This window comes from Syngnathus leptorhynchus, chromosome 1 (assembly GCF_054491065.1).
Source record: "Syngnathus leptorhynchus isolate UIUO chromosome 1, UIUO_Slep, whole genome shotgun sequence".
NCBI lineage: Eukaryota > Metazoa > Chordata > Actinopteri > Syngnathiformes > Syngnathidae > Syngnathus > Syngnathus leptorhynchus.
This window is the reverse complement of record NC_141195.1, coordinates 9,502,493-9,608,850: the sequence shown is the minus strand read 5'-3', so window position 1 is coordinate 9,608,850 and position 106,358 is coordinate 9,502,493. Positions and strand designations below refer to the sequence as shown.

Below are 106,358 nucleotides of genomic sequence, written 5' to 3'. Positions count from 1 at the left end.
GAAATAAAATGACATATGGAACGGCTTGTCTGGGCTTCCTTGATACGGCGGCCTCATTCTTGCAGCATTCACACACACGTTTCTGCAGGAAATTGTAATTCTTACTTTCCATCAGCAATTTCCTCTGATGACTTAAGGGAGCAATCTAGCCAAAGGAGTGGCGTGGCTGCTGTTTGCAGTTTCATTAAGTCATCCTATAAGTTGCTTGTGGCCTCTGATTGCATTCCCATGTCATGTTGTCTGATTGCCTAGAATCGTTACGCAATTAAAAATTTTATTCGGAGTTCTGCGTGCTTGTCTGTCTGTTAGTCATCTTCCACATCTCAGGCCTAGTTTGTTGTAACATACTATGCACATGTACTCAAAAAAAAAGCAACCAGAAACCTAATATTTTGAATATTTTTTTGTGTTTTTAATCAGACTGTTTTAGAAGTTCCCCCCGAGAATATGAAGTTAATCCTGACTTCTTATTTCCATCTTCAACTTCTCTCTTGTAGCATCACATGGTTTTTAATCATGTAACATTGACATTTTGTGTGGTTTTATTTTCAGTAACCCTGATTCTTCTTTGATTGTAATAATCAAAACCAAAGGAAGGAATCAGTCAGTCTGTACTTGAAACTTAAGAACAATCCCAGTGAAATTTGACCAGGTTTCCCACATTAAAACCAGGATGTCATTTGTCCACAGCAATAACCACAGTTCCACAAATTTGGGAGGGACAATGGGATTAAAACAGACGGAATATATTTGCTGTTTCCTAAAGAGACTATGTCGTGAAATGTCACCGAGCATGGGGATAATACGTTCCTCATGGAGAACCTGTTAAGAAGTGTCAGTGGGAGGTCTTTCAAATGAGCTCCGAGAGCCATGAGTCTTCTCAAGCATCCAACATTGAGTCTAAAACTTTGACACTCCACTCATCTTCCACCTTCCCAAGCAGCATGAAGCTCTGGGGATCCTCTTTGCAGCTTCAAAACAAGTGTTTCCAAGACTCATGGTTGTGGTAACACTGACACCTTGAATGGCTCCCCCTCACCCTGCCACGACCTCTGTGTTCACTTGGGCTTGAGTGTGAATAGATGCATAAGAGAGTGGGGGTGTTGCGGACGAACCCTGCAACTTCATTAAACTACCGAACACGTCCCACTGTGTGTGTGAGAGAGATGTGGGTGTGTTGTCATTGTCTGCATTGACTAAGAATGGAATTCTGAAAAAATGATTGAAATTAAAATGCATTTCAGGCAGCGCAGCAATCTTCTGCTTAGAATGTGTCACGGTTTGGAGGTTTTTGGTTCAAGTCTCGACCTTTGACCTTACTGTGTGGTTTGCGTGTTCTCTCTGGCTTCCTCTCGCACTCCAAAAACATGCATGTTAGCTACATTGAAGACTAAATTGCCCATAATATTTTCTCCATATTTCCCGTTATTGGCTAGAAAAGGGTTCAGTTTACACGTGACCAAACCCAGGAAACAGGTGAGCCGTGATTGGCCATTGCCTAAGTCCTTTTAGTCTACAGCAATTGGCAAAATGGCATCCTCTTGGCATGGATAAAAATGCCTGTATTGTTTTTCAGCTTAATTCATACTTCACAGATGCAATAGTACAGAAGGAGAGTACAGAGCCAGAATTGTAACCATAGTACAGTGAGTCAACTGCAAAGGTCAATGAGTGGTAAACCAAGTACAATCTAGTACAAAAAAAAAATCACTCATATCCATCCAAAATGCCTGACAGCACAGTATTTTGAATCAAGTAGGCTAATTTTGCTCCTGAAACTTGGCAAATGTTGGCCTTTGCAAGTGCACTAACATCAGGTATCAAAGTGTGAGTAGTAAATTGGAAGTGTTTTTCAGCTCAATCTTCAGAGGAAAAAAATAGCAACAATATATCCGATGCATTATGCAGAGACAGAGAGAGAGCATGCGAGAGAAAGAGCAAGAGAGAGAGAGAGAGAGAGAGAGAGAGAGAGAGAGAGAGAGAGAGAGAGAGAGAGAGAGAGAGAGAGAGAGAGAGAGAGAGAGAGAGCGAGCAAAAGGGGGTAGGCAGAAAGGCGTGTTGCTTCTTTCCTGGCTCCAAACATACTTGTCCTCTCTTCTGGTGCACATGTGCTGGAAGTGCAGAGCAGTCCTGACCCGAGTGAGTTAGTCAGTCAGTCAGTCAGTCAGTCAGTCAGTCATCAGTGCGCTCACAACCAGCATCTGTCTATCCATTATTTTGGGATGCATGTAGACTCTTTGGGATAAGAGGAACATTCCTGGCTTTACATTTGTGGAATATTCAGTCTGATGCTAGAGAAAGCAGGTTGAAATTGTATCGAGAAGAATGGCAGGATTTACCCCCTTTTTCTTTCTCTTGGCGTTCCTTGCCACTTGCGTCTCATCCAGCGGCAAGTCAAATGTGCCCCGCCTCAGACTCTCCTATAAAGGTACATCTTTCTATCTATTGATCCTATTTAGAGTATCAATGTGTCGGGTTACTTATGTATTGAGAATTTAAATATTGATTGTTATTGCTCAGTGTCTAACCACATTGTGGCTGGTAAGTTCATTTATTTGCTTGCATGTGATTGGACATTGTAATTAATGCTCATCAGGTCAATGGGTCTGAAAATGATTTGTTTACTACAAATAATGTATGTTTGTCAATATATTTATTGACAACAATGTATAGTGACTGGCAAAACATTCAGATGCTGTTCCACTAGATGGCAGAAGGTACAATCAACGTGTACAGTATTCACTTTTTGTGACAGCTTTTTCCCCCCCTAAGGTACAGTAAAATATGCGTAAAGTTTTAATGTGCACTTTTTGGCTTCTGTTTTTGAGAGCTTCCTGTGGTGGTGTTTTTATTGTACAGGTTAGAGGGGGGCGGCGTGCTTGTGTGATGAAAGCCAGCGGCGTTTTGGGGAAAGTTTGCTCTTCTGTGCGATTGTGTCATTATTCGAATCTATTCACAGCGGTGAGAAAACACCCGTGGAGGATGTTGGCTAATTTATGAAGTGTGATGGGGGATTGTAAAATGACTATAAACTTACCCAGCTCATTTTTTTTTCCTACACTTGCAACAGTTTTCTTGTTGTGTTGATGGATGCTCATTGCGTGATTCCTGAGTGTCACATGTTTCGTGTTGTGTGACTGCTGAAAATTAAGCACTGGAGTGGGGCCCGACTGATATGAATTTTTTTATAGGCCAATGCATTTCCGGTGTATGGTAGGGTAAAATTCTTAAAATTTTGTGTGAATGCCGCAGAACAAACTGTTGTGTTCAAAAATGATAATGAACGTTGCATTTGCATTTATTCTACTGTTGTTGTAAATAGAAATCAAGCATTTGTACATTTGCCAAAAGCCATTGTGAATGCTGAGGCCCAGTGCTCTTCTGTGCCAGCATACTTGGTGTGAATGCCGGGAATCAAGTATTGTCACTATGCAGTTCTGACCCTAATTAGGTTGTGGTCTGAAGCCTCAAAATGAATAATGTCACTAGACAAAATAGCAGCATCATTTATTTTGTGACATTTTTTCATAGTCAGGTTTAGTTTTATATTTAACAGTGTAAACTTGTATCCCAACCCAAAATACTGTACTTTGACATCATAAGACTTGGGAAAGTTTGATGCGGAAGAACAGCAACTGAAGTGGAAGCCAGCAGCCCCCCTCTCAGGTGCAACATCTGCTGACCTCTAGGATGGACAAGAATTCTCGCACATTCCACATTTTGTTCACTGTTCACTTCCTGAAGGTGGAATGGCCAGCTGTCCATGTATTGTATGTATCAAGCACTTCTTCCTGGATCTAATCTAAACTGGCTTTTGGCCATGACTCATTTAGCTGTCTGATGATAAGCTTGCAAAAGTTGGTCCGTGTGCACGCTCGTGTTTGTTTTCAAGGGCTGTTGACAAACCGAGCTCATTGTTTGCGAGCAGTTAAGACGGAGTGGGTGTGTGTAGTCTTCATTTGTGATAGATTGTATCACACAGGATTTCCTTCAGTGCAGTGCCATGATTTCAGGAGAACACTCACGTCGTCTTCCTTTCGGAGGGACGTGGCGACCGCACTCAAGGGGGAACAACAAGGCAGTTGAGTTTTTAGTATGACTTGTGCTAGCACAGCTAACTGTAGACACCTGCAGAACGAGAATTTATGTCAAGCATGTATTGTTTCAAATATGCTAGGTTATGAATATTGGCCCAGTTTATGAACACATTTTTTAGATATGAGCATTTGGAGATGGCCTTGAACTCAATTCCCTTCCCAACAAGCAGCAGTTTGGCAGATAGTGAACAATTTGTCAAACCGTTCTTCAAGTCGTTTATTGGCACGCCCAGTTGAAGTTTACCGTATGAGTAAACCAAGAGAATTACATGTTGAAACTTTGTATTAAATTCACATTGGGAAATTCTAGTAGCTTGATACAAAATGAATCAATGGGGTAATGAATCAAATTGACAGCTTGCGGAATTATGTTCAAATGAGAGTTTCCATTTTTGAAATTCAAATTCTGGATTTTGACTAGATTTGAGTGTGAAGCTGTTTTTGAAGAATTTGAAGGGATCTTGAAGGTGAAAACTACTGGACAGGAAGAGGGAAAAAAAGTAATGACGAAGCCTTTGAATATTTTTTTTCCACCTTCAAGTAGCCAATAAAATTATTTTACTTCTTTGTAGAAATTGGTCAATTTTTTTTTAAGCATCCTGCAAAATGGAAATAACTTCTGCCTATAACATTGTTGTTACTGGACAAATGCTTCCTGAGCTCTTGACCTATAACACCACAGGTTACACACTTTTAATAATTTCCGCCTTGACTTGACTTCACATGGGCCGTCTAAGTCTTCTTTCTTGCTTTTCACCTCAGGGAGTGGAGTATGTCCCTCAACACCCCCCCCCCCCCTTTGCTCATGACAACCAGGAAAAGCCCTCAGGGTCTTGTATTCCCAGGAGGATTAGGAAGTAATTTTGCGACAGGAAAAGGTGTCATTATCTCATTTTAATCAATTAGGATACGGAGGGGGTCGAAACAGGAAGAAAGTAACTTCTGAAAACCTGCACTCTTTGTACTTCTTCCTTCTAATCAAGACCCAAGAAGACATTTACATTCACATGGAAGCCACTTCTAGTAGCTAAATCTCCACAGGGGCAGGATAGACTAAATTTAGGTATTTTCGCAAACCGGTGCCAGTCGGTTGTTCTACCTTACCTCATCCAAGTGGTTCCTCCCTTTCCCTCTAAATGCAGCGCACAGGTGCTGTGCTGAATGACCTTGACGTGTTGGAAGAAGACACTGATCTGCTTGAGTACTGCGGCAGGTCGAGGCATGCAAATGACATTTTGCAAGCAGACCTCCATGGCCGGATGATATCAAATTGGCGCAGAGGGCCTGTCACAGGAAATGTCCTCACTGTGCCGGAACGTCCGTGTAAACGCTCAAGCGCAACTGGATTCTCTGAAACAAAAGCGTAATGTGAATGTGAGTCATTCGCTGCACACCTTATTTACTCAACATGTTTCATTGTCATACTAGTGTAAAAAGATGTTACCACCTGCTTGCACTCCTCGGAGGAGCTCTGGCAAGGAGCCACAGGAGTTTCCCATCATGTTTTTTTTCTGTCCATTATTTGTCTTTCCTCTCTAGACAAACCTGCCAACTTCTTTTATTCACTCTTCCTGAGTCTTCTTGTAGGCAAACGTAGACACTGAACACATACACACTGGCTGACCTGAGGCACACACATAGTCGGCCTATACAATATTCACTTTGTTTTCAGCAAAAGCGGGGGGTAACTTGAAAACACAAGAAGCTCTCACCATTGGCCTCTTTTTTTTTTTTTGAGCCGATTACATTAGTTCTCAGAGTCAAGAGTTCTGTTAGTTTTGTCTCGCCGCCTGTGAATGAATTAGCGTGTTTGTTCCATTGGCATCGGTGACAAACCGATACAAAGACGAGTGTTGGTTGTTCTTGGAGCCAGCGGGATAATCTGAGAGTCTGCCGGAACCGACAAGAATGTGGCAGCCATTCGTGTGCTTGAGCACCTTTTTTTTTTTTCACTTTCACTATTCTTTTTCATCACTCAGTCACTTTTTTCTCTTCCCCGCAGTTATGTTGTGTTAAAGCGCGATGGCAGCAATTTCTCTGTCGTTTTCTTCTCCACAAGCTGATTTTTTAAGTACTCCCAGACCTCTGATTGAAAACCCAAGAAAAAAAAAAGGTGCCAGATTTTCCAATAAACAATAGGTTTTCAAGTGAAACTGTATGCAGTTGAACCAGACGAAACTTGAATATTTTGGCATCCTTGGAATAACAATAAACTGTCAAAAAGTGAATTCAGCAATTATTTATAAAATATTGAAAATTAGGAGGTGATGTCACAGTGTAACCTTGAAGTTCCTTATGGTAACCCTCTGGGAACACTTGTTTGGAAATGTACACAGCATTAATTTTCCATCAGAAGAGTAAAAACAAAGAATAGGTGTTCGCTGACTTTTAAGGACAAATGAAAAATATTGAATCCACTCTCTGGATCTTCTTGAAAACGTCAGTTACCTTTTCAAAGGCAATAAAAGAATAAAAGAAGAAAGGTGCACTTGGAAAAATAGAAAAAGCACAATCCATGTAAACCCATGTTACCAGCACATACTAAAAAAAAACAACCACACACCTAATCCATACATAAAAATCCACATACCTCACACTCTTGATTCTTTTTGCCGATGAACAATTGATAAACTATGAAAATAAAATATTTGGAAACGCTTGCAATTATGGGTAAGCCAAAATCATTGACAGTACTGCAAGTAGTTTGGAGTGATTGCAACATTACCGATGGGGTGCCTCTAGCTCTGAGAGGCCATTTGTCCAAACTTTCTGCACTTGACACACCCTGAACACAACACTTCAGCTCTGCACTGATTTATTGTTTCTTTATTTGGATTGGATGTGCAACTTTGACTCAACGACTCGTCATGGCTCTCTTAGGCCACTGTGTGTGTCCAAAAGTTTTTCTTTTTTAAACACCACTCAACCGTGTACTACAGTTATTAGTGTGTCAGTCATTGAGAACGTTGTTGCACCATCTGTTCATGTGAACTCCAATACATATGTTCAGTTTTAGAAACTGTTTTTGATAAGAAAACAAAAAGTTTCAGGGCCAAATAAATGCCATCGAGGAAAAGGCTGCAAAAGGACAAGATAGGAAAAGAGAATTGTTTCCAAGAGGTGGCGTCAAGCAGGGCGGTGAGAATGAAAATGGATAAGGACAGATGTAATGATAATGACGAGTACCGAGGGTGATGAGCTAAGAGCCTTGCCTGTGTTTGGCTTGGCCCGGCAGACTAATCAGAAGCCTCCTGAGATGACAGAGAGGAGAGAAGTGTTGTCATGTTTGCGTGTGTGTGTTTTACTTTCCTAACAATTAATAAGGAAAACAGCATTAGTGAAATATGTGTGTTATTTTTCTTTTAAATCAACATCCAATATTCATTCCAGAATAATGACTAAATTCCATCCATCTTTGATTCATTCACCACTATGGACAACTTTACTGACCCTATCACGAATTTCTTGGGAATGTGAAACTGTAGCATAGGACAGCAGAAATAGTAAAATGGCAGCTTTCATTCACTTTCTGCCTTAAGTTTCTGTCCCTATATGGTTTTCCAATTTTCCATATAGAGTGGAAAAACACAGAACTATATAAATCGAAATCAAATTGTAACTTGCTGCTTACTTTACGGCATGTCTCACCGTGTTGATACATTGAGGTCAAAGAGGTTTCAGCAGTGAGAAACGGTGACAGGTTGCCAGGAAATCCGAGGATTTACTCTGTCATGATTTGACGATCAAGTCTGTGATTTATTTCAATAGTGTTTTTGAAAGGAAAGTCAATTTCCCCTTTTAGATTTCCTTTGGTCATAAATAATTTGAAGGGCTTTATTTTATTAAGTCAAGCTAAAAGTACTCGCTAAAGCACCACTATTCAGTCATTTGTCAGTAAAATCAGACCTTCAAAAATCCGTTTTATGAATGCACGGTCATCTTGAAAGTAGGAGAAGGTTCAATATAGGTTGGACTGCCTGTGCAGTTCCATCCAATGTTTGTCCAATCACATTCAAATAATGCTTTGTAACTTCTATTAGCATTTAGTATATACATTGATAGAGCTGACTTGGTGATCTTCTGACAGTCTTCATTATCATCATCATCAAAACATCTGATTAGAGTCATAATATTATTGCGACTTCAACAACTCAACGTATGATTGCATTTTTCTTCCTGGTTAACAATCTATACGTACTTTGCTGATGATGAGACAAGCACAAAAACAAGAGGTGGGATGTTAATATGATACCAGGTAGCATAAACAGGGAGCGGAATGTGTCAGATTCCAAAAATTCTTAACGTTCTGCAACAATAAACAGCCAAGCTAAAGTAAACCTGGAAAGACACTCTCAATGAACGCTTTGTTCGGCGATGCGTAGTTGTGCATATGTGTGTGTATGTGTGTATATCAAATGTGAAGGAGCAAATAATTGGAAGCAACTTCAAGTTTGCTTTGCAAAAATGACAACAGAAGTGACTTAAAGAAGACATGTGTAAGTGATTCTGGCATGCATTTTATATTTTGCTGGCATACCCATTCTAATAAAATTCACATGTGCTCCCTTTTCATTTTATTATTTTATTATTATATCTATTTATTATTTTTTTATTTGTATTTTATTTTATTTTCATTTCATACAGGTATGTGTGTGCATTTCAGTCTGCAGCTTCACACAGTGTAGGATCCGACCAGTGGCCAATTTGTACGTGAGACATGTCAGCATGAAATCTGGAAGTGAACCTCTTCACTCCCTCTGCAAATCCGTCAACTCCCCCCCAAAAGTGCACATATTCAGTGCATCTGCTTTTTATCACTTGATGGAAACCTATAGCCAGGGAATTAATATAGTTTCCATGAGATATCACTCCAAACCAGTAGAAATCTTTTCCTTATGTCTAATCAAAGTTAATGACATTGGAATAAACACAACTACAATGAGAGAGAATGCAGACTGCCACTGAGCTTTAAACATTGATCACCGTGTGTGTGTTTATTTCCGCTCAAAATCGTGATTACGCATAATAACTATGATAATAATATTAATGAGCGTAACCGTATGTTCAAGGCCCAAGGCTGGTTTTAAGATCGACCAGATAATCTGAATGTGAACCTGCCATGTTTAGTGAATTACTATGGCGACGGTGACAAAATGTGGGTTTTCACAGTATGCAAAAAAGAATCCTGACCATTATCCTCTACCCACCAGTCGAAAAGGAAAAGAAGGCAAAAGCAAACCCAAATGAGCCTTTTATGAGGAAAATGTGGGCAGCTTTTTTGCATAATGTGTTAGGAAAGTAGTATGGAATGCATTTGTTTTCATGTAAAACTCTCAGATTGCCCTGCAGCAAAGTAGTAACAGCAAGAACTGCTTTTTAATTGCACTACTGTTAAAGAAATGCGGAATAATTGAGTTTCTACGACTGGAGCTCCCAAGTACACCAGAGCACTTGAATGTCTTAAAATAAACATCTTAGCGATACTGCTCTCTGTAGTTCGTGCAATTGTAGCATCTGCATGATTTTGAAGTGGTCGTTTGTTACAAGGTCAAATTGATACATACTGCTGCTGCTTTTCAAGGCTATCTGGTTGCAGCATGATGCCAGTTCTGCCACAAGGAAAAAGGAACAAAGGGACCAAGTCATGCATGTGGAATTGAGACTCACCAGATATTCTCATCTGCACAAAGGATGTCTTTAATTCCCATTTTAAAATATGGGACTAATGTGAACAATAAAAGACATTCTTATTACACTCCACGAAGGTCTTCGTCATATTTCAAGTATTTGAAACCAAACCTCCTGGTCAATGAGAAGCAGTTGAATGGTCTTTCTTGCAGTTGACACAACGCAGCGCACACACGCTGTAAGGCTGACGACTGTAAACAAATCCTTGAATAAGCGTACGTATCTTTGAAGTTTGCGATACCATCGTAGAGCTTTGACACGTTCGCAGAAACCAGGCACTCTTTTGTGTGTCACTTTCGGTCTGTCGAGGTGGCCTGTGGGGAACCGAGACACATTGAAGACAGATGTAAAGTTTTCCCTTATGGATGCTCGGAAACAACCTGTGTACCAGCCTAAGAATATCCGATGGATAACTATGTGAGTGGCAAATGTAAAGGTGACAGTGAGACAGATGGACAGACACTTGGGATGAAACCCAAGACATATTGGTGAAAGTAAGCCGCTTTGAGTGGGGAAAACTAAAACCAGAAAGGAAGTTGAAGATGGATAGACACAAGGCACCGATTTACAATGGAAAGCTGAGGTTAAATGGATGGACAGACAGACGGACGGATGAACGAATGGACGGACAGATGGACAGATGGATGGGCGCAGGAAAGTGAAGAAAGGATGAAAGGTTGTTTTTACAGTGAGGTGTTGAGCCGTTAAGATGGATAACAAGCTACAGATGTAAGCTATTAGTTCAGTGTGAGCGTGTGTGTGTGTGTGCATGTGTGTGTGTATGTGTCTGTCTGTCAATGTGTGTGTGTATATGTGTGTCACTGTCTATGCATGCATATGTGCTGTTTTTGTCCTTTGCAAATTAGATGCATGTGGACTTGACCGGGCTCCATTTCTGAGTCTGTTCAGTGATCGTACTGCTCGTTATTATAAAATCCTAAAGCTTGTTTTCCTCCAGTGGTCATACCAAGAATTTTTTATGTACAGCATCAAAAAAATATCTGCAAATCTTACAGTGGTGCAGAATGGCATGACATCATGACAAGTAGCGTTTGGCCTTCCTATGTAGCAAGGGTGTTCAACTGGTTTTGTCAACCATTATAACCAAGAAGCAACTCGGAGACCACGACTTTGGCGGAATATTATTTTATTTTGCACCGATGGAGGATAGACCTATACCTATTTATTTGCATCTGTCTATTTTGGGAATCTCAGCTACATTTGACATGATGTAATTAAATGATTCACAAAATTAGCATTTTATTTACGATAATTATTTTTCATTTCCGTTTTTGCGGACCACCTGCAATAATGTGAAAGTCACAGGTAAGTGTAAGCTGTGTTGTGCTGACATGTTTAACAAGTTAGTCGGTGCCGCACATCCTCCCATCATGAAGGACTGTCACCCCAAAGTTAGACTTTTCCACACACTAGCCTCGGAATGAGCAGAGAGTGATAAGCCTGACAGGTGACAGAGTGTAAGTTGGTGTGTTTGTGTGCAAGTGTCGGGACCAGATGACTTCTTCTGTTAGCATGTTGAAGTGTGTCGTCTCACAGATACCGTACACGGGTTAAGGTTAGGATGTCATTCGAACTGCAAATCCTTTTGGTTGGAGACAATTCTTCTTCAATCACAATGCTTATTTCTCAGCACAAATTGCAATACTGTATAAAAAATGTATGTGAATTAACACAGATGAATTTGCTAGTAGTAAACTGCGACACCACAAACGGTGAACACAAGCGGCCTAAAATAGGATCTGAAACATCAAGGCCGAGTGAAGCATTAATTATGTTTAGTAAAGAAGTCATCATGTGCCGGTCCGTTCCATTCCAGTCCTGTAGATGGCGGTAGTGTGGGTTCATGTGCTACACGTAACATTTATTTTCACTACAGCGATAATTGGCCAAAAGTTTCAAAACAGTTCAACTTTTACGAAGTATAATCAAGTATTTTGCCTGGAATGGAAATACAACCATCACTATAAACAAATAAAAATATGATGACATAGTTTCTTGTCAGTCAACAACTTGAATACTAAAAAGAAAATACATTTGTGCTCTATGTACACACAGTTATGACAACCCGTTTTTAAAACTGTCATGAAAAAGACAAACGTTTTGATCGAGGTTTCAAACCAGATACCTGCAGACTTTTTGGTGGGGAAAATGTTAAAGTAGTCCCTCACAGCAATGGACAAATTCAGATCTTATATAGATGAAGATAAAAGATCAAAATACATATCAAAGAATACAGAAGATAGCAACATCATGTTGAGAAGTTCCTGTCTCCTTATATTTGTTCTGCTTGCTGCTGTCAGTTTTAGCACATCCATCATTAACTTCAACATTCTCTGGCTTGTGCCTTCATCTTCCTGTTGTTCTTCCTTCTCGTTATTTTCAGACTCAAAGCCTCCCTTCTCGCTCTGACCTTATCTTTCCCTTCCCTTTATCCCTCACGTCTCGGCTCGTTCGACGCCTGTTTTCTTCTGCCAGCCGCTTCAATGTTTTATGTTGGCTTTTTGAAACCGCTCTCATCATCAGTGAGCTTTATGAAGGCTTCGGTATGCGCTGGAGAGTGCTGCCATTCCTCTATCGTGGCTTTTGGTTCTTGCAATGTTATTAAGTATAAACTACACAAGTTTCCGCTTGTAATGAGGTCGATGGTGTGTTTTTGTATATGTGATGTGTGTGTGCTTGTGGAAAAAGGAGCAGGATGCCAATTGAAAAGGCAACAAGACAGAAAGTTCATCTTTTTTTATCATGCTTGGCCTTACGAGGGGTTCGAGTGAGCTGGAGTCTATCGCATCTTCAGGGAAGAGGTGAGGTACACCCTGGACTGTTCCTCCTTTCAATCACAGGAAATATATAGACAACATACAGTTGTATACCCATAGGTCTGAAAATGGTTCCCTGTGATTGACAGGTGGTCAATCTGAGGTGTTCCCTGCCTTTCATCCTGAGCCAGCTCACTCTTGGCTTTTTGTGACCCAATGCCGAATAGGTGGCAAAGGAAATGGATGGAGATTTTTTTTTTTTTGTCCACAAAGCTCCACTGATGGACAAGGTGTCAAAGAGGACATTTGGCCCCTACGCTTCAATCAGTCAGTACTCCACTGAATGGCGAGGGGACACTGTTTTGAGTGTTTTGTGTGCATATCATCTGAGCGATGACAGATCGAAGGAAAGCTGATCGTTCCAAAGACTCTGAGGGTTTTGCATTCCGATGACAGCTTTTTTCTCCAAGCGTCTTAACACATACTGTCTCTATGAAAGTGCCAATTGAAATGTTTTCTTTACAAAGGCCGTCGTGCCGATCATTTTAAATTTTGGACACATGCTTTAAAGGATGTGTAAAAATCAATGACTCAATGATCAATGCAGTGCTCTTTTCTTATGTGTTCAACTTTCCCTTTTCATCAGGCATTACATTTGAGCATGTGTATCATTGGATTTACTTCATAAATGTGGCATGGATGGACTCAGTGAATATAAGAATAAATAGATAATATAGATTAAAGATTGTTTGGTTGCTTGTTTGTTGTTGATATCATTATGATGCAATAGAGTCGATTGGTGCAATAACAAAGGTATTGTCCAAATAAAACACCAAATATCATAGTGACTTTGTTCCTGGATTTAATAGGGACAGAGTAGAATGTTTGCAGCCCATCAAATGTTGATTCCGCAACACATGGTCATGAACCAAAAAACAACAACAAATTGGTCTATTCTCAAACATTGTTGCAAATGTCTGTGTGTGTGTGTGTGTGTGTGTGTGTGTGTGTGTGTGTGATTGTGTGTGTGATTGTGTGTGTGATTGTGTATGCACGCATAGAGGAATGAGAGGAGACGCCCGTGTCTAGTTGAACTTGAGTTCAACTTACTCATTGCCACTCCTGCTGAAATTTTGCAGGAACCTTTTGGATTTGAAAGTTGCCAGATTGGTTTAGGAGTAACCAGGTGCATAATCTCCCTCCTGCACCCGCTTAACTAGATAAGCAAATATGTGGGAGCTCTGAATCCATATTATTTGTCTTGCTCATATCTTTTTGTTCCTTTCCTGTTACTCAGCATGATTTAGTATTATTGGACGTAAACTGCAAGTACGATGTTTTGACCCTGCTGTGGGAGTTATGGATCCTGGTCTTGGTTCAGTGGCTTTCACTTTTGTGGAGGGTAAGATTTACTGAGGGGCTTTATCAGGCAAAGAACCATATTTGGTAAATTCAGTTTATTTCATTAAATAGACCCTAGGTGCCTTACTATAAAGCAAAATAATAGCAAGTTCTACAAGCCAATCATGAGAAAGAAAAATGACACCAATACAGCTGGTATAAGAACATGTAATAGTATGCAGTATAATAAAATGGATTTATATTATGATGCTATATCAAGAAGTCTTGAAATTTTGCAGCTATGTAGAATTACAAGATAATGTCTTTTACGTAAAGGATATGCAATAAAAACGAACGGATATTACAGTATATTAATAATGATGTCATCGGTGAGTCTTAAGGAGCAGATCATGTTTTGCTAATTTGAAAGCGCCATGTAAAACGTACAGCATTTCCAACAAGGCAAAGCTATGTTGAATGTTCCGGAATGATCAGTAGACTTAGCAACGGTAGTAAAGTTGGATCACAGACGTAGTCCTCATTTGGTGACTGAAACATAACGTTGACATGTTCATGCCCACAGAAATTCTGTTCATGAATGTAATGAAAACTAAAAAACAAAAAAGACTTCCATGTGAATCTGACTTGGGCTTGTATTGAGTTAAGACCAGATGTGCCCCAGCTTGTATAAATGCGTGCAAAAAGTTCAAACACAAGGATGTGCTTTTGTTTTGAGTGCAAAGATGAGAAAATAAAACAAAATATTGGAAAGAAATTAGTGACACATTTTGTGGTGCGAAAGGACTGAATGATTTCTTTGAGATTTGATAAACATCATTTACAAACACACAGGCCTGTGTAAAGTCCCTGAAAGAGATACTTGTGTAAACAAATAAACAAAACAGAAAGAAAACGGCTGAAGAAAAAGTCACCTTGTAGACTATTACTTGAGTAAAAGGCTTCAAAGAGCTGACATGAACTGAATTTGTGTATCAAAAGTAATTTTCTGACATTAAACCTGCTAAAGTATTTGAAATATTTTGAAAAAGTGCACATTTAGAATTTTCATGATGTTTTAGTTTCTATTGCTTTTACTTCAGTGGTGTAGATTAAAGATCTGCGAGTTGGCTAATGAGCGACGTTTGCGAGCACTTCTGCCGTGTGTTCTTAACTCCAAGATTCAAACGTTTTTTTCCTTTTGCCATACAGATCTACTGTCCACCAATAGATCATCCATCTTCAGTGGGCATCATGGCCAACTCTCTCTCTCAAGTGTCTATCTGGATGAGTACCGTGACCGTCTGTTCCTGGGAGGCAAAGACGTCATGTACTCTCTCCTGCTGGGACCAGCCAAGAGCGAGTCCAAGGAGGTAACAGGAACAAATTACTCCATAATAAACTAAAAACACTCATAAACCACATTATGACTTTGTTTTTAGTATTGAATCATTGTCCCTTGGAGTCCTTTTTATTAGGCAACAAACCAAATGTGGTAACATAAACAAGAATCAAACTACACGTTACATATCTTGTTTAAAGAAATGTAATTATGATGATTACCGGTGTCTCTATTGGAATTTTTTAGACTTGATTGTTCCATTGATTGATCAAATAACTGGATACAATTTTGTTTTGGATGTTTTGGATGATCCAGTGGATCATTTTTATTCAAATAATGGCTTCAAACACTTAACGGATTATGGAAATAGTTGATTAATTTGAGAATCAACTAGTTGCGAATCAATAGATTTATACAAGGATAATGTTACGAATAGAATTTATAGCCATGATGTGATGTGTCATCCAAAATGTTACAGAAAAAACTTGTCACATTCAATAACATCATATTGCAGTAAATTAAAAAAAAAACTCTAGACAAGAATTTGCATGCACATAAAGTTCCCTGATTAAAAAGGTAACCTCTGACCTCTCAGCTTTAATCCAATTCACTGTAAACATGAATAACAACTGCTTGATTATTTTGTCAATTGATACTTGATTCATGTTTTTTAAAGTTCAAATCTTTCCAGTTATGAAGCATGAGTTTGTCATAACAAATCTACTATGAAAATAAAATCATTATTTATTAAAAAGAAAACAGATAAAATGATTAAAAATGAGCGTCTGGGTTTCGTTTGCCGGACCCCAATCCTGTCCCAATTTTGGCATCTCTCCACGATGCTTGGCCTTTTCCAATGTGGAATCAATTAAGTGACTAAAAAGATGTTTGATTTCGAAACTTAACTGCTTGAACATTCATCTTGGGAACAATTGCTGTGTTTATGTCACCGCAGGGGCACAGTGGGGGGCAGATAGCAAATCTAATTCCAATGACCCAACATAGACCGGCGTATCCTCAACAATTCTTAGCCAATACATCGAGAGCAAGATCTCAATCTGCAAACATGTGTCAGCGAGATATACTTATGAAACAAGATATATTGCACATCTTTGTTTCATTTGGTCGAGAGGTCACGCATTGTTATCAGTCGTGAAAAAGTTCAAAACAGTGATTCCACCAGAGTTTGACTTCACATGGAATTTTATTGGAGTTTCACATCTTAGCTGGACTGAATGAGTTGAACTTAAATGTTTAATTTTCTGCAGCTTTTTTCACTTAACTTCCACTTGGCTCTACACTAAAAATCTGAACAAGTCGGTCGATGAGGAAGAGGATGTATTCCTGTATTTACTTCTGTTGGTCAGCGCAAGAAGGGACATTTGAACAAAAAGAGAGAGAAAATGGGACCACTGCAGTCAAGTGGAGACTGTGGCTGATAAGCGTCTAAAGCACAGGAGTCAAACTCCAGTCCAATTATTATTTTTGTACAAATTGATTTCTTGCACACTGGTTTATTTAGTTAAAACTCGGGTATCTGGCACAAGAACAGTGTGGTTCTTAATGGTTTTGGCTCACAGGGATGCTTTGCTTGCCAGATATCGGGCAAGGTTGAAAAGAGTGAAAGGATGTGTTTGTGACTGTCGTGCGCTTCGCATCTGTTTTAAAGCTCTCCACAGATTAAACACAAGGTCAGCGATCAAAGGACTATGACATTTGACTGTTGTCTGAGGGTGGATTCAAAGTTACAGAGACGTTGTGGTGACATTTTGAGAGTTAAACAGGAAGGAATTTGGATGACTAGTGGAGGTCAGCCATGGTTCTCGCAGGGTGGAGATTTTGGACAACTGGCCTAATATTGCAGTGCAGCAACAAGCCAAGGAAACCGTGCCAAAGCGGAAATACTCCAAGTCAAGTTTATAGACTCCCTCCAAATTCTAATGCCATGATTTTATTTCTATTTAAAAAACAACAACAACTGATAATTGCATGACCCACTTTTGGTCACAACTAGGACATGCCAACAAATACAGTCGGTTTAGAAATTATTTCGAAAAAACGGAATAATTACAGTGGGAGGCTGGGAGAGCTCCGATTTATTCCACTCAAGAATCAAATTATCCCAATGCAATAATAGAAAGACACATAATGAGCTATACAACTTATGAATAAAATATTGTTTTCTTGCATTTTATATACGTACTAGTGAGCTTAATAGACTAAATATTACAGTAGCCAGACAGATTGTATTGTTGAGAAATAGTGGTAGCTGGTAATGTGCACTTTCTTCCCTGACACACACACACACACACACACTGAAACTACACTTTTATATGTGACATCTGACCTACTAATGATCCCACGGTGGTATTTAAAAAAATTATTTGCCTCCCAAACAAATCCATGCGGGTGCACTCCCACTGCCCGCACACGCATGAAACACAATCGTCTTTGCCGTGCACTGTTTGTTTTCCTCCCTACTTCCTTATGCGTCTGTTCGACAAAAACAAAAGCCGGTTAGAAAAACTCTGGTGGTTTGCGAGAAACTGCAGGATTTCACAGCTCACTGAAAGTCAATATTGAGTCAGCTTTCATCTGCAGGGAAATCTGAAATGTCTTTTATCATTGTCAGAAAGCATTATGGGGACCAGTCAAAGCATTTCGTGTCCAAATGTTACATGATGCTTTCAAAGTCACATTGTTGTGGCTTTGGGTTTTCCCTAATTAAGCACTGTTTGGAAAAAAAAAAAAGTTCTAAGGCTTCACATGTGCAGGATAATTAGAGCTCAATGTTTTATTCACACAGATGATGTGCTTCATGTTCAGTGTAAGCGTGAGTAAATATGTCACAATCAAACCATAATGTTCTGCTATCATTTATCATTCAGCAAAAAACGATTTTGAAAAAATCTCGAGAAAAAAATCATTTGTGTGCATTTGCAGAGTGTTTGTGAACTAATTACAGAGGTCACTGAGAAGTATGTTTCATCTCCTTTTGCATGGAACTAAGCAGTCATTCTGGTTGCTGCTGTCCAAAATTGGGAACCTCTTTGTATTTTGAATAAAGCGATGTAGCCAGCTAGCTGTCACACATATTCATCTTGAAATGAAATTTTTGGGGGGTAAATTTGGTTATATAGTATGTTATTTCTGGACACACGAAATTAGTCAAAAGCTTGCCCAAAACCAAATGAGATTCTGTGGCTTATGCGGTCTTCCATTTCATTATTGTTGGTATTTTACAATTTGTACGCAAAATGCCTTTCGGAGTTTCAATTCAACAGAACCACCACTTTGGCAACATATCATTAACACTTGATTTCAAAATAGGGCTCCAATATACCAAATCTATGCCACAAAAATGAAGACATGAAGGAATGGAAAAATATCTATTCATTCTTTTCTAGTCTTATGGACATTGATACTCTGGTATTTGTATTTTATGTCCAAAGTCAAGCTAACCAATAAAAACCTTTGTCTTTGGCTCTCCCAGATCTATTGGCCTCCATTACCTGGCAACCGAGAAGACTGCATTCAAAGAGGGAAAGAGCCACAGGTAAGTCATGAACGTGTCATGACTGCGTACATGTTGGAAGCTAACGATGTAGACATGAGGCTTTGGAAAGAACCATTCTTAGTTGAGAATGGATTGATTGATTAATTGAGTAGGTTTATCACAATTAATTACCAATACATTTAATTTTGTTTTAATGTCGCTTTCAACAGACCTACACACACTCAAAAAGACACACATGAGCGTGATAAGAACGCTGAGACTTTTTGGGTCCCACTTTGCACTCACTACATGACATCTAGCAGCCACCTCCATCTGGAACATGTTTGAGGTGTGTGTTTGCATGTGCTTGTGTGTTTGTGTATTTGCAAGTGACTGTGGACATGTGCGTTGTGTTTGAAGTGGCAGGTGTGTCTTGTGTGTCGCACGTCAGTTTTATTTGGTATTTCCTTTGAGTGTTTGTTCACTACGTTGGAAGCTCCTGTAATGCGTTTCATGATTGGGAGAAGCAAGATATTTGTAGTTGGCCTGGTAAAGATTTGGTATGTATTCAGAATATTTGATCATTTCTGCTTTTTTGAAAACATTTATTTTGAACCCTGAGGGAGTATATTTTAAAGCCTTGCTATTTGGAATTTTTTTTCCAAATATGAACAAATTGGATATCGAGTCGCTTCCAAAAATAGCGGTTCCGCTGTCTGAATCTTTAGCACAAATTCCCACTAAATTCTCAAGAGAACATACTGTGTGTCAAAGACGTCCATATATGTTGTTATGTGAGATGTTTGACTGCACAGATGGCTTCTTGCATTCCCTAGTGTCTCCTTGCTTTCTTTGTTTCTGAGGTTTTTTTTTTGGTCAAAGCAGATGGATGACTGCCTCTTTTCATCGAAGCAAAAGACAGCACGTACCCTAAGTAGTCTCTGACACACCTTCAATCTCATTTGTTTGCCGTCTGCATGTGTTGAACACAACTTGACTTTGACGAAAAGGGAAACGGGTGGGTAAGGTTAGAGGTCTTCACATTGTTTCTCTGTGAGAAACGCATACCTCACTGACACACAGACATTGTTTAGTTTCGATCATTCTGTTGGGAAAAACAAAAACATGACTTTGACAGCACATGGCGAAAAGACAAATAAAGTAAGGGATGGGGGGGTGAACTGTGTTATCGTCAATGGACAAGGAACTCCATCAGCAGCCTTTTATAGACAATGGTCCCCTCCATAAACACTTTAATATTCTCCCACTTAAGAGTCACAGCCTCTTGACCTTCATATTCATCAATTACAGCTGAAACAAACAAGTGTCATCAATGGGGTAGTGACTGAGGACAATGTTTGGTTATCCAACCACGCCTAGCCTATGACCACCTGTAGGCACAAATGCTGGCATGGCAACTTTGACCCTTGACCTTATGTGTATGACACTGAACCTTTTATTCAAAACCTTTTCCAAAAGTAGACAGGTATTTCTAGTCATCCTAATTAAGGCAGTAACTATTGTTACATATAGCATCATCACACATGATAGAGTTGAAAGTTTTGTTTTGCCTACAAAGTCAAAGTGGAAATGTTGAATCTGTGAACTACTCTGACGTGACACCCATTGTGAACTTTACTTTCTTCGGTAGACTTAAAAAAAAAAAAAAAACTCTTCCACTTCATTTGGTGTCATTACTAAAATGGTTTCATTGGAAGAGGATTTAGAGCAGAGAGTGCAACTGGCAAGTTCATGCAGCTCTGTGGAAGTGCTTCCACATTTGTCTTTGATCGTATTCATCCATTACAACCGTTTGAATGTCATGTGGTGCGTGTGTGCTCTTGACTTATGTCAGTCTGTAGTAGGGGAAAACCACAGACCTGGGACTTCAAATGATTTGTGCTTATATTAAGTTAAGTTGGTCTTGACAGCCCTCCTGCTAACTGCTAACAGCTGTTAGCAACAATATACAGCCAGGAATACTTGATTTCAACATTTGGAATTATTTCAATGTATCGATGCATTGTATGAAGCGCCCGCTCTGATTTGAATCTTACTCAGGTTTTTTTTTTTTTTTTTGTCGGTGTTTATGTTTTATGTTTATATGTTTGTGTTACGGGTTCAACCTAGATGAAGATGTGCACTCTTCTGAGTGCCATTGTAATTAGTGCATAATTATTAGTCGCCTGGAAAAAAAATCCACAAATGATGTGTAACTTGTGGCATCCAGATCATGTTTCTGAAATCTAAAGACCACATTTTTCCATAAATACTGTTTCTTTCTTCCATATGGGACACACATGTCCCCATTACCTCTGACTTCAGTTTTATTTCTCAATTACTACATCATTTTGGAAGAAGCTCTGGATCTGTCGTCTAGTGTCAAATAAAGTTGTACTGGAAAAGTACTTGCAGTCCACATGGTTTGGTAAAGCTTCTTTAATTATGTAAAAAAAAAAATAATAATAACAAAAGAATATCCTCAGATTGTGAAAGCTTTCAAGCTACTGCTGCAATGTAAAAAATACTGAGGAAAAAGAAATCTTTTTAACTTTCTTTATGGCCTCAATAAAACTCACCCAGATATATAAAACCGCAATACCCGCAGTGTATAGAGCTCAGGCATATTTCTTTATTGTCAACATTTCATTCCACTGTGGGCCACACAGAGCTCAGTTCCTTTTGTAGGATTAGTTTTGTCTATGTCTCTAAAGGATCTTGTTTAAGGAGAGAACAGAAGCTTAGCCATCTCTCTTGATTTAACCCTTTCACTAGACTGGTGAATAAATCACAATTACAAATAGTAACTGATCGGCAAAGTAGAATTGCTTAAGACCTAATGAGGGGAAAGAAATTCTTGCAAGTACAACATTTTCCATCTACTCAAATTTAAAACAAAAATAGTTGCAAGAAAAAAATTGTCACTCTCCTACTCTAGGGCACCTTCCATCATTGTGAAGTTTGAGTTTCAAAACTTGTCGACAGCTCTGATCTGCCCTATAAAATCACGTCTTAATAAAAGAAGACAGTTTAGAGTTTCACTCTTAAATCATTTGAGTAAAAAACAACTCAATTTGGGTTGAGAAAGGGTTGCCACAGAAGTTTATAATTCTAAAATCTAAAAGTGGTTTAAAATGCCAGAGTATCTCCTGGGCTAGAATCCACGGCTGAGCGAAGTGTTTCATATTCCATCCAATAAAACGTCTTCATTGGACCTTCTTACCAACATGTGGGATCAATAAGAATTGTCATGAAATAAGGTTGTTCCCTTGGTGACCCTGAAATTCATTTTATCTCCATTTGAAGGACATCTACCATTTCACTCAATGTTTTGATGGATGCAATATTATACTGTACGTGTGCAATGTGTGTGAGTGAGAAAGCAGATCTCAACACCAGAAATACAGAAACTCTCAGTTGTGTGTCTGTATTTTGCAGACGGAGTGTGCCAACTTTGTACGCCTCCTGCAGCCATACAACCGCACTCACCTCTTGGCCTGCGGCACTGGAGCATTCCATCCCATGTGCAGTTTCATCTATGTGGGCCACAGAGGAGAGGTAAGAACTGTATGAAATATAAACCGTCTACTGTATCCACAACATCACACGAAACCTATTACTGCTGGAATGAATAGTGAGCTACCAAAAGGATAACCGATGAAGGTAAGCTTTTGTAGATGAATAATAAATGTCAAGTTCCCTTCAATTTGTGTACTTAGTAGGCCAATATTAATGTATTACTACCAAATGTAATATATGTCATAGTTGTATTCTGTTTCAGTCCTGAATTGTGCACCTTTGGGTGGTCATCACAGTTTAAAATATATGGTTCCTTCACAACATGTTCCAGAAATGCTTTCTCTCATTGGAAATAAAAATAATCTGTTAAAGGTTCTAACTGTCGGCAAAAACCTTAACACTGTGCAGACAATGTTGTAACTGTTTAACTGCTTCTGAGTGTAAAAATAAGTTAACCATTGTAAAAAATAAAAACCAATAAAACTAGCTAACGAATGGTAACGCGTATGGTAATGCTGGAGTCTTATTATTTGCAAGATCATCTTCTTTTCATGTTGCTCTCTTCCCCTTAAATGAAGCAAAAACAAACTGCCAAAGGTTTGCTTGCCAAACTGAGCTCTCACACTTGGTGGTGATTTGAACTTGAAAGCAAATTTTAAAGTTTTGACAAGAGCACCAGTTTTTCCATTCCTTTCTGTATATGTATTTTGGCTAATAATCCATCTTGATGCAAATCTGGGCAGCGCCTCCCTCTCAAAGTCAAACAAAAGACAAAAATGGATGAATGAGAGCACTTAGGACAGTTGTAGAACTATATGACAGCCCAATGTGACCCAGCGGGAGGCAGTTAGAGTGGGCACGAGGAGAGTGGAAAGTGGCAAAAGATCCTCAAAGAGGAAAAGACATTGCAGTGGGAAAGTGCCCAACTTTTAGTTGTGTGTGTATCGAGTGGAACGTGCCGATTTAGTTGTTACCCTCAATGTGTGTGTTCTGCCTGGCGCCGTGTATTTGGCATCACTCTCGATATGTCATCGCCACTGCATCCAAGTACTATGTCACCTCCGGGAGCCATTCAAATCCTCCGCCTCCTCCGCTTTCAATAAAGTCAAATCTACTGTTAAGTGTTGCCAAACCTATGCTCAGACGCTGACGCACAGAGGGCCATGTTGGGCCAACCCGACATTAGCTTCTAACATCACTAACTTGGCCACGCCCCTTTGAGGTTTCGAGGATATGCCCAATGTCGTTGAAATCAATTTGTCCTTTCAACTCTTTGGCAACTGTGCTTGAATTCTAGGTTTACAATTGATTTTTCAAGCTTGTGTTTGGCAAAAATTGGCCACAAATGTGCTATTTTGTGCAAATGGCATTGTGCAAACATTTTTTGTTTGCTCTGAAGCACACTTGAAATGAGCCTAACAGCAGTTAAGCTCAGCATCAGGTAGTCGGTACGAACACTCCCTCCCACGGGGAGTGGCTGCGTTTATTTGACCAGTCGTTAACTGGCGTAGAATACACACCACATTGTTTGCCTGACCTCTGGAGAGAACTGAGGCTAGTAGCGGTCCAACTGGACTCTGGGTGGGATGAACTTTAGCCCCCGAGTCGTTTCATCTCTGTACGGGTCAGACTTACATGTACTGATTGTGTATTTCTCATGGCGTCGTTCTCTTTGCGGTGGCTCGAGGTCGCACTCTTTCGACGTTGAAACACTGTTATGATTTTAGCGTGTCACCAATATTGGAGTGCGAGATTTTGGGCTAGTTAAACCATGACTCCATTGTAGTTCTTTGTAGGTATGTTTATTGCTTTTCAAAGAGAATAATTAGAGCAATAAACCTGTGTCTGAAGTCCTGAAGATTGACGATAGTGATGCGGTGATGTGAAAATAAACAATTCCTGCAAAATAAAACAGAGATAAGAACACACGCATGCACATTCTAAATAAAATTTTGTGCATACTGTCTCTTGTGTATTGTAAATAACCATAGTCTACATTGACTCTGTCTAGACTTTGTCAGATCTAAAATCTACCTCATCGTTTCTCTGTCAGATTTTTTAAACATTGCTTTTGAAAAAAAAGTCTGTAGTCTGTCTTTCATTCCAAAAGACGGCAATGTTTGTACAAGCATTGAAAGATTAAATTAGAAAAGAGCTTCCAGCGCTTTTGCAAGGCAGACAGTGCGCCATTGTTTGACTGGGCAGTCAAACACATCCCAACGTCACTGTGGTGATGCATACAATCCATATGTTTGACTTTTGCAGAAATCATTTTTTTCAATCAGGTGTAGTGGATTTGACATAGCTCCCCTTCAGGGCAACAGACGACTACCTCCATAATGTGTGTGTGTCAGCAATCACTTGTTTAAATGATACTGGTGGTCCCTGATATGCTGTGCTTGGCAAAGAAAAAAATAGCACTGCTTTTTAGCTCGTCAGCACTTGAGTGTGTTTGTCTTGGCGGTGTTTGCCCAAACGGAATCAGCTGCACCATTTCTCTGCATGACAGTGCTATGAAATGCCCCCCCCCCGACACACACACACACACACCACTAATAATTTTGTGGGGAACCTGAGAATATATTTTGTGAGGAAAGAAATTGGAGTTGGGGTTTTTAAGTCACCCCGTGCTTATGTGGGTTTTCTCTGTGTGCGCCAAATTCCTCTCACTTGTCAAAAGCCATGCAAGTTAATTGAGGGCGGAGCTAAAACACAGTTGAATGTGTGATGGATAGAGTATAGAACAAGGAAGGGAAAGACCCCAAATGTTTGTTGTCTTTCATTGCCACCCTTTGTTTACTTTCTGACCTTTATGTTGAATTCATTCATTCACACGTTCCACTGCGTTGCTACGCAGTGATGTAACGTTATTTACATAGTTGGCGCAGCTGCCACTATCCCACCTCCACAATTTGCCCCGTAAACACAAGCCAGATCACGAAATCATACCGTGGTGGACTAAATTGGTAGAAATGTGGCTATATGACGCATTCCAGATAACTGAAGTAAGCACACACCGACTTGGAAACGTGATTTATAACGCTGTTACAAGAGGGCAAATTTAGTGTACTCAAACTTTGCCAAGATGACATCATCTGTTGTCACTCAACAATGGTGCAGCCAACGGTGAATGTAGCGTGTATCTGAGGGCTGTTCCCCATATCAACGAAATGTATTTAAATGAGTAAATTTCCCATTATTCTTATAAAGCAGACTCGAATGTCATCATGCACCCTGTGATTACTCTTCAGGGTGGAAGACTCACCCTTCCCTTCACAATAGTCCATTGTCTCTTCAATAAACGGAGGCCGAGACACTCACAGTTCATTTGGAGGACACCTCAATTAATAACGTGGCCTTGTATCAAACATGAGGGCTGCTCCTATATCCTTTCACCATCCTTCTTGGGGGACATGAATGCATTGGACTCAAAATAAGTGACGCACAGGCAACGCAGACAACAATGTCGATGACAGTTTGGAATTTGACCAAGTCTATTGAGGAAGACGTGCTACCAAAGATGCACAAAACCTAAGGGGTCGAACCTTCAGCATGCATTAGTATCAAAGGATTGTTTTGCTTTGTGGCTATTTTGGGGTGGTAAGAAAACCATGAGGCAAGGACGAGAGGATGTCATATGAAGTAAACACAAAGATTCCAGCTTTATCATACACAATGCAAAGTCACAAGATTTAATGCTTGAACAGTGGTTAAGAGTAATTTACACGCCTGTGAAGAATATTTGAAGTTAAATACAATTAACTGCATCCTGTCATCATCTCTCATTATTGAGGTTTTGTAATGTGATGGTCTGACACGTAAAATGGATTTGTGCTTGTTATATCCATTCATACGAAATGTTTTCAAATTTGGGAATCAACTTATATTCTGGAATGCATTGTGTTCGACCTTCAAGGTTTTACTGAACATACTTTCCAAATTTTCCCCCCCAAAAAATCTAGGTAACGTCTAGTAACATACAGTACATTGTTGTCGTGCAAAGCTAATTACGCTATATTTCTAAAATGTGAGCAGTTTGGTGCTTTGTTTGACATTTTACTGTAGAATAACTTCTTGTGCATCTAAAGAAAGTGTAGCATCTTAAATGATGAATATTTTAGAAATACTTGTTCAGTCACAGTTAAGTTATAATGCTTGAAACCTAATAGACAACAAACATAATAAACATATTTAGTAGATCCAAAAAAAAAGCATATTGACAGAATATTAATGGGCCTAACGCAATCGTCTTTTACATATATTATCAACTGTTTCTTTTGGTTGAGGCTGTATTTATTTGTTTTCTTCTTCTATGACCTTGTTCACTCCTCAGTAAAAAGTTGAGCTCAGGGCTGATCTTCATTGGGAAATGGGTGGGAAACTCATCTGAACTCTGGCTGCTCCATGGATCCCACACTTCCTTATTTCTCAGACGGCATCTTCATTCTCAGACAGACAGAGTTCAGAGGAGGGGCAGAAAGACCCAAAAGAGTGTGTTTGTGTGCACATAAGAACACAAAGAAAGAGGAATATATTCTTCTCAAGAGATTAAGTTTGATCAACAGCTTTGTTTCCATTGACAGTAATAAACTGGCCATTGAGTTTTGCAAAATAAAACCTACTGTACACTATACATACGTGTAGTGGATGATATATCATGATATAAGGACCAATCAAAACTGACCAATTCAACTCTGTTTGTATCTCCCACAGCATGTCTTCACCATGGACCCAAAAAATGTGGAGAATGGACGAGGTAGGGTCCCACATGACCCCAGCCTTCCTTTTGCTAGCACGTTCAGTGGTACGTTCATGTTCTTTTTTACAAATGACCAATACAGGCAGACCATTGTATAGTACTGCTAGAAAGGCCATCAGTCCGTCACTGATGGACTCTCGTTTTGCTGACAAATGATGACTCACAGAAAACTTAGATAAACCGACAGATGCAGCTCTGACAGAAGGAGGTTTAGTCCATCACCAAAATTGTCGTTAACCGGGTCAGTACCGAACGACCTTCTCAGTTCGTCAGTGTTTTGCTGTTGACTGACGGAAACACGTGTTTGTTTGTTTGTTTGTTTGTTTGTTTGTTTGTTTGTTTGGGGGAGGAGGGGCTCTTTGTCGTCCTACAAAATAACACATTAAATAAAAGCATGATGGGAAAGCCTGCCCTGAGTGCTGTGGCTCTGTGGTGATCCTAAAGTTATCGTCAGTCTACTAAGTGGTATTATACAGGAAGTGGTGTGAATAGGTTTCTAAAATAGTAGCACCAGAAGGAAGTGCAGTGTTAGCATTGCAGTGTTAGCATTCTCATATTTGATGATGAATGAGTAAGAAAATCACCATTCATTTGTAAGAACCTTTGGAGAATGAGGTCCATTGTTATACAAAGATGTAGGTTTTTTTTTTTTTGTGCGAGTGGTGGAGGAAAGCTTACTCAGCACTTAAGTGCATTGGACATGCTCTTGCAGTCTGGGATCCTTTTACATTTGTGAATATAGTGAGTCTGTCTACTCTTTGCGCTGCATGTGGGCGAAGACAGGTAAACACATTTCCAGGTTGTCTGAGATTTATTCGGGCAATGTTGTATGCAGTTATATGCTTGATTATATACAATTGGATTCGTCTTTTTGGACCTATATTACTTGTAGTCGGGATTCTGCTTTGTAAATTAAGATCAGGTAGTGTATTTCTCTGGAGGGTAATCCCTCGTTGTTGTTTTTTTTTCCTCAACCCCAGTCAGATTCGCCAATCACTAGCCTTTGACCCAAATGTCTTTTAGAAATCCAAGCATCAACCTGTTGGCCTCTGGTGGGCCAACTTCCAATCCTTGGTAGTCTGTTTGCACTTAGCTGACAAATTCATAGTGTGCTTTGTTTTGATCTGAGCTATGCTAAGAACATGGTTCCAATTTTAAAATTTTGAAAATGATCTCTTTACAGTGCAAGAAAGGCCTTACACCTTTGCCTTTGTAAACATTCTCTAATCTTTTGAAATCAAATTTCAAAAACAAAGAAAAGCTCCTGACAAGATTGCATTTCCTGCGAATCTAAAGTTTTATGTCAGATTTGAAATATTGTAGGCTACCATTGTACCTTAAACATTGAAAGGTTTTCATTTAGGCCATTTTTCCTCTAAAGTTTTTGAATACATTTTTTTAAGGAAAGAATTTATAATTGACGGTAGAGCAAACTGAAGACGTTTCTAAGGCCATTTTGATTTCGCTTCTGGATTTTCATTTTCTGGTGATGTGATGACCCACAAACAGAGCTGTTTCTCACGCTGTGTTGCTAAACGCTTCCAATTCTCTGGACATGACTGCTTAGGATATTTTCTGTATTTTATTTCTTCTTTCCCCCAAGGGTTGTGTAAAGTGAGTCTGCCTCTAGGTCTCAGTAGAGGATGCACTCCAAAAAGTATGCTATAGGGCGGGCTTTGGAGTATCGGATCTGCTGAGTTTCCTTTTTCCTTCCATAGTTCTATGTCATAAGCCTGGAGCACAATGTTTAGTGTCACCAACAATTTCCTTATTGCAGTAGACTTCTTCCTCTCGACTGACTTTTTGCTTTGGTTTCACGTGCTCCCCTCCTTCCCCCTCTGTGTAGGTGGGGAGTTATTTACAGGACTGACAGCGGATTTCTTAGGAAGAGACTCTGTGATCTTCAGAAGTATGGGAGGTCGCTCCACCATGAGGACCGAGACTGACCATAAAATCCTTCATGGTAATGTTTTATCAGTCTGTCTTATTGCAGCAAGGCAAAACTCAGGCTTCCAACAAGACTTAAAAATGCATCATCTTGGGTGGCAAACCCGAGGCCCGGGGGGCAGATTTGGCCCTCCTGTTCATTTTAAGTGGGCCGCCAAGGGAAATCATGTCTGCCCACTTCATGATTCTAAAAAAAAAAAAATGCAATTTTTCTTTACCTTTGTTATCCTTGAAATGTTGCCAGCATTATTTCAATACTAATCAAAAGAACAGAAAAATAATTGAACATAAAACATTTTTTTTACTGGCTTCTGATTTCAAAACATTATTCATCAATTTAGTGTGATAATATGAGGGGGGGTTATATTATATATTTTCTTGTATTATTTGATATTATTATATGTATTATATATTATTATTGTATTATTTTATATTTGTATTATATTTATATTTTTTGGGGGGGGTTCACGCAAACACAGTCATATTGGCCATCCAAAGAAAACCTGAACTATATTGTGGCCTCTGACAAAAATGTGTGACATCCCTGACTATGGAATAAATGAATAAACATGTCCAATTACAATGAACGATCAGAATTTATAGCATTTGATAGACATTTTAGTTTAAATTTTGTTAAATTTCTCAGCTATACGGATTATGAATTATTAATGAAAAAATAGTTCTGTAGTTTGAGTATTCAACATACGAAAGAAGAATCCAAAACCCTGTAAGCCATCCACAAACACACAATAGGACAAAATATTACGATGAATACAGTACACACTATACAAATATTTGTTATTTCCTTCATTGTTAAATGCATATTTCATTTGTTGGTGGACAAATTTTGAAACTAAATTGGAGCAAGAAGAAATAAGTGGTTTTTACACCTCCTGTTGAAAAGCCGTAGAATCTAACCTCCTTTGTAAAGGCTAACAGGTTTTAGTACTTGTAATTTTAGTAGTCTTATTCATTTTCACAAATCTCAAAGAAACATAGTAGTGATGGTGCATCCCTAAAATGTACACCCCCACTTTCATGGCCTTCATTTTAATAACCATCTTCTTGTTTTTAACCTTTTCTAAAGACCCGAAGTTTGTGGCAGCGCACCTCATTCCAGACAATGACGACAGAGACGATGATAAAGTGTATTTCTTCTTCACCGAGAAGGCCACCGAAGCCGGAGACAGAGAGGAGGCCATTCACACACGTGTTGGACGAGTGTGTGCGGTAAGTACTTTGACTACAAAACGCACATGAACTGATGGTGGAGTGCTTCAGTTGCCCGAGCAGTTCTTTGACTGATTGACAAACAGTCCAAGGCAACAGCAGTATCGAAGATGTCATCATTTTGCACAGAATGAATACAATGAGAATACAAGGAGAAATTGATTTTGATTTATAGTCACTTTTATCACTTTGTATTTCTGTGTTATTCTGCCTTGTACAGAATTGACCTGATTTTTTATTTTTTTTAATGGGAATTTGTTTTTGTCGACTCTTTCCCACATACATTTTTCGAAATCAACCATCTGCCTTGTGGATTCAGGGTAAAGTAAAGAAGACCCGGTGGTCAGGTGTATGAAGCCTGATACATCGAGCCCTTAGGAACTAAACATCTGCAAAGGAAGTGATTTTTGAATTGTAAACTCCAAGCCAAGATCTCTTTTTTTTTTTTTTTTTTTCCTGGTCGATCCCTTATGGGCCTCAAATTTCAAATGTTAGCCAAAACCTCCCTTGTGATATATCGTGTAGTTTCACGCTCATGCAAGAGCACAGCCATAGAAACAGACACACAATGATCAAGAGAACTCTAGAGAGAACCCCAAACTCGCTTGTGAGCTTTTAGATGTTGACATTTCCCTAAAGGAATATAAAAACCTTTAAAATATTTACAACAAAATGAAGCCATTCTCCTTCCAAAGTACACACAGCTGTGACGTTTCACATCCACAATCTCAATACGCTCTGCGTGATCTTTTACATTCTTTCAGGCTACGTGCAGCGCACACAAATATATCGGTATGCAAACCAGAATAAATGAAAATATACTCACACAGTGACCGCAATACCTTGGAGACTGGGCAAGAAGAAAGACGTAACCCTTTGAGTGCATAGAAATGCTCTAAAAGATTTTAAATTGGTTTTAAAAGCATTTAAACTGGAGCATAGGAGCTCAATCCTGATGCACCGTGTCTGCTTTGAACGTCAAGTCTCAGAACCCTACTGAGTTTATATTTCATCAGCATTTATTTATTGAATTCAGAACGTAAGCCTTTCAGAGATTTGTAGACCAGTTATTCTTGGAGCCAGTGTAAAGCCTGGAGTAATATGATGTGATCTCATTGTTCTGGTGAGACCTACGTAAAGATGGCCCCTCCCTCATTCAATCTGACTGCCCCCCCCCCCCCCCCCCCCCATCTTTTCTTCACTGACGGTCTTCTGCTCCTTTGGCAGCCATTGCTTTTTGTGCCGATTTTGATCCAAGGAAATGACCATGTACCTGCAGAGTGGTGATGATCATCACATGCCTGCACATGTCTTGATATTAAACAAGTGGAAAACTCTAGCCCATCGTTGTAATAACAGTAATAACTTGCTGTCTGATCTTGACTAGTTGAGTCTTGTCAGGGTTCATGAAGTCTTTTCTTCCCCCTGTAAAATTGTTGGAGCTTCACAAAATCAATTGTGTTTTATCATTTCATATATTTTGTGTCTGTTTTCTTGTTCATGGCAGAATGATGTTGGAGGTCAAAGGGTGCTGGTGAATAAGTGGAGCACCTTTATCAAAGCCAGACTGGTTTGCTCTGTACCAGGACCTCATGGCATCGATACGCACTTCAACCAACTGGGTGGGACAAACTAAACCTAACAATTGACCGACCGACAAACTGAACGACTTAATTGAATCCATCCTTAACTTTGTACCTTTCTTTCAACTCAAACAGAGGATGTTTTCTTGCTAAGGACCAAGGATGAGAGGAACCCAGATATTTATGCAATCTTTAGCACTATCAGGTACATTTCGTTTCTTAAAACATTTCAAGTTTATGTTTTCGACGCTAAGTGTAAACATTTTTCTCTGACTCAGTTTCTCCGCCTCTCCTCGCCAGTAATGTATTCCAGGGTTTTGCTGTGTGCGTTTATCGCATGGCTGATATCAGAGAGGCCTTTAACGGACCATTTGCTCATAAAGAAGGTCCAGATTACCAATGGGGTCCCTACGAAGGCCGTGTCCCTTATCCCAGACCAGGCGTGGTAAGTAGCTCAAGTCACATTGTTTTGAATAAAAGTGATAACAAAACATGCCAAATTTGCTTCTTTCTCGATGATAGAATAATTGAAATGGCTCAGTTTTGTTTGACCCACTTGAGCACCTGCATGTCCCACTTTCACTAAAGAATGTAAATACAAGAAGCGATTAGCGTTGGAAGCCTGGATGTGTCATTAAGTATTGAATAATTGCTGCAATAATCATTTTCCTTCTGCAAATCTACTAGAAGTGGAACTCTCAACACATTTAGCAATTGACATGTTCCGTTTAGCTCTTGTGTAAGCATATCAGTTGTACATATGAGAGCCACTGTAGTGAAGTGAGAAGTGCTGATTGGGTGTCGGGTGGTTATACTACAGTGCAAATGAGGTGTAGAAATGTTTGGTATTGGTAAAGTCAACTTATATTGTTGCAGCTGTGATCACGTTGTACACCCCAGATGCTGTCAACCACATCATTGTAATTTCAACTCCAACACATAAACAGACCAACTCGTAATCACATGGCACATGTTCCACCTCGTTTGCCAAGTGAGTTGGAAGTGGTTCTACATTGAAGGACTATGAATTATAAGACACAGCTGCAGATACCCCAGTGGATTCACTTTTCAGATTAACAAAGTGTCAAAGGACCAAAGAGTTGAAGAGGGGAAACACAAAAATCCTGTGAAATCACACCAGAGCTGGATTTGACAATTTGGATTTTAGCCTGCGTTTAGAATCAAGCATAATACAGAAAGTCAGATTTTTCAGTGTTACAGTGGGGTTGCTTCTTTTGAATAAGAACGCATTTGTCAAACTAAAACTCACTTCACTTTTAGTGAGAGCATGATGGCTTCACAGCTACAAGGTCCTCCATTTGAATCCCCTCCCTTGTGTCCCACATTCCAAAAACATGCATGACTGCTTCACTGAAGATTCTCCACAGGTGTATGGCCCAATGTTTTTTGTCGATAGGTACCTGCTGATTCACCCCTCAGCCAAAATTTGCTGGGTCAGCTCACCAGTGACCCTTAACAAGTTAAGCAGTAGACAATTAGTCAATTAAAATGTAAGAAAACAAAGTAGAGTTACAAATCTTTATTATAAAGTTTAAAAAGAATCTACAAAATTCTAAACTATGAATGAGAAGTACATTCTTACATCAGTTAATTGGTACCATTTTCTGATCGAGGTAAATGAATGAAAATAAGATTAATATTTATTAAAAGTGCTCTAGAATTATTAGCCATGACAGAAAAAAAACTGTTCACTTTGACATAATTGGAGAATAATGAAGTATAACGCGAACCTTCTGTTGAATCAAAGTTGTCTGTGCACCACAGCGAGTTCACCGAAAGACGCTAATGCATCCAAGATAAACAGGTTAATCAAAGTTTTCTGGAATGAATACAAAACGGAATGTGGGCCGTCTGTTTTTCATTGCTGCTGGCTTTTGACGGCTGAATAAGGAGATATGATGGACATGCCACAGCCTCAAGCCGCAAAAAAAAAAAAAATCAAATGGAGGAGAAGAGCACGTTTTAGAGCTTTGCCAAGGAATAAGCCAGTGGAATGTCAGCAATGACGGCTGTTAAAAAAAGGCCCTTATTTTTTTGCTGACAAACTATTTTGTTTGCACACATGGAGACTTCATACAATCATTTATCCATTTATTTTCAATCCTGGGTCAAGACTACTAGCACTTATCGGTGCTGACTTATGGAAAAAGGAAGACTACTGTTGAACTTGGACTGGTCGCCAGTCAATCACAGGACATCAGGGCCAGACAAACGCTCACATTCATTGACAGTATTGACTAAAAAATGCTGTTACATCAGGCGAGTATTAAATTACATAGCAATTCCAACTGGTTTGTGTCTTCTATAAGATTTTGTAACCACACCCAATCTTTTGTGCCAGGCGTACACGGATGAGCGCCGTTGGCACGAAGGCATGGAAATACTTTTATCTAACAGAAAGAAATCTAAAACAGACCACCGACTCAAAATCAATAAACCACAAGTTTATTATTATTTGTTAGAGTCATTGTGCCTTTTCATGTGTTTGTTCAGTGTCCCAGTAAAATCACCAACCAGCCCGGCAGGGAGTTTGGCAGCACCAAAGACTTCCCCGACTATGTGCTCCAGTTTGCCCGCAGCCATCCGCTGATGTGGCGGCCGGTACAACCCGCCTTACGCCAACCTGTGCTCGCCAAGGCAAACGTTCCTTACAGGCTCAAACACATCGTGGTGGACCGTGTTGAGGCGGAGGACGGGCAGTATGACGTCATGTTCATCAGCACGGGTAAAAATTGTTTTTCAGCTGGCCAGAAATATTTGTTTTGACTGAATGAAGCCCAGAACTTAACTGATGTGTTTGTTTCTTTTTAAGACATCGGTACGGTGTTAAAGGTCATCGCCCTTCATGGAGGAAATAGTCTGGAAACAGAAGAGGTCACATTGGAGGAGCTTCAAGTTTTTAAAGTGCGTTTCATTTCAATTAGTCTTAGTGCTTATTGCTCCATAAAACCACATTGGTTCTTAATAAAATGCACTGTAAGCTTTACTTACCTCACGCTAAAGCATTCATGTCATCATTGCAGGTGCCAACTTCAATTACATCAATGGACATATCAGTCAAAAGAGTAAGTTCACATCTGCTTTTCATCACATCCTCTCTTAAATTTGAATTGATTTGGAAACCTCTCAGTATGGATTTCAGAACTAATCCTGCGATCAAATCATCCCCAACCTTGAAAACCTCCCTTTCTCTGCTCATCAGCAAGCGCTCTATGTGGGCTCCCCAGCCGGCGTGGCTCTGGTGAAGCTTCATCGCTGTGAGACGTACGGCAAGGCTTGTGCCGAGTGTTGCCTGGCCAGAGACCCTTACTGCGCCTGGGATGGCTCGTCCTGCGCTCGATACGTCCCCAACAGTAAACGCCGCTTCCGAAGGCAGGACATCAGACACGGAAACCCGGTGCTGCAGTGTTTGGACCAGAATTTCAGTGGTACGTGCCACCTCAACTATAAGTCACCACTAGACCAAGGCTCCTATATTTAACAACATTTGCAAATATTTATGCTTGGAATCAGAGGACCTAGAGGAGATGGAGGATCGGGTGGTGTACGGCGCTGAGAACAACAGCACTTTTCTGGAATGCGTTCCTCGCTCCCCTCAAGCTTCTGTCATCTGGCTGGTTCAGCGTGATGACCGCAAGGAAGAGGTGAGATGAATTTTACAGGGTGTTGTTTACCGCCTAGCCATCGGAAAACGTATGCGGTCCTCCATCATCCTTGCCATAAACCACAAACAATTGGCCATTTCCTGAATTGGCATTGTTTTAAATCTCTTTGAGGAAAGGATTTCTTCAGGCCTCCGAGGGAATAAATTGGCCCACTATTGCAAACTGAGGAAACAAGATGCTTATACACATCGTGTCAGGCTGCTTTGCCGGGGAGGTAAATGTCAGTCCTTCTAGTTAATCTCATATGATGGCAGGAAGGAAGAGGCCCAAGAGGAGTAGCAAAGATTTAGTGGGGGGGGGGGGCATGTAATTTCTGGCACGCGATTGCCCTTAAATCCGAGATGGGTGTGCAATGTCGCCACGTGCTTGACTCATTCAGCAGTGTTTTGACACATGAGTGAAAGAGAGCAATTATATTTAAAAGCACAATTCTCTTTTAATAAACAATGTCTTGCTTGAGACTATTGACCATATGCCATGAAGAGTTAAATTCACTGCAAAGGTGGTGGCACATGAGGCATTGCTTAGAACATGATCTGGTCACGCCCACAGTGATCATTCAAAGTGAGCGCCTCAGTCAACCGTATGAGGCATTAGCACCCCTCTCAGTTTCAAATAAACACTGGGCCGCTGACAAGGCTGCTGTATTTGTGTTGGCACTGTAGGACAAGTATTGAATACGAGCTTGAGATACATACAAGAGAGAACGATGAGTATGAAAGAATAGAACCACAAGAGTGAGATATGGAGGCTGGGAGAATAAAGAAATGGAATGTTAACAGATTTATTGGTAGATTCTCGTTTGGTCTGGCCTGCATTGAAATTTTATTGCTCATTTTACTCGCACCCTCTTTATCTGTTGCTTATCATTAGAAAAATGGCGCGTGATCGTATGTGAAGACCAGCCAATGATCGTCGAGAACAGGGCCTGAAAAGTTAATCAATGAGGTTACGGGAAACAAAACCCAAAAGAGTGTAAGAATACATCGCGACTGATGATCTCTCTGCCATACTCAGGTCAAGATGGACGATCGGGTCATGTCCACAGAGCAGGGCCTCCTCTTCCGTCGCCTCCTCAGCCAGGATGCGGGCATCTACATCTGCCGCTCCAGAGAGCATGGCTTCACCCAGACCCTCGCCCGACTCACCCTTGAAGTCCTCCAGGGCGACACCTTGGATGAGTTGATGGTACGGGACAACACTGGCCTCTCTGACCTACTCAAAGACAGATCGACCGGAGGCTACAAGAACTGGATGCCTTGTAGCTCGTACAACAGATTGAGTCCGATCGGCCAGTCGCGTATGTGGTTCAAGGATATCATGCAGACCATCGGCCCGTCCAACCTGCCCCACGTGGAGGAGTACTGCGAAAGGATGTGGTGTAACGAGAAGCTGAGGAGGAAGCACAAGAGCATGGTGGAGAAGTATCGGCAGGCCCAGGAGAGCGCCAGGAAGGCCCGCAGCAAGAGTTCTGGTGAGCGGAACCGGACGCCGCGGGATCTCAGTGCACGGCAGGAGTAATGGAGAACTAAAGGAGAAAATTGGAGACAGGGGGACCAGCTTAGTTGGAGCTCAGTTTGTAAGAAGGTAGATGGTAGAGTGGTAGATGCTTGTTCTGCTTATCACTCCCCAAATATAGATTGGACAAGTTGTCTGCAGGAAGGACCTGGCCTCAACCTAATGATGAGATGGAGACAATGTGACAATGTTTCAAATATACATATTTTGATGATGTCTGTAACAAAACTAAGGACTTCAAACTTAGATTGCATCAGAAGTTAATGACGGACAAAACCCTTTTTTACCAACTTGACCAACATTAGACCCATTTCAGCCCTTCACATCTTCACTTTGTAGTTCGAGTTGTGTTTAGGTTAACCCCCAAACACTGACATCATTAGCTCAGCTAGCTAAGATTGAAAGCTACACAGAAACGACATGTTGATGGTTCAACAGATTATGAGCACTTTGCTTTGTTTTCGCTGCTTAGCACTGAACTTGCCATTCAACGAGAGGCGCTAGAACTGGAAATCCTTCACTAATCCATTTACTAAAGCTGGAAGTAATTCACTTCATCAAGGAAAAAAATGTGGCCCGCTTGTTTGGTTCAGTATGGTACGCAAGGTGGGAGGAGTATGACATAAGATTAACACTTTGATGACAGGACAAGTATCCAAAACTAATCAAATGATAAATAATAGTCTACATTGTCTTGCTTTCCATTAGTTATTTTTAAATCCATGGATTAAACAAACCTTTGAAATGTCAATTGTGGAATGATCTTAATTGTTTTCAGTCAACATTAGAGATTGTCATAATAATTCCATTTTCTTGAAAACGTTTCCGGAATGTTGATGATTAACAGAAATATTTATATGTGTTGTTTCTCTCATGGACAAGTAGACATGACATCATCAGAAACGTCGAGTGCAGCGCCCCTCACATGCTTTCATTGCGATAGTTACAACTTACGTATGTGTCAATGTGTATATATGGAAAAATGCGCCAATCTGGAAGCCCTCTCATTTTATTGTATACCTAAAAGACTCCAAGTGGAAATGGCAAAATAATAATATAAGCATGATGTATTTGAAATTTCTGTCATTCATACAATTTTTCATTTTAAGGCGCATAATTTTTTTCACCAACATACAAGCGCACTAAAGCACGTTTGGCACGCGAATGTTTATTTTTCTTGTCTAGGGGATGTTGAGGCTCACTATTAGACTCCAATTAAGGTGTTTTCTCTGCAAATATTAGTCCGTTGGGGGGAAGGCTCCTTGAGAGGAGGATGGTGAAAGATAAAATGTGGTGTTATGAAACGAGCCTAACTGCAAAAAAATGTTTCACTTAAAAATGTGTCATAATTGTGTGGCAGTTGTTAAATTATATCCCCTGCACCTAAAGCAACAGCCCAACATTACTGATGGTCTTTCCCCCCCTCCTTTGAATACAGTCTTTAGCTAGTAGAGCTTTTGAAGTTAGTTATTTTTAAAAGAACAGAATAGTGTGTTTTTTTAACCCTAGCAACCTTTCAAAAATATCTATCTTCATCAATTGAAAAAAAAATGACTGTCTTTGAGAATGCATTTGCAGGCTAGTGCATTACAATGCAACAGGTGGTGCTGAAGGATAGTCAGGCCTTTTAGCCAATCAAAAGCCTGGAAAAGGTGCAGATGGTGAAGAGAGAAAATGTGCAATTAAGAGTGAGAACAATATTAACAAAACAAAGAATAAACAAAAACAAGCCTTTGTGGTCAAAATTCACTTTTCACAATTATTTGTGGTCATGTGGAAATTAATACAGTGTATATAATAGAATGCAACGACCACACATTTGCTGTCCCTAATTGTTTGGTGTTACAAGATAGAAGCATGCTCGAGCCGTCTGTGATTTGTGAACACATGCTTGAGAATTGATAAATGCATATTGTTGTAAGAACTGCTCGTGTGCATTTAGCCAGCACAGCATTTGTGTATGTTCAAAGAATTACTGTACTCTGTCAGATGTTGTGGTATTAGTGGGAAAAAAAGTTGAGATCATCTTTGATTTTGTTAAAATATTACACACAAATAAAACACACAATTTACTGTGTATTTAGCCCATTTTCTCTTAATGGCTGTTCAACGTGAGCATTATTTTGTTGAATCAAAAGCAAACAGTGATGATTTTATATGAGTGAATAAACTATAGTGAGCTTTTACTGTTTTGTATGTAAGTGCTATTTGAGGGATTACTTGCTTTTTAAGCATGTCATACTTATATGCTATTATGATTTTTCTGTTCAGTTATTAGGTGGGACTGGCTGAATAAACTTTATCTGAAAATTTGGGGCAAATGGAACTGTGTACCTCAGTAGCGTAATACACGCAAGCACATGTTTGTTAAATGTTCCAAAATTTTACCTTAAAAGCCACAATGTTGTTGGACACTGTTGAATGACAATAAAGATTTTAATTCTTAATACCTCCATAAAGAGATGCATTCATTGATACTGTGGATGGATAGATGGAATTAAAATTGAAAAACCCAAATTGCAGACATATTTCAATGTAGCACCGTACTTATTGTTTTTGCAACACTATTTGGACAGTAAAAATCAAACTTTTCACACCTTTATGGACTTTTCTTTGTGCACTGTGGCACTGAAATAATGCTGCAACCAAAAAATGCATTCGACTAGATTGTTCCCACCAAGCAGAAAGCAGAAAATCTTCGAAAATGTCTTGATAAGATGAAGAGTTAAGATACAGGGACAACTTGGGGCTTTTGTCCAACTCCTGACTGATTAATGATATGATTAAGCGCTACTTCCCAAGGCTGTTCTCTTAACAGTGAATTACTACAAACTGGACTGAACCGTTTCTATAGATATCTTCAGATAAGACTTTCCTGACTGGACTGCCCATGTAAGGCTGGGTTCCTCTGTTCTATGGTTTCAATCGCTACAAACTCAAGACTGTGGGAGGAAATCAATTAAGCAGTGCAGCGTTTTATGTTTGACTGTCTAAGATTCAGGAATGCCAAGCCAACCCTCAGGGAGCAAGTCACAGATTTACAGGCTCCACATTGACTAATGATGATTAATCTACCAATGGGGGAAAGCTGAGCAAAGGGGAGAGAGAGACGCTTAAGAGACATTTGACTTCATTGGAAGGCGCCTATTTATCAGGGACTATTTTTCTTGAGGTCAAACGGATCAGTTTCGCTAAAGTCTTGTCAATGATCTGGGATCAAGCTATATCTGTAAAATAGTCTTGATGAAATAAAATATGCAGTATCATAACAGGGGAGCACATTTCTAAAATCATATTTTAACTCACACTTCCCAGCCATCCATTTTGATCCACATCAGGCCACCAAAGCAAACACCCTATTGATTTGGCCATGACTAGAAATTATTTCCAGGATGATAATTCAATTTGGAGTCAAAGGGTCATTGTGTGATTGTACAGGGCTATTTGCAGGAGGCCCAGACCTCCAGAGTCCTGGAGCACTCCTCTCACCTTTATCGCTCGTGTCCAGTGTCCATCACTGGTTTCAAGGCTGGCACCGAGCACCTTGTGGTCACAACTATGATTAACAACAAGTTAGCTTAATGGTCATGGAAGTGTTAAAAGCTAGTAACAAAAAAGAAATGTTGACACAAATCTTGAATCAGTACAAATGATAGAAAAGAGTGAAAGTGGAACAATAGATTGCTTCAAGGAAAATAATAAATATGAGACAGAAATCTCATGGGAAAGAAAGCAAAGTAGATTTGATTTGTGTTCAGTTCCTCTCATCTGAAAGGAAACAGTTCCTTGCGTGTCACAGCTTTTATGGCATCTCAGCTGTACTTGTTGACATCCATTCCAGTCGCAATACAACATTTTATTTATTAGACAAACCAGACATAAAACTCTAACAAATACAAGCACTTCCCCAAGCAGATGTTGTCTTCAGCATATTGTTTTTATAAGGTGTTGTTTACTGCAGCATGAGAAGAACAAATGTTTCTGAACCATTGGTGGGGGTTGAATTTCTAACCTTAATTTTTAACCCAACATCAAAACCTGAAGCCTAGTTATAGATCTTGTGTTGAAACCCCAATCACTAGTTTGAAATTGTACTTTGAAAACCTAACCATAGTTTAAACCTCGACTTTGAAACCCTAACCCTAATTTGAAACCCCAACTCCATGTTTCAAACCCTAACCCCTAGTTTCAAACCCTACTTTGGAGCCCTAACCCAAGTTTGAACCCTAACCTTAGTTTAGAACTCTAACCAGAGTTTGAAATACTAACTTAAATGTCTAACCCTAAATTTAATGTTTGTTTTTAAATATTAACCTTACTTTGAAAACTTACAGCAAACCTCTAAGCCTTGTTTGAAATCCCAGTTTGAAACCCTAACTTGAGTTTGAAACCCTAGTTTAAAACCCTAACCCCTAGTTTCAAACCCTACTTTTGAACCCTAACCCTTATTTGAAATTATAGAGAAAAAACATAACCATAGTATAGAACCCTAACCAGAGTTTGAAATAATAGTTAAATTGTAAATTTAGACCCTGCTCTTAAAACTAGGGTTATAGTTTCAAACTAGGGTTAGGGCTTCAAACAAGGATTTTTGAAACTCTAAAAAATTACGACTACTACTACTACTACTTTTACTATTAATACTACTACTACTACTACTACTACTACTACTACTACTTCTACTACTACTACTACTACTACTAATAATAATAATAATAATAATAATAATAATAATAATAATAATAATAATAATAATAGTAATAATAATAATAATAATATGAAGAAGAATAAGTAGAAGAATATAACCCATATTCCATAACTCTTAGTGACAATAACTCTTTTATTAATTAAAAGAAAATGTTCGTGTTATTTGAGTTTTAGGTGTGTGAAAATACTGGAGGGCTCCTGATCCAGCACACGACGGCCACTAGAGAGCAGTGTGGGACAACATATAGTAGACAGTTCTCTCGCGCCTCGGTTATGCTACGTCAATGTCGCAGTTGCAAAGGTCGAGGACCTCCGAGGTTGGGAGATGCCAAAGTATGATACACTGAGTTCAAATATGATTTGCAACTTTTTTTAATTAATCACAATCAACATATGCAACAACATTTGAAAAAACAGAGGCCACAAAGTACCGCTTAGAATAAAAATAAAAAATAAAATTATAGTCACACTCATAAATATAATAATAATAACGTTAATGTATATAATGTACTATCACCCACAACCATGAGTTGTCATCTTGGGAGTCATATTTCATTTGAGAATAATTAAAACAAAATTTAAGATCAAATTAAAGTGAGGTTCCTGATGTTGTCACTAAGGTCATACACTATTTTGACAAAACATATTGAGACACACCACTAATTCCTTGTGAATATTAATGCTAATTATTCCCATTTTGGAAAATTGTATGATTCCGTCTTAATGGAAGACTGTCATGCATGGACCCGTTTGGTGTGGAGGAGCAACCTCATCTTTGTCCGGGATCCGATATCAGTGACTTTGGACTTTATCAACAGAGGAGTGGGAGTTGTAATTTCTACAAAAAAAGAAAAAAAAACCTCCACATTTTCTTAATTTTCACCTTTGACATGTAACAACCACGTGTACCTTTGCCCAGGTAGCATACGCTTAATGAGGAGTAGAAGGGCCACATCAAAAAGGGCAAATCCTAATGGAGTAACGTCATGAGTAAACTACAAATATGGTGGACATATAGCAGCAATATGATGACGTGGGGGAGGCTCTCCGAGTAAGACGCAAAGTCGCACATGGGGCTGGACCAGATAATCAAACCAAGTAGTACCTCTCAAATAAGAGGCAGACTTACCAGTTTTATTCACCCTAGTGTGGCCCTTATACTCCTCATAGATTCACTCTTTTAGAAGTAAAATAAACAACAAATTTGGACATTGTTCAAAAGCCAGTGATTTTCCCGTTCGTTTCACACTCTGTCGTGGTTTCACATCATTACCAACTGGACACATGTGACAGTTGTTTTTCATTTTGTGCCAGTGTGTCCCCTGCTACTACGCTTCCCCCAATCTAATAATGTCAATATGCAGTGTGACAAAACAAAAGGAAAAGCTGAAAGAGTTTCGTGAGACCATCACATGAAGTAGTCCATCTTTCCGCATGCACTTGTGTGTTTCCAGTTGTAGAAGTATATTCCAGTTGTGTCTCCCAATCTACACCTCTTGTCATGTCTTTAGGGGCGAAGAAAGATGTGCGTTCATCCCGAAGGCTTCCGGGATCCTTGAGTGGCACAGAGTTCACTAATAGATTCTAATGACATGTAGTTTGTCTCGAGGTCATAGACCAACAATGTGGCCCGCTGTCCGTCATAGTAAAAGTACTGAGAAACGAGTGTACATTGATTTATACAGTAGCTATCAAATGGTTGTGGTTTACACTCAACTACAATAATGGCACATTGTCATGTCATCGTGCAGGATGAATGAACACATGCAAGGAACTCCACAGATAAATATACACGATGAAGGAGGCGCAGTGTGTGTGTGCGTGCTGTGTGTGTTTGTGTGCTCATTCATGTGTATGTGTGTGTCTGCATGTGTAAACTCCTCCAAAAGCTGTCTCAGTCCCTTTCTCAACTTCTACTTGAATCAGTTCTTCCAAGCCCACTTGTTGGTGTTACTCCCCCGCGCTCCGTGGAGCCCGAGGGATCTGCTTTCCATCGTGGGTTCGGCGGTTCCTCCCCTTCCTCAACTCCTGGAGATGCTTCCACTTCTTATTAGCGGGCCGGACGGACGGGCCAGGTGGTATGGAGTCCCTCCCTGAACCGGGAACCTTTTTCTCCATTATGGCACCGGCGGGATTCCGGCGGGCCCAAACCTGCTCGCAAATCTGGTCCACTGTGCTCAGGTTTGGATGGTCCACCAGCTGCATAAAGTCCCGATACCAAAGCTTCGGGTTGGCCACTAGGGGCCCTCCCCCGCTGCGAGGCTCCGCTCTGGAAGGGGCCTCGGAGGGCAGGTTAGACGAAGAGGACTGGATGACATCTAAAGTGATGCCCAAGAGGGTTTGGGTGAAGCCGTGTTCCATGGCGTGACACTGGTAAACACCCATGTCCCTCCTCAGGACACGACGAATAAGGAGGCCTCTCTCTGTCTGCAAGATACGATCATCTAGACGCACCTAGAAATGGGATGAGGGACAAAGTCAAATCGGTCTCGTGAATTCATTCATTCATTCACTATTTCTTGCACATGTCAAAAGACTTGATCTGAATCTTCAACCTTTTTGAGACTTCTACCTGGAAGTGGCTTGTTACTTTTTGTCAGATTGGATATAATGTGTTGTTGTTTTTTCCTCTTTTGAGCAAGTCCAGCAAAGGCCCAACTGTTTGATGTGTTTAAAAAAAAATAATAAAATAACCCCGAGCGATTATCCTGTATTTCATGGCGTGTTTGTAATCATAATTGTTCACCTGTTCAATGTTGTGACCGGATAATATTACAAGCTGAAATACCTTCTTCTATTTCACTATCTTGTACTAGGAAGATGTGGAACTCATTCGAAATAACAATTAAAAGCACACAAAAAAATGGAGTCAACAGTCAGAGGTTTCTCACCATCTGTATGTTGACTCAATCAAATTTGACATTCTTACCTCTTCTCGTGGCTTGTCTCGTTGTCTCTGAAAAGTCCAGGTGACTCGGGCCTGAAGAGATTTGGGGATGCATTCCAAGAAGGTGCTGCTTCCTTCGACTCCGTATAGTTTCTTCTCGGCGATGTGGTGATGATGGTGATCTGCGGCGAAAGGGAAAAGACAAAACACTACTTGATTACCTGTGATGGAGATTGCATTCTTCTGATCAAGTTAGGTTTGTTACCTCCTGAGCAAAGAGTGTTAGGATCACCATTCCTCACATCCTGGCGCCGGAATCGCCTGTGAAAGAAAATCACTTCATTTAATAAATACAAATATTCAAAATACACATGTGTCATTTCTGCATATTGTTTTGACTTATTAGAAAAGGACCTTTTAGTGTTGGGAAGGTAGCGGGTGCAGGATGTCCCATCCCAGGCGCAGTAAGGGTCACGGGCCAGGCAGCACTCGGCACAGGCTTTCCCGTACACGCTGCAACGATGGAGGGGCACCTGGGCGATGCCCGTGTTGGAGCCCACGTACAGTTGTTGCTGCCGTGACGGAACACAGAGACGCCTTAGAAACAACGCGAGTTTGAGGGGTTCTTGTTCAACACCACTGGACTTACCCGTTTGGAGGAGATCTGCATGTTGATGATAGACGATGCATCCTGAGGAGAAGAGCAAAGTGGAATTACTTACAAAATATTAACGAGAGGACAGTTTATATGGGATTGATTATTTTTTTCCTCCTTACTTTGAATACTTCCAGCTCTTCCAACAGAAGTTCTTCCATGTTTTTCCAACTTTCCTTGGGCACGTTGATGACTTTGAGAACTGTTCCTTTGTCTAAACAATAAAACATGAAACAACAAATTTAGTTACCCTGCAACTCAGATGTTTGCAGATTTACACAGTTTTCCACTATATGATCCAATGACAATTTTTTTTACCCAAATTGTGAATCCAGATTTACTTATCTATTGCTGATAAACATATTTTGATGAAGTAAACAAAGAACCTTTCTACAATCAAATTGTTACTTTTTTTAAAATTATTTCTGATCGCCGATCCTAAGATTGACTCAAGCATGAAAGTATGAATTTAGTGTTGTTCAGGTGTGAGGTTGAAGTGTGAGCGAAATCATTTCACCTGTGCCGATAAACATGACGTCATACTGTCCATCTGCAGCGTTGACTCGATCCACAGTGATCTGTGTGAAGCTGTAGTCCACATTGGTTCTGACGAAAACCGGCCGTCTGGTCATGGGGTACACCGGGTTGTACATCAGAGGGTGGTGACGGGCAAACTGAATCACGTCGTCTGGGAAACCCTTGGTGGACTCAAAACTGCCAAAAGTCTTGCTGGGACACTATTGGAATTTATTGAAGAAAAAAAGGAGTGGGGGGTTAATCATATGAGATTAGACTATAAGGCATTCATTATTGTATGTTTCATAAAAAAGGAGAGATAAGGAGAGAGAGAGAAAGAGAAAAAAGCAAACCAGTCGTGCTACAATGTTCTCCAAAGCAGGAAATTTGCTGACTCATCATCATCATCATCCATTCTGCCATGTCAATTTCATTTAGAAAGAACAGCAATATGGAGAAAATGCTGGAGGCATGAAATGGGCTTTCGATAGTTTGCTCCATCTATCCATCTGACCGTCCCTCCCTCCCTCCCTCCCTCCCTCCCTCCATCCATTCGTCCATCCATGCATTTCTTCCTTATTCTGTTCAGGGTTACGACTGTATATGTGAGCTGGAGCCTATCCCACTTGGTGCAAAAGGCACACAAAGCCTGGTCACTCGTCGATGTTAGGACACATTCAGAGACAGAAGGCCATTCACTCTCACATTCACACAATCTCGGAGTGGGAAACATAATGAACCGCACTGCTTGCACCAAAGTCAGGCAACACATTGTACTATCAGTGACTCCAATTGCAAACTATAAATACTTGATTGTATAACATAATGTATTGCTTATAAAAGGAGAGGTTTGCACTGTAAGTCAAAAGCAATTATATTTTGGAGACTATTCAATGGAGATTGCTCAAGTGTGGGAAAAAGCTGAGAGGCTGCAGAAAAAATCCTGCTGACACTGCAGGCCTAACAACACAAAAGCAATGTAACCACTGTGGAATTCAATCAAGTAGTCTAAATGCTGCAAAGTGTTTGGATTAACATCTCTCATTCAGGGCCTTGCTTATTGGCTTGGGGAAATATCCAACTTCTTTTCTCTTCATTGGTCCAAACATAATGATTTATGACTTAAGTTGCTTATTGAAAAAGTCACAAGGACTTAGCAAAGGTCATTTGCAGATACTGATCAGGTTCCAAAGAAGAAGAACAAGTATGTTGCAGTGAGTGATCTTTTGACATACCATTCCTGGGCGGGGGTAAGGCACTTTTCCCTGGAAGGGGACCCATTGGTAGTTGGGCCCCTCTTTGTGAGCAAACGGCCCCAGGAAGGCCCTCCGGATATCATTCATGGAGTAAAGACACACAGCTGAGCCTTTAAATACACTGCTGCTGGGGGACAGGAAGAGGTGGTTAGATGCATCACACACACACACACATGCACATACACACACGTGCAAATAACATCCATCACTGGAGTCTGACCTGGAAGTGGAGAAGACTGTGTAGACCAGAGGATTCTTTCTGTCCCTGGTTTGCAGCAGGAACACATCGCCTGAGGATGGACATACGCTTATTCAAAGGTGCTTCCGAGGGGTCAAGGGTTAAGAGAAAGATACACGCCCTGTGGCTGTGTCTACCTAACTTCCATAGATATTTGAGTAAGATCTCTGCCCCAAGACATCCATCCATCTATCTATCTATCCATCTATCCATATCAAATCCATATGGTCTGAAAGTGTTTTGCGCCACCTGGCACACCTGTCTAGCTGGAGGTGAACAACATGACGGTAACCCCAGTGACATCAGATATCGTTTCAAAGCAATATTGACCAACAGTCTTTAGGGCATCAGGTGCTGAAAGAAAATGCTAACAAGCCACCTGCATTTCCTAAAATATAAAAAATAAAAGAATAATCATCCCATTTAGAATTCTTCCATGGTCTTAAAATTGTCCGAACAGTAAAATAGTCATTTCAGGTGAAGAAAAGATCTGGCTTAAGGCGGTGCAGAAAGCTTTCAAGTTCCTTCTCCTTTCATGGCAATGAAAGAAAACAAAGAAGCACCAAGAAAGATTATATTTGAACCCAAAAATATTCCTGGAGAGATAAATCTGCTACTGATAATGATCAAGTCCAATAGAGAGTTTGGATGAGGGATGAAAAGTGCTGTGATTTCTACACTGACTTTTACGCTCTTCAAGAATTACAATGAAAATAACATTCACCGTTGAGAAAAAAAATAATTTGTTTTTTTGGGGTGTTTTTTCTGCAATGGTTTGGCATGCATTCTTGCTTGTGAATGTGTAAATGGTGTGCAAATGGAGATTAGCAGGAAAATGGTTCAATTTGAATAAAATGCCATACTCCATTTTTCATCCACATCAAAATTCCCCGTGTCTAAAATCCCACACTTGTTTGTTGGACTTGAGTTCTTCTCCAAGAAAATCAACTTAACATGCTTTGCTTTGTGTACCGTGGCACCAAAAGCTTTCACAAAGATCTTCCCACTTAGATGGAAACAGAATTGTCCAGATGAGAAATTATGCTACAGGGCAAACTAAGTCCATTAAGTAATTGGCTGTATTATACAATATGTACAGCAACATGGTCGTCGGAAAACCTCACAAGCTGACTTCTAGAGAGAAGTGTCCCACAGTTTGTATACGAGCTTAAAACAGAGCACACTTTTTCACATAACCTGAAAACACTGGTTGGAAGGGATGCCAACATCTGGGGGGCAACTATTAGTTAAATGAAGTCTTGTGTCTAAATATCCTCTGGCTCCCAATCTGAGCACAAAAGCCCAATACTGTTTTTTTTTTGCTTGTTTGTTACCAAGACAAATCTGCAGCTGTCTTTGTACCCACTGTATCTCGTAGAGCGCCTAAGGTTTACAAGCTTACGTGCAAATTGTTTGAGTCACACTCACGGAGTTCGTCAAAATAAGTATCGCTGCCGTCGGCTCCTGGTACCGAGCAGATCAGGCGGGTTTTCAGGAACGTCGTCCATTTATTCACCAAGCTTCTCTGACCGCCCATGTCATTCTGTTTCAATGAAAACGCATTCAAAAGTCAGATACTGAGGAACATATCTCCAAAAACTCATGACATGATGAAAGAATAATTTTGCTCTTTTTCAAATAAAGTAAACTCTCAAGTCAAATGTCCCGAATGGTACTTCATTTTTATTCATTTATGGATCTTTTGAGACAATTGCATTGGACCGTGTCTTGAACACGGAACAATATATTACCCTGCAGAGTTGTCCAATGCGGGAGTAAGTAGACTTCCCCAATCCTTGGGCCTCCACCGCCGTCTCCCGGAAGAAGAAAAACACTTTGTCATCATCAGGATTTTCACTTTCCGGGACCCAAAAGGAGCCGACAAATTTGGGCTCTGGTAAACAAGAAATGAGGAACGAGGAAATGTCAGACAAGGTTTATTAATGTTTTGCGCGCAAAGGGGTCAAGCCCAGAGTGTAAACACACCATTGAGCCAACGTGAGTCATGCTGCTCCGTGCGGATGGAGGGACGTTTCCCCAGACTTCGAAAGATGGTGAAATCCCGCCCCATTAAATCCGTAGCCACACCTGCATACAGCTCATCACCTTGGAAACACAATGGAAATTTCTTTGTAACAACAAATTGCTAATATGACCTTTTAGAGACCTCGTGTGTTTTTAGATGCATCATATTAAAGACACTGAAAAAAATCCAACAAAATTCAATATAAAGTGAAAAATGTCACCGTTACCAATGAGCACAGAAGCAGCATTATGCCGAGGATCAAACGGACTCTTCCCTTTGCCATCTTCCATGTTGGAAGGGTTGATCTTGAAGACATGGTCCTGGCAGGGAGAAAAGGAAACGGACTTGAACATTTAAAGGTCTATTCAAAATAATGAAAGAAAGAAAATACATTGCACTTTTTTTTCTACAATATGTGAATGTAGGTCATGAATAGCGTATATATATATTATAGTATTTATTGTTGCAATTTATTCTTTTGTATGTACAAAGATAATGTTTCAATTTCTGTTTTATGAAGATTATTTTCTTCTTCTGTTCTACTCCACGGTTCATGATCTGCATATGAGCCTTATCTTCCTGTCAAAAAGAAAAAAAATGTCTGAAGCATTGATATTAACTCGTGCTGTTTTTTGAAGTAGGTTTTTTTTTTTTATTCAGCACTGCCTCATCTGCCTCATAGTCAGGAGATTGACCTCAAAAATCTTTATTATAATGCGTGAGTGGAGTTTGCAAGTTCTCCCGCATAGATTTTCCGTATATGCTCCTCCTTATATATATATATATATATATATATATATATATATATATATATATATATATATATATATATATATATATATATATATATAAAAATGCTTCTAGAGAAGTTGATTAGCAACCAGACCCTGGCTTTTGGCTGAAGTCAGCTCAGCTATTTGTCTCAATGAGCAGATGTTTGAATGTATTCACCTCCATACGGTGGCCCACCTCCACAAAGGCACAAGTGGGATGGAAGGCTCCGGTTCCACAGGCGTACAGGTGGGTGCGGTTATAGTGGTGGACGATCTTCACATAGTTCACGCAGTCAGACTGAAAGATAGACACAGATAAAAATATCATGGGCGTGACACGTGATATTTACTTGCTCATTGTTTTCAATGGGTGTTTTTATGTGCGTATGTAGTTTTTCTTCTTCCCCCAGCTAATGGCGTCTGCACACATTTGGGCATCAGGCTTAGCTTACAGTGGATGTCAAAAACTCGATTGAGAAAGATTGATTGGAGTTTTTTAACCCTTCAGTCTGAATCTGAACCCTCATTAAAGATCAAGCGCACATTTGCAACTACGGGGTGTTAAAGGGTGCATTGCCCTTTGACCTTTGACCTGCTATTGAGACAGCAGTCCTAATTCATGCTGTGACCTCAGCATGGCTGTACTCTTTTGTGTCTTGAGTGCCGTGGTATGTCTTTGCTTTAACTTTCTCACTCGCAATTAGCGACACAGTCACATTATCCATTATCCGCTACTTCTTGCCATCTGGACAGAGTGCAATTGCCATTGATGTTTTTGCACAATAGATAGTCAGTGTTCCCAGAATGGAATTGTTTATCTTTCATAAAAAGCGAAATAATACAATTGTGGGGTGGAATTGCTTTTACGAGTTTAGACTAATTCATTTAATTACAATAGTGAGACGGCTAAATTGCTGCTTCCTTCTTAGGTTAATGAAACGCAAAAGAATGCTGTATTTTCTTTGAACGCATTTGCAAGCAATTTCAAGCAAATGGTCAGTGGTACACGTAAAAGGACCGTCTAAGCCTCTACTTCCAGTCGATTTGCAACAAGACAAAAGCTTGAATAGCTATCGCGCTGTTTGTCTTCCTTTTCTGTTTTGACTGAGTGTGAGGCGGTTTGGCCGTGTGAGAATGGAATTCCCAGTGATCCAGGAAACATCGTTGATGCCTGAGAACGTCTGGCTGAACATACAGTGGCGCTTGTCCAGTGGACAAACTTTAGATACACAACACAGCTCAGGAATGCCTTTGATCGCATATGCCGACCAGGACGAGCTAACTGAGGACATTTTTTAGATTAATTCATCCTGGAATAGACAAATAATTATTCTCTGACATGCCACAAAATCATACGTACACCATGGAAGACAAACAATGGAATCTGTGTAAATGTCCAGATAGCTCTTAGAAGGACATTTAATACTTTCAACATTAAATGAACAATGGCTCTCTATTAAATTGACCAAATATAAGGGGGTCCAAGGGATTAAGCAGGCCAGTTGCAGTGTCGCCACTTTAGTTTTCACTTTGAGTATAATAATAATGATAATAATAATAATTATAATCGCAGTTCATCATGGATGGATTTTTTTATTTGCGGATTCCCCCCCAGACAATAATTTAATGTATATTTTTTTTCTGCCCCCTACCCCTTGCCTCATTTTACCCTATTTGTCATGGAAAACAAATTGAATATTTATAAGCGTTTTTTTTTTTTAATTGTGTTAATTTTTTTTGAATGATTGTTTTTTTTTCTTTCTTTCTTTCTTTCTTTCTTTCTCAATGGCTATTATACGCAGAGTTTCTCTAATCAGTGGCTGGCCTTGTCCTTATCCCCGATGAATACTGTATTTGTTTTCTACATTTCTAAGTATCATGGAAGTCAGCATGATTATTTGTATGAATGTCCACAGTGTAAAGTATTTCTCTTTTACCATGAAAGTTTTCTTTGGAGGTCTTTGGATTTCTATGCATAGTATTTATTACAACCATAATGATGGTGGGATAAATTTTTTAAACATTTTGCAATCGTTTTTTTAAGCTTTGTTCCTGTTTCCAGTTTGGTATGCTTGAAGAATTTACAACCTACATTTTGTGGTATTATTGAGTCTTTTGTTTTTAGGGCCAGAATTGAGTTCTTCTTCAATATCCATCATGCTGTGTCCAACAACCACCGCGAGGCTCAAGGCTGCATTCCATTCTTTTCTCCACCCACACAATAATGGCAGTCCCACCTTGGCCAAGCTGAAGGACGGTCAGTGGTAAATTATGATAAAGATAGTGATCCAGAGTTAACCACAGTGTTGAAATATTTTGTGTGTGTTTTTGACTCAGTTGTGCATAGAGCTCCTCTGTTCAATTTTTCAACTACCACATAATTCAAACCACCGTCAAGGCTGAACAATCCTAAACAGGACAGCCATGAACTGAAAAATTGCGGTGGTAACTTACGCACTTACATAGTCTAAATGGCAGTAATGTCAGGTCCACAATCTGACCACATGAGAGGTAGGGAGAATAATCTTAATTTATCCAGTTGCTATACTGAAAAAAATGACAGTTCCAATCCAGTCTTGTAAGTGGCAGGAATGCACTTTACAGAATAGAATATTATATTTCTATTTATCAGGGTGATTATTCATTACAAATGAGTTAATAAGCTTGTGTAACTGTCTTGACAAGTAGTATATGTGCAAATATTACTTTAATGCCTGTAGCCCGATACAGTGACTAAAGAATTTATCATGGCAAACGTTTGACCCTGGAAGAATTTATTTTGCCTTGGGCAAATTTGTTTGGAGAGGTTTTGTTCCAGAACAAATTATGTACAACTGCATAAGATTAGCTCTGATCAATATTTTATGGATTATTTTCCATGGGCTGTACCATGGACGGGCAAGTGGAGGATGCGGTCATTGACCACACTCTGAGTAGCTCCTAGGGTTTTTTCTTCTTTGGACAAATCTAAAAAAATAAATACTAAAATGCACAATAGACAAATACAGTAGTCGTGAAATCTTCTACTTTTAGGAAAGTAACAGGAACAGCAGTGCCTTGTGAAAACAAGTTCAGCAGAAATCCTCTCAAGTTAAACAACGGACTTCACTGTGCTCCAAAGGTGCTCTTCCAAGTGAAGGCACATTTAGAGAGAAGCAACAATATGAGACATTGAGTGTGAACAAAGTGACTGAGAGGGCAGACCCAAAACGGGGGGGGGGGGGGGGGGGGGGAGGCGCTGACCTCTTCCGAAAGAGAAAGCACGCGTTCTGGTAATTAGGGTCAACAAGGAAAGGTCAGCTCGGTTAGTTCCGATCGTGTCAGACCTTAAGAAATGAGACGTTGCTGTTAGATACTGATTAAAAACACACTCAAAAGCAAGAAAGACACGAAACAGGTCCGATTATGACACACACACACACACACACACAAACTTGTCTAGGTGAAAGGAGAAGCCTGTAGTCGTCAATGAATGGTGCTCATTGTGTTGTCTACATCTGTGTAATGGTGCTGATAGAGGCTTTGTGCAACACACACTCATACTTTTACACGCATTGAAAACAGCATCAACAGAAAGCACTCAGAAGACACTTGAACATGTCAAATGTCATCTGAGTCTGTGTGGTCTATGGATACTCTCGATTTAGACACATAATCATCATATAGATTTAACGCATGTGGCAAAGTTTAGAAATGTATATCAATGTAGATCAAAGTTACTATTGTTGGCATCCAATAAAAGGACGAGGAGGAAACAGAGTATGTTTAGAGAAAGTGTGAAGCGTAAAACCAGAGGCGTGAGTTCAATCCCTGGAATGGATATGCATCCATCAGTGGAAGACATCTCCACCCCAGTTTTTTTTTTTTTAGCCACTTGTGACCTACTACAACCTGGAAGCAAACACCTTAAACTCTTCTCAGTGCATCCCAAGGAAAATTCCAAAGTTTGAAGCAGTGGCTGAAGCAAAGATCATATCAAAGCCAAATGGTAAGCAGAGCTGCAGTCTTAGCGGCATTAGCTTCATTTGATGTTTTTCATTTCATAGTCTTCTAAATGGTCGACATATTTGCACACATGTAATATGCCCACCAATAATGACAAAATGTAATGTAAATATTGCAAATTGTGTTTCGACAATGTGAGCAAACTTACTGTGATGTCCTTGCCAGCCCAGTTACATTCCTCCCTCCACTCAACAGGGGCAGGCCAGTGGATCTGAAACACAACAGTGGGACTCTTCATTATTTTTCCGCTGGTTTAATGGTTCCTAATTTAGGATACAATTTTTGTGAAGTTTCACGCCATCCTTTTTTCAAACGTGCCTTTTATCAAAGTATCATTTTGAAATCATTTGTCCAACCTTGTGCTCCTGTTTGCCGATGTTATCCAGTGAGAGCGACAGCAGGAAGTTCTTTGCCCCAACAAAGAGTCGGCCCCGCTCCTCGTCCAACAACAGAGCGCTAAAGCAGCACGATCGTTCCAGCTCAAAGCGCCTCACTCCATTGAACTGCTGCAAGTCTACAAAGAGAAATGCAGGGGACCGAATTAGGATGTTACACACCTTGTAACAAAATATGAAAGGCTACTTTCCTTCATCTTTGAATCCCCAAAACCCAACTTCTTCATTTGCTTTTTAAATTCATTTATCTCGGTGAGATGGTTTGACTAAAACACCAGTTACATGGAAGATATTTCTAAACTTGAAACACTTGTTTCATTCTGTTTATTTTTTTGCACTTGATCGTATTTTTTGAAAAGAAGTTGGAGAAGTGCATGTTTTGATTGGGACTTTGTTGGAATATTTCATTATATTTTGAATCACATGTATGGGCACATTTTTGAACAAGTGACTCAAAACTCTGAATAATTGAACTGAAATAACACCAACAGCGAAACATGTTTTGATAATTATTCCAGTAGGTGGTCAAGTCATGTGGTAGATAAAAAAAGATTACGATTTGATGCATTTGATCTGCATTTTAGTTTAACTGCACCTTAAGGCTAAAGACAAATAATTGCTTGGTTCTTGTAACGTGACGGTTTTGTGACTTTCCATCTGGCAACAATAACGTCAGGGGGTATGATTGGGGGATACAAGAGAGGGTACGCTGAACTCGTCACCCAAAATTGTTTTATACTTGTCCTTGCTTTTTATTCTTGTTTTTACTTGCCATGTAGCACTTTGAGATTCCTCCGAATATAAAGTGCGTTATAAATATAATTTATTATTATTATTATTAAAATAAAAGGTAAGGTGTTGTGGAAAGTGCTACACAAATGAGATGGATTAGTGAAACTTCTACGACACAGAACTTCACAAATGGGCTTCAAAAGAAAAACAATAATACCTACACTCAAAAGGACAATCACACAACTTCCACTTTGACACCTGTTTGCATTTTCCTACACCAAATTAGCATTGTCATATCAACAAACGACCCAAAAAAACAACACTGTTGATTGAGCTGCTTTCAATTAAAAATGGTTTGGGCTTATATATGAGTTTATATTAGGGGAAATCAGCATCATGTTCTTAGTTGGTAAGGGTGGAGAGCGAGCCCTTGGCACTCAAATAAAAGATCATATGACGGATTTACTATTTGGTTGCCGCCTTGGGTGTCCCGTCATAATATATTACAGTGACTGTAAATGAAGACCACTTCTTCACGTCACTTGGATGATTCCTTAAAGCTTCTTGCCTTACCTTTATACGAGAGCTTCATACGCGGCGAGGACGAAGAGGAGGAGGAAGATGACCGTGTCACAGTGCTGGAAGAGGAAGCGTGAGCGGCAGCCAATCCCAAAAGAAGGAGAGAGCTGCAGGTGACCATCATGGCCGCCATCATCATCATCATGGTCATCATTCTGGCACAGTTTCTTTGAAAGTCCGCAATGGGAATGTGAGGATAACCTTAACACACGTCTTAAGGTCAAATATTCAACTGGAGTCCATTGGTTGAGTATCGCCTTATCGTGCCAAAGTTCAAGTCTTCTTTTGGACCTGCCGTCTTGGCATGGAAGTGTTCTCCTGGCAGATCCCCAAAGCAACAGATCTCACCTTTCACCTCCAAGAAGGGATGAAAATGTCACACACGCAACAGATCCAAATCTAAAAATAGAAAAAGTGAGGCAAGATTTAGAGATGGACAGCAACAGATTGCCTGAATTTGACTCACACGTACATACACGCACACACACGTGACGATGACGATGGTGGGACGAGAAGAATATAACGGAGCATAACCCAGCATAACCATACTTGTTATCAAAGTCAATTTACAACACATCCAAATGAATTTTTCCCGATTTGGCAAATATATGGCAAGTTTGTCATTCTTTGATCGGTGTCAGGAAGCGGTCCCCAAGTCTGAATTTTACACGTGCTTCTGCCGTGTCAAGACTCGAGTCCGCTACGCTACAGGCACAGCACATTTAAAAGGCATCAAAGGCAATGATTTGATTAGCCTTGAGTGACCTTGACTGTGACCACTCCCACAGAGGTGCAGCCCTCCCTCTCATAGATCCACCACCCTGCGCTCATCTGCACAATTACCAAAATCATGTAGACCCCATTTCTATGCAGAAATACACCATGCGCCACAGTGCATTTTACGCATGATTTGCACCGCTCACGAAAATAGAGCCCTTTATGTTATGGTTTTTTAATCGTTTTATAATCTGTCTAATCATTTTGCTTTGCTTATTTGTTTTTATCAAATGTTGCCATCTCATACAGTGAGTGTGTTGTTATCAAGTGTGACAGTTATCAAGTAAAACAAGTGACTGTTTGATTGGAAAAATTGAACAGAGCCTGTGGCACAACACACACACACACACACACACACACACACGCACATATTTACACACTGTGGTCTGCTGACCACAATGATGTCTTTCGAGAGAAATACTTGCATTTATCACATTTCACTGGCAACTCTGCTTGATATGTTTTACTTCTATGTTGGTAATGATTCCCTTAATTCACATTTTGACTACTTATAGCTTCATTGTCAAGATTTTCCTTAAACTTTAGCAGCTTTATTTGAATGCAAAGCTGTTTAAAGTACATTCGTATCGGGATATGAATACTTTAATGGCTTCATTATCTCAGACATCTGTCCTGACATGCACTTATATTGTTTTGAGAAAAAATATATATTACTGGTGCTACTTCTTAGTTCAAATTGCTCTTAATCCACGAAATACACGTGAGTCTTGCTGCAAGGAAAAATGGACCAACTTTGCAGCCAAAAGACATTCATTCAACAACAAAAAATTCACTTTGACTCAAAACGTGTCCAGGGTGTGAGTGATCCATGGTACATAAAGTACTGTGCAAAAATAGTAGGCCACCATTTGATTTGTTGTTTTTGCGATACTATATTGACCGTATATGGTATAACTATAAGCGTGAGATTCCGCTACGCTCAAACAGAGAATAACAAAGCTAGTTGTGTTCTATTGAAGTCCATCTCTTAACTAGCCAGCAAACTACTTCCTGGTTTACGCATAATGATGGGGAGTGGAATCTTATTTTCATGCCATCTGCAACACAACAACGACAGGCGCCGTTACTTTTTCCTCGATCCGTACACCACCCTTCTTCACAGTTTTGCGTCATCTTGTTGCTGTGTGTGGCCTACTATTTTCTGTTTGACTATGTAGAAATGACTGCTGTGTGGAATGACAAAACAACAAAACTCGTGGTGGGCCTGAGACTTTTTCGCAGTACGACAACTGTAGCAAGGTATATGGTGTGCATATGCACACACATGTGCTGATGGCACATATTTTATGAATAATGGAGCTATTGAGGACAAGAAACAAGCACAGCTCTTATAAACTTACACAGCTCCCTAGTCTCTCCAACACAACAGGACAGGAACATAAAACACCCATACCTAGTGGTATACATGAGACAGGCACACACATACTCACACACGTGAATGGACAAAAGTGCACATGTAAGCTTTTGAAACAGCACACATTTTGGTTTCCTGTGCCACACTGCTCAGCTCTCCAAGTGAACAAAAGAAGTCTTGTGTGTTATTCCCGTTTTGTTTTTTTTAACCTTAAAATTTAGTCTGCTAGGTTTGCGTTGCAAGATTGTGAAAAAAAACCAAAAGCCTGAAGTGACTGATTATGGTATGCAAAATGCATTCATAAAGCGTGAATTGAAATTTTCTGTGGTGACTGGTGTGTGTGTGTGTGTGTGTGTGTGTGTGTGTGTGTGTGTGTGTGTGTGTGTGTGTGTGTGTGTATATGTGTGTGTGTGTGTGTGTGTGTGTGTGTGGTGACACAGGCACACACGTTGCAATGACACAACGTATAGTGGTACACTTGCACACCTTTCACTTCATTGTCCCTGGGAATCTGACACTATTGTCATCTGCTATTAAAAGCTCGACAAGTCTCATTGTGTGTTTGTGTGTATACATTAATGCGTCCTCTCAGGACTCACGCACACATACACGCACGCAGCTTTTCTCGATCAGCACTTAGCTGTGCACACGCATTCCTTGACAATTGCACAAACTCCCAGCTAGCTCCTTAATGCATCTTAATAAAAAAGAAAAACCCATTGGGTCTGCTGACACTTTTATTCAGTTCAGCTCCAATAGACACTACAGCAGCATGCCAAGAGGGAGTGGACTGAGAGGAAATAAAGAAAGCGAGAAGGCCACATTTCTTAGAGTGGGTGGGGGTCAGGCGTCCCATAAAAAAAAAAAAAAGCCTAAATAGCGACGGGTAGACAAAGCAGGGTCGGCCTTCCGGGTGTGACAGGCTTTAGAGAGTGAGGTTAGAGAGCAAGCCAATGTACAGCACAACATAATGAATGAATGATGGATATTAGCATTTAACCGGCAGCCCTCTGAGAATACTACTTAGTTGTAAAGTTAGAGAAGAGAAATGAGCTACAGTTGGAGGCTGAGATGAGGTGTTTGGAGGCGAGGATGTTAGAGGGCCAAAAAGCAAATGGCATCAGGAAAGCAGGGTCAACGCATACCAATATCTGACATTGTAGCTCCTTTTTATAATGGTGAGAGATTGTTGCATGATGTCTGCTTACTACTCTTACCATGTGTCATGTTCACTACATGACGAAAAGATTTTTCTCAACCATTCAGAATTCAAGGTTGTTAGCACTTAATCATAAGTAACTTGTCATAGCCGTGACGGTCGTTCACCATGTAATTCCAAGTCAACGGGATGCATAAGTATGGAATTTAGTGCAAGGTTACAAAAAAATATTTCCATTGGTCGTTAAGCTACAACAATGACACATGAAGACGCATGTGACAATAGTGATATCCCGCCTGTTTCAGCCTTGCAAGTTTGGAGGGGCAAACAGAGAGAAGGAGCGGGAGTAGAGACAAAAGCTAAAAGGACCGATTGTTTGGCTTTATGGGAGAAAATGAGTTTCCCAGCCTGCAACGCAGCACAGCACGTCTTATAGCCCTCCTTGTATTGGGCCAATGAAAAGACAAAGGGATAAGGAGAAAAGAATCAAACAAAGGGCCACTAACTGGATTCATAACGACACGTGTCAGTTAGGGTTAGGATATTATTATTATTACTATTATTATTACTATTATTATTATTATTATTATTATTATTATTATTATTATTATTAAAAGGAATAACACAAAGTATTACAAAGCCACCGTTTCCTCTACAGCTATATGGAAAACCTAAAAAATGTTGATAGAAAGTGAATGTATGGAAGAGTGTAAACGCAACCTGCTTGGGGGCTCCAGTGGCCACTAGAAGGCGTAAATGAGTACTTTCAGTCTTACTGTAAAGGCTCTCTAATTCATTCATTCCTCTCTTTCAGAAGGAAAAAAAGAGGTGATCCAAAGTCTTATGGCGTTAGTGATGTCTGATTAAATTCCAAATCCAGGAATTAGCAGCAAAACTACATCAAGGCTAAAATATGCTGACAGATTCGAGGAAGGAGAAACAAGAAAATGAGAATATGGAAAATGCTTGGGGACAAGCATCGCATCCACTCTTTCACTATGGAAAGACATTTTGACTTGCTCTAGTAATATGAATGTCTGTCCTTGATGTTACAGGTATCATATTTAATCTCACATCGTTTCCACCAGCCTGAAGTCATCATTTGTTATCAGTGTCAGTAGTTCTGTTTGTGATTCAAGCACAACTTTGAGTTGATCTGACAATTGCAAGCGGCTGTTTTGTAGTCTGGGAAAGTTTCCATCACGTATTGTGCTCCAGATGGCTCTTGACCAGCAAGTAGCAGAACACACTAATGTTCTCCTCTGCGGCTCTTTCAAGAACCACCGGGCTTGCTGCCTCAGAACGTCTCACTTCTCTTCTTTCTCCCAGCTTAAATCCTCTAAAGACTTGTAGTCACTTTGTGTCGGGCTCTTGAGCTATGCTTGATGTTTGTGGCTCTCCTGACAAAATGCACTCATGCCAAGTTGCATTAGATAATGGAGCAAATCATTTTTCTCAAACAGATGTGACTGCTCTATGACTTTAGATGTGGTTTCAAACTGGAAGGAAATTTGGTAAATGATTGCTCCTTTCTTCAAATGTCTGTAAAGAAGTTCTGGGTCAGAATTTAGGTTTCATCATATGGACTATATTATTCATGAGAAGTTATACAAGGTTGATGACTTGTCTCCAATTCCTTATTCTTTATCTTAGCAAGACATTTGAAACATTTGCATGCTTCCAACTCGATCTGAACAGCAGAAGGATCCGTAATGCTGAAGAGCAAGGCAATCAAACATTGAACTAAAACAGATTTGGGACAGAAGCAGCAGACCCTCTCTCAGGTCCAACATCAGAAACCTCTGTTTTTATGACAAAATAAATCCCAAAGACACACACCAACATCTTGTATGTAAGCAACAAAAGAAGTACACAAACTGTTATAAGTACGGTTGCAAGGGGCAGGGAGGGCCTTAGTTAAAATAGTTACAATAAATTCTAATTGATGTAGCTGCCATGCTGATGGAGTGTTGCTAGTAAAAAAAAATAACTAAGTGCAAGACCATCGTGTCTGTCATGTTAAGTCCAGAAGCACCAGTGAGATCAGCACAGCTTCCTACTGGAACCAATCCAAACAAAATCTCAAGCCCAAATCCCTTAATTGCCCTTTTTTCTGACTAAATACACAAAGGAGGACCCAGAGTCGGAATAAACTCACCTGTCCATTTGCTTGTGGAAACCAACCATCAAAAGTGTTCAGTACTTCCAAGATTGGGATCAGTGTCCACCTGAGCCTTGCGACTCCATGCTTTAAAGTAACTCACAAAAAAAATCCCTCCTATTTTCCACAACCATGGTGCACCTTGTCTACAAAGAGGTAAGTTCTAATGGAGTCAGGCAACTCCAGCGCATAGACCCAACCAGAAATCAGGTTGGATGCACACAATTCCAAAAATTCTATTCCAAATGTATGATAAAAGAAAATCCTGTGATGGGAAACGAGGGTAAAAAAACAGCAGCCAGAAAGTTCAGTTTTTGTCTCAGAAATGCTTCCAAAGAGAAAGCATAAGAAGGTACTCCCCAACTCTGCAGTCACTTTCACTGATGAGCGGCGGCACTCCGACTCCACTTAGAAAAACACACAAAAAGTCTTCCTAACATACACATGTGAGGGGGTCGTGCGCACACACATATACACACACACACACACACACACACACACAGAAGCTGAGCGACGCTGAAGTGCTCAGAGGGAGAGCAGGCAGGAATAATGGATTTAATTCAAGAGGGGGAGAGACAGGGAGGGATGGAGCGATAGGGGGAGGAGGGAAAGGTGGGATAAAAGAGAAAGGGGAGTGGAAAGGGGCAGGGGCGTGTGCGTGTGTGTGTGATTATCTGTCTGCGCACTACTGTATGTTTGCATTGGAAGCAGCTTTCACATTTTTCATTCTCAAATCATTGCTTGGCAAAATGTGAATCAATGTCTGTAAAGCAATATTAATCCACTGGTTGAAATGCAGAGACTTCTCGGTATATCAAAATAACAAGTGGAAAAATGGTGGTTCCCAAATTGTCTTGCAATAAGGAGTGCGTCTTTGTTGTTGCCATGGCGACCCTGGTGGGCCAAATGGGACGCCTTCGATTTTGTTTTATGCTGGAATCGGTGTTACATTTCAGAAAGGCTATGACTGAAAATCACCAAATGTTTTCTACTTTGACTGAAATCTTTTATATCGTATGTATGTCACGTGGTTAATGACTTACTCTGACATCATTATCACATACAGTGCAGTCATACAACAACTTGCGTATTTGATTTGTTAAATAAACCCGAAAGCTCGTGTATGAAATTAATTGAGAAAAATAACAAGTCATTTTTACTATAATTATAATTTTACTTTGATTTCATGTAACCAGAAATAGTCTGTTAGTTTTTGTATTTTTATAGCATTCTTGTTTTTGTTTTTTTATTATTATTTTAGCTCTAGTTTTTTTATTATATTTTTTTTTTAGCTTTTTTTCCACTGGAATAACCTCCATTCATACAAAAAGGATTGTGATAGTCATGCATGGATGGATAATATCTCTAATGGTGGACATGCTCCAAATTAAACTCTGTCTTGTGATCTATTGGCGGTAAACAATTATTTGTACCGTGGTTTTTACAACACACCGAATGTTGAAACATCTCTGCATGTCAAAGCATCAATGCCCATAGGGTGAATTTTGAGGCCACACCACTTATGAGGATCATCGGACTTCACCAACTTACCACAAAACTAATGTTTTCCCTCTGATAGAAGCTGATTCCTTTTCTATTGCAAAAGCAGAGAGGCTTAAGACAAAAGTCTTTGTGAGGACCACAGCCTGTAAAGACATTAAGACGGCTTTATGACGGACAGATCAGCAGGAGGGTGCGAGAGGCAAATAAAAATAAAACCTGCTCACAAACACACGTATTGTGCAGACAATACACACACACACCACAGTGAGCCCGCACCCCCTAATGTGAGACTCATGACCTCTCACTGGGCGTCATACACTGCCTGCTGTGCGTTCGTTTTGTGGATTTGTTTGAGGGTTGCCGGGCGAAGTTCAGCACCTGCCAATGGAATGAAGGCGAAAAATTGGGATGTAACGCACTGCCAGTGCAAGTGAGCGCTGCTCAGTTACAACGTCACGGGATCAAAAGGTGTAATTTTTTTTTTTCTCTCATTGAAAGTGTTGGCATGGGCAACTTTTCCGGCAGAATAATCATGCACAGGGTCCTTTCAGTGGAATCATTGTAATAGCGCCCTGCGATATTTTATCTAAAAATCCTCGGATTAGCAGACATTCATGCTAACTTTGCAGGTGTTTAGCCACAAAAGGGGTGTTGGGAAAAGAAGAATGTGAGAAGAAAAGAATGATATACAATGGACATCAAATTGGAAATAGTAGGACTGAACTTGTGACTGCTGTCACAAGTTAGATTGCTATAAAAAAATCTCAACGGAAATAAAATATGATTTTTACGACAACATAAAACTTATTCCAGTTAAGAATGTCAAAATATGACTTAATAATTGTCTTTGCAATTAATGAAGGTTTAATAATCTTTTCAGTTTGACCCAGGAATATAATTTTAACCTGTGAGAAAAATGGAAACACAGACAAGTTCCTATTTGTGTTTATTATGTAGCCTCCCTTACTCTAAGGAGTTGGCGCCCTATCTTTTTTTCCACGTTAAAACTGTCAGGGAAAGATTTAAGATTTGTGCATGAAAGGAATGTTTAGGTATGGGTAGAGTTACAACCATTTTTCACTGCATCATTCTTCGCTCGGTGGATAAAAACTGCAAGAATGCACACAATGATGATTCCCTCTTCATGGCAATGTCATCAAAAGGATCTTGTGCTAAATTGGTTTTGACAGCTCCATGACATCCCAATCACTCTTTCCCTCCTGGCCCGTATTTCAGTTTATGCATAGGATGAGGTCATCCCTCATATGATACAAATGCCAATTAGCCCCCAATGCACGTCAAGCTATCTTATCAGCTAACAAGGTATCAACACCAGCATGTGTCATTCCTTCCTATCGGGAAATCTTTCCTTGAGCCTCACCGCTACTCCGTTCTGTTTGTGTTGATCTTTATCCAGAGTGTCCTTCTCAAAATACTCTGGTGATTAGAAATAGAATGACTTGACTTGTGGGACAAATCCAGTCTGACTGCTCTTTCAAATTCTCTTGCCTCAATATTTCTGTCATCATCCTACACCAGATGATTGGATGGTCCGTCTCACAAACAGTTGAAACTCAGTCTGTGTATTCCATCCATCCATCTGTCCATCCATCCTCCATCCAGCCTATTAAAGCTGGGTTGAAGGTCAATTTCACCCACCACCAGTCCGTGGCAAGACACTAATAGAGACAGACAGCCATTCTCACTCACAGTCACACCATCACTGTGTTGAAACTAAAGCTAAATTACTACAAGCACCAAAGTCAATGAAAGGTATCACTAAACATAACTTCTCCACTAGAAGCACATTTTCTTCTACCAACTCATAAATCCTAAGTAACAGTCCAATGATATGTTGTTATAATTAGTCATCTCATCATTGACCAAGTTCCCAAGGCCAGCAATAACTTGATATTTGACCTTAATTTCTATTATGGTCTTCACACATCATACTTATGAAATATTCCATTTGATTACAGGAACAACGCAATAAATAAATACCCATGTGACAAATTTGTTTGTGCTTCTCCAGCTGTCGTTTCATCTTTAGATTTTCTGCAGAGTTTCTCATCATGTGAGTAGTGGGTGACCTGGAGCCTCGCCCTGCAGCTGACTTAGGGAGAGTACACCCTTGGCTGGTCGCCAGTCAATCACAGGCCGCACAGCTACACAAACTCACACAAGCACGAGGATGTCATGATCTGCGCTCTGTGCTTTTGTTGAATTTGTTTTGATTCGATTTAACTTTGTTTGTCTTAGCCCTGAAAGGCATATATTATATAATTAATACATCACAACACAATCCACTGAAGACAAATACTTTTGGTCGCATAAGACGATCATCTTAAGCACATACTGAGTGAGTTATGTGACTATTTAAGGCGTGTACCATCCTACACCATTCCCACAAATTGTGGATTACGTCAGTCCTTTGATTATACTGCTTATTTCACACATACGGTACAGCAAATGTTCCATAGGAGCCAAACATATTTGGGAGGATATTGCTATAATCGTTTCAGCAGCTATGGGTAATGCTGTCCTAAGTGCAGCGATAGACTTACATATGTTCGAAAGTTTACCTCCCCTGGCTATACTACAGGTCATTTCCTCGCAAAGGGAGTGATTTTTCTTTGTACCCAGCATCCAACTAGATTCTCAATACAGCGGTCGTAAATGCAGTGTTGTGTCAGAGGGGCTGTCTTTGTCTTGAAATCGAGCATGCAAGCTCTCCACAGCTTTGCGTGATGTGTCCTGGCAGGTAGTCTATGACATGGTCCCCTGACCCCCTTGACATCGAGGGGATTATTGGGGCCCCTATACAGGAGGGGAGTAGAACCGAATGTTACAAGTAGAAAGAGAGAAAAGGAGGGTCTTCTTTTCTTGGGAAACCTTGAGGGCATAGGAACCTGTAATCCTCCCTCTTTGTCTTTGTTGTGGTCACACGCAAGTGACAGGATGGAGTTGACAGGTGGGGGCAATCTGGAGTGCAAAGGGTGCGGTCTTGGGGAGAAGAAAGGTTTGAGTATGGTGCCAGGAGGCTCGGAGATGGGACTAACACCTCTAAAGGCATCACACCCCAATTGATGGCAAGGGTCAACGGGGGGGTGGGGGGGGGGGGTATGACCACCACCAAGCATACAAATCCAAACAAGGTGAACTGTCCATACGATGTAAATATGACTTTCTTTCCATCCGTGTAATGTACATGTACACTACAGCCAGGGGTGGCGCTACATCGGGGCTGAAGGGGGCTATAGTCCCATCAGAAATCTGTGTAGTCCCAGTTCCATTTTATTTGATATTCAAAAATATTTTGGAGGAGCATATAGTATACAGTATTTGTGTTTTGGAGAACCAGTACTACAGCATGTGTGAAATGATTTAACAAGAAGGAATCAGGTAAGAAATATTCAAATCCAAAACAACAACAAAAATATTGAGAAAACCTCTCGCGTGTGCTGCAAAGCAGGTTTTGAAGGTCACAAAGTGGATTAGAACACCTTGTATGGCTACGGCTTTTATGCGCGCACACGCACACACATACAAAGCACTATTTCGCAGTGGAATGCACATTTCTGCACTAGTTCCCACCACTATTAAATCTAGTTGGCTGAACACCGGCTTATAAAGGTGTCTCTGTATGCAGGGCAAAACTGAAAATTAAACAAAATGAAGCCATTTCCAAACAAACTTGACGTTTGCATTTCGTAACCACAAATGTCAGCACAGCCTGACCCTGTAATTCTTTTCTTTGCTTTAATCAAGCTTAAGCTATTGGTGAACTGTGAACAGCAGATTGTGGGAGTGGGTGGAAACTTTCAATTGCTTCAACGAGACCCCAAACATAATAAGAAAAATATTCCTATTGTCGGCTTGCTGCACTTGAAGTGTGTGGTGCACCAATATATGCACGCATAATGTCTCTGCAGACAATTACAAAGCCAATCCCCCAAACCAGATGTCTGTACAAGTACCAGAATTGACTTGTGAAAGCCAACATGGTGCCATTGGCTATTTAGACTGGCATAAAATGAAAAAAATTAGAAAAGAAGAAGACATAGAAGTACTTGTGATAACTCTGAGCTTATCTGTTTATTTGCAGTGCCGTTGCAAAGCCTATTTGATCCTTGTCATCATTACCAGGGTGACATGTTATAGTGTACGAACAACATAAGCAGTTGCTCAGGTAGGTAACACTTTATTTATTAGAGGCACAGTGCAAGTCGAAAGGATCCACAAACACACGCACAAAGAAAGCAGATGATTTGAGGTTACCACGGAAACGTGGCAACACGCCTTGTTATCACAGAGGCAACATCTGTGATTAGCTTACGGTAGCTTCCAAACACAGTGAGTGTGCACACACACAAATCAAAGCTGGAACGTGAACAAAAACAAAGTACAGTTTGATCAGATGTCACGGGATTACTGAGGCTACTGGAAAACAGTGTTCCGTTCTCGCAGACATTAGCTCATATATTCAATAGATCGGGACATTATCACACAGTATATTGAGCGCCTCTATCAACAATATTTTTAGTTTACCTTTCTGTTGCTAGTGACTCTGCGTAAATGCTGATATTGCTGATATATACTGGATGTTTGTTGAAATCATTTTTGAAGACTTCCAGGAATCCGCTTATTCAATTCTTAAATGTATATTTGAAGAAATTTACAGATTGCATGATCAATTCATTTAATGGTTAAATATTGACCTCGTTTTCACCTTTTGTGTGGAGCAAAGTAATTATGACTTTAACATGGTGATGCCAATCCTAATGCAAAGTGGAACTCAATACATTCAAATATAACAAAACTACAGCTAAACTCCAAGCTATTTTATTTCAGCCTTGAAATAAACTTTGCGTACAAATAGCACAAACAATAAAATTTGCACTATAACAGACGTGTAAAGCTGTGTCCCTTCAATTGTTAGACCATAATTCATAGAACAACAGTGATGTGTTTATTTCAAGAATCACCTGGTAGTTTACTTGATTTATGATGTGGAATTGGGTCAAAGCAGTTTAGCCCATATACTGTACATCATGAAATAATTTTCTCCAGCCTCTGTTCCCTGGCTTCCTCCATCCATCCATCCATCCATTCACCCGCCTTGAGGTTGCAGGTTGTCGGCCAAGTGGAACAGGATTAGAACGCTCTCAGTATTAGACTGTCCTTGCCAAACAAACTGTCATTTCCCTGTTTTGGCTTCCCTCTTCAAACCTCCCCACCCCCCTCTCGGAGTCCACGTGTCAAGGGGAGGGGGACTAAGCAGCATGAGGAGAGACAAAGACTGGTGAATAGATTTGCTGAAGGGACAGAAGCTTGACTTTTCCTATCACAAATTATTTGAGTATTAAAGAGAAAAGAGAAGGGCGAAGACATGATATAGTCATTTACCACCCCACCCCCTCCACACACACACACACACACACACACACACACACACACACACACACACACACACACACACACACACACACACAAGTCCATTGATATCGACCTTGTCAAAGAATTATTCAAAGGATGAAGCCTTGAACCTGACACCTCCAACAGAAATGACACAAGCGAGTGATACTTGGCACTTTGACGACTAGGTCGTCTATGATTTTTATGAAAATGTATTTATCAGGTTTCTTGAGGACTCCAATGTATATTAGGCTCATCCAAAATTGCTTTACATAGCTTAAATGAGGATTTTGGTTTTGAAAAGCTGTTATATGAGGTAACAACTTCCAGAGAAGACAAAAATCCAGCAAAAAATTTTGATTTAGGTAAGTTTGGTAAATTGATTGAAAAATCGACATCGATTATTGAGAGCCTGGCTTGTCTTTCCTGTTGCTCGGATTGAAGGCAATGATGTGCTCTTCTCACACTGAAATGTATTGTGCGTTTTTATCCTGACTTTAACTCGCAGGCTCGCTATTTTGCAAAAATACTCAAAAGCTCAAACATGCAAATATTTCATACATGAAAGTATGCTTTGGAGTTTTGGTTCCCAGTCTCTGCCTTTAGAAGTGGCTTAAGCCCTATACTGAACGTTTCCAGATAATACAACGTTAATAGTATTCCTTCCCCAACAACAAACAGCATGTTGGATCGGGACGTGACCATTTTTTGGCATCCAGATGGCAAATAATGAAATCAAGATGATAAGGATGGCAAAGCCACATTGGGGTGCACAGACGCAGAGCATAAAGTTGACAAGCGTTCACCGAGTGTTCTCATATGATTGTAACCAAGATTCATCGCACAGATATTGCGACTTCATCTTCAAACCCGTGAAACTTGAGAGCCACCGTTATTTATTATCCTCAGTGTCTATAGTGCCTTTTAAAATGCAAACAGAAGCTTTCCTTTAGCCAACATGTGCTGTGTAACTATTTCCAGGAGTAACGGAGCACCATCTATCATTTGGCTCTCACTTTGTTGGCACTGTTGTGTCACGACGTGAAGCAGATTGCACTGTATGAAGAAGAAAAAATGCAGCACTATTTATTTACTGTTAATTCTGAATTACCCTAAGCGTTTTTTTGGCAACACACACCAAAAAGGAGCAGCTTCAATAAGAGGAGTAAGACTCCCCAATCATGTAATTTATGTTCAAAGTTGACACTTTTATTAATATATATGTTTTACTATTAAATGCGGCTAACTTCATTTTACATCAGATTGGTAACAATGTTAAAAACGACTGCGGGGCATGGCACGTATTGTTTGCTATAATTTTCAAAATTCTTTGAAATTTGTATTTGTCGACATTTAGATGTTTATAAAATATGAGATATAGAAATACAATTTTTGATCAGGACTACCTTTCATTTTCGCGACTTCCATGACATGCTGCGGTCTACTTTATAGTCTGCAATGTGAGCAGGACTCCAGTTTGAACTACTTATTATCTGGCATCCAAAAAGTGAAAATAATGAAGTCAAGACCTCAGTCATCAAGCAGTAGTAGTGTGTAGTGATGGATTCTTTGAAATTATAATCTTAGTTTCTCTTTATGTTTTGCAGAGTGTGGGTAATTTATCAGGCATCATGTTGTCAGACCACAGGGCGAGATATCACCAAAGAGCTACTGATGTACGTCCAATCGATTCAGATTTGTTGTCCTTCCCCATTGTGTAAATGAAACCGCCAGGCTGTTAACACAGAGATACCACAGGCGGTTTTCACAACATAGCCTCTCAAAATAGAAAAGCGAATTTGGATGGCGATGTCGGATGAATTACATTTATATGACAAAAATGGAATATGGAGAAAAGATCAAAAGGTTAATTCAAATGAAACACAACTCAAAATAAATTGTGAAAGACATCCAGATGTGAGGTCTTTGGTCTGTTTATTGTTGCAATCACACTGAGACAAAAGGACACGACAATAATGCCTACAGATTACTAGTCTCATAAAATAATTTTCAGGACATTGTTCTTCTCTCAAAGTTACAACTTGATCATTCATTTCGTCCACTATTTTTCGTCTCTGTTTTTTCCTGGTTTGTCGGCAAGCTAAGTGATAGGTGCGGCCGTATGCACTGAATTAATGCAATGGGGTTCAAGGGTGTGTGTGTGTGTGTGTCTTATTTCATGCGGCTGTTAATCATTAGCTGGTTTCTCTGCGACATTAGCTTCGCACTGTGTAGATATCTGTTCCTAAGTCAATTATTTTTTTCGGTCTCTTTACTTTTTGGCATCTTCACATCGTACTTGTCGGTTGTTTCTGCAGCTTTTTCTTATCATACAAGAGAGATGTGTGTGTGTGCTCGTTCATGTGTGCAAAATGAATGCAGGTGCTCACGTGTACGAGTGTGAATGCAGTACAGTAATCCCTCGTTATATCACGATTCATCTTTCATGGCCTCGCTGATTCACCGATTTATTTTCACAGTGCATTGTGTTATGGCTTCAGAAGAAAAAGACACTCCAGAGCGGAGTCATGACGCAGCGGCACAGTCCAAGGTGCAGTGAAATAGGCATGAGTCACAATTTGTTCTATTATATAGTATGTACTTTGTATTGATGATTAAAATTATAATTTTACTGTAGTTATTTGTAAGAAAGTGTTTACTTCATTTTGTCAAACAAATGCTTAGGCCTGAAATCAGGTTTTGTTCCATAGTTTCAATGATATACCTGTATAATAATGGTGAAAAAAAAATAAAGGTTCCTACTTCACAGATTTCACCGATCCCGGGTTCTTTTCGGAACGTTACCCCAGTGAAAAACGAAGGATTACTGTATTGCGTGCAAACTAGCAAGTCGTGCGTGGCTCTTTTGGAAGGGATATTGAAGGAATGGTGGTTGGCCACATCATGTGGAAGAAAAATGTCATTTATGGAATATGATTCAAATAGAGTAAGTATGCACGGCACATGTAAAGCTAGAGAAACCCGACATATGATAAACCGGATCAGTCAGCAGAAGCATGTGGCCACAAACTGCTTGCCTTGCCGTGTGGAAGAGAGAAGTTCAAGAAATTGCTGCTTCCTTATGCCATTGTAAATATGTGGTCCCACCACACTGCTTTGAGGGGGAAAGCAAAAGGGGGAAAAGCTGTCAATTAGTTGTGTACTAGCCAAAGAGGCTGCACACAAACACACACGTGTAGAATTTGGCATCAGTCCACAAAGCACAGAGGCAAGACACCATTTGGAGGAGCCAAAAAAAAAAAGCACGTTTTGCTCCATTCATCTTCATAGTACCGGGAAATTTGATTCATTGAGAGCATTTTTATATTGAAAGAAAATCGGAACTTTTTTCACATGACGTTCTATATTACATATAAAAATTGATGTTATTATAGTTAATGAGAACTGGCAAAATAAATTAAATTGAAAGGACAATTTTTTTGCTGCTTACAAAATAAAAACCCAAGAGTGCAAAAAAAAAAAAAAGATACCTACCCTACCTGACACTACTCTTTATGTTTGTAAAACTGAAATCAATTCTCATCATTTCCAATGAATTTCATATGTGAACTTTCAGGGTTCATTTTAGATGCTTTTAGTTCAGAATTACTTTTTGGCTGTATCAAAAAAAGATCAACAAAGAATGATCAAACCCGCTCTACAAACTAGTTTGTACTGAAAGTGAATCTAAATGTTACAACTAAATAAAAACTCACTATAATGGAAACTCCAAAACTACTGCATCCCTGATAGAAATACAAAGTACAAGAGAAAAAGAAAATGCTAAATTTACTGGCATATTACGCAGAGCTCACTTTGGCATGCCATGGATGGTCTTCCGATAAGTCAATCTGACATAATTTGACACAAAAGTCATAGTTGTGCCCTCAACCTGGATTGAACTCAGATCTATGGGGTTGCATTCCAGTCAGGCTCTCTGGCACAGTTGTTAGCTCTCATACATAATGCAATGATAACGCACTCGGTCACACTTTTTCTGCCTTGTGTAAAATGGCCTAGTTCCCATATAGACGCAGCATGGTGCTGACTAACCCTCTCGCTTCTGACACCAATTGTCATGGGACTGTGCTTCAAAACAGATTTGAACCTGGGTCTTTCGGGCCGAAAGATCTGTGCACTTCTGCCAAAAAGCCGAGTGTAACATACTGGGACCTTAGTAGCTCCTATATGTCCTATTAGTGTTGGGTAAATGATAAATATATATTCCATTAATCAATCAGTGACTCAGTGAATGAGATGACTGTGTTAAAGGAAGGTAATTACTTTGAATGTAGAGACAGACGATTGCACAAGTGCAAACAAATAAATCTTTAATTCTTTGAACATAATAACATCAAACACCATTGCTCATCATTTCATAATAATCTTTTTCATGGGCACTCATCAAATTCAGAGTGACGCTTACAAGGGCCCATTTGACATCCCGGGGAAGACCATGTAGTTCACATAATTCATTTTATAATGTGCACGAGACATGAGAGCAATGACCATTCATCCTCTCTAATTAATTGCTACATTTAATGAGTCCGGCCTGCACAAAGCCACTAATTGGACATGATACGCTGTGAGTGTTTCATGCTCATAGGTTCTTTGATGGTGGCAAAGATAATTAGATCATTAACTCCGTACACCCAAAGTACATGAAGCGGTTGAAAATAGAGGAAAAGATGAGTGCTTCCTGGACCTCCAAGGAGTAAAACCAAAGGTGCTCTTTGGGGAGGGAGGTGTCCCCCCTGAGGACGGCCAGCAAATCTGAAACGCATTGGGGTGTCATGTCCATTTTGATATGAAATGACATATTAAAGGCTTTTTAATTGTATCCAGTGAGTGCCTTGACTCCCCTTTTTTTTTTTTTTTTACTTTTCTTTGCAATTTAATTGTATTTCAACATGAATCTATAATGTTAAATGGAAGCTCTTAGACTAGCCAAGTCAGTCAGCGGACCATAACCCAATAGAGCCTGCATTTTATCTCCTTAAGGAAGGGAGAACCCCGCCCCAGAAACAAACAAGAATGGAAGGAGACTGGAGTAAATGCCTGGGAAAGCATTTCAAATGGAGACTGCAACCATCTGGTCAAAACTGCAATCCTTAACTTTTTTGATTTGTAATTCTTAACTTATGAATGTATCAAAGTCACCAGCAATATCAGATGCAATGTAAATGTCCAAAAAGCACGGAAATGATAGTTGCAAGTAAAGTCCTGACGCAGGACAGACACAACTGTGGTGTAAATATTTCCATATGTTCTCACGTTTACTGTAAACACGATCGCAATTTCTCATTGAAAGCAAATGGCAGAGGTCACAGTCGCCCAACTGTCCCCGCAGCGACGGCGAGGAATGCTAAAAATAAATGCAAGCCTTTGTAGGCGAACAGAAGGTCAATGTTTGTGAGCGTGACCGCAAGTGTCGCATTATCGGAATCAGAGATGCCTTCATGTGTCGCTAAACATATTTTTGACGCTGATTTAAAATAAAAATAAAACATTGTGTTTTTTTCTCTAGCACATTGAGTTTTTGAAATATTTTTATGGTTAAGATTGACCTACAAAAGTTTATGCAATACAAACTGTTTTGTAATTCATGGCTATGACAGTTCAGAAAAAAATCACCTGTTGCTGAGCCTAACCCTTAATTCATAAATATTACTAAATATATTACATTATTTTTATGAAAACATAATTTGCTAGCAAAAATATATGGGCAGACTCAGAATCCGTGCAACAAATTAACATCCAAGTTTATTGGATCTTAACTTATCCGTTTGGTGGAGTGCCAGCACACCAAAAAAAAAAAAAAAAAAAAGAAAACACAAACTTTCTCAATAACGTCATGAACACAACTGTGAACTATATTGCAGGAATTCCTACCAACTTTTAAAGCGTCATATAAGAAGTAAAAACGATGGAGGACCTGTCCACATGGTTCCACCTCACTGTAATGTACTTATCATTTTCTGAGTATAAAACTATAATCCACCCATGCAAAATGAGATATGAGACCACTTAGGAAGATGACAGATGGGATTTGTTACAAATCCCCTTATCCTCAGCTCACTTCATTTCCCAAAGTGTCAACATGCCTGAAGTCTTGTGAGAAAATAAGAGCTCTGACTTTGGCCAAAGCTAAAAATATTTGTCAACAGCGCAATTAAATGGAAGGAATGCGTAAAGATGAATCAAGATACAAGAATGGAAGACCCCGCAAATGACCAAAAAGAGAGATAATTAAGTTGCAGTCCTAATTATAAATGTTATGTCATTTCTTCGTGAAAAATAAAGCCACGGCTGCCACCACTGACAAATTTGAATGGAAATTCATCAGTACTATAAAAAGAATTCAAAGAAAATGTCTATTCCATGATTTTTCTTCTGAGAATGTTTATCTCTTGCTGCAAGCTACAATATGAAAAACTAAAGCAAGAAGTAAACTGCAGACCTCCAGCAAAGTAAATTCAAATAAAAATTAAACACATATTTCATAAAATAGTCACACGAGAGCAGTTACCGCAATGTTTGCAGCCATATCATTACATTGGCAGGATTACCCATTTACGCAGGCTCCATCTTACTACCTTAGAAGGAAGCAAGTTGGAAAAGGGCAGGAAAATGATGGCTATTAGTGGAAAAGAAGCTGATAATGCTAGATGTTGGAAGATGGCTCCTTCTTTGCACAGCGGTTGCGTAATAATGTACAAAGGGGAAACTGAGCCATTTGTAACTTGTGCTAATGGAGGGATCTCAAATTCAACTTATGTGGGGGTCGCTGGAGAGAGAGCGTCTGGGCCACATCAAGTATTCTACAAAAAGGGCTTCGACTTCTCAAAAAAAAATACAACAAATGTTCTCAATTTTTATTAATTACACTGCAGTTAAACGTGAACAACATATCTTATCTCCTTGGTACTTTGCACATGGCTCAGCATGTCTAGCTGAGTAATGATGTCAGATTTCTTGAGCGCCGCAACTTTCTCGATGTATTCCATGTCGAGTGAAAAACATTCCCTTGGATTTTCTTGAAATTGTCTGTTGTGGTCGCCAACCTTTCTCTTCACGGTGGATTTTGCAAAAGACATCCACTTAGTGTTATTTCAGAATTATGATTTGCCGAAAACTCATCAGCCTGATCAATGCCAGCCCATGAGTGATTTAAAAAAAAAAAAAAAAAAGTAGAAACACCCAGGTTAACATGACAAATAAAATGAGGGAGCCACAAAATATCATGCTGTGGGCCGCAAAAGGCCCCTGGGCCCCAGGTTTGAGATACATGCTTTAATGGATAGTGCATTTTATTGTGTTATCTCACTAAATATCCATCCTTTTCCATTTCTAAACTACCTATCCTGTTCAAGGTCACGGGGAAGCGAAGCGTATCCTATCTGACTTTGGGCGAAAGGGGGACCACACAACCCGAATTACACGGCACATATGGAGGACAACCATGGATGAATGGATGAGGACAGAGGGCATTGACAGCTGCTTGTGTGTATGTGAGTACAGTAGGTGTTTGGAGGGGGGCACAGAAAGAGAGAGAGAGAGCGAGAGAGAGAGAGAGAGAGAGGTATGAAGGTATGCAGAGAGGAATTCTTGTAATTGTCCAAAGTCCGCCCCACTACTCAGCCTCCTCAGTCAGCCATGGATCTCCATTGACACACACGCACACACAGACACACACACACGTTGCTTTCTGGCCAATCTCTCATAGGCTCACTGACTTTGCAAGTACTCAATGCCTGTTGATTTTAAATTGATTGAAATTAGTTGATTAGTAGCTAGTATATATACAATTGATTATTAATATATACAATTATTATTTTCAAAATTATTAATGTTCCATTATTGTCAAATTGATTGATGTGGCTCTTTCTTTTCACAATGCTTTTCACAAAACCCACACGTCTGAATTGACCAAAAGTATAGATTTTGAAATAATATGAAAGTCCCTCTAATGTGACATGAGGTTTTGGCCCAATGCCAGGGATAAGCAAGTACAGTTGATTCCCATAAAGAGCTGGACAATGGCAGTTTTAATAACTTTGCCTCGATATAACACCATGATGATTTCCAAATAAAGCAAACAAAATGTTATTATATGTTATTGTAGGTGCAGTTTCAGCTTCACGTTCACTGACATATACAGCCATTTTCAGATTCTCAAAATTGTTTCAACACTTAACCAGATAAAGTCAATTCTCTTATTACTTCGGATGGGACACTGGCTTGCAAGAAGAGGAATTTCTAGTTGCCATGGTGACGCTGGGTTGCCAGTTTTTGTCTTCAATGCTGATGGACCAGACTAGACTTTTCATGCAGTGTTAGTGCAACATTGATGCTAAAATGTTATCAGAGTTAATTATGTGCATGTGCAGTATTTGTACACTAAATGAGCAGACAACTTTTATTTTCAAGACAAGAACTCATTTGGTTAGAAGTTAGGGACCATGTCTTTGTGGCTTAACTTGCGTATGTCCTACAGAAAAGTGGTGTTCACCACAGTAGCTTAAAGGGACAATTATATTTCAAATTGAAAGAAAAGGTCCTGCATGGGAGAAAATAAATATCACTTTTTAAGAGTCACATTAATAAACTTAATGGATGATTTTGATGTAGTCACGGAGCCAGTCAAACTCAGCTGGTTCTGATCACTCACTTCGTATTAGTGCAGCAGTGAGGAAAATCACGAGTTTCTTTATGACATTCAGCTTTCAGTTTGGTCTCTTTTGCTATTCCCTTGCTCCAAGATGCCCTTGAGGTAGGATTCCCTGTGCGAGGTGTGTGTGTGTGTGTATAGAGTTACAGACAGGCGTCTGCGTACGGCTGTGTCTGATCTGATTTAAATTGATGAAACGCCACACTGGCCGCTAACAAATCCTTTGTGTAGACTCACTCTCATTAGACACTCGCTTGTAATGTTGAGTGGCACACTATATGCACAATGTACTGAAGACATTAACGTGAGAGGCCATTGGAAACAATACCAATCTAAAACATCCAATGCACTTTGTATAGGATGGTCTAATCTAGGGTGTGTGAGTTTAGCAATGTTAGTTACGGTCTGGTTTGAGAAACAATTGATTTATTGATGGCACAGCCATGGGCTGTTGGGAATTTTCTTTATAAGTTGCAAAGCGGCTGCAATCTGGAAGGCTTGCGGGCTATCCAGAATGAAAAAAAAAAAGTGGTCAGAGCGGGAGCAGACAAAAGGCATGAATGAGCATCTCCATTTCCTGTGCGGGACTACTGAAAGGGAATTTATTGAGGTTGCGTGGGCAAAGGGGGGGGGGGGTAACACATGAATTGGGCAGATGTTTTATATGACTGTCAAAGGAGAGAGATTGCTCAGAGGTCACCCCCAGGTTTATAAGAGTGGGATGAAAGATCACAGGAGGATCAGCATATGGTGGTAGAGTGAAAAAGACATATTTAGATCCACTGATGAGCAGGTCTTCACAGTTATATCATGTCAAAGTGGAGAAGAAAAATAACAATCCAATGTATGGCCAGCGTTGTGAGAGCTCATCCTGTTTAAGATCTTTTGGTAGTCTTTTGTGTCAAAAGCCATTATGTATAACTGTGACCATCTTTTTTATTAGTCTGAAAATTTCAGATGAAAACAGGGCCAGGGGTCAAGTAGGAAAATAGTTAACGACCCAGAGAAATTGCTTTACACGGACCAATTTCCCAAGTTGGAGCTCAAAGGAGACAAAAGCATCCGAAACGGATCACACACAGCCAAGCCACCATCTTTATAAAACACAATTTCCTCATGACAGGGTGAAAAAAAAAAAAAAAAAAAAAAAAAAAAAAAGAGCCTGGACAAGTGATTTCTATCTGTGGCAGGATGTGAACTTCGACTTAGGATGTTACTTATTCAACACCCTGAAATTTCTTATCGCTTACTGAGAAAGAGTCGGACGTAAGGACGTACGGACGGACAGATGGATGACGGACAGATGAATGGACGGACGGCCGGACGGGCTAACAATGATTGAACGTATATGAAAAACCAAGTATATTTTCGACTGCTGAATGTTATACAATGTTGTCACGATGTTCGTATACGTCATACATTCTAATCATCAAATCCTCCCCTCGTGATATTTCTCCTAGTGTTGTTTGCCTCGTTTCTGCTTTTCTTCCATACCCTCCAGTCTGTCTGTCACGCTATGTGTATTTTAAAGGAGATTATTTGCTTGATTTAAGCACAAAACAAATAAAAATGATGACTTTGCCTTCAAGCTAATCTCACACCAAGCACAAACCCACTTCCTGTCTGCCGCCAATAATAGAAAGTGTTGTGTGACTATTTGGCCCCGCTTGCCATCAGCTGCTCAGACCAAGCACAAAAATTGAGTTCTGTTTTGGATTTTAAGAAAAACACTTGCTTCCTCCGGCTGACTCACTCTGTTCTCCACACTCCCTGCCCTCATAAACTTTTCTTTTTCTCTCTCCTCTCTCGCTTGTTCTACGTTTTCATTATTTAGCACCTGTCGAGTTTAGAACAGGAAATCTTGTCGTGCGAACGGTCTGACGTTGAAAACACAAATACAAGCTGGAATCCGGACAGAGCGGCACACTTAGGGACGCTGACGCACATCCATGGTGCTGTGTAGTATACGAACGCGCTGGCCACATGTGCACGGTCCTGACATTTCAGATTGCACATTAGTTAATGTGGAAAGACATCTGGGCTGGATTACCGCTACACCTAATGACTATTTCATGTCAGGAGGAGAGCAAAAGGAGAGTGGAGCAAGAGAGGCCAGCCACTAAATACACGGAAGAATTCCTTCGTCTCTGTTGTCCTCTCTGTGTCCTTGGTTTCTGCAACTTGTCCTCGTAGCAATTTAGTTCCAAATTTCACATTTTGCTGAAAGCACATACCGACGGGCCAAATTTGAGCTTTGGAAGGATAATGCTCAAAGTCAGAAAAGACCCAATTACCGGTGGTGTGGTGCTGTATTAAGGGGGATTTTTCCTTCCTGATTTGCTCAGAAAACAGTCGAGTCGACAATTATTATTGTTGAACATCTTAAATATTTCCATCTGCCAAATACTGAGTTCAGCTTACTCTGACTGTGATTGAAATTGCTTTTTATTTTGCTTTTTTTGTGGGGTTTCAATGTTAATGTAACCACAGAAGGTAAACAGTGTGGTGGTAAAAAGATAAAAAAATATGGTGATGACCACAGAACTCCAAATTAAAGTTATCATGATGCCGGAGACATGCAGTGAATGGAAAATGATTTCAATCAAATTCTTGCAATTATTTAAAATGGATGAAGGGGGTTTGGCCATTATCTAAAGCGACTTACCATTCCCAAACACAAGCAGGCAGTTTATATATAATAAAGCTGCAGATATACCCCAATAATCTCAATGAAAAGAATCTGTTACATCATTGGAACAATAACCGAGTGAATTTTTGATGATCGTTATATAGCCGTAAAGCGGTAATTTTATTGAATCTCAGGGTTCATCTTTGAGAGGGTAAATGGATATAGAATAAAGTCGAGATCACAATTGAGAAGGTTGTTAGCTTTATGTTCTACACTCGACTGGATTTAAGCGGAATCTTGCTTACACATGCACTCAACACCCTCCTTTCTATCCTCACTCTCCAAGACGACATGAAGACGACGTTACAGTCTCGCTCGCTGTGACATGATGTGTGAGCATATTAATGGGGAATCTTAAAATCCCACAACTTGGTTAAAATGCTCTAGTGTGTCACATGCTAACGAAAGATTCTGAAGACGTGGCAGTTTTGCAATCTGGGCAGTATTATGTCAATGGTACTGTAGAGTATGTTTCTACCGGGGGGGGGCATGATGGACAAGGTTTTGCTTAACTTATTTGTGAGACGTGCACACAGCCTCGACTAAGGGTGTAAAGAGAAGACAAATTGGGCACAAGTTCTGGAATGTACTTTTTACTTTTGAATGGATATAACAGGAAACAAACTACTACTATAATTAAATGAATATACACAATAAATTGGCAGGGTCTTATTAAAATAGTAGACTCCAGTGGCATTTGTTACACAAGTTCACATTGATTTTCTTTTCACAGTGGCATTCTTTATTGTCATTCAAGTGTAAAAACCTTAACTTGACAGTTGGGAAGGCTAAACAACAAATAACATGAGGCACTGTTGACAGTGATTGACTTCTCTACACTTCTATAAATCTTAACACATTTTATGCTCAATCGATGAAGGTTTTATGATGGAGACAGTTGGACCATGGAACAAATTAGATTATCCACCATTTCCGATTTAGATGATGTTAAAAACTATATTAAATGCAGTACACATCCTGCGTTGATTAAGAGTTCTATGAAAGAGATCTTATCTTTTTTGGGGGAGGATACAACAGCATGTGTTAAAGTGAGGGGCAACAGAGCATTACATTATTCCACTTTGTTCCCCTTGAAAACTTCCCCTTGGAGAACTGTGCCGGATGTTGGATGCAATGATGGATGATACATAAACATATGGGGTATATGAAGGCTGTTTGAATGCAGGCCCCTCACCCACATGAGACAAGAGCCAAATTTTCTTTTCCACTTCATAGTCAGTGGTCACATGAAAAAGACTCCCAGCTCGACATTTGGCAATTAAAACCATATTGCCGTGTCTCTGTGCATCCCTTTTGTCAACACTCCTTGCGACTTCAATCTGAAGCCCGTCAAGGCGTTCATGATGGGCTTCAGATCGGTGCCTGACAATCGTAACCAGAGACATTAAGGATTAGGAGATCATTTTCGGTCAACAGCAAAACACAGCCGCTAGTTACGTTTTAAAACAAACAAACTCATGATATCGGTGGATTATTTGATTATTATCTTTCCATAGGACCAAACCCCAAGTGTTCCCAAACACAGAGTATCGTGAGTAGCGAGTCTACCACAAGTCAAATGTCTTTTCCACGTCCGAGCCTACGGCCTAAATTCTTCATCTGTGCATCTGAAAATGTCATCTTGCTAATGGCCGCTAAAGCTGCCGCTCATACGTACTGTACGTCACATGCTTCCTGCCCTGGAACTAAAGTCCCAAAGCTGTCTAGCATTGTGCATTTGTATGAGTGTGTTCAACAATAGCCAAAATGCTTTAGTGCACATGCAGCCACTCACAATGTAGATACGGCATTAACGACTAACTCTCATTGTTCTTTGTCTGTATGCTAGTTCGTGGGACAAAACCTCACTTGTGCATGTGAGACGCAAACACACTGACACAAAGTGAGGCACGCCCATCCCAAAGTGCAGTTTGTGGAGGAGGATGCTCTCTGAAGGTGAGCCCCAAAGGATTCGCTTTATGTGTGTCTCTCCTTTCAAGTCTATAGCCGAGTGAGCATATTGCCAACTGGCTGTGGAAAACAATGAAAAGCACAATACCGAGACAGCGAGCTGTTTTGAAACAATAGTCATTTCCGACTACTGTCATCTAAATATGTCTGTTTGTTACTGTTGAATTCAATATTTGGGAGACGCTGATTTTAAAGACTGGGGGTGGTTGAAAAGAAGGATGGGTGTAGCTTTTATTCAAAGGAGGGGAAGTCAAATTGGAAATGTGGCATGATCCCACCTCCCCTCTGGGACCCCTGAGTCAATTAGCCGGTGGAGCTGCCAAGAGGATGAGTAGCCCAGGGAGGGGGTCGAATGCTGGTGGGAACGATAGTGCTCTTAGTGAATGCATCAGCGAGAGAAATTTAATGTAGAATATTGAAATGTTTTCAATCCAACATAATTCTAGTTAGTGGAGTGGTCTATGGACCATCTAATAAAAATTTGCATTTTTTTTTAATTCAGAGGGTAGTAAAATACCACGCTTGTATGGATGGAGTGTGCTTTTCTAGTAAAAACCGATTAGGCGCATAATATATTCTAACTATAATGTTGCTCCATGGCCGATTAGGTGCGGAACTTAACTGCATAGCTTTATATAATGCTTCTCGCTTGTGGGAAACGGCAGCCAGAGTCACTGATGCGCTTTTGAGCCTAAGACGACAGTAAAACAGAAAAAGAGCAGATGAACACGGAGGATCTCCGTCGATAGGTCTTATGAGGCAGAAGATTCACATCAAATTAAAAGCCTCAATTTGCTGAGCAAACAATCTTGAATGACTTTTTGCTCAACTCAAGTGAAAACCTCAGTGAAATGAAATCCTAACCAATGTTGGTTCAGTCAGAGAGGAATTGACAGGACTTCACTAATGCACAAATCACCACTGGGAGCCATCAAAATGGAGCTTTACTGACATGCCATCATCATTCCAACAGCAATACAAGTGTTTTTTCTTTTTCCATCTGTCATTCCAACATCTCAGCAAAGAATCGTGAGCACGACATCAGGTGGAGATTAATGTGACAGATTTAGCACCAAAAATGTAAATCAGTTTTTTTCTCACCAATTCCTGCTCATTGTACATTTCATGTTTTGAAACTTTCAGGAAACCCATTTCCAACTCCATACGTGTGTGTTTATTCGATTAAAGGGGTCCACAGACACTTATGAGTCATGAACTCTGTTTATGTTCTTGCCGGGTTGTAAAGATAAGTCAAAAGGTTAAAAGTCTGTTGTTGTCAATTACCTGACACGTTGAAGAGATTTATAAATGTGGATAAGCTGTTGGGTGGTAGAATATACTTTTCTGATACTCACTGTACATTGGTGTTTGTGTCGTCTTCATATATGTTTGTATGCATGTATATTAGAGTTCATGCATGAAGTCAGCCTTGGAGAGGGGGGGGGGGGGGGTGCTGTTAAGAAAGGCTATAAAGTTTATAAGCTAGAAACTCAATTAACAGGATATATGTACTATAGTTTCATGTTGTGCCACCTAAATCACGACTGGTATCATCTTTGTGGTGTGGATACACTACTTGTGCATACGCGTGCAAAAAGATGGCAGGTGACTTGAGTGACAGACTAGTTGGGGGTGAGGAGGATATGGAGGCAGAGGCGCATCCCATCTTATCTGACAGGCACACTGCAGAACAGCGAAATCCCTTGGATAAGCCCCTGGAGCTCCCCTGTGGGACATGCTGTGCATGTGTGTGTGCGTGTGCATGCTTGCTCGGGAACAGACAGTTACTGAAAGTATACGAGTGCTTGCTTATGTGTAACATGAAGTGTGTGTGTGTGTGTGTGTGTGTGTGTGTGTGTGTGTGTGTGTGTGTGTGTGTGTGTGTGCGCACTTTTGTGACAGCGAGAGTGAGAATCTCGTTACTTTCCCCATCGCTGTGCGGAGCTCCCTAATTCCTGCTCACCTTCAACAGTACATCACTGCTCAAGGTGATCTGACAGGACAGTCACAGCACCCTCACCCCCCCCCCCCATCCCCTCCCCTTCCCTCCCCTTCCTCTATTACACACAGCAACACCCAGCGGTGCGTGTATAACTTTTGCTTTGTAAGTGACAAATAAAAATGTGTTTTTCAGTACTGGGTTCCCAGATTTTGGTTTTTGAAATAATTTCCGTTATTTGCTGAAGTCCCTGTTTTTTTGTAGTCTTACTTTTCTATTAAGCGGGGTTTTAGTGCCATCTTTTGGAATCTTAGTGCGAAGGAACAATGTATAGTTGACATCTTGACTGGGAGACAATGTTATTCATTTTTATGGCTTTTTAACTTGGAGATGTCTAAGTTAGTGCTCCCTTTTTTTTGCTAGCCCTGACCATCATCCACTTATGGAAGTGAAAGGAAAGAAAAATATCGTATTTCAGATTTCCAGCACTATTTCACTGTCATAGCCTTGCTGTCTTGAAAGTGTGTTTGAGGTTTCATTAAGCCCCTTAAGTAACACATCCATCCTTCCTCTGTGAACACTCGGCTGATGGTGAAGAAAGATTGGCCAGTGTGGCCTCAGCCCAACCCTAACCTCAGGCCAATCAGCAGGTTTAAATTACTATATTTCCTTATCTTTGATAAGACTGTTAATACCTTGGCTGACCTTTCACCTCATTCATAAAAATAAATCAAAATTAATGAAAAAAAATCATTTCTGCAGCACCTCCCTTTAAACTATTACATTTTCAGTTTAGAGTTCTACACATCAATTAGATTCCTATCTACACTATCTATCACCCAAAAATATGCTTCCCTCGTGTTCCTTTCTGTGACTTCAGGTTCAACTCATTTATTATCATAATATTCCAGGTGTGTATCTTATTTACACATATCATATGACAGCAGTAAAATATGACGGCTATTATTTCGCACTCGAGCGTTAACCTACTTGCATACTTCATGTTCAGGCTGTAGCGTAACCGACTGCGCAACTGCGCAAAAGTTCAAACTCACCACGAGCTTTGTTTTTATCAGGATCCCTTTTGCACAGCAGCCATTCATCATCGCAGGTTTACTCATGAATATAAAAATAATGTGAGGAAAATTTTGGTGATATTATTACATGAAGAACAACCATTTACATCTCAACATATATATTTCAATCCATTTCGATGTATTATTTTTGTTACCTCGCGAGTCTATAATTGGGTAAATATCAACCGATTAATAATGGCACCTCTGTTCTTCATGCTACCTTAATCGCTAACTAAAACAATCCAAAAAAAATCAAACCCAAGTACAAAGCTCTATGAATTGTTCTACACTTTTATGCAAGCTTTTCTCAAAACTTCTCAGTCACAAGTTTAGATTTGCCCAGGAGCATGGAACATCGGGTACTTCAATTGTTTTTGTTTTGTCTTTTGCATGCTCATGTGAAGAATGACCTTCAAGGTCTAGTTTTGTAAACTCCCGTGGGATACTACCTCGAAGCAGATTTAAATGCAGCATTCCACTCTGCCTCTCGATCCCCATCACACTATAATGCAGCCATCATAAAATTGCTTTGGCCACATAAAACAAAACTCACGTGTGACTCCTCTCACTTTAATTGAATCCGAGCTGATTTTCTTCTTTGGTGGAGTTCAATTGGTCAAGTGTGAGTATGATCGTGAACCAAATCACCCCGCAGTTTGAGCAGTCCCAAACCTATTCAGGCATGGTTCAGTTGTGATTACCAAGAATTGGACCTCAGGCCAATTCAACAGTTAATCCTCTAACGGGATTCACAGTATGAGGCAATACGTATGAGCATCATTGCGCCTGCCTAGCAACTTACATGGTGGGTATACTATTAAAGTGCTACATTTTACATCATAAACTCTATATTATAAACATAATTGGAAAATTGCAAGCCACATTAATGTACATAAGGACATGGCCAAAATATGACGTGATGTTTGTCGGCATGGGCATGACGGATAAGATTGTATATAATTTAAAAAAAAAAACACATTTGACATTCTTTATTCACTAATAGAATCTTATTAGTACATAGGATTAAAAAATATATATATAGATGGAAGAATAAATAAATGAACCCAATGAAAGTTTGATGCAGCATGAACAGCCTTTTGCTTTTTATTTGACTGAGAGAACAACTGACTCATCTGTCCCCTGTGGCTACATGGAAAAAAAAAAAGTCAATATTTCAAGACAGTAATCACACTTGAATATTTCAAACAAAGGGAACTTGACATTGGATACAGTCTCTCTCTTTCTCTCTCGTTCTCTCTCTCTCATATATATATATATATTATACAGAAACACACATACACATATATAAGAATAGATAATAGTGGCAAAGATGTGTGTGGCCAGTTAGAGGCCTGACAGGAGAGAGTTAGGGAAGAAGGTTAATGGGTTTTCACAGCGAGTAAGAGGTTGAGATGGGGGTTAATGGCTTTTAGGGTGTGGTGGTGGATCACTGACATTCATGAAGTAAAACATACAAGTTACCTTGGCGGTGTCAGCCAGCAATCAGTAGAGGCACCTTGAACTCATACAGCAGGTTAAATAAATGTCTGCTTTGCTGCAACAAAGTGAACACAAGGGCCAATGCATCATGTGAGCAGGTGCACAATACCGCCTGTGCTTCGGAGGTTACACCAGTCTTTTATTTTGCCCAACAATCTCTCACACTTCCGGGTGTACTTTGACCCTGCTTTTGTTTTCGTGGAAAATGTGAATCGTTCCATTTTACCCCAGTAATGAATACTATAACTCTTTGATAATTCAACATTCCAGAAAACACAAGCGTCTACAATTTGTGGTGCCAAATTGGAAAAGTCCATTGGAACTCCTCTTGGATTTGAGATCTTGATATACAGGCTATCACAAGATCCAACCACTATAACAATATCTCTACATGAAGAGATAATTGTGAAATGACACAACCTTGACCCTAACACAAAACAGATGAGGTTTGCAGCCACATCTGTCACAATTGTCAACTTAACAAAGCTAGCTTATCGAGGTCATCTGCCTTTTTTTTTAAATGTTATGCAATGCTTTGAGGTCAGACCAGGTAAACTCAAGTGAGCTATTTTCTACATCCTTGAATGCAGCATATAAAGCACTGCAACCTTATTTGATTATTTAAATAATAGATTAATCGATCGATTAATTGTTGAATATTTTGTTGATAAATATGATTTTTTTTTTTTTTAAAACACTTCAATTTCCATCACACAGGAGACAAATTGGTACTGCAGAAAAGATAAAATAATGATTCGGTTACTGCTTGGGTCGGTAGCGTGTAGGAAAATAGAACATAAATGCTGATTGTTGTTTTCTACACAACAAAACACTATCGCATTGTCTCTGTAAGAAGTGTATCATTTCCTATCCAAATAGGAGCTTAACTTTACCCAAGTGAGTCAATCTCAATATGTACAATTGCTTTGTTGCGAATATGGGCTTGTGCGGTATGATAATGGAAGGGTTACAATCCAGGTCAAAATGGCTTTTGGTGGGGAATGTTACAAAGACCAGCAAGACCTAGGATTACAACACTGAATAGGTGAGTTGACAGACAAAACACACACCTGCAAGCCCTCCTACAGGGTGGGAAAACATCAACTAAGGATGGGAAAAGATGCCGATTCTTTGCTTCACATGGAAAACAACAAAGTGGAAAAAACATACACGTGAAACTTTACGATGGGAGATGATAGTAAAAGGTGGAGAAGAGGATAAAGACCCAAGATATGGATTTTGGAGCTAACCATCAGAAAGCAACGAAGCTTCAAATTAAGTTAAGGGGACAAAATTGGCAGAGGAGCTTAAGTTTATGATGTCACAATACTCACACACAAATCCAGGACAAAAGTACCGCAATGAATAGATATGTCATTCATTTTTAGCTTGTGGGTATTGTTATATTGACTGTCTATGTGTGTTGCTCCACCATTTGTATTCAAATATGTTGCTTGAAGGTTTATGACACTGATGCTATTTGCTAGCCCATCAATGGTGTTTTGTATTGGTTAGCAGCATTAAACAGACCTTCCTCAATCAAGGCTATTTGGTTCCTCAGTAAACATCAATTGGGAGTGAAATTCAAAAGCTTGACACTTCTGTTTTGATTTGTCAAAGTGCTGAGTTCACTGCCAACCTGCGGCACTCGCATCTAAAATTTATGGTTGCAAGTGCTTGTGGAGATTGCAATGTCCTGTAAGGACTTGTACTACCAAATTCAGTCCATTTCTACTCAAACTCAAGGATGTGGTTGGACAGCCGGATCGAAGGCCATCTAACATTTTCATTTGTTTATTCACAAGTGGTTCTCGTTTTTTTTCACGCTGACTGCAAGCATTTTATACTCCGTTGCTATAAAGTGTTACTCTTCTTGGTCTTTGTTTTTGCGAAAGGAATTTGCCCCCAAAATGCGACTTATACTCGAGTGTGACTTATAGTCTGAAAAAACTGAGTAATTGTCAAGCTTAAGAATTCAAACAAATAGCAAGCCTAGCAGTGACAGATTAAGCTCTCTCAGCTATGAAACATCAAATAATGCATGAAATATACAAACAACCATCACAAGTCATTCATATTTTTTCCAATAATGTTTAATGTGACTTTGTAAAACTTTAATCAAGTTGACCTATTCCGTCAGACCAATAGAATGCAGATATTGAACACACCTGCACGCACCTTCACTATCTCGCTCTTTCTCTCTTACACAAACACATACAAAACTACCTCCATCAGTTAGTCATTACAGACGAACCTCTGCACGACAAAACATATAAGGCAGTTGATATGAAAGGGCAAAGGCCCAGCAGTAAAGGTATGTCTCACCTTTGTCACCAGAAGCTCCTCTGGCTTGTGTTCCGCCTATGTCGTCAGCTCGCTCTGACTCCCCCTAGCAGGTGCCAATTACTCCACGAGGAAGCAAAAGGGAACTGTATTCTGAATTTTTTTTTTCAACTCACTACTATACTCCTTTCTCAGAGTCCTGCTGGGATTTTTACAGCTGCATTGTATTTGCCTTTGGGTGTATGAGTCGACACAACTCCAAAGGCTCCCGGAATTCCCGGAGTCCTGTGCCGGGAGAGCACGCGTGGTTTTGCTCCTCTCTGTCCGTCCTCTTGGAGAGAGGAGGGGGTGGGACGCCACACAGGAGTGGATCTCGACTATTTCTCTCCTTCCTTTTTGTCTTGCTCCCACCTTTTTTCTAAAGCCCCATTCCCATTTTCCCAACTAGAATCACACACCTTCATGATATAAAGGTGCGCAACAACAATGGAGAGATTTATTTCACAGCCCTCAATAGGCCTAATAACTATTTCAAAACACCAATATGCACGCCTAGCCATTACAAACAAGCAACTTCATTTCTATTAAAATGTGTAGACAACACTTGACTCAAATGTTTAACAAGGCAGGAAAGCAATTCAATGTGTGACACGCACCTCTTCCAGCTGCCCTCCATTCTACTGCCGTCGCTGTCTAGAGGTGAAGTGGCTCCTTCACTGTCCTTGTGTGGCATGTTTAACACAATGTCATTTGTCTTCAACCCCATTTGGATCTGGTACACAGCTGAAGATCTCACCGTTAAAGTTTCCCCGGTGGAGCCTTATACATTGATGACTATTTCCTTGACTTGGATTTTCAGATAATTGTCTCTGGAAATAGAATTATTGTGGGCGGCACAATGCATAATTTAGTTCGAACATCTGTCTCGGATTCTGATTTCCAATCTCAGTTCCCGCCTTTCGTTTGGTGTCAGCGTTCCAGCTTCATCCCACGTTCCAAAAACATGCATGCGAGGTTAAACGAAAACTGTAATTGTTGTTTTGTCTATGCTCTGTGATTGACTGGCGACCAGTCCCGGGTGTAGCACGCCTCTTTCGAGTCCACTGGGAAAGGATCCAACTCACCCGCCAGTTGGAACACAAAAGGACATCCTTCTTACACTCTATTTAGAAATATGCTTGCTCATAATTAATTCATCAGTTATTGATGTGCTACTCCTATACTATCGTCTGACTCCCACCAAACACATGTAGGAAGCACATTTCCCGCCATTTTATTCATTAAAGAAAATAGTGGATGTCTTTGTCTCTTTGTGCTTCTCTATCTGGGGCGCCCGCACGTACATTCACTTGACCCTGCCCCTCTCTCCTCAGTCATTGCTAACCTTTTCCTGAAAGGAGCCTGTGGTTTTCTTTTTTTCACATCGATTCCTCTGCGTTATCTGAAATTACTCATCCCTTGTAAATCATTTTCACTTTCATCCATCTTTCCTCTGCCTTTAATAGTTAAGCATCAATTTCCAATTTCCCTTGAGTTTTGCATCAAATCTCTTTTGGTGGCTTTTTTCTCTCCCTTAAGTACTACATGTTACCTTCTTTTAGCTAGTAACACATGTTAACACATACGTCACTTTTGCTAAACACATTTTTTGTTGATTACAGCCATTATTGTGATTCTGTGCCAAACACATTGTTTATTGTCATGTTGACAAACCACCATCATTATCATTTTGATTCCCTCTAACGTGATTTAACATCACACACATCTATCCATCGCTCCCTCCCTACTTTTACCGCTGCTCTGTGTTTGTTCAAGGCCTCTTTTAACGAGGCCGACCACCTCCCAGGTCTCAGCAGGCTATTGTCAATGCTGACGTCTGGCCTCTCACGCACACACGCTGAACATCGATCTCACACACATGGCTCATAAACATGCACTCTGCACGTAGTTTGGTCTGTCCTTTGTCCCAACCTACAGCCGCCCACTTTTTTGAATTTTCCACATCCGCCCTCCATTACACTGCATTGTCCTTTCTTTACATCAATCAATACAGCGTACACAGGGCAATGTGCTCATGTCAGTCAAATATAATTATTTGACTAGTCATCTGTATACGTATCTGTGTGTGTCACTCACAAAGACACTGAAAATGAACAGTTTCACATCCCACGAAATTCTCAAGCAAGTGTGAATACTGTATACTGTCAGACCACTTGAAAAGAATGCATTTGTTTTTGGTGTAAGCGCTACTCAAATAATCACCTGCAAATGTAACACAATCTAGTGTCATAGTATTATATGAATACTTACTATCACGTATAAATATTTCATGCCTTACACTAAAAAAAGGTCTGTTGTGATACTCTTCAAAGAGTTCGCACACACACACACACACACACACACACACACACACACACACTTGCACACGCACATTAATGATTCATGTCCTGGGGATTCTGCTTTTGCTTCCTGCTTGACCAAAGAACTAACACTGCAGCACATGTGATATTTGTGATATATATGATATTCTGTATAAATATGAAAAAGAGGCTGTATTTACAAGTAGATTTGATTGGAGGATGATTGCACACTTCTTCCCTACAAAAGGAAGCAAAAATGAAGAGTATGAAGAGAAACCCATTTTTTTTCCTGGTCGGGACACACTCTCTCTTTCACACACACACACACACACACACACACACACACACACACACACACACACACACAGCAAACAGGTGCATTTGAATCGCTGGAGTGTTTGTAAGCTGATAAGAATGCATGTGTGTTAGATTCATTAGAGTCTTAAATAATTTTACAGCCCAGCAGAGCACACAGCTGCATCAGTTACAAAACCACCTTACCTTGCTCGTTTTGTGTGTGTGTGTGTGTGTGTGTGTGTGTGTGTGTGTGTGTGTGTGTGTGTGTGTGTGTGTGTGTGTGTGTGTGTGTGTGTGTGTGTATGCTTGGCAGCCAGAAACCTTAATAATGCAAAGAGTTGGTAAGCATGTGTGCACGTGCATGTCTGTGCATGTGCCTGGCTGTAAAACCTTTGACTTTCCTAAAAGACCACGGTGTATGCCACTGGGCATCTTCCACTTAGCAAATGGAAGACCAGTGATTTGAAACAAACATTTGTTTGATCAATTTTGCAAAGGCAACTGAAGGAGCTGTTGTCTTTTAAGTGGACAAAGAAACCAAGAATAATCGGTGGAAATCATCAAGGACTTCATTGTCCCATTTCAAATATTTTAAGCATCGTTTCCAACGATTGTATCTAGTCTACTCAAATCTAGTTATAAAACTTCTCTTTTATATTCACACATCTAAAAACCTAGTTTCCACTACTACTGGAAATGTTTACACGCTTACAGAGTTTGGTAGTGATGTGCCTGATCCAGGAGAGTGCTGAATGTGGCAGCTAAAATCGATTCTAAATTTCTTGTTAATGCCATCTACTGGACTGGAGCAGAACAGATCACGTGGCAAGTAATGTTTTTCAATCAAACGGGTTTTGAGAGTGCTTTCAAGACTGTTTGGCCTTGTAGAAGGTCTGCAAACCCTTGAATGCTATATTAGTTTATAGTTTTAATGCTATAAGATCATGGTAAACTGGGAATCTACAAAGCTCTGTCACTGTCCATATACTGCACATAATTTGTATCCAGGTGGTGATGAAGGTGTGGAATTTCTGCAGAATGACATTTTTACCTTTACATGACGTTTTTACTTTAAAGATCAGACCAATGGTATGCTTGCTAAATGTCAAAGGTTTCAGTGACTCTCCTTGAGATAGAAATCAGCGATCCACGAAAAGCCACCAAACTCAATGACAGAAAATGGAAACAAAAGCAGGAAAGAATGAAGTGAGAAGGACAAAGTGTTCCCTGTGCTCAGCTATGAATGCCAGACAGTTCTGGGCCACTCTCCCAGGCCTGGAGGTCAACTGGATACCAGAACCAAGCCAGTGGTCCACAGCACAGGGATGAATGATAGTGAAAAGGGGGGGGGGGGCTACAGAATACTTTAAATTGCTTGCTCCTCTTTCCTACTTTGTCCGGAATTTTGGATATTTAAAGAGGATACAAGCAGAAAAAACATTCGGAAATAGCTAACAACTTCCTGGAATTTATTTGAACACATTTTTGTCTATGAATCTGAAAAATTGTTTTGAGTAACAGTAATGACTTAATATTTGACTTTAAATTAATCCCACTTGAAACATGAAGCAAATTGTTGTAATTCAACAACGTAGACGGCTGATTATTATGCGCGGCAATGGCATGACGTCATCTTCAGTGACATGTCTGCCTCATTCCCCAAAACAATATAGTTTTATGAGATAAAAAGATAAACATGTCACGTTTTGTATCTTCTCGTGGTATTTTCTGATCTTTATTATTGATTTACAGATATAGTTTTTGTTAACTAATTGTTTTGTTATTTACACCCTTGATTCTCCTGCCTATTGAGATGATTGTTATGTATGGTTACAAGTATGTGTTTTAATGAATGACTGCTCAGAGGCATGGGGTCTGCCACAGCGACCTTCCAGATAACACGACCACGGCAAGTTTTAAGGGAATGTGACCTCAAGGGATTGTTTGTTTCATGTGCTGACGGACAGAGACTAAAACTTTGCTTATCTTTCTGATATCGTATCAAAACTCGCTCTCTTTGATCTACTGGAATATAATTGTACCAAAATTGGGAATTCCTATACATTCTGATCTGGAATGTGACTGGATTTTTTTTTTTTCCTACCATTTGAACCTTATCTCCATCAAATGGCACAGTTCAGTCCAGGAAATCCAAGTAAACATGGTTCTTTGTCAGAAACAATTGGAATTACTTGGGTATTTTATTGAAGTCATCTTAACAAACAAATAGCGAATAAAACAAAACCCTCAACCTTACACTCTGTGGATCAAGTGTGCTTTTGTGTATAATCTCACCAGGAAGTGGTTGAAAGGACCGTATGTGACCTTAAGCTTTGCATGTTGTCAAAGGAAATGTGTTTTATATATTCTACATGTAATATGCAGCATCAGGGATGCACACACATAGCACTTGCATTTCCACATGCTCGAGTTTGTTATGACATGACAGGCAGATAAGCCCTGAACTCACAGCCCAAATTCATTTGCACCGCTCCGTGGGAAACAAGCACAGTTTGTGCAACTGGGTGCAAGTCACATCCCAAAACACACCAGAGCACTACCAATGTTATATGGAATGTTTTGTTTGTCCAATTTTGTCCATATCAATTGTATGAAAAACCAAATTCCAGCTAATATTAAAGGATTTATTCCGAGAGTCATTTTGCTTTTACTTTCTATTATCACTGCAAAAAAGATAATTGACACATGTGGTTCTGAATCTATCCAAATAACAGTCTTTGACTTCTCTGTACACCAGTGTATTCTTTTCTCTGAAATAAAAGGATATTTACGTCCTGCTGCGATTTTCATCAGACGGTGTGTGTTTTCCCAGTGGTAGCCAAGGACACTTAAATGTTGATAAGTAGCAAGACACAACACCCCAAACTCCTCCAAAATACTTGGAAGCAGTCTGAGAAAATGCCTTCTGTACACACAAAAGAATAGTGTATCAACATGCTTATTTGGTAACTAAGCCTACTATCTGATATCTGTGTTATTCTTTCCCTTTATTTTCTTCCATGCCATCATCTTTTTCTTTGTCCTGACCTTGGTGATCCTCTCTTGTTTTTCTAAGTGCCGCTACTTCTTTTGGCGACACTCTCTCATCCGTCCTTGCTTTCTTTTTCTTGTCAGTGTTCTGTCCTTGACTCTTGTCTCTCAGTTGTGTCTGCTTCTATTATCATCTGTTTTCTTTTGGAATCAGCCTGTCCTGGATTCTTAGCACCGTGCAGGAATGATGGACACTGAATGTGCACTGAATGTGAACAACGCTAATGAAAGTTTGTGAATATGCCCCATGATTTAGAGGAGGAAAATAACAGTCGCCAATGGAGATAATACACAGCTACCACCACAATGGAGTCAGGACCAAAGTACTTTGAAATGGAAAAAAGTGGTGACTTGATTCTGATTTTTGTTTACGAGGGTTGTGGCGGCATAACGACAAAAAAAATGCATGGAAGCTGATACCCTCATATTGAAATCGAGTTCAAATGTCTAGAACTAAACCTCCACCCAATGGGCCGTGATGAGATTTCCTTATATAGTATACTGTTGTTAAAAAAATATCTAGATGAATTAGCTTTCACGATTCGGTTTTCCAATGTTGTAAAGAAACAAGTCTACTTAATCTGATGAAAAAAATATATATAAATCAAAACTCATCACGAGCAAATAAAGAGATAAACAGCATTAACGTTTTTTTTTTATTGTTTTGCCTTTTAAAGTCCTAAAGGCAGAAGAATGATTGGGAAATTTTAGGATGGGGTGTGGGGGTTGACCGACAAATGAAAAACGAAGCAACTTGGGGAGTTTTCCCCAGGGGAGAAGGGGAGAGTGAGATTTTGACAAAAAATGTGAGAAGAGGGGGAGAATATGGGTGGGAGGAAGGCATGGAAGCAAAGGTAGAATGAATGCCTGGTGGAAGAAGGGGGGTGAATGTGCGCTAAGGGGATAAGACAGCAAAATAAAGGGGAAACAACGGGTGCCAAGAGGATCAGATGAAAGATTGAAGCGCTGCAGAAGAGGCGGAGAGAAAGGCTCAGCCATTGTGGGCGCTTATTGCCATTGTTAAAGACTGGGAACTTGTGCCAGATGCGCCCCAAAACTGCCAAAACCCCCCATAGGATCCATAGAACCCCTCCTAAAAAGTGGGCGGCATGGGGGCGGGTGGATTGGGAGTGGACAGAGGATGATGGAGAGGAAGGTGAGTATTCCCCAGGAGGCAAAAAAAGATTATGTAAACGCTCACACACAAACCAGTAACATTTCCACCAGTGTCCCATTTGTGCACATGGAAAAGAATGTGAATGTGCAATAAACAGAAACAAATAACATACCGAGAAAATGTGCCAAATGCTTAAGCTGCCAATGCAGTCGTGTTTTCATGTCTAAACACATTCATGTTTAAGCCCAATGATAAACAGGACACAGTTATCATGCTCATTTTTTTTATTTTACGGCCTCCATCGGTAATAGTTATTCTATGAATGACGCTACTATAAATGTTGATTGCCATTTAAGTGCTCATTTCCGGCGCAGACTTTTTACGAGTGGCTTTGTTAGATCTTGACCAAGCTTGCTCATTTTCACACCGACGCACCGGAGGAGGCGGGGAAAACAGCGGAACCGCAATTTAAACGTTTAATTCTGTCGTAAAGCAAACACACCTGCAAGGGCACTGACGAGAGAGCGAGATGGATTAGAGGGAAAACAGACGGCAATGGAAGGAAGCGCAGGTGCGGGTTTTAACAGCGTGACCTGACAAAAGCTTCAAATTATCACCAAAAAATGTGCTGATCTCTCAAGTCACCATCACAACTACATATGTGCGGGTTCAAAAATGTCCTTAACACCTTTGTCATTGTTATCTTTTGGACTGATTGAAACTTTATTGATCCCAATTGCAAGAAACTGTCATTTTGATTGCTTCCAAGGTCATCTTTTTTTTAAATAAAAATGGACTCTTCAGGATTATTCATCTTTAGACATCTGTGTCCATGTCTGAGTGAAGTTGTATTATTGTAGCCACTTTTGTATGTACAGTACCAGTCGTATGAGAAAATATGGAGGCTGATGGCCACTGTGTCATCGATGAGATGACTTCCTTTCGCAAACCAAATGATGTCATTTTGCATAATCCCCGGAGAGGACCTTTCATGACATTTTAGAGTATTACATGATGCTATGAGATGCAGTGAGATCACTGTTAGCAACAGCCACTTTTATTCACACTTTTTCTATCTTCGCTTCACTATCGTCCTCTCTCTCACGCACATAGAATCACTGCACGGGCTGTCTCGAAAAAAAAAAAAGATGTGGAAAAAAAAACAGGGTAAAAAGGAAGTAGACGAATGTCAACAATGGCCAACAGAACTTGTATTGTCATGTCAGTGAGCTCATCTTTCCTGTGAACTCGCTTTGCACTGCTGATATCATCTTGTGGTAAACAAATGACACCAGGACTAAGTGACCTTCGAGGGAGCAGAAGCCAAATTAAGAGGGCCCACATTTTAATTATGCGGGAAGTATGTCAACAAAAGTGTCATTGACATTCTTCTACAATAGAAGTAGTGACAGCATTTATTCACATGTCATTTTATTCAGTGGTTTTGGACACTTTATGAGATCAGTTTTAGGTTTTTTATTGGTCAGGGTATCTTTAAACTGTTTTCATGTGTTGAGTTTCATGTCGAGCTATTCAGATACCAATATGGATTTTTGCTTTGTTTTATTACTTGGATAAATCTAAAGAAAGACGTTTTAACAAATGGCACATAAAAGTGCATTTGCTGGAGTAGACGGGCTAACAATTAGCATCAATAGTTGCTGTATTGTAACTCTTTAAAGGGGAATTCAAGTAAAATAAATTCTACACAATAATTCTATGCACCCCCTCTCGAATAAACATAGCATTTTGATTACTAATAATATTACATTTGCAAAATATGAATTAAGCAGCTAAATCCATCCATGTTTATTATCTCATCGGACGGCCATTTTGCTAATTGCCATCAACTGAAAATAACATCACACTTGATAAAGGTTCGGACAATGACCAATCATGGCTCATCTCTATTCTGACTTTGGTCATGTGACGTTTGCAAGATGAGCTGTGTTTGGTGGTCCCCTGAGTTTGACCAAAGCCAGAAAACAGCCCTATTCAAGTGTGATGCCATTTTCAGTCGACAGCAAGTGGCAAAATGGCCGCTCCCTAAAGTGGATGAAACAGGTGGATTTAGCTGCCTATAATTCATATCCTGCAAACGCAATATTAATCAGAATACCATGTTTAGACTGATGGGGGCTGTATAGAACTTATTGTGAAGAAAAAAAAAAAACCTGTGCCACACTTTGAGAATACCTGATCTAAATTATTGAACAAGCAGTGTAACGGTAACAAAAATGCTTGCGGGAAATCACTGTATGTATACTGGTTTGTCGCTTCCCAGTCTGCTGTTCCTCATTTAATGATGCATTTCACCATTCAAGAACTTAAGTTTCCTGATCTGCTTCTAATCCAGAATGTGCACGTTCTTATGCATGTGGCTCATATTAAACCCACGCCATGGTGCCACAAGAGCAATTTATTCCTAATATACGATTGCTGCGGTCAAAGAATGTCTAACTGTTTAACAAGAACCAGTAACGGTTACACACACTTGGGGTGGGATGGGGGGGGTACTGCTTAATGAGCCCCAACCAAAAGGCCACCAGTTCACAATCATGTCACACTACTGCAAGTTTTTATAACCTCAACATGCTAAATTCATCAAGTTACTCGAAGTAGGAACCCTCTTGTTTCTATTAACATAATCTTTTCTTTGACACATTTGCCCATTTCCTCCACACATTTATTACATTTTATGTTAGTCACTCAACTTAAACACTTTTACTCATGCACGGTTTCATTTTAGACAAATTTCTTGCTTTGCAAAATATGCGTTCTGTTAGTATTTGCGTTTATAGTTGTTGCAAAACCTTGGCAGTACGTTTTGTCCTCATTTTGTGGCTTGATGGAGGAACTCCTGCTAAGTTTGGGAGCCTTTTCTTGAAATTGGCAAAAGGAAGGATTCTGTTGACTTCTGGGTTTATTTTGCAGCTGTCATCATCATGAGTTGCATCCACGAAGATTAATGAACCCGTCTCCGAAGAAGCCAAGCAAGTTTCACAGATGACCTTGGCTTCATGAGCACATGAGTTTTTTTTTCAAAGTCTTTTCCATCACTTTGGGAAAGTTTTTTTTCTTTTTTGGCTAATCATTCCATTAAGAATTTTTGAGGTTCTTTAAAGCTTTGGAATTCTTACAGTCCTCATCTTCTGTGGTGCTGATATTTTCCCTGGTCTACCAGAAACAAAAGGAATATGTCAATAGATGTTGATTTTGAAACTTTTTTTTTTTTTTAAATTGCCCTTCCACTGCTATGAATGATGTCTTCAGTATGTAGAAAGGTGGCTACCCTCGAAGGCGTAAAATTTGGTGGTAGCGTCTAGTGACAGAGACAAATGGGCAGCAAAAAGGAGCAGATTGAATGGGATGCTCTTGTAGAGTATTTGACGATGTGAGATGACCTTAACTCTCCAGCTAATCCGCTGTATTGTTGTACTGTTACGCGTTTTGGCACGTTCTGTTGGTTTTGTGTGTGGGGGGGGTTTCCCCCCACAGTCACTAACTCAGCCATTTTTCATTCTCACTGAACTTTTCAGCAAAGAGCACAGCTGCGCACACCTTACCAGCCAATACCTTCCACTGCCATCACACCATGACCTTGCTATTATATGTACGGCAGAGGCAGACTGAAAAGGGTGCAAATCTTAACAAAGCATTGGATGAACGCGATGTGCTACGCAGGGAATACCACTTTCTAAGAACTTTCTTTCATTTTCTAGTTCTGCCATATTTGCATCCTGTGCTCACCGTTTAATAGATTTGAAATGGCTTAATTTTTTGGATGATGGCTGCACCTTAACGGCAATTACATCGACACAGTTTGCTTGACTGTATCAGGGCTGCTGAGATTATATTTAAGACCCAATCATTTCATTTCCAATGTCCAATCAATCACAGTGACTTGTCAGTCAGCGTGTGAACAAGCATGATGATTGTCCGTTGTTCTGCACTTGGCTCAAATACAGTAAATAGAATTTCATTCATCATTAGGGATCACAAGTTCATAAACTGATCCAAATCAAAAGTACCTTGAGGGGGCTGGTTGCTTCAATACTGTAAATACATCAAATTGATTTATCTTCCCTCTCAGTTTTTGTTTTGACAAGTAGAAAGATAAAAATCAACTGTAAATAACCATTCTTATAGCACTTATTCTCATTTGGGTTGCGGGTGAGCCGGATCCTAACCCAGCTAACTTTGGGTGGAAAGTGGGGGTACACCCTCGACTGCTTGCCAGCTAGTCAAAGGGGACATATAAAAATCCAAACAAGCGTCCATTCAAAAAGCCCACTGAAGTTTCTTGTCATTCCTTCTTAAACATCAGAATCTCAGCCTAACCATCCTTCTCGTCATAGCTTGCTTTGATTTGGTTCTGCAGTCATATTTCCATCCGCGTTTGTTTTTCTGAATCTGACTCCAGCGATCAGTTTTTATAAGCGACTTGTTAAAACAGTGAGAGCAAAACACAGACATGACCTCACACATTTGCTTCTTCTAGCCTACTGTAAATTCTATTCCAGTGGGAACCTGGATGACCGTTCAGTCGGGTACTACCATAGACCTCTGCCACGGCACTCCCTTCTTTATCTTCTTGTCTGTTATTTACAGAAAAAATAAGAAAGATTTTCAGAAATGCAACAAAAACATTCAAAATCTGTTAACCTAAGCAAAACATTTCACGTTATTATAAATATAGATATAATAAATAAATAAATAAATAAATAAATAAATAAATAAATAAATAAATAAATAAATAAATAATTCTATTCAATACATGACAAAGACAAGATTTATAATTTTATGTTTTCTATATAACCTTTGAATGGAATTTTAAGAAAACCTTTCCATTCTTCACTGCTAGCAGAGGAGCCATTATCTTCTGCAATTTTCCCGCGCCATCTGATGTCTCTCCTGCAACAAAATACAACTTTACATATGACAACTACTACCCTTTAACTCTTACGCCCAAACAGATGTGCAGCATTAAACGTCATTGGCACATTTTTCCCCGCAATCCTTTGACACTTCCAGGGAAATCCCATTTTGTCTCACATTTTCCTTCAACCTCGAACCACTAATTCAATGTGGACTTTTTGTTCGTACCGCTTCTTTCAAACATCATGGGTGCGGTTGGTGAGAGATAAGTTATGTAATATGTTCCAAGAGGTCCAAATTGCACATGAAAATGTTGTTTTACAGTAACAATGGTCATGGGTCCGATACTTAAACTTGTTCTGTGGCTCCCTTAGGTCGATCTATGACGCCAGGCCTTTATTCAGATAATGATGATGGGTGGGGTAAATTTCTTCCATTTCCTAAATCCTTTTGGTTTGTCCTCCACACTCACAGTCCTTGCAAAAACTTATTTTTATCCAAGCATTTAATCCTCTCTGTCATTTAAGACAATTCAATAATGTTCTCTGCTCACTGTCACATTCAAGGCCACGAGTATTTACAGACTTACAATGAACAATTAGTTTATTAAATTAAAATGCAATGCATGTTGAGACACTTATGCTTATTGAATTCAGAAAGACTCGAGGTGTGTGGTTTGCGTTTCCTCTTATTTTTAGGAGAGTATTCACAGACTTGAACTCGTATCGTCATGGGAAGGTGAGCATGTGAAGCTGTTCTCAGTCGCACCAAACATATCATCTCGTATAGAAAAAGTGTCACGTGGCAAAAAGCGTCACTAAGAAAACATCCATTCTTCAAATAGTAAGGTGTTTGGTCGTCTGTGTGGTCCTCCTGGCTTGTGTTGAGGAACTATTTGACCCCAGAGCTCACCTTAACATCGCACAGCTCCTGGCTCCCCTTTATCACTTATTGTCTCCGTACTGTGGAGCTTTCACCTCCACAGTCTGCCTTTTTTTCACTATTTGACCGTGCTTTCTGCTCTGCTTCGTTCCCTTTCCAAACAAATAGCTGTGCTTTTTCCGCTTCTTTTTGTTGACTTTCTGAAAGGAAACTTGTTTTCAGTCAGTCTGTGTGATAGACATAGATGGTGAGCAGTGAACCTTAGATGGTTCACAATGTGTCAAATTAGGAGAAGGACAGAAGACACCTGCTGCATTCATTTGGATCAACAGCGGGAGAAAAAAAAGTCATAAAAGCGTTGAAGGGTGTGATTGCATAGCAGCTCTTTTTATGCTGTTTACAGTTTTTGCATTATTTTAGCTTTTAACTTGTTTTTACACCAGTTTAAGAACGTTGGAACTTTCAAATGTTGGAGGCAGTTTTAGTAGTTTTTTGTTTACTTCAATGATTTTGTACAAATTCTATGAATTGAAATTGTTTTGTTCGTCAAACTGCTGACTTGCTTCTCTTCTTGCCTCCTCACCAATTATGTGCAGGCTGGGGATGGATAAAAAAAAAATACATAACCTGATTGCATAACAATGTTGTCTTTGTTGAAGCACCTCGAGTTCAAGTCATGGATGACAAGGTAAGGGGCAGTTTTCGTAGAAGGTCTCATTTGAGTCTGGAATCTGGCCATTTTAATATCATGCTTCAATATGTATTTGATTATCATAATTAGATTAGCCAAAATAATTATGAGTTCCTGTAGTAAAGAGGTCTTATGAGTTGAAATGTAGGTCAGGATCTGCTGCAGAGTCAGCACATTTACACACACAAGCATCATGCAAAGAGAAAAAGATTAACAATGCACCATTTAGCAGCAAGCTTCGAGTAACAACACTTAAACTTTTGAATTTATTCAGGCCACATGTGAATCCAGCCGCAATCCAGAAACACGATCCATCGGGAAGCCACTTCCAAGCGGACAAGTGATAAAGAAAAACAGATCATCTTGCTCTTTATTCATCGCCGCTGCCAATCACTAATGAATTTGGGCAGAGAGCAACCTCAGAAATGTAAAAAATTCAAACAGTAGTCCTCAGATTTCCAAAGCAAGCGTACGGCAGCGAGCTGCTGCTTTTTGAAACCTAATAACATAATGGCGTGCGAGTACGTGTAGGGAGGCTGTGTAAACACAGTAGCATCCCCGAGGATACAATTACCTTATTATTACTCATTTCATGTTTGCAAAATCATCGTTACGCTTCGTTGAAATTCCTTTGGCACGTGTGAGTCGAGTCAGTACACCGCTTTTGGCAAAGACTCACTAGATGTTGAGCATTTGACATGTATGTAGTTTATATTGCTCACATTAACAGTTGTAATAGTGGAAGCGGTAAAGGTGAACAACCTCATTTAGGAAGTCCGCCAAGACTTCATTGAAATTTTTTAACTCTTATATGTTCGACAAAAATGTTATGCATGACACGATGCAAGATGGCTGAAAGGATTTAGTTTTCATGTTTTGTTATTGCTTACTCGAAATGAACAAGCAGCCTCAACAAGATCAACAACAGTTAACAATTTAAACTTGAATGACATAAAAACTAAGGTGTGTGGTATTTGTAATGAATGTTATTTTTTGCTAGGTTGCTCGTACAGTTTATAAAAAGGCACATGTTTGTTCCATCTTCAATATTTCCTGAGTGGAGTATGACATTGTGCATATTGTAAACATTCAGAGGAGGCATATAATTTGCTCATCTTCCATACCTTACTGGTTTATTAAGAGCTTTTTCCGCGTGTAAATCTAGTTAAAGCCAAAATAGTCCGTACCTCTTGTGGAAATACAGATTAGTGGACAAGTAGGAACATGCTGGAGGAGGAAAAATAGGGCTCATCCTGCCCTGGGTGGTGTGGTCAAAACTCATTTCATGTGGGTCAAGAGGAAAATCGTGTGGGTGGTTGGTTGGGATCGGGGTGTTCAAGATTCATGGAAAAGAGGTAAGACGGAAAAAAATTGGAACCTACTTTCATTGTTTAAGAAGTTAAATTTGAATTGTGAAAATTGGATTTCTATGTGAGAGTTGAATTCATCACCTTGATGTAAATGGTTATCTCTCAACAACTACGCCATTCAATGAAGTGGTTTATTTTCCCAGTTCCAGGAACGTTGTCATGCTTTGGACTCACCTGCAGTCCTCCGGGTTGATCCGCCGTTTGGCTTTCAGTTTATATACGTATATTTATGTATGGTTAGGGGCCAGATGTCAAAGCTCAAGGGTCAGAGGCCGTAGACAGATGAGCCAGAGAGGAAGAAATAACTAAATAGGCCTCTATCTACCCCCAGGCCACGACATGTTGCCGGAATTTGATTGGCCGTGCTGCACTCTACTCATCCTGTCTCGTGTCGTTTTTATTTAGTTTCTAAATTCAGCAGAAGGTAAAAGAAGAAGCGAGACTGGATGCAGAAGCAGACAAAAGCAAATTGCCACACAAAGGGAGGATGTTTAAAAAGTTCCCAAACTGTGGCTGAATATCACAGTTCAACAATAGAAGAGAATATTTTGAGACTATAATCATGAAGCATTCTGTTCCCATGATGATATCGGTCACTTCTAATTGCAGTTTTGAACAGTCTTGGACTGTTGGGACGATAGACTGTATCATCTATTGATTGAGAGTGATGTCATACAATGAAAATTCTCTTGTTAATTTTTTTTTTTTTAAAGTAAAAATCATTAATTTCTTGCCCCGTGAACTAACTTGTTTTGAGTGTGCTTGGCGTTTTACTATGGAAATCATTAATTATTATTATTATTATTATTATTATTATTATGATTATGATTATGATTATGATTATGATTATTATTATTATTATTAAATTAAGAAAAACAAAAAAGTTCAAACAATGACTATATGAGACGAATGCTTTATTTTGAGAAAATGTGTTCCAGGTATAAATGAAGAAACAATTTAAAACTTACAGGTAAGTGAGGAGATAAGCAAGGTAAGCTATAATAATAACAATAACATAGAGGAATTCAATAATGTTACATGGTTTGGTCAGAAGAAGAGCCCATCCAAAATCCAAAGTAGGCTTAAGTGTACTCTGGAGTGCATATAAAACATCAACAATAAAAATTCACTCGTAAAAGTGACAAGTTTCCGCTTGTAGCTAACCACAAGCAGTTTGTCAGCTAGAAAAACACTACATTAATTTTACAGTTCTCATTTGAAGTCAGTGCAAAGTGTACGTTGCACACAATGAGTTCTCCAGAGAAGTTCTCTTCAGCGCTGCCAAGTTCAGATGTTTGGACTGTGGTTCAGCATATAATTAGAGGGAAAATCCCAAGTATAAGCTCTGAAATGCATCACCTCCCCCTTAGAAGAACAGACGGATAATAAGGACGATGTTTGAGGTAGAGGTAAACATGAAAAAGAGACTTGAATGAATTTAGGGTGAAAACGCACACAGGTTATGCTTTCTTTGTAAAAGGGACTTCTGTCGCTATCTGATCGCTCCAAAAAATATATATATCTATATATATCTATATAGATATATATAGATATATATATAGATCTAGATTCTAGATCTAGATCTATCGATATATAGATATATAGATATAGATATAGATAGATAGATATAGATAGATAGATATAGATAGAGTCGACAGGACTGGATAATACCAAATAAAAGTAGACTTTTGGTGACTCACCATGTGGCAATTTCTTTTTGCACAAAACAATTCCTGACATTTGTTGAATTTAACCCTTAGCGGAGTATAATCACTACAATAACTGCTCTTAAAATTGAATGAAAAACAAATCACTTGGTACAGACAGAGCATTAAATCAAAATCAATTAAAGTGGTTCCACCCCCCCCCCCCCCCCCCCCCACACACACACACACACAAAAATAACAATCTGCCATCTGTATTTCCCAATTCATGTGATCTGGTTTACAGACAAACTCTTCTTCAGAAATTGCAAATAATTGTAGTCACGAAAGATGCCAGTAATCCAGACTGTGTTTTTATTCATGAGCCCGTAGGACACTTGGGATCCTAATATTTTGATAAAGTTATATCAGGACATAGACCACAACTTACTAAATATGGATAATTTTTTGTATGGTGGTTTGAAGTTGAATCAACAAAAATAAAAAACTTGTTTGTAAAGCTTTCCCCAAAGTTTCCCAAGCCAGTTCACATGATTTTTTGTACTATACTTTGTGATTTACATGCTTGACTGAAAGAAAAAAAAAAGTATCATGGACATTTCAGAATGTTTGTAAACAAGCACCAAACAAGTTAGCACCTCTGGCGAGGCATCTTTTTTTTTTTTTTTACGTCCATGTCCTTCCCTGTCCTTCCTATTTCAGGCTCCTTCTCCTTTGCCTCTCAGTCCAATTGGTAATTAGCCATTGTGCCAGAGAGAAAGATTATTTATTGGTTACTAATCTTTCACGTCTCAACTAATCCTAATTATTTGAACGTCTACTAAACCCTCTTAAAGACCGGGGAATGTCTGGAATAGCTGCACATATTTCAAGAGAGGTACTTACTGTAGATCCAAGACCTAATGTAGCCCCCATGGTGGTTTCATACCTTGCGTGTTAAAATGGACCAATGGCACACTAGGTCACAGTCCAAGACGAGAGTGGGCTGATCCAATCAGAGGCAATGAAAATTGAACTTGCTCCCAATTTGGAAAAAAAAAACAAATCTGAGATTGCAAATTCTTGCGATGGAGCCTAATCAGATTCTTAAGCGCTTAGGGAGAATTAGCCCGGCAATTGTCGTTATTATGATTTCTTTGTTCAGGGGATGCCATTATCTCCAAACTGCATGAAGGAGATTATTCCTTTACTCTGCATCACAGCTCAGAACACTGGGAAACTGTTTCCTCGCCATTTCTTCTTGCTGCGGTTTGTCAAAATCGTCACACTACACACTCTGTGGGAAACCAGAGTGCATTGTCTTACTATAATGGGACGCCCTCACTGTTATTGTGAGAGCAATTATAATAAGGAAAAAATAATGGGTTTGTGTTCAAATAGTCCCTCCATTAACAAATGAATCCACTCCAAGCAAAAAAACTATCGGAACAACACCTTAAGTTGACCCCCATAACACAATTGTTTACAGGTGGGATGGGGGGATTGCAGAGCACATACCAACATCAACCGGGAGGAGGGTTGGAAGTCAACCCAGATGCGCCTGGACTGGCCTGAATATAGACGGGCTCTTCGGGAAAGGCCCATACTTCTTAAGATGATGTATCAAAAGGTCTGCTCAACAAGTAAATACCAGGTTAAAAGAAGATTCCTTTGCATCGCGTGCGTTTGATCAAGGAGAGTATTTTGTTGAAAAGGAAATTACAGTTACTGTAGTACAACGTTAGCAGACTGCAGTTTTCCATAAAGTTATTATTTTTTCCTGACCACACAAGTGAGACAA

General features: G+C 39.8%; 2 protein-coding genes across 3 annotated transcripts; one reads left to right on the top strand and one right to left on the bottom strand.

Annotated features, from left to right (window-relative positions):
* Positions 1-2,208: 2,208 nt before the first annotated feature.
* Positions 2,209-39,427, top strand: sema3g (semaphorin 3G). The gene is made up of 16 exons (XM_085912478.1): positions 2,209-2,428; positions 15,113-15,273; positions 18,736-18,798; positions 22,177-22,296; positions 26,971-27,061; positions 28,863-28,979; positions 30,051-30,193; positions 31,701-31,815; positions 31,912-31,981; positions 32,077-32,221; positions 34,291-34,522; positions 34,610-34,701; positions 34,821-34,862; positions 35,000-35,225; positions 35,311-35,441; positions 36,480-39,427. Exons 1-16 carry the CDS (start codon positions 2,326-2,328, stop codon positions 36,981-36,983), a joined length of 2,355 nt encoding a protein of 784 aa, XP_085768604.1. The 5' UTR covers positions 2,209-2,325; the 3' UTR covers positions 36,984-39,427.
* Positions 39,428-42,073: 2,646 nt separating this feature from the next.
* sema3b (sema domain, immunoglobulin domain (Ig), short basic domain, secreted, (semaphorin) 3B) lies at positions 42,074-88,617 on the bottom strand. 2 transcript variants are annotated; one of them, XM_085910130.1, is made up of 18 exons: positions 88,311-88,617; positions 55,744-56,148; positions 54,400-54,557; positions 54,192-54,254; positions 50,217-50,336; positions 49,492-49,585; positions 49,226-49,345; positions 48,991-49,133; positions 48,668-48,782; positions 47,222-47,291; positions 46,981-47,125; positions 45,747-45,966; positions 45,352-45,443; positions 45,224-45,265; positions 44,989-45,146; positions 44,840-44,895; positions 44,617-44,756; positions 42,074-44,141 (listed from the first exon to the last, which is right to left on the bottom strand). In XM_085910130.1, the coding sequence occupies exons 2-18, from the start codon at positions 55,901-55,903 to the stop codon at positions 43,638-43,640; spliced, it is 2,400 nt and encodes a 799-aa protein (XP_085766256.1). In that variant the 5' UTR covers positions 55,904-56,148; positions 88,311-88,617; the 3' UTR covers positions 42,074-43,637. The 2 variants fall into 2 exon arrangements, with proteins under 2 accessions (XP_085766256.1, XP_085766265.1); XM_085910139.1 differs by lacking the exon at positions 88,311-88,617 and adding an exon at positions 61,219-61,707.
* Between the last annotated feature and the right edge of the window lie 17,741 nt (positions 88,618-106,358).

Coding starts and splice junctions, on each gene's coding strand:
- sema3g (XM_085912478.1), top strand. CDS start 2,326: ATGGCAGGATTTACCCCCTTTTTCTTTCTCTTGGCGTTCCTTGCCACT. Junction 15,274..18,735: donor CCAAGAGCGAGTCCAAGGAG/GTAACAGGAACA, acceptor TGGCTCTCCCAG/ATCTATTGGCCTCCATTACC. Junction 32,222..34,290: donor CTTATCCCAGACCAGGCGTG/GTAAGTAGCTCA, acceptor GTGTTTGTTCAG/TGTCCCAGTAAAATCACCAA.
- sema3b (XM_085910130.1), bottom strand. CDS start 55,903: ATGATGACCATGATGATGATGATGGCGGCCATGATGGTCACCTGCAGC. Junction 54,558..55,743: donor TATGAAGCTCTCGTATAAAG/GTAAGGCAAGAA, acceptor TTCTCTTTGTAG/ACTTGCAGCAGTTCAATGGA. Junction 44,896..44,988: donor TACCTTCCCAACACTAAAAG/GTCCTTTTCTAA, acceptor TTTCTTTCACAG/GCGATTCCGGCGCCAGGATG.